General features: G+C 36.7%; 1 protein-coding gene across 1 annotated transcript; it reads right to left on the reverse strand.

Moving 5' to 3' along the window:
• Window positions 1–17,693: 17,693 nt before the first annotated feature.
• Window positions 17,694–82,833, reverse strand: GABRG2 (gamma-aminobutyric acid type A receptor subunit gamma2). Its single transcript, XM_065690254.1, has 9 exons — window positions 82,727–82,833; window positions 59,049–59,197; window positions 57,369–57,436; window positions 55,963–56,183; window positions 53,328–53,410; window positions 52,493–52,630; window positions 23,376–23,528; window positions 21,167–21,372; window positions 17,694–17,974 (listed from the first exon to the last, which is right to left on the reverse strand). The coding sequence occupies exons 1-9, from the start codon at window positions 82,831–82,833 to the stop codon at window positions 17,699–17,701; spliced, it is 1,401 nt and encodes a 466-aa protein (XP_065546326.1). The 3' UTR covers window positions 17,694–17,698.
• Window positions 82,834–144,179: the final 61,346 nt, after the last annotated feature.

Raw genomic sequence — 144,179 nt, forward strand, 5'->3', positions numbered from 1 at the left:
AGCTATGGAAAATCAAAACAAAATTGGCTACTTGAGGCAGTTGTCTTGAGCTTTCATCTGCAAAAAGAATTTCAATTTTGTCTCCAAAACACACTGCAGTGGCTTGTCTTCCTGACTATGGTCCACTTTGTAGTGCGAGTTCCAGGCAAGGCACCAGCAGACCTGTCAATACTCTCCTGCCCTTTCTAGGTCACGGGCAGACCAGTAAATTGTGATTTTCAGCCCCTCCCTAATGGATTTGTACATAGTTAGTTACAAAGGGCCATTCTCCTGGACTACAGCCAGAGTGTAAAGCTTTCTGAAACCCACTTTTCTATATGTATCTGAACTTTTTGCTCCCAAAAGGTGAGGACTATGAAATTTGCTGCTCATCTGCAGAGCAGATGGTAGCAGTGCCAATTTCTATAGGGTCAATTTACATGAACCCTGACATGGAGGATCAGTCCTTTGGAATGAAAGGTTAATTAAATGTCTTGTGCTTGAGTCCTACTTTTTCTAACTATAGTGCTGATTTATTCTCTGCAAATTTGAATACAGCCAAGTTGCCTGCAGCAGCACTTACCAGGTATCTCCATTATCTTTCAGAAGCGTTAAGAGTCAGACTGCAGTTCAGCTAGACCTGGATTATTCTATTTTCTAGTGAAATGTAGCCTTCAAGTTTGAAATATTCACACTGCGTGAGGCAGCCTTGGTCTGGCAGAGGTACTACATAGGCATGTTTTGCATCAGCAAAACACTTTTCAGTAGGAATTAAGGAGAGGATGTGAGTAAATGCTTTTGCGTATATTTTTTGGCTTGAAAATGGAGAAGAAAAGCATAGTAGGTTTATGTTCAATTGTATTTACATAATAGGATAAAATAATTCTTTTTTTTTCATTTAATCATAGTGCTGGTTCACTGAGGCTTCTGACAAAAGTATAACTGATTATGTTTTCAGCAATAAAGCTTTGAAAGACCTATGGTAGACTCTCAATGCACTTCCATGGGATTGGGAGTATGGGGACACAGCTGACCAATCTGACCATTTTTCTTCTCGAAATTTTGAGAAGATTTTCCTCTGACATCAACAGAAATGAAAACAAGTTTCTAAATCATAAGTTTTGATAAAACTCATAATCTGTCATAGCCTGCTTGTTTCTAGAGGGAGCTCAGTCTTGTGAGAGGTGATGGCTCATCTTCTGTGGGCTGTAAGATGTTTTTGTCTTGCACTGCATTTTCACTTCGCTGTTGAGATTCCCATCTCCAGTGTGCTGAGGGGACACTACTCTTGTGTAAGAATTGCCACTATTGGCCACCACATTTAACATAGCCTAAATCAGTGCCTTTTTATTGTGTGATGATTCAGCAGTTACCTCATAATAGCTGAAAAGTCTGTCCAGTGGCAAAAAGACTGCTTTCAGACACAGGCAAAGACAGGGCCAGAGAGGAGAGTTTCCCAGGATAAGCTTTTTCCCCACTGATGAGAGAAATCCTTGAATAACCTTATGATCCTGGTGTAAGTCAATACTGTGAGGCTTTGAATTACGAATTCTCAGTAAATCTGTCTTACACTTCTCTACTGTAAATCAATCCCTGATATTTGTGGGGTTTTTTTTCTACTTAATTCAAGATTAGCAGATTTTAAGAGCAAAATGGACTGCAGTGAGCCTGTCAATGAGATCACTTGGTTTTCCTAAATTAATTAATGAATAAATTTGGAATAACAATTTCTTCAAGAAGGGGGGAAAAAAAAAGCTGTCTTGTTGTTCTGGCTTAAGGAAATTAAAGATATATAGAAAATATAAAAAAATAAATATTTCAAAATGAAACATTTTAAGCTTTTGTTCTGAAAACAATTGAAATGAACTTTTAAATTTGTTAATTTCCATTAGTACTTTGAGACAGATAAAAATATGTCTATATAATATTTGATACTCAGACATAGTGGAGGTCTAAGTTTACATATTGTGTAAATGAACCTACTGTAAATAATTATAGATCATAGAAGCAAGATTTGCCTACTTGTTGCATTTGGCTATGAATACAATTTGCATATTTTCAACCTGAATAATCATAAGAAAAGAATTCATCCTTGGTATTTGGACAAACTATTTTGTTACAATAGTTGTAAAAGGCTGTCCATTGGCTTTTAAGAAATGGGTTTCTTTTATTATTATTCTTTTAAAAAATAAATGTTGAAAACAAGCAGGTTTTGTTTCAAGACTACTTCAAGTCCCACAGCCATACCTCTTCTTTTCCAAACAGCCATTACAATAGAAAGAGTAGGAAAGTTAATAACTGAATTGTCATTTGGGGATTTGCCGATGACACCAAGCTGTGTGGTCCGGTTGATATGCCGGAGGGAAGGGATGCCATCCAGAGGGACCTTGACACGCTTGTGAGGTGGGCTGATGCCAACCTTATGAAGTTCAACCATGACAAGTGCAAGGTCCTACACCTGGGTCGGAGCAATCCCAGGCACAGCTACAGATTGGGCAGAGAAGAGATTCAAAGCGGCCCTGCAGAGAAGGACTTGGGGGTGCTGGTCAATGAGAAAATGAACATGAGCCGGCTTCAGTGTGCGCTTGCAGCCCGGAAAGCCAACCGTATCCTGGGCTGCATCAAAAGGAGTGTGACCAGCAGGTCAAAAGAGGTGATCCTGCCCCTCTACTCTGCTCTTGTGATACCTCACCTGGAGTATTGTGTGCAGTTCTGGTGTCCTCAACATAAAAAGGACATGGAACTGCTGGAACAAGTCCAGAGGAGGGCCATGAGGATGATCAGGGACTGGAGCACCTCCCGTATGAAGATAGGCTGAGAAAGTTGGGGCTGTTCAGCCTGGAGAAGAGAAGGCTGTGTGGGGACCTAATAGCAGCCTTCCAGTATCTGAAGGGGGCCTATAGGGATGCTGGGGAGGGTCTCTTTGTCAGGGACTGTAGTGACAGGACAAGGGGTAATGGGTTAAAACTTAAACAGGGGAAGTTTAGATTGGATATAAGGAGGAAATTCTTTCCTGTTAGGGTGGAACGGGTTGCCCAGGGAGGTTCTGAGTGCTCCATCCCTTTCGGTGTTCAAGGCCAGGTTGGATGAAGCCTAGTGTGGGATGGTTTAGTGTGAGGTGTCCCTGCCCATGGCAGGGGGGTTGGAACTAGATGATCTTGAGGTCCTTTCCAACCCTACCTATTCTATGGTTCTATGATTCTATAATGAATCTCTGAATTTAATAAGTATTTGTTGTGGTTTAAACCCAGTCAGCCATAAATCAGCCATGAAGTCTCTCTCTCGCTCCCCGCCTTCTTTCTCTCTCCCCGCTCCCGGAGGTATGGGGAGGAGAATCAAAAAGAATGTAACTCCCATGGGTTGAGATAAGAACAGTTTAGTAACTAAGGTATAACACCAATCACTACTGCTACCACCAATAATAATAATGGTAAAGGAAATAACAAGGGAAGAGAATACAACACCTCACCACCCACCGACCAATACCTCACCCCACCCAGCAGTGAACCAGCCCTTCCGGGTAACTGCCAGTTACATCCTGGGCATGACGTGCTGTGGTATGGAATACCTCTTTGGCTAGTTTGGGTCAGGTGTCCTGTTGCTGCTTCCTCCCGGCTTCCCCTCCTCCCTGGCAGAGCATGAGGCTCAGAAAGTCCTTGGTCAGGGCAAACATTTGAGCAGTAACTAAAATCATTGGTGTTATCAGTTCTGTTCCCAGGCTGAAAGTCAAAACCACAGTGCTGTGCCAGCTACTAAGAAGGAGAAAAAATGACTGCTACTGCTGAACCCAGGACAGTATTGTATTTCTCTCTTGGGATATGCTGTTCCTTTGATAATTTTTAGTATTTCAGAAGTTTCTAACTAAAGTATTCATTTCTTTGTAGGGTAGAGAAGGATGTAGAATATCAACTGTCTGTCTTCCTTTCTCTGGCATTGTAGCTACTATCTTGAAAGAGGCACTCGCCTCAGAGTAGTGAAATAATATGTCTATATGGTGTGCACTGCTCTTTTCAGGAAAACAGGTTCATGACTGCAGTTAATAGGTAGTAGTGAAAAATATTTCCTAAATATTTTGACTTTTCACTAGAATACTGTATCCACCATATTTGCTCCTGACGTCCCGCCTCTTCATAATCCCTTTTTTCATCTGTGATTTAGTTTGTGTGAATGCTGATTAAACACAATTTTTTATACTGTACTAAGATTTGTGTAATCAAAACATGATTTTACCAAGTAGGAATAGTTTACAAAGGTCAGCTCACACAATCAGAACAGAATCAATCTCAGTTTGATGATCACAGTGCAAGGACTGAATACTTGAACAGTCCAATACATATTTTGAGAGTTTTCCATAGGTTGAAATTCACAACTTGTGTAGTAAATTAATAAAACATAGATGGTTTTGAGACAGAAAAGGGGTAGATCAATTAAATGAATGCTCACAATGTTTGTGTATGGCTGTTACATTCATAATGTCACCAGAATTTATTTAGTGATGTGTATTTAAGGAAAGAGATTTACTAATTTTTTTCCTTTCTTTAGTTGCCATTTTCGTATAATGTTGCCTACATCAAAATTGGAGAACCTTGAAAAAAATAAGCAGTCATGAGTTTACTGAATTAACTTACCTAAGAGCAATTGATGTGTGATACATACAGATTTTAGGTCAATTAAGAAATTTAGAGAAGGTAAATAGCAAAATACATCCTGATAGCCAAATAAGCAACGTGGGTATTTTAGTGTGAGTTTTCTGCTAGAACACCGAACAATTTCTTGTTGGTATTAGATGTTGAAAATTAACACAATAATTAAGCACATTATATTTCTAATTTACATTTACAGTGTCGTCTGATGCTGCTTAGTTGTATCATTAATCCTCTGTAATAAATGTATAACCCATTTTAATCTAAAAAAAAATCTGTTAATTATTTTTAAAGTAATATTTTTCCTTGGGGACTTGTGTATTTCAATAACTGAGAAGTCTAGGTTCTTAATGGCTACCACTGTTGGAGGCTCAAAAAGGAGAAGCAGAAAAAGTGCAATCCACTAATCCTCTAAACTGGAGAGCTAGAAAAAGGTGAGCAAAGTCTATATTCCCAATAATAGATCAGATTGTTGTCTATGCTAAGAATTTTTCAGATATGTTTGATTCAATTTAGCCCATGATAAACTTTAGATATCTTAGACTGTTACAGAGTGCTCTGTGTGTAGGATGATGATTTACGATACTATTCAGCCAGGGACCTTGGAGCAGAAAGACATGTAGAGTCAGACCGCTCTATATTTTAGCACTGTCAAATTACAATACCGTGGATTGATGATTATGACCTGTTGACATTTTATGTGAGACTGAAAACAAATACGTCTGCAGTGTTAGAAACTGATGCCAAACCTCCAGGAAGTGGCCAAAGTATAAAGAAAGATGTAAAACAGAACCACAGTATGATCTTGGGGTCTTTCAAACTGTCACTGTCAAAATGATGCTTCATATTTCTGTAAAAGGGAACAGTACTTGAGACAGTGGTGGGTAGTATCTGGTTTCCTCCTAGTTGTAAAAGCTTGTCACCAGAAACACTGAATACCATAGTACAAAAGCTTTTCCAAATCCCAGTGGAAGAAACAGGAGGAAATGTTCTATTCAGTCTCAGCCAGCAGCTATGGTATGTTAAAAAAATAGAGCCATCCAGAAGAATCAAAACAGATGGTTTTGCCATCTCTCAATACCCCAGGGTATTTTAGCAGTCATACTGTAAAGTGGAGAAGCAAGTAACAAGACCTACAGCTTGGAAACTCAACAATCAAAATAACTGTAGACAAAGAGAAAGCATTAGTTTGACAGAGCTCACCTTTTATACTATGTGGCCATAGTAGGCAGCTGCTAATGTTCTACTACATCTTCCAGACTTAAAGGTGATTTTGAGTAGAAAACAGATCAGGGATTTGGGCTGGTGAACATTTGATATGGCCTGATCCATTTTCTCCTATTAGTGAGACTTAATGTGATTCCATTCTGACCTAGGGTATATATGGGGTTGAAGTATACTGCCTGTAGGTCTGGTAAGAGTGTAACTTGTGGTGGAAGTGGGAACTCTTGGGTTTCCATGCATTGTGACTGACCGCTATCATGGTCTAACATATGTGGGAATACTTCGTGGTTTTTCAGTGTCTTAATTAAGGTACAAGACTTTGTGTCGCATTACCTTTAAGATACTTCCTCTCCAGTTTTACACATTTATCCATTGAGTGTCCTAACACGCTTTTTTCTACAGTAAAGTTTTGACTACCCCTCTTCCCCCTCCCACAATCTTTATTAGAGCTCTGTATGACTTTAAGTTACTAAGAAAAGGGAAATAAACTTGCACTGCCTAATTGGTATCAATGTGAATAATTTTAGGACTCAGGCTGTGTCATTCTCTACTGAGTAGTTCCAGGAAAAATGACAAAAGATGCAGAATCTGTTAAAAAACCATTAATTTATTGAGGAGCATTTGCAGAAAATATTAACTGCTCATCTGTGAGGGATAACAAGATTTTCACATATATTTAATTAAACTATAGACTTCCATGGTTGTATAATAGGCTGCTTTGCTTGCTTGCATGGTTGCATACTCTTTTGGCTCTTTTTAATTATTTCTATTTCTTATGCAAGAATCCTCATCACACCTTCTTTTTGCTCTAAGCACTTTGTTGTTTTTCACAGCTGGGTCTTCAGTGACAGCTTTGTTTGCTGTGGTTTTGGTGCATAAAGAACAAAACATACATTTCAAACTCAGTGACTTTCATTTTGGATAAGGAAACTGAAATACAAAGCAAGAACAAATCTAAAATCTTCATAAGAGAGAAAGCAAAGAATCTGTAAGATCTGCAGTTTAAAAACCTCTGTAAAACCTTTCATCTTTAATCCTCTTATAATGCTGTCACTGGCTGACAGGCAGGTGAAGAGATTTTTCATTTTATGGCATAGAAAGGACAGATTTGTGATTAAGGTATAGATTGGGTCTGAAAGTATTCTAATGCAGTTTACATCTTTTGATATAAACTTTGTATGGGTGTTGTTCACATTGCCTGTATCTTTCCTTTCCTCTTCTCTAATGATAGCATTCCTCTGCCTATTGTCATAAGCTAAAAAATGCCATCATTTGCACTGGAACTGTTAAATTTGCTATAATGTGAAATTTAGGCCTGATAAATTGTTACATAGTAAATCCAGTTCAGGGATGCAATTGTGCATGTGCTTGTTGCCTTTGGAATGTCATACTGAGAACATACTCAGTGTATATCTCCATACACTCACCTGATCTGATACTGAAGAAGGAAAACCTGCAGCACTTTTCAGAGAAATGTACCAAGGGATGTGTCTATTAGCAATGTGAAATTTGCATAGTACAAGCACTAAGCAAATTTCAGTGATGTGAGAAGGATGGGGATATGTTTATGTTTCACTGTGTTTCTAACCCTGAACTATAAGCACAAATGAATATTCATCTCTGATGCCACACAGACAGCAGTGGATATTTCAAGTGCAGCTTCAGTAGAATTTGAAATGCATATCTATGTTTCAAAACAGTCCTACTGGAAACTATTATTTCTTATTCATGTTTTCTGACATAAAGGCGGTTTACTTTGATGCTCATATTTAGGTTCTTTGGCTTCGTATCTGATCTGACTTCTGTGTTACTCATCTCATCATGAAAACAGGTACTTTTTCAGCTAAAAGTAACATGCCTTGTTTTATTTTAGTCTCATTTTTGTGCATTGGGAAGATACATGAGCACTCACATGGTATTCAGTTTTGTAGATTTACAGGATAAGTTAAGTGAAGATTTTAGCAGCAGAAAAACTGATCACCAATTTGTGATGGTTTGGCAAACAAAACACACTTTTTCCAACTTAGGAAACTGCAAGTTGGTTTCTAATTACACATTTATATTCAGGAGAGCTGTATCTCAAGCTGACTTTTCATTTCATCCTTTCTATAAAATAGACCCAGCTGGAAAATAATCAAGTAAAAGAATGAGGGGGGAGAAGAAGAAAGGGTCTTGAATAAATGTGGCCATTGCATTTATCACTTTTCCTAAGAGTTGAACCATCAGTAAAGTTCTTGGTAGGAAGAATTGCTTCCTACTAGTGTGATGCAGTTTATCCACTTTATGCTTGCAGATCATGGAAAGCTCTGTGCAGGTATCCAGACTTGCTGCAGGTGCTCTGTTTCCCTGATCCTTTTGTCATTTTGATTTAGAAGGTACAGGAACTGAGTTATCATCACACTGTCCAGTCAGTTTAAATTCTCCTTCAGAAAAATTCTCCTTTAGAAGTGTGAGTTATCCTCGCACTGTCCAGTGAGTTTACAATCATTTAATCTTCTAATTCTTCTTCAGAAAAAGCTATTAGAAATAATTTTTCTTTTTATTATTGCCTACAAATACGTATTTAACTTTTAAAGTGAGCAAACTCAGGCTATGTGAATAACAATGTCCAGATCAGATGTAGAGTATGCATCCTTGGTTTCTATGGTAGCTAAAGTAATTTCTTAAAAAGTTGCCTGTGAAGTTCAAGGTACAGTTTTGTGTTATTAGCTGAGTGTGATTGCTTAGAGGAGAATAATGGGTTTATTGTTTCATGAAACAGAAAAATATTAATTTTATGTAACAGTAATAGTCAATGATTAGAGAATCATTATGGGGTCATAGAGACTAAACCCTGGGGTTTTCACTGCCTGTGAGTGCATTGTTCTGACATGAGAACATACTGGTCTGCTGGCAGTTGAAAATTGAGATCATTAATTTTATCAGTGTAATAGTAAACTGAATGGATGTGGGCTATAGGTTTTGTAAAGATGAGGTAAAGGTGATTTTTGGATTAAAAAGAGAAGGGATAATGCAGTGTATCATGTAAGTCATCCACAACCTGCAAAAAAAAAAAACAAACCCAAACCATATCATTTGAGATGATTAGGGCTACTGCTGTCTGGAGGTGGCATTTGTAGTTTTTCCCTCTTTAATGGGATTAGGCAGTTTGCTAGACAGTTGGAAAATCCAAAGCAACGCTTCACCTACTCTAAGAATATTCCAGGTAGCATGATATTTCACAAAGAATATTTAAGTAATATTTATGAATATTTATGAACAGAACACTTTTTACTGCAAAATATGTATTATGATAAAACTGCAGCTTACTGAAGGAGGTGGTATAACCAAATAGTATTTTTAATATTAAGTGGTAGAACGAACACTTCAAAGGTGTGAGTGAGACACACAGTAATGAATATTGCTGCCTTTTTAAGCACCTTGATATTTGGGTTTACATAAGGAAACGTGGCAGAGAGAATGCATCACTGAAGTGATAATTTTTATTCTGTTTATTCCTGTCCAGCAATCTGAGAACTTGTAAAGACCCTTGTAACTGTCTCCTGCACTACTTCTGTTATGCTAATCTGTGTATCTCTGTTGCTGTCTGTACAGCTCTGCCAGTTTGGGTGCAGTCAGCAAAATACCTGAAAGAAAGCAATACGCCACAACCAGCAGTGGTTCTGTAGTTTTGGGGACCGTTTTTGCTAACACGTTACAATAGTTGTGTGCTTGTGTGGTAGATCTCAGTAGAAATTTCTTCGGTACCTCTAAGGTCATATAAATGGGCATGTGGGATCTTAGGCTAATGGCAAAAATGGGCATGTAGGAGGAAATGACTACATCCTTATCAGTTTAAAGGCCAATTTCCCCTGGTTTTCCAACATATGATAATGAAATGTCAGTGTTTTCTCTATAAAAGCTCTGGAGAAAATGTGAAAATAAGAATTCTGAAGTTAACATTGATGAATAAGTGGTAACTCTTCAAGTTACATGGGGCTTTTTTAGTGTTCTAACTTCTGTCCTTAGGTTCTGATTGTCTAAACATACTAAAGAACAGGAAAATATGAGGTTAATTTAAATATATCTCTATGTCTAAGGAAAGTTTTAGAGAGATGATTTATGTCTCTTTCTGAACAAGATAAAACCAGATTAAAATATAGATCTACAGAGCGAAGTACAGATGCTAACTTAGCTTTATGTGGGGATGTATTCATTGATACCTGTGATATAAGTCTCGAATGGTTCTGATTTTTGAAGTGTAATATATTTCAAATTATGGGAAAAGAGGAATGTAAACACTTTTAAAGTGTGTTAACTCTTTAAAGATGCAGCTAGTGAGGTTTTACATTTATGGGTTCCATATTTCTAGGATACAGTTTTGCTTTATTTTAATTTCCTATCTAATTCTTATTAAGCAAAGGGCTTCTTTTGTATTTTAACTCTTTGAAAAGCATATTTTTTCTCATAACTGATGATAATTGCTGAGCATCATTTTGAAAATGGCTGTTGCTATTCAGAATAAAATGCATTCTGTTCTACTATAGCATGAATGATTTTGATTAGCGTTTTGATTAGTATTTTGCCTGCTACCTACAAATTAAACTGAGCTTTAAAAGTTAATCTGATTTTTGTTGCTAAAATTCATAAACTCATATTTTCCCTTTCTGTTTCAAAATGTTCATTGAACACATTTTCTAAGCAACATCAGAATGTCAGTCCATTTATTGAAACTGTGGCAAATTATTCAGACAGGGTAAAATTATTTAATTGTACTAGTACTCTAAATGATTGAGTACTGTTAGGGATCTAATGTGAGTCTCACAGGATTGGTTATGAGTGGTCTTACTCGACCAAGATTAGTTCTCGAAATTACTAGTTTCTTAAATTTCTGAGATTTTTTAATAAGAAAAATAAGGAACAGGAACTAAGCCGCCAATAATTTGATAATACCACTTTCCAGTTCTAGGCATTGTTTTTCCCTTAGAAGACAGGGTAAAATAAGGACATTTTGATAGGGGAGTATCTTCTCACATTGTACTCTTCCTTTGCACTGCATATGAATTCAGGTGTACTGAGGGTAGCTCCTTCTGTGCCTGGGTGCCAGGAAGAGTGGGAGGGAAGGTAGGAGGAGCAATACAGAATACTTAGCATTTAGCTGGCAAAATCCTCAGAAGAATTTTTGCAATTAACTCAAATGTGCCTGGGATATGAACTTCAACCTGCTTACATTATCAAAGCCTATGTGTACGCATTTACCACTCAGCATTATTATTAGTTCCTCTTTGTAGGTAGGAAAAATAAACTCTGAAGACTAAATTATGTGTTCACATGGTGAGCTTGTATCTGTCTCTTCACCTAGGAAATTTTATTCTAGCATCTTACTCAAGGTTTGAGATGAATTTTAGGACTTCTCAGAAAGATCAGTTTTTATCCTTAAATTCACTGTAAAAGACAAAATCACGCAAAAAAAGTAGATCAAATGATTCTCAAATCTCAGAGAGCTTGAGCAGAACTAACCACCTCAATTTTAATGGGCAAGCATCCTGGATTTTTGTTCGCAATAGCTCTAAAATACTCTATTTCAGAGGAGATGTATGCTACCATTTACACTTTGGCAATTTTTGGCCCCAACAGGTGACTAAAAGGACCAGCAAGAAGTAAACAAGAGTGGTGTAGAGTAATAAACAAAAACTTAAGGTTCTTAATTTTAAGTGTAGAAACCTCTGTCAGTTTATGAGTAACTATTACTAGGTGATAGCACTTATTATTAATAAATTCTCCTATGTATCATTAATGCTGTACCATCCTAATCATAGTACGTTTCCCACATCATGCTTTTACATGTTGCCAGAATTTCTCACTGCGTTGGTTTAGGAACACTGAACCAGCAAACATGGAAGCGAAGGCACCAGTAGCAGTTGAGTAGTAAATCAGTAAGGCAATTGGCAGAATATACTAGTGGAACGCATAGCTGCTCACACAAGTTGCAGCACTCTGAATGAGAGTTTTCCATGATCTAAATTCCTTCATGGGCAAGTGAGAAGGCCCTTGAGAGGATTTTGCAAGAAAGCTATGATTTTGGTTAAAAGAATCTCACAATTTTTTTGAGTTTTCTATTCAATCCTACTTTTAGATGTATTTGGGACTTAGGTTTGTTTCTTTGCATGCAAGAGATAGGGTATGAGGTCAACAACAGCTAGAAGTAGAAATTGCCCTACCTTTGCTCTAAAGTGAATGCTCCAAAGGACAGAAAAGGCTTCCAATGCCTAAAAATGTTATTTTATTGAAACAAAGACTAATGTACTAGAACAAGACGACTCTTCAAACTGAGACAGTTCTGATCAACTATGGCAGATCATGCAGAGCAGTTTGAAACTAATATTTCCATGTGTGTTAAGAGTTTGGGAGCTGGTTTCTTTGACACAGTTTTGCTTTCCACTGTACAGATTTTGGATAGATTTGTGATGTGATCTAATGCTTCCCCATTTAATATGCTCTCAGGGAAACCACCTGTTGTGATGGTTTGGACCTGTCTGACCAGCTACTCTTTGGGCCCTAGAGAGGAGCAGAATGCACAGACAGTCACACTCCCTGTTACTCACTCTGGTTGGTAATAAAAATCTAATTTAGGGTGTTTCTACAGTAAATTTAAATAAATAAATTATTCTAATAAATAAGAAGTAGAGGTGTAGTTGATATTCTTTGTGGTTTAATGCAGAGCTGCTAGATCAGCAGGAAAGCTATCAAATTCGGGTGAATGTTCACTGAAAACAAAGGAGCTGGCAAAAGGAAAATGCCTTTTTCTACCAGAAATCTCATTGTGGCGGTAAATTAAAGAGCATGGATATAAGTAAAACAAAAATGAGAAGCAGAAAAACCTGTGAAATCTAAATAGGTCTGTGATACAGTTGCTGAAATTGTTGGTCTAGTCTTTCACTTCTAGTCTTAAGGGAAACACTGAAAAGAATTGTGAGAATCCGTGAATACGCATTGTTTTGTCAGTACAAACATGCAGACTTTAAATTAAGACATGGTAAATTTTATGTTTTTGTTTGGGCTTTTTTCTTTAATAACAATGGCTCTTTAAAAAAGTGTTTCTTTAACAGCAAAGTCCCCTGTTGTGCCAGATCTCAAGCAGGTCTGTCTTACTTTCAAGCACTTAATAGCCTCATCTACTATTTTTCTAAGCATCTTGTAAATATATTAGCTGGATAGATGTCTCTATGTGCTTGTGTCTCATTTTAGGATGAAATGAGAAGTCTTGGTTTGGAGTTTTTTTTTCTTCCTGTGGGTAAGTTAACATTGGGCTTCTCACAGCAAAGTGACTGAACCTGTAGTTAGGCTTATAGCATATACCTGAAAATTCTGAAGAGGGTGATGGCTGATTAAACCTCATCAGATATAGATTTCAATATGCCAGTATCAAAAAACATGTGTCTGGTGGGAAGATTGATATTTGCAATGTTTTTCATGCTGGTTGAATTAAATCTGTATTAATCTTCTTATTTCTTAATTTCCTTTTTTCATCAGTAAAATTCATCAGTATGAATTTTATGTGAATCCAAATGAGAAAACCTTATCATATTGTGCCTTTTTTTTTTCCTCTACAAGAAAGAGAACCTTGTTTAATATGTTTTTCTGAACTAATTCAGCATTGTTGAATGACTTATTCAAATGGTTTGCTGACTTGTAAACAAAGCCTTTAGTTTATCTGTTATTCAAGATTTTTTAAAGGTCATGAACCTTCTTTTACATATTCAACAGATATATTTTTCATTGTAAATCTTGACTTAGAGAGAAAAGCACAGTAATGTATAAAAGTAATATTTTCATTTGCAGGACCCTTCTAAATAAGGAGGGAAAGTGCATTGGCTTTTGATTTTTATAAATGGAACAATAGGTCTCTCACAGGTATAATAAACTGATATATCTGAGAAGCTTTTCATAAGATTTAATTAAATTCCTTTTGCAGAGGAACTGAAATTGTGTTTGAAGGGCAACACTAAAATGTCAATTTTTCCCCTGGGCTCTAATTAAGTTTCGTTTAGGTGGGTCCTTCATATTTTTTCTTCTTGTGGTCATACTTATTGGATTCCACGTTGGATCCCTTAGCTTAAAATAATGGGCTTTATTCTTCCAACTGCAGAAGCCCATGAACAATCTTTACTTTCACTAAATCCTTATCTTAGACCTACCTATTTAATACCCAGATTTTGGGGTAAGGCAGATAATCTAAAACTATTTTCCCCATTCTTCTTTTTGCTTCCATATAAAGTAATGCTATCTACTAAAATCTGTGCAGTTAAAAAAGTTTTCTTCACAGGTTTTCTGATTTCACACGTTATTCATATGTTCAAGTATTTTATAAGTATTATTTTTCTACCCATGTTTTTAAACTGAAGGGCTTTGGGGGTGCAGGATGAAAGAAGTCCAAATATTTGGACTTCTTTTTGTATTTGCCAATATGCGCTGCTGTGCCTGTGTTATTGAGACTAATACACATAGTATATTTGCGTAGTCCATTCAGGTTAGATAGATTTATGCAACTGTGGGGGAAATTAGGTAGAAATTAGTGAACTAAAAAAAAATGACTTGCCTTTTTTTTCCCCTTTTTTTCCCTTTGTGTGTGTGTGTGTGTGTATACATATAAGCTGTGCTGGGAACTGCACCCTTAGGAGCTTCAGCATTTTGTATTGTACAAAGGCTAAATTTATTCAATACTGTCTAGTTAAAATATAGCCTTTCTGTGGTTGCCTAACATTGAAAATAGGAGAACTGTTGTAAAGTCACATTATCTTGATTTACAAACTAGGGGTTGTAAGTATTATAACTGTATAAAGATTTATGAATGCTTTTGAGGGTGTTTTCTTTTGGTATGAGGACATGAGGTGTGTTGCTGGACCTTGCACTAACAAAAAAAGACCTGGGATAAACTGGGGGAAAAAACCTGGTTGGGGATATGAGGTTTGGGGGGAAGCCACTGCTGAAGTGACCGTGAGATGGTGGAGTTCAGGATCCTGCATGGAGGAAGCAGGGCAATGAGTAAGATTACAACCAGGAGTTGTAAGCTTCAGGGGAGCTAACTTTGGCCTCTTTAGGGACCTACTTGGACAAATGCCATGAGTTATGGCTCTAGAAGGTAACGGGGTCCAAGGAGGTTGCTTAATATTCAAACATCACTTCCTCCAGAGATTATGGAGTCTCTTTCTCTGATCTTCATGATCCACCTGGATGTGAGCTTGTGCAACCTGTTTAGTCAGGGGTATTGGACTAGACGACTTGCAGAGATCCTTTCCAACCCCAACCATTCTGTGATTAGGTAAATTGTGCCACTAGTGTATACTTGATAAAACCCTTAATGACCAACTGAACATCCTCAGGCATGTCCCAGAGCAGTAATAGCTATCTGCAGTGTGAGGAGCTTGAAAACATTTTAGCAAGTCTGTTATATCGAGAGTGAGTTTATTGCCTAGAATGCAACTAGGAGAGTTAATATGTATAACATATATATTAATATAACATTTTACATGTGAATATGTCTGCATAGATAGGTTTCTGAGTAGTTTTCTTCTAAATAATATCTCCCATCATATCCAAATGCTGTTTTGTTTGCTGTGATGGCAGTCTGGCTTTACAATACAAAGGTCATCTTTTAATTCTCTGCTGAATAGCTCATATAATCTCTATTCAGAGGAACACTGTGCTTTTTGGTCAGTTAGCACTAGGTTGTGCTAAGGTGTCACTGTCTCCCTGGGAATTATGTGTTTCTCCATCAGCTGTCCATTTGAATCTCATCCATTTTCCGCAGGAGGAAATAACAGATCACCAAAATAAGTGTGGCACGAGTGGAGATGTTGGGTAATGACTAATTAGGATTGATTTCCATTACTTGGTATATGATATATGGTAAGAAAAGTTTTGGGTTGTTTTTTTTTTTTCTTTTGTTATTTTTAAAAATAAGATAATCTTCAAAATGGTTTTAGAGATTTAGTCTCCATCTTTGAAAGTTGTGTGAGCCATGAAAATGAGACAATGCAGAGGGTAATGAGCATTATAATCACTTACATTTAGGCATCTGATGAACCCAACTAGTCAAGCAGTCCAGTCCTTGAAGCATGCATTTAACAAACTGATCACGAGAAAACTGGGATTGAGTGCAGCAGTTTTATTGAAAAAGTCCACAGGTGTGTGCAATTCCTTTATTAAAATGTTTTCAAATGCATTGGACAAGGAGCAATTGATGATCAAGAGTTATTCCCTTTTTATACATTTTTATTTCCAAAACTATACAAACATAACATTGGAAAACTTTCCTTTTCCTCCATTATAGCTATTAATAATACTGTAATGATAAGTTATATATCTCCCTTTTCAACCTGCAAGCCCACTTTCCTGGAGGTGACATTTTACATCTTTGACAACTAAAAAAAAGGTCAGTCATATTTACATGTGCTTAAGGTTGCATAATTGAGCATCATACAGGTTCTGAAAACCAGTAGATAAATGGTTTTCAAGAGTCTCCCTCATGGGTTGGAGGTTTTAAATACACATAAACTGCATACATGTGATTTAGTAGCCAAGACACTCTCTGTTCTTTTTTATTTTCAAGGCTATCTCTAAACTGTGTGCTAGCCATGGTAAAGGTTTGTTTTAGTAAAGGTACTCACTGAGTGAAAAGCAGCACTGACAACAACTATTGCTGATGAAGGACATGAATGGGCAGAGAACTGTATGTGTATATATAATACAAAATCTAATGTTTCAGAATGAACTTGCAGCTTTCATGTAAAAATAATGTCTAGAATAAAAGTTATTTCCTGTACGGGATTAAAGAATTTCAAAAAAACAAACCCACAAGTATTTATGTAAGGAAAAAAAGTAGAGCTCAACATGGGAGAAGAACAATAGAAGCACATGGATTAAATTCAGAAGCTGATACTGCAATGTATAATTACTGGAAATTCAGTTGAAATATAGCAACATTATCAATGGAAAATGAAGGCTACAACTGCAGCAGACACATACAGTACATTTTATGAGCTATTATATTGGCCATACAGATTTGTCTACATGTTATTTATTTGAATCCTTAAGGCTTCTCTAATGTCTTACATGAAAGTGCTGTCTGCTTGGATCTTCCATGCATGAGGGAAGGGGATAATTTTTCAAGGAAAAAAAAATTGTCCACATTTCAATTACAATAGCACATCCAGAGACACAAAATAAAAGACAAAACTTTATGGTACCTTTGTTTCATTTAGTTTGGCCCCCAAAAGATGCATGCACTAGAATTTATGTACTACAAGGTATTGAAATATTTACAGCATTGTACATGTGCTCTTAAAGGGATGGCAAATGGAAGGGTTTATTTTTATCTTGGTGGGAGTAGAAGTTTACTTTCCTAGCTTAATACCCATTCAGAGTGAGAGATGACTCTTCCAAAAAGAAAAGCCCACAGAGAATCAAGCTATAGCATAATCATAGCCAGTGTTAAGCTGTACAGCACTTTACCTGGAAATTCTTCTCTCTCAGACTTCTGTCTGAAGTATGAGTACAAGCTCTTAAGTGGTGTTGCCATGCTCCCCTTGCCCTGCCTGCTCTGTTTCTCTCTATTCTGGCAGGTATAGCTGTGTATTACCTGTTTATATTATTTTTATTTCAAATTCTTTTGACATGTTGAACGGACATTTAATTCACAATAACCTAGTGGCAGTTTTTGGACAAATGATATGATTGATATCCACGGGGTTATGGCACTAAAGAATTTAGACCACTATAAAGCACATAATAAATACTTCAAGTGGATTTAGGAAGCCATCTCTCTAAGAAATTCAGTGATTAAGGCTCATATCACTGATTTCCTTCTGCTTTTAAAGGTAAAGATATGATACCCAATACACCAGGTTAAACAAGCAGAAGGCAGTTGGGAAGAAGATGCGGGCATAGGAGTCCATTTTGGCAATGCGGATATGTATTCTTCCATGCCTCCATGCTCCTGTTCGACAATCCTCAAAGCAGCAAAAAAAACTGGCACAGTCCTTGCCATCAAGACACTCATACCCGTATTCTTCATCCCTTTCTTGGAGGTGTGTAGCATTGTTCATTTGAATAGTAGCTGATCGAGGCCGGATGTCAATTGTAGGTGCCTAAGGTGGAGTAGCAAAAAAAAAGACAAAGATGGCAGGAGGGAGAGACGTTGTTATTATCACCAGACCAACAGATAGATGGAGACTTATAGTCAGCATGTGAATGATAGTTCTGCATGGAGCACATGTGAAATTGCTGCGGAGTTCTAATGGCAGTATTACCTTAAACTCACTAAAACCAGTTGCATCATATACTTTACAGGGAAGCAGCACAAATCAATATAAAGTTAACAGCTGTGGACAGCTAGCTTGAAAGCCAAACAAGGAAACATCAAAGATTAAAGAAAACATTCAGGAATGTAATTGATGGTGTTTTTTAATTTCTTATGGTTTGTATTTTACATAGCTGCTTGATATCTGAAGGCAATTTGTGTGTTGCACATAGAAAGAACTGGAATAATCAATGGAAATGCAGGATTTTAAATTAGGGCTGGTTCATGTTGAGACAGGAGCAAATATATATATGTATATATATATATATATATACACACACAGGAAAAAAAAGGAAAAACTGGGTCTTTTGAATAAACAAGCTAGGACAATCTCTGTAAGACTCTCCAGCTGTTTGAATATATGCAGTTCAGCATCTACTAATGTTCACCAACTAGAAGCTTCAACATGTTCCAGATTTTATATAGTAGCTGCACATAAATATCTTTACATATATAGATACACACATATATGTTTGGAACAAATTGAGCAAAGGAAGCATTTAAAACACATTTGAGCGCTTGGTGAACACTAGGATGACGGGCACTGAAATATCCTACTGATAGTTATGAGGGTAAAGTAACAATTCCATTCCATAACTATGCATATTTGGTGGGTTTTTTTGTTTTTTTCCAAGGAATCTCTGCATTTCTGAATGAAGAGAACGTATAGATGTGGACAGTAGCTAGATACATTTCCTAATGTGCTGAGTCTATTGATCCAGTGATGGCATTAAAAATATATATGCAACTTAAACCCTTTCAAAACTCTGACTTTTTTTGCAGAAGCATAACAGCATTTGAGTAATTGATGATGATAAATTTTCTACAGGTCAACATCAGAACACAGTTTTATAATTCGAAGTAAAATTACAGAGGTTAAAAATGTGGGGTCAGAGTTGAGTTGTAAAAGGGTGTATTGCAAGTTTCTGGTGTAGCTGCTGCTATTGAATCCCATGGCAACTTGAGAAAGAGGGGAGCAGAAATGTTTTGACATTAAACTCAATTCATGGGATGCAATAATGTTGGTCACTCTTGAACTTACTTTAGTTCAGAACCATAGTGAATCATTATTTGGGCTGCTGAATCAACTCTACAAATTGTCTAGAAATATGTAACCATTCTACTGAATTAGGAAGTTACCTGAAGTAGAATGCTTAGATGTCTCATTAAAAAAAAAAACCACCCAACAAAACACCACTCTCATATAAGCTCTGATAGTTAAATTCAGCAGTCGCATGCAGTGAATTTCCATTCCAAAAAGCATTATACCTTGAAGGAAAACATCCGAAGAAGCTTTCATTTTGTAGACAGAAAAGAGAATCAGAGGGTTTTGTTTTAAATTAAAGAAAGGAAAGAAAGAAAGAGACAAAAATAATGTAAATTAAAAATATGTTTCTAAAACATAGTAAGTCAAAAAGAACTAAATCTATAGAAAAGTTGGGATAATAGCAATTTAAACAAGTATCTGTAATATAAACCCCCCACCTTTTTTACTCGTCACTGTCTTATAACTAAATCTGGGCCAAAGACATAAGATATCAAACTCAATTTAGATCTTTTAATATTCCCAGGGGATTCCAATCTTTTATGTTGAACTGTTTTGAAGGAGACCATTCACAGTTTACAAAAACACTTTTAGTAGAAAAAATTCTTTTTACCTGCAGCCTGCATCCTGAACACTCTACTTCTAAGTTTTTTGACTCTGTGATTTGGAACCAGGCAGTCATCTATAGTTCTGTTTGTGCCCAAATGCTCACAGATAAGTAATGTAAAGAACAAGTCATCTGCCATTTTATGGACATCTTTAAGTGAGACAACTAAGTTTGAGGTAGTTAATCTCGACTCCTTTATTTCATTGTAAGAGACACATGCATACAGCCAGCCTTTTATTGCAGCCTAAGACAGGCCAAGATGCATCACCTGCCAGCAGCGCTTCTTTCTTTTGACCAGAAGAGAGGCCTATGATGAAATCGACCTTCAGCATACCTAAAGTTAGGTAAGAATTTTTGTGCTGTATGTTAAAACTAAAAAAAATTATATCTTCAAAAGTCTTTGAAGATTTTAGGACAGCGAATCTGAGTGACTAGATGCCTGAAATGGATTTGACAATGCTCTCTATTAATGTAAACCGCTTGTTCTTCACATTTTTCACGGGCATATTTGGGTTGTTTTGTAGATGGTTAGGCTACTTTTCTCTCCAGGATTTTACACTAATTATTTTCACTTCAGAGATTCTCTACAACAGACCTTTTAGTTCAGGTGCAAAAGGCAAGAAGAAATCTGTCCTGGACAAAATAAGCAATGAACTTTTTCCCTACCTGGGAAAACCTTAAACACCTACTGAGGGTGCTTCCAGGATTTAGTTATTGTGGCAATTGAATACACTTATTTATTACTGTGTAGCATACATCCATAAGTAACATTGTAAACTGCTACCTGAATCACTCTCTAAGGGAGAAAAGTAGATAAAGGGGATAAGAAATATAAGAAAACGAGATATGAAAACAATGAAAAGTAAACAGATGCTTAAGAGGAAATTAGAAAAAGCACGCTGTATTTTGAATATAAAAGTTTAACTGTAGCCTTGATAGTAAGAAAAACAGTCATATCAATAATACATGCATAAGTTAATGCCTGAGAATATTGCTAAAGCTAAGACAGAGAAAGTGACAGTTCTTCCATAAAGGTCACAGCAAGAGCTCTATCTATGACATAAATAATGGTTTTGGTGATAGGTGTGGTTTGCAGAACATTTTGGTTGAAAGGTCCCTTATTCTAAGAAACTAGTTTTTATGGCATCCAGACAACTGTAATGTATGAGCTTTTCATTCTTGAGGTGAATGTTTACATTCCTATTAATACAAAAGAAGAGTATATATTAGCAGTGTCTGAAAAGAAAGTACAAGCACGAAGAGGGATTTAAATGCTTTCTTAGAAAACGTAATTGAATTTTAGACCTTGCTGCTAAAAAGATACATACTGGGTTTTTCTTCTTTTTGTCTTTATCCTTGCTTGGCTTTCTGTTGCTGACAAAGTAGTGCAAAGTTCCATATTCCACCAGTGCAGAGAAAACAAAAATAAAGCAGACTGACACAAAAAGATCCATGGCTGTCACATAGGAGACTTTGGGAAGAGATTTACGAGCAATTGTACTTAGGGTGGTCATTGTCAGGACAGTTGTAATACCTGGTAGATAGACAGAAAACAACAGGAATATTACTTCAATTGCAAACTGATATTGTTGGTTCTCTCTGAGAGGTTTTGAAGTATGCCTGGAGTTCAAACATATAGCAAAGATATTAAGCAGCACATCACAGCAGTGAATGTGGATTCAGTGAGAGCTTCAAGGAAGAACACAGGGTATGAAACATTTTTGCATGGTCTCTGCAAGTGTTGTACAGAATAGCTTGGTTAGATTGATTCTGAGTCTAAGAAATTTAATTCAGTTGCTCAGTTTTGTAGTTTACTTCTAGGAGGCCTTCACTTTCAAGACATTTATTTTTAGGCTCTGCGTGCTCAAACACTGAAACAGTGTAGAGAAAGGACCTTGTGTCAGAGTGAGAAAATCATAGTGGAGAATAAAAATCTCTTTACTCCATTCTTTAAAGTAAACTCATGACCAATCTCAAACATTTTGTGGTGTTTTTAGTTGCAGAGTGATAACAACGCCAGTAAGAGAGAAACTTGCAGCTATTTTAGGTGGTAGAAATTAAAATTCTTAAAGCATGTAGTCCATCAGGAACTGCAGGACAAAACACGTGTAGATTCGTATGTGTGCTCCATAAGGGAATAAAACTGTTTTCTTTCTCTTGCTTAAATGAGTTCTAGTTGGGCAGGCATGCTAGCCCCACACAAATTATCTGCTGCTTAAGTGATTTCTTGCATCTAAAGCTGGAAGAGAGAGACTCTCAGGGCTCCTTATAAATGTAAAACTGTGAGGTCAGATTTCTCTCTGTGCCATACCAGCGTCTCTTCTGGTCTTCATATGTGACTGTACTCTATAACTGTGAAGTACTGTGACATACTTCACCGTGCCTTCTCCTTTCAGAACATTACTGCCTGTACTACAATGTGAGGATCATTAAAAATGCATCAGAACAGTTAAAATCCATCACATTTATATGGTAAATTTGATACCACTGGTTTCACCTTCTCAGTGGTACAAATAGACTAACTCTCAACAGAGGGAGAGAAACTGTTTTGTATATTGAAGTAAAATTTAAATAACAGCTGAATGCCTTATTGATTCTATACTTCTTTAAAGCAGATGTTATAACCTCATTTTAGAGAGGAAATGAAAAAGGCAATAAAGTGTTTAAAACTTTCAGTCATGGGAGCCAGTGTTCCTCTATTCCTCTGTTTCTTTCAAGGGAGATCTGGAATGAAAATGCTATCCCTTACTTTGCATTCCAGTGCTCTATGCTGTAGTTCTGTGAAGAAATGAAAATGCAGAAGGAAATACTAAAATGATTCTCACTTGCATGGATTTAATGGAGAAGTAGAAAATGTGTTTAACTTTGTCTAGTTGAAAGTTTCTATTTTGCTAATCCTTGCAGCTCTAGCTGCTTTGCACAAGCAAGGTTAATTTGGTCCCTTTTATTTTATTTGTGGAACAGTTGTTAAATGTGTAGAAATTGCTAATTCTGATTAATTGCATGTCACATTTTCATGGATAGGATTTTAGATGTCACCAAATTCAGCTGATTTTGTTACCTGGAGGCTAAATTTGATTGTTGGTCCCTAAAGCAGAAGTCAGGGTAGTACATTCTTCCCTTTTTACCACTATAGCACATAGCCAGAAATTTTGGTCCCTTCTTGATATGTACTTCATTTATATTGCCAGTCACCATGATATGGAAGTAGAGCAAATAAAACCAACACATCCCTGCTTAGTATACAACAATGTTCCCCATTCTCTTGATGTTTATAAAAAATATTACTGTCATCAGAAAAGATGCAAAAGTTTTGGTTGTAAGCAATCTACAATACTCAAGATCTGACATAGTAAAAAGGAAGAGGTGCAAATACAGTTTAGGGCATGTTATTCCTTGGAAATTACTGCATCCTTTTAAACGAAGAGAGCTCATGTGTATTTGTCTTGCCTCTTACATTTACAAACTGGTGATCTGCAGAGGTGTCAGTTAAACATCAGAACACTTGCATAAAATCTGGAAAAGAAAATATCTCACCTAGTGATGTTCTGGCTGGAACTGCATCCTTGTTAATCCAGAAAGAGACCCAGGATAACACAACAATAAGTGTGCAGGGAATGTAGGTCTGAATAGTGAAATAACCCATTCTCCTGCTCAGGTTAAAGTAAACAGACATGACTACGTAGTCTCCTGTAAAATAAAAGGATACTGAAGTAGAATAATATATTAAAAACCCAACACAGGATTTCTGTATTAGCTAGGGTTTTCCTGTTCTGTGTCAGGGGTATATATATTAAACTGATTCACCAAGTATACTCACAGCAAATACATACAAACCTCTTCAACACTGGTATAGCTCAAGAACTGGTGGATTTTCTACACTATTAAAGAGAATAGTCTGGCAGGTTTAAATAACTTCAAGATTTCAAGGGTAACCTGCCTTGCATAGCACAGCAGGCTTCCTTCTACCTGCGTCATTCCTCATAGCTTGCAGATGCCTGGTGCAGTCCTCTTACAACAACTGAGTGGCGCTTGTCCAGCAAACCTCCAGTCACCGTGCTGTCCCTCTTAGCATGCCCTCATCTCTGCTCTCAAATTATGCATGCTTTCAGATGTACTTTCTAAATTATTCATGTTTGCAACTATTCTTCAGGGCTAGGCAGTGTCAATAATTAATTTTTTTATTTGCCTGAGATCTTCTGTTGTATTATTTCCCCTAAAGGGATTTGAACCTACATCTCCTAAGTACCCCCCAAAAGCCACGCTATATGTTACTCTGTGCATAACACATAATTCCCATTCAATAGTTTTATGATTCTTTTCCCAGTTATTTTTCCCTTTCAAACTATTAAGTAAATTCCATCTGGATTCAGGAGTACAGCAAAGCTTCAGGTTTAGATGTATTTTTATTAAACTAAAAGAACCTAGTTCTCATCCTCAGATTACAGCACTCCTGGGAAATCTTAGTTGCAAAGAACTACAGAATCCCAGACTACAAAAGACTTCATTGCAATTCAGTGAAAGGCAATCCAGAGAAGTCTCAAACTGCAACAGAATAGGATTTGCAAATTGAGAGTAAGATAGTTTTCCAGCATTATCAAAGAGACTCTGTGACAAATGTGTATTCTGCTTAGATCAGTACCTTTAGTTAACATTGAGTTCTCTGTTTTCAGGCATAATTAAAATTTTAATTTCTCACAGAATAATTCCTTTGATCCTGGTCACAGAAGAAACTTCAGAGATAATTTTCCAGCTGGTGCTTCTTTGTTTTTGTGGGTTATTTATTTTTTGTTGTTGTTTTCTGTTTTTTTTTTTTCCAATGTGAATGTCCACATCCCAAGGATTAACTGGTTTTCGTTTAGTTTCAATATCTTATAGTTAAACCAAAGACTTAAAAAACAAATTATATATGTGTGGTTTATGAGGAGATACGGCTGAATATGAGCAACCAATTCAAGTAACTACAGTCTGATTATCCTGTTAATTCACAGATAAGTTTGCATTATATGTGTATGTCCTGAATGATACAAATACCCCCCCCCCCAAAAAAAAAAACAAACCACAACCCAACAAACAAACCAAAAAAACTACCACTGATCAGGAACACTGTAAAACTGAAGCCATAAAATTACCGTATGACTCATTCTTCATCCCTCTGGATCATCTGTTAACTTCCTGAGAAGTTATAATGTTGTCAATTTGGGGAATTTTTATATATTCATCTTCATATATGCTATTACTATCATATATGCTATCACTATCATATATGCTATCAGGGTTTTCTCCTGCTATACAAAGGTAGATCTTACTTTAAGCTGCATCCGGATTATTTCCATTCAAACAGTTTAAAGGGGAAGGCTGTTTTCATGCTCAGTGTTGTCATATTACTTCAATGTTGAAGTACTATATCAGATCCTAGGCAACTATTTTTATCCACATTTTTGTCCTGTTCTTGGACAGGTGGTTTTGTCCGACTTTTTGGTTAATACTAGCCCTCTTGATTTGTAGAATCTTTAATTCAGAAAGAACAGAAAATATCAGAATCTAGTACACAACCAGCATTTTGTTACGGGTATTAGAATCAAATCCAAAACTCAGCACCTGTGCTGAGAAAACAAGCAGATGTGTCCAGATGACCTATACCAAAGCATGCTGTAAAGACTTCATGCATGGCCTTTCTTCAATAATAGTGTTTGCAAGTGAAGCCAAATGGTGGCATGGATAATATAAGAATATACCTATATGTGTATACTTAGGGTGAGCAGCCTCAAGGCTTCCATTTTGTAGGCTGTTTCCACATATATTGTTTTATTGTGTTTTTCTCTTGGTGGTTGTCATCTAGTCTTCGTGGAGAATAGTTTGATTTTTCCCTTAATGCAAGGTGTGTTTTTTATACAGTGAGCTATTACAATAATTTTTACAATATTTTCTGCTTAATTTTAAAATGAATGCTTTTTTCTTCAAAATGTAATTCAGAACTTTTAAACCGTTAAGTAACTTGTAAAGGCCTCAGTTCATTCAGCAGCAACGAGGCATTACTTTGAATTCTCTGCCATCTCAAAGATGTACCAATCCATTTCCATAGAGCAGCAGCAGTGTTCTGTCACAGAACATTTGCTACACAAACTGGAGATGCTCCAGGTAGAAGTGTTTTATATCGAGTTGAACACAATTCCTTCTGCTTTGTATTTTTTTCTTTTAAATACAGGACTTCTTAACCAATTCTGTTTCAAAATAGCATACCTCAGCTAACCTGCTGCAGAAGAATGATGTAATTGTTCTAGATTTTGTTCATCCCTCACGAACATTATTGCACCTTCCTTTATGCAAACACTTTTTTCCCTAATAGATATATGTAAAAAATCCAAAACACTCCAGGATGATATCCATAGGAAACACTGTATCAGCTCCTGGTATTCATAGACAAAATCCACAGAATTATTCTGCAGACCTTATTTCTCATGCCTTGTAGAATTGGGAACATTTTACTGAAAGCTCAAAGAAATAAGAGACTGTATAAACGTTATACAGGTTTTATGGTTTCTACTAATGGAGAAGTTAAATCAAAGGAAACAGAAATTTCAGTTTCAACTCTAACTTGCCAGGCAGTGTAGAACTGACCACTCTGAAGAATGATTGAAGGATGCATAAATTCCTTTAATACATGTTGCTTTCTAATCCAAAATCCTGCTGGTGCTGCAGACACCGCTGCGTTTTGGAGTAAATCCCACTATTTCAGAGAATCTTACTAAGGAAAGGAATAACGTTAATACCTCAGAGAGGTGTTTTGTCTATTTCTTACCTTTCTTGGTTGGGATTTTGGGAATAATGATTTATTTCAAGGTAAGAGTGATAATAACAAATTTAGGAAATGTCAAGATAAAGCAAGCCAATAGTTCTGCAATGTGTTGAATGTCTCTTCTAGCTTGAAGCAGTATGAACAGCTGTAAATAAAGCACTAAGGACAACAGGACTAAGTGGTGGCATGCTCCAGAGAAGCATCTTGCTGGTATTACCTAGTTTATATAAGTGATGTTGGAATGATAAAACAGCAGGCCTTCTGAGGTTTTGAATAAGAAAAGTACTCTGAGTATACAAATTAACATAAGACCAAAGATGTGCCATTTAGGGCCTAGTATCAGTTGTCAGAACATGTCCATCCTAAATGTAAAATGCATTAACTCCTCTGGGGAACATGGACTTGACAGTATTTCACTTTAATCACATCTTTCATGATGGAATCTTGCCCCAGCCCTGGTTTCAACCACTTTTGTTTTTCTGACTCTATTAATGGAATTCTTTGCTTTTCAGCTGAGACCAGCTTAAGTACTCTCTGTAATATTCAGATCATCTCTGTGCCTGAGATCCTGGTGTGATGCCTGTATGGAGCTGTCAAACCGAGGCATTATTTCAGTAAAAAATGGCCAGACTTGATCCTTAGCACAGTGTCATTCATTAGCCCTCACTTGGCAAATTGATAATCTTTCCATTATTACTTCATCCTCTTTCCCAGAGCAGTGACTCTTGTTTATATCCAATATTGTCTACTACAGCAAGAAAGCTTCTCAGACTGCCAGATTGCTGTTTGGAGGGCTAATATACTTTTGGATTTTTCTAGAAATGAATGATAATACAACCTGGCAGTATCTTTGTAAGACAATGTACTTAAATATTTAATATTTGGCATCCTAATTAGAAGATTTTTGGGTTACTTATCCTTTCACCAGAGACATTACAGTCTTGCTGTCCTCTCTAAGGTGTATATAGCTATTACATATGTCTAGAAAATAATACCTAGATAATTTTCAATTTTGAAAGAAATAAAAAATTCCCCCCCCCCCCAAACCCCTCTTATTATATGGAGGAGTATAATAGCTCGTCCTAAATATATTTAGATCTCATCTCTCTCTGTTTGCGAATATATACATAATTCTCCTATTCCTCTGTATTCATCTATGTTTCTATAGCTGAGACATAGCAGTTTTCATCTGAAGGTGCAATAACTTGTTAATCAGCTTCTCCAGTGGCATCTATTTAAAATAGAATGCAGACCCCCAGGAAAATGTTTCCAGATCATGTTTATCCTCATGTATAAACACTCATCATGCTTTCTACTAAATTCATATTCCTGACACTTATGTTTGGAAGATCGTGAGATGCAGGGCAGGATTATGACTTGAGCCACAGCATCTTCATTCTGTTACTCTGAATGGGAAGCTGAATATTGCTCTTGGTGTCAGTAATCCCTATTGCACACAGAGAAAATGCATAGGACTTAAATCACTTCTGAAGTAGGAGTTATTTTGAAAAGAAGGTGCATACCATCAGTATCCAGTCGTCATGAGCCTAGTAAGACCTTTCATAAAGTTTTATTTTTAACAGCCCTGTGACATCCGAATTTACACAGACTCAAAGCAGTCTGCAAAAGTTTTGGGGAGCTCCTCCTACCGTGCTCTTTATGATACAGTAGTTTGAATAACAGGATTCAGGCTCTGTTAGACAGTAGGGAAAGTGAATTCCTGACTTGAGGAACCATCTGTGCATATGCCCTGGCCTAAGTCCCAAAAGTTCAATAGAAGGAATTAGTTGTGCCAGGAAGCATAGCCAGAGGGAATGAACACTAAACTGATTTAATCAGCACAGTGGGTGTGATCCTTCATTGCTTCCTGGTTGTGGAATCATTTATACCTGTGAGAAGTGAATGGGAAATTATACCCATTAGTACTCTCTTTATGCATGTTTAAGTGACTGTGCAAAGTGTAAGGTACTGGGGAAACAAGCCTCTAATTTGTACTCCAAAGTGATTTGGAAGCTAGTACAAATGCTTGAGAAAAGAATAGCTTTGTAACATCACAGGAAATTGGTGTCTTAATTATAGTTCAGGTAGCAACTCTTACAGCTAAGATTGTCTCACATTTACTATTATAAGATACTGTTTGCAGTTTTTTAAAAATTGCTAGATTTACTGCTGGATTTAACATATTAAAAGAACTGCAGAAGAGCTTCAAAAATTATATGTTGGCCACTGGTCAAGTTTTATGTGTGTGTCTATGTGTCATTTCAGTTCATTCTCATAGATAGTTTGGGAGTGGATGAAATGGTTTAATTTTTATTGAATATGTGGAGTTTTGAAGGGCTGGTCTTTTTACATGTGGGTATTTCTGTGAAAATCTTGCATGGCTAAGTTAAAAGTCTCGGAAAATTACCAATGTGTACATAGACACGTGTCCGTAGACATAAGATTTTTTTGAGAGTTTATAAGAAGACTTTATGCTGACTAGCCCTGTGCTATCTCTGTTCTGTACAAAGCTACACACCACTCTGAAGGGTGGCACAGCATGAACAGATGGGTGGCAGAGATAGTTCTGTACTTAAAAGTTATTTGTTCCATTATACACTCTGCTACCTAAAATCTCTAGAATTTCTTTGCATGCTGAAAGTATACAGTACTAAAAGTCCTCACCTCCTGCTGTCTCCATGGTGTCAGGGAGATGCATTGTGGAGCTCCTCCCCTAGGATGGATGTGTTCTATCCCAGGGTCTGAAAAGGATTTTTCTTCAGTATTTGCTTACCTTAAATATTTTTGTCAGTGTTTCATAGTATGAAAATTAATGTGTTTTATTAACTCTTATGTTTATAGTTTAGTACTTTTGATGCCTAAAATGTAAAAATTTGTGGAGAAAATAGGTTATATGGGAGGATATTGATGATGAATCAATAACTGGAAGAAAAATGCTGCTAAATATCTTATTACATCTTTTTAAAACAGGGCATTTTCCTGTTCTTAGATGGGTTTGTGAAACTGCTGAGAAAATTAAAGACAAATGTATGAGCCAAACTCTCCCAAAATTAAGGATCGTCATTTGTTCTTCAATGACTGCTCAAATGACTAGCAACTCGGATTAGAGCAGGTCACTGTTTGTGTGGTACCTAATGGTCACAGTTTTGTTAGTGTGGCCAATAGGGGTTCACACAGACCCAGACATGCACCAGCTCTCCAGATTTCCAGTAGGTTTTTCTTTCCCAATTTTACACAGAAACCATACAGAAAAGAGCAAGAACATTTAAAAGAAATGTCTAGAGAACCACATGAAATAGAAATGGAACCTAGTTTCAAAATTTACTAATATAAACAAGTGCATAAATAAATGACTTGTTTATTTATGGCAAACCCTATGTAGTTCCTCTTTCTGGGTGGAGTATACATAAGAAAAAAGCGAATGTAAGAAAAATGGTGCCACAGGAGGGCACTGTCACTTCAGAATAGACATGAGCAACGATTGCAAGTCTGCCAGAGGAAAACCTAATCTTAAAATTCTAATTATTCTCCCTATTGAGTGTTTATACAAACACTGAAATGGCATCACTGACTTCTATGGCTCTGTTAATAGAGGAGCACTTGTAAGAACTAACCCAACTCTTTCATGATACAAATATTACCAAAGTATTACCTTTTGTGCTACAAGTAATGAGTATAAACTGCATAAATTGTTAATGAAGAACAACTGTGGTAGCAGAATTTATCTTCTTTTCCTCATAAATAACTAATAGATACATCCTTGTTCTCTCTTTTGTACTGTTAACATGGCCAGCAGTCTCATTTAGGCAGAGATCCCAACTATCACTGTTGTCCAGGGTTTTGGGGTTTTGTTTTTTTCAGGAATAAACAGGTAAATAGTAGTTTAATGGAAAATTCTCCTGTGTTCAGTCATGGTACATGGAAACATCATTAAAACATGTGATTCCTATAAATACCTCCTTTCAGGTAGGAACTATATTGTAAGCTCACTGTTCTCAGCACTCTAAGAAAACTCTCACTCTGCATTAATTGTATTAATAACAAAAAAAAAAAAAACAAAAACTACTCCAGATGAATTTTGTGGAAAAAGAATTTAAATGTCTAAAATATTTTAACTGAAATGTAAGGCTCTTATCATTGACCAGTTTGTTTCATGATGTACCCACACATAAACCAAGATGACTTCAGACCCAAAGGGTTTATTGTCGAAGTGGGCAATATTCAGATTTCTAGTGTTCTCTGTTATTTTTCTAGATCTGGCATTATTGCATCTTGCTGTGTATTAGTTCAGTTCCTTACAGTTCTGAGCTGCAGCTAAGTACCCAAATGTTACTGAATACAGTACTTCTCATTCTCCCTAACTCTTAAAACGGCAACCTACTGGATCAGTATTGACTATAAAAATAGGAAATAGGACCAAAAAAATCGTAAATGCACCCTTCTTTAAAAAAATAAGTCATGCTTGATGCCATTTGCATTCATATTTCTGTAATAATGAATAGTGGGTTGGTAAACCTGTGGGACATTCCCTGCAAAACAACCAGTTTTCTTCAGATTGTGTGCCTTTCTTCCACTTCTGGCACACTGGAGGACAGTAGGGTGACCCAAAACCTGCTACAAGTGAAAAAATGAAATTAAAACAAAAAGGGAACAGGGACAAAGCCTTTTCTCGTGCATGTCAAAACAGGTGATGGTACCAGACCTGCTCAGCAGCAGCTGGATTACTGCCTCCAGGAAGGCAGGAACAGGGGGAGAATGGGAGAGCAGAGTCAGACCTTTCTCTCCCACATTAGGCCTATGTCACCCTATGGACTACATTGTACACTGCAGCTCTAATCTAGGATGAAAAATCCTAATTTAACAAATAGTTTAATATTAGTGTCTTTGTCCTGATACATCTTCCTTTGGCTTTTGTCCCCATCTCTCTTCTTGCCTTGACAGGGTCTATATTTGGAATTTACTTGTCTTGGTGAGCTTACTGAGTCAGCCTCAGAATGCAGTTCAGTGTGACGTCTTGTACCGTTATGGCGGTATGAGGAAAACACAATATTTGCTGTAAACACACAGTTTTCTGCGAGGATTCAGGTTCAACCTATTCAAATTATTTTCTTGTATAAAACCTGAAGTGACCTTTTTTTTCTTTTGTTTTTTTTCTTCTTACAACAGATCAGCAAGTCCTTAAGTGTTGCCTAGTTTAGTACTAAGTAAACAGTACTTCTAAAATCTGTCATTTATTACATGAAGAGATGATCTGAGCTCTTCCAGTTAATATGTTTTTACATATATCACAGGCAAATATTTTTTGCAGAAGTATTTGATCACTGAGCATGAGTGAATTTTCATAAAGATAGGGCGGAAACTTGATCACAGTGCAGAACATAAACTGTTATTTATGAGATTTATTGGTGTCCACAGCCGGAAATGAGAAGTCTGGTGAAATGGCAAAATCAGAAAGAACTGTACCCGAGATATCTGAGCATGAAACCTTCTCATTGTCTCCATTACCAAATGGCTTTTTCATTGTTTCTGTCCTTCACAGTTTTCTTTTCTTCCATTGGCTCATTTTTAGACTGCAGAAGGGCCAGACGGTTTCAAGAAGTAATGAAGTTTCTTCCTTTTCAAAAATGCTCAACAATCTCTTTCCCTCTGAGGTTCAGCAGCAAAATACCACTATTGCATCATAGGGAAGTTATGATGTGACTAAAATACAGTGATTGTGTGGCCTTTAGGGCAAAGATAGAAAGAAAATCTGTCATGGCATTTTAGATGTTTGCTTGTAACAGACTTGAAGGATTGAAGTGGTGCCATTCTCTACCTGATGTTTGGCACTCACTCTGCCTGGGCATTGCATAAAGAATGGGTCGATTCATGGTCATGGATGGTACAGTATAGCAACTGCATTGTGATTTCATCCCAGTGCTAAATACCCATCCCTAAACAGAGATTAGAGCTTGATTATGTAATGAGGCAAAACAATATTAAGACTTTGACAGAGCTTGCACTGTAGTCCATTTATACAAGATTATCTCTGGGATTCAGATAGCTGCAAGCCTGGATTTCAATTTACATTCCAAAGGATGAATCCTGACTACATTGCACTGCAGGGTGAGGGCAGAGGATGGGATTAGATTTTCTCTTTTTGTTTTCTTTTCCTGTTTTTAAAGAGTAACGTGTATGTCTCTGTGTGAATGTGCTTGATATCAAACACCTTGATTTCCTGCGGGAGCAGGGAGGAGAGAACTGGAATTAGTTTATGTTTTTGTGAAATGACAACCCAGCTGATGAAACTCCTGCAAAATGAGATGAATCATTACAGCCATCCAAGCAAATGAAATTATTTTATATATGACATGACTTTCTGCCCCACAGTTCTAAATTTTGTTTGGTCCTTGGCCACTCATTCCACTTGAAATGCTGTTTTTTTTCAGTTCATTTGACAGAATGTGTTCCGCTTCTCATTAGTGTCTAATTATAGAGGAAAGAATGTAATGTCACTAGACAGTAATTAAAATCTTTTACTGTTGTTCCCACCTTCCCTTTGAATTCACAGAGACAAGATTCACCCTAAGAATTTCTTGTTGCTGAAAAATATCAGTATGTGCAAATGTAGTGAGAGGGATTGAAGATAAATTTAGGTGTGTTTGTTTCTGAGGTTCTAGCAATGAATACTGGAAGGTCAGAGGGAAGATGGACATTACTGACCCTGTATATTTACATGTGATGTCTTTTTTTTTTTTTTTCATATTTTGGGACATAATTCCAAACAACTGGTCTTTTTTGTTTGTTTTTGATGGAAGCTAAGCTACTACCTTGGCATTAGCAAACACAGGATTTTTACTGTGCAGGATTAGTGTTCAGATGTGGCAGCAGCATGATGTAATAGGTTGCAACTGCTGTGAGTGAACCATTATGCTCCACTGTGTAAATAATCTGCAAATTATACAACCTTCTGCTCCCTTTCCCATTACCCTCCCCTCCTGCTTAGGAAGCATCAGCCCAGGATGAAAGCTCAGCATCTCTTCTCTGAATCATTAGGAATGGTTAGGTTTCTAAATAACCTGTTTGATTTACTGTGGTAGAAAATTGGAACAGAGATGAGAAAATGTGAGAATGACCAAACTCCCAAGTAAGGTGAGGAAGCAAAGACTCACAATTTTGAGATAACACAACCAATTGTGATGCTGCTCTGTTAGAAATCTTGCTGTGCCTGAAACAGTCGAGTATCCTGTGTCCTTGGCCCTTTTGGATGTCTGGTTGTTATCTGAATACCTCAGAAAAAGCTGTGTGCTTCAAAATAATTATGCACCTCTAGCTAAGAGCTCCATGCGTGTTTAAAGCAATGATTTGATTAATTATGAATATTTGACCTGTTAGCATTATAATAATGAAGGTTTTGAGATATGGTGAAATCACCAATATGAGCAAATAAGAAGCATGTTTTATGATATTTCATTCATTTCAAGGTATCCAGATCGTACAATCACTTCCTAGCAACACCCAACCTTGTCTGCTTTTACATATAGGGAGAAAAGGAAAGAAGTGGTTTCCATACTTCACAGCATGAATTGCTGGTACTTTAGATCAAACACATTATAAAGATGATGAAATGGCATGAAATTAGAATTATCAAACCTATGTAAATTTTAGCATGTTGAAATTTTCAGCAGTTTGCATCACTAAAAAGCACCAAATGGTGGCTGGTTTTGTTTTACAGAGGTGGTAAAACACAACATTTGCACTATATCATGGGCCTACATAGCAGGACTTCCTAGATAACTGTGCAAAAGATTTGTGTGAAAAGTGAGTGTGGGCATCTTCAGGGGTAACAACATAAATTTGAGATGGAAAAATGGGAATTAAGCTAAAGATGGCACTTTGAGGCCTAGGTTAAAAACTGCTGACATGAGGTAGCTGAAATAAAAAAGTAGAAAGCAAATGGTCAATCAAAAGGGACAGACAACTCGCAAAGGGGGTCAGATCTCACGTGGGCCAATTCTCTTTATGGCGTCATCTCAGCTAATCTAAGACATCAGGCTCTGTCTGTGGTCAGTAGCTTAGTCTGTGGGCAGAACTGCTCCCATACTGGCTGAACAGGAGACCTACATGCCTTCTATGTACTCTACTGCAGGTGCTATAAAATTTCAGAAGTGGCTGAAAGTTAGCTACAGGTCTAGTTAGAGAATGCCATAACAGAAGAAAAGAAAGTAATACTTTCGGCCTAAATAGCAATAGTGTTACAGACATGTTAGAAAACTCCCTTGAAATCAGTAATGTTTAATGAGCTTTGTGCATGTCCTGTTTGCTGAAATGACTGGACAGGGCTAATGCAGTTCATAAAACACCATTTCTAGGATTTGCTTTTACATCTCTATAAATTGTATTGCATGGCAAAGGTCATTCTGAAATTCCTTTGAAAGCCTTCCATTCCGAGAGAAGAGGAATTTGAGGATACAGTAAATTTAATCTTTGATCTTGGTGTTTCCAGTTATTTTCAGAGCCAGGAGACAATATTACATAACCTGAGGCTGCAATAAAACTTTATGTTTTCTTCTACTTCCTCTCCAGAGGAGAGAAAGCATGACTGCATGGAGGCACTGTTCTGCAGGGGAGCTGCAGATTTCACAGATGCATTCTGTCTAAAGCCCCCAGAGAAGAAATATTTATACAAGTACCACTTGAACCAGCACCTCGCTTCCACTCAATGCACAGGGAGATTACTGGAAAGACAGTACCATAAACAAAGAGCCTGAGGGATGCTGGGAGGAGTACAACATGCCTGATTGCTTGACTTCCAGCACTAGTTTGGTTGGTTGGATTTTTTTAGAACTTCAATTCAATTTATTTTTGGCTTCTTTTTAATATTTTATAAGATTTCATCAGTGAATAGTTAGTTTTAAACCCCCAGGAAACCAATCTAAGTAACCAAGAAAAGACTGAAATTCACCTGGGTATGAGATCCTGGAAGGCAAAACATCAAGAAGCAAAAGTAATACAGATCAAACTCAACTTTCTTTAGAGTTTAGTTCAGAAGCCGAATGCTATGGGCTTCAGAGAGCAAGGGAATCTCAGTAATAAAAGATTACTTTGAGCACAAGAACCTAACAAAGATACAAAATAAATTGTCTTATTGGAAAACAATATAGCCCCAAAATATCTCAAAGGAGTGTAGATTATTGATTAGGACACTTGAAGCAGCAAGCAAGATAGGGTCTAGGCGCAGCTCTCTCACTGAACAGCTGTAGGACAATTATTTCTCTTCTCTAAACCCATCTTTCCTCCTGTGGAGGTTCTCTGGAACGTGTGCACACTGTGTTTCAACAACATCTGGCAGATTTTGCTCTAAACTTATGTGAAACATTTAATGGAAGTGCATGAAAAGAAAAATAATATTTTACTTAATTACATAACATTATGACTTACGTTTATACTTATATAAGAATTGTTCTGTGTCTTCTCACCCAAAAGGAAACTTGAAAGTGTTTGATTATTATTATTCTGTTTCTGGTGATATTAAAAATCACCAAGGTAGATATGGTCATGCAAATAAGCAAAATAAAATAAACTCACTAATATTCCTATTTAAAATCTGAGCCCATAATCAGTGCTATAAAGATTGGCTTGAAATTTTCTACATTTTTTCAAACTTTTTTTTTCTTAAAATACAAGAAACAAACAAATGTAACCCAGTTTTGTCACATTCATGTCTTGTCATGTTCTTGGGTTGCAAGAAAAGAAACAGGATGTATGCTTTGAAATTTTTTTATACAACGTGGAAACAAAGCGACACCTAAAGATGATACGAAAATTCAGAAAGCAGAATTTTGGGAAAGAATAAAAATTTCATGCACTGGGGTTTACAAAATACAAAAATATTAAAGGAAACACATACATGGGAGATGGATTATTTCATTGCTGTCTAGGATTGGATCCCTGCACCTCCCAGTGAAAAATCTGTCTGTATTCAGGATCTGGCTAAGCACTAGATTAGATGGGTTCTTGAGTGATTATGTTAATTTTGAATTTCCTGATACTCCTGATTCTGACAGGATACCCCGATGTAGTTGAAGGTAAACAAATCATTAATTTTGTAGTTAATTAAAATGTAAGTGCATGAACCAGGTAGTGATTATGCCATCGAGAGAGATAGTCCACAATTTTCAGTTCCTTTTATCAATGACAGATACAGCTGGCAGCAGTACACAAGTACATTTTAAACTTCCGTTATTTGCCTCTGTTGGATATTGACTTAAAATGAAATTACATGGCAAAAGATAATTCTGTTGCTTAAAAATTTGTGGTTTTATCATAAAGGCTTTCAGTGTTGAAAAGCTTGCAGAATTCTGCAGGGAATACTCCCAGTCAGCTTTCCACTCTACTTGTTGACATATTAAATTCTTCAGAAACCTGTTGTTTACCCACATACACAGTCAGGAAGAAAGTATGTTCACACACCTTGCTAAAATGAGTTCTAACGCTAACTTCATGTTTAAGATTTACCAGTACTTGGGCAGGAATTCCAGTGTTTATCTTAGTATTTATCTGCATCATAAGATAAACATGTAAATTGTTACACCAGGAAGAGTTGCTCTTCCTGTGTATGTGTGTCATAGCAGAGTAACCCCAGTTCGGACTGGTTGGAAGAGCAATGAGAGAATGAATGGGATTCAAAATTAATCAGTTTTCTAATCTGAAATGTAGGAATCCTGAAAAATATGCTGTGCTTTGCTGTTACAGAGGTCTGCATTGCTCAAAAAACAACTTTTCTTTATTTTGCATGGTCTATTCAGGGCTTGGGAAGAACAGCCTTTTCTGTCGCAGTGAACATATATTTGTTGCCTACCCTCTTTCTGAGCAGTACGTGCTGTCTTGCACAAGTACATTCTCTCCCACATGAGCTGTACTTGTCTCCATGCAAATAGCTCTATTGCAGCAGGGTACTGCCGTTACATCTTTCGTATGCATGTATGTGTTTCAGGAAGGTATGTATCTGCTTTGATATAGTCACTAGGATTTAGAGCTGATGCAAAGTCACATATATTGCATATAGTTATACATACATGACTTTTAAAAAGCTTTTAAAATAATATAACTCCTACACACAAAAGCTTAGAATGATTTTCATTAGAAGAATCTGGATCTGTATTTAGGCTCACTTATTTGAGAATAACTTTTATTGTCAACACTTTGTAAATGTCTAAAATGTATTAGAAGCAGTCTTTATAACATCTAAGCAAGCCACTTACCTCTAAAAACTATTTTTCTAATGAGAAATGCAGAATTTCAGAGACATTTTGTTCCATGTTCTTAAGTAGATAAATCCATTATATTGCTGTAAAATATTGCCAGATTACCTAGAAGAGTGCTCCAGAGTTCACACATATGACTATTGAAAGTAAAATATCTGAATCATATTTCTGGGGGGGGGGTTATAACTGCTTAAGTCAATTTTAAATAAAAATATCAGAAATGTATTTGTTTTCCAATTTGAGACATTCCTCTGGACTAATGTTTGAGAGGTAGCCAATATATCAATCCTCCTGCTATCGGTCTGCCTGAGGAAAATGCCTGCTCTGTGTGCGGATTCCAAATTGTTTCTGGTTTCATAAGGATTTTGTCTTGCAGAAACCAGGTGCAAAATTCCAGCAATGTGCAAATTAATCTTGTTCACAATCACAGCTAACATGTAACAGCAGAAACATCCGCTGGTAAAAGTAGGTGTTGCAAAACAGTCTAAGGTGTGATTGGAGAGGAAATGAAAAGGAAAAAGCTAGCTTTAATAGAACAGTTATTTATATGCTAAGAAAGGAGATGGCAAACGTGTTTGAGTGTATTTTTAATCTCTTGAGCTTTCTAGGAGGATATTATTGACATTGGGTATAAAGTAAAATTGTTGGAGTAAAGAAAAAGAAGCTGTCAAACCCAGATTTTCTTTAGCTATTAGAAGAGGTGGGAAATTATTTTTAAAATCATAGAACAAGAAGAAATAAAAGGCACTGAAGCAGAAGGAACTAGGTTATGGTTACAATAGTAAATACAGAGGTAAAAAAAAAATGGTATCAGAGGTAGTGAAAGAGGGAGACAAACTATGAAAAATGGCAAAAAATGAGATTATATTCTAAAACTATACTTATTGCCAAGAGCAAGAGAGGCCACAGGCCTTCATGCAACAGGCCTGAATGGAAGAATAGAGATGAAGAGGATGCTTAGTTTGAAGATCATGTCTCAGAGACAGCTATGATTCATGAATAATTTATAACCAGTATTGCCATTTGAAGTCAAACAGATCAAGCTTAGGATGTAAAAAAATTCTTTAAAGACGACAGATACCATCTTGAAGTTTCTGTTACCAGCTTCACAGGAATAAAGGTAAAGCTTCTAGATGTATGTAATCACCCTAGTCCAAATCCTACAAGGTATTTAAATGGTTTGCCCTTTTCAAGAGGAGACCTTTGAAGAACTATTTCTGAAATAGACATATTCAGGATAACATTCACAACTACTACAAAACAGGTTCCCCTGAGAGTCTCCATTCCATGTTGCAGTGTGAATACTATCACATTGTATGTTTTCAGGCCAGGAATTGCAACCTCTTAATCTTTCCTTAAAAGTGAGGTTATAACACTGTGAATCCCATGGGCTAGATCTTTTTAAGGCTTTCTTCTTTTGGTGTTTGAAAAAGTTATGTCCTGCAAAGCTTTTAAAAGTGAACTGGCAGTTCTGCATCTGAAATACTGTGTGGCATACAGAGAAGGATGCATTTGGAGTCCTGCAGAACCGAGGAGTGTACCCTCCACATTGGTAATGTAAGGTGAAGTCACTGGAAGTTAGATCTTTGTAAGGTCTCCTACGTTGGTTTTTAGAAGTTCAGGTGCTGTGTTTGTAACTCCATGGAGAGATAAGGCTGCAACTGGTGTTAGGCACCAGAAAAGGTTAAGATGCTTTTTGTATTTATCTGTGAAGGTTGCTACCATAAAAAACTTAAGGTTTGAGATGACAGGTTGGATGCAGAAATGATGCAATGATCATCCATATCTTGCAGGAGCAGCTTGTTATAGAGATTCCCATATGAGACAAAGTTAGTTATGATGTTAGTTCAGATGCCATAAGAGACAAGGATACTCAAAACCCAAGAGGCAAAGCAATAAAATTGCAAGCAATAACTTCTTGCACCCAACAAAGTGCTTGCTTCGAAGGGGCTCATAGTTTTCAGGAAAGGATGTGGATATGGAAATGCCATTGCATTTCCTTCAAGAAACCAACATTCCCATCATGAAATGCAGCAATGCTCCTCCACTTTGTAGTGCCCAGCAGCAGGCCTCCTGCCTGGTCCAGGTCTGCTCACCCCATTTCCCAGCAAGTGCTTTGCCATTCATGTGCAAATACTGCAGGTGGAAGAGAAGGGGTAGCCAAAGCCAAGAAAGAATTTAAAATACTTCAGTGGAGTGAAAAAGAGAAGTTGGAGGTTTGCTTTTTGTCATGACTTTTAGTTTCCACTGTGGAAATGACAGCAGTGTTCTCAAAATGCATCCCAACAGTTCCTAGCTAGATGAATTTTAAACATTTTATCATTTCTAGAAGTAGAATAAGTTCAAAAGAAGATGACTGATGGGAGGTTTTGAAAAATACATGTTTTACTGATTTACTTTCCTCCCTTTTCTTGATCCTAACAACTATAAGAACACCTTTTTAAGCAAAGTGAATGTTTGAAAATATGAACACAGGTGTAAACAAAGCTCTTTCAAGCATCTCTCAATGGGAACCAATCTATTTGTTGTTTAGTTGTATTACTATGAGCAAGCAACCATGATCTTGGATTAAAATTCCACTATCATGGATATTATATCTAGAAGAAAAAAAAAAAAAAGTTTGCATATCCAAAGCAAGAGAATTATAAAATTAGAGTTTTGCCATAGAAAAAAATTATATTCTTCATTGTCTTTTTCTGAAAGGCCTCTTTTTCCTTTAAATATGTTTTCATATTGAATTTTAAGATTTGTGCATGGAGTACATGTAACTCTGTAACAGCCGTACCTGTGGTACAGCATTCAGACAGGCATAGTAACAATTATCATATGTTTATCTTTGATTTTAACTAGTACAGGTGGAATAAACCTCCTTCATTTAACTCCTTCCTCTATAAACCTCCTTAACCTCAATAAACCTCCTTCCTTTAACTAGCCTAGTCTTTTTGGCTCTGTATATGAAGGACTAGCTTGGGCTGATTTTTTTTAATTTTCAGAGGTGCAGGAGTAGTATATTATTTCAAGAACATTTTTATGTAAAATATTTGTTCTCAAATCTGATAGAGAATCTTCATGCAAAAGTTGTCTATGATAGAAAATTACTCTGTCTTTAATTCCATACAACAAATCCAAACTGTTTATCTGAACTGTGCATATAATAATTGGCATTTTTTGACCTAAATATATTGGGCTGTGCACATCTCAGATTATTTCATTTGCTTCCTCATTTCAGTTTAATTCTCAATATTCTTATTGTGATATTTTGGCTCATAGAGCTTGAGTCCCATCCAGAGGCTGGAATTACAATGACATGTGAAATGTAATTTAAAATGAAACCAATACTGAATAGCTTTTTTTTTTTTTTTTATATAAACCGTAAAACTGGTACTGGTAAAGCTTCTGTTAAAATTTAGAGAAGCATATGGCTTTTTGTCCTCTTCCTCTAAGAGGAAGGGTTTATTATCCTAGGTCCTCCTTGCTTGTAATTCTGAATATATGGATCAGTTACAACTATTAAGACAGAAGCTGCAAAGTTTCAAAAAGACAGGTAGAGGGATTTGAGGGACTCGTGTAATGCTCCCCTATTGTTTTCCACAACATCAGCCACCCCTTACACTTTTCCTCCAAGAAAGGTTAAGCCATGCATTTGGTTCCTGCTAGACTCTGGAGAAATGTCTTGGAGAACACCTGCAATGAATGCTTCAGCTGCTGAAAAAGCTTCAATTGGCATTTATGTGTTCATTAAACAGTAAGGAATTCTGCCATACATCCATGAGATGCAAAGCTATAAGAAATCAGCTCCTCTGCTCACAGAACTATTAATTTTTTTAAATTTTCCCTAGAGAAAAATATCTTACCACACCAGGGAACAAAAGTCCATTATAGACTTTAAAGGATGTGGCACTAGGAATGAGGTGGGCCAGAGAGAAAGAGATAAGAGGCAGAGACTTTTTCCTTCCCAACTCATCTAAACCTAGTTATGCAGTTTTTGACAATTACTATTTAAAAAAAATAATAAAAATTATTTCTTCATATTCAATAATATTATTACAGGATGACTAGAAATGACAGTTATTCAAGAACTCTTATTTCATTGCTCAAATCCTTAGCAGTAGAGCAAACATAGCTAAAGTGACAGCATGCTGTCATGAACTGCCCTGGTTATTGCTACTGCACTTGTACAACCAAAATGAAGATATGCAATTCCAAGGCATTGCTGTTTCACTTTATGATTTTGCAGCTGGATCAATCTAATAGCTCTGTTCCAGACCAGTAGTTTGGTACAGTGATATAAGAAAAGAATTTTTGGTGAACTACAAGGGTGGTTGGAAGTATTCCAACTTGTTTTAGTTTGTTTTTAAATAAATGTCACTGAGAAGGAGCAGAAAACCATCTAAAAATCACTATTAATTCTTTATTGATTTTATATTTTGTATTTTGCATAACTAGAGAAGGGATGTTATGGTGAAATAGTTGTTGCTATCAGTAATTTGAATGGACAGGGTATGAACACATTTTAGGATTTTAGGAAGGGGGCAAGGGAAGAGAGTTTTCTGGGAAGGGGTTTAACCTACAGACTCAGAGAACAGAAGCAACTTTTATGACTGTGTTACCTACATAATATGACTCTACTTCCTCTTCAAACTCTCAGTTCTCATTCTCAATTCCTCTTCAAATTCTCAAGATTACAAGAGAAGCAGTTGAGCTACAGTCAGCAAGAACACATTATTTGCAATAGTTTTGATTTTTTTTTTGAGTCATAGAACTATATACAAGAAAGAAAAAATGGCAATTTGTTAACTAGTTTCATGATCATTTCTAGTCAGTGGCATTGACACACACGAAGGGTGTGGTGGCATGTTGGTAAGTTCTCTTATGTAGGGCATGATGCAAGAAAGTATTATTACATAAATTTTATCCTTCAGCTCCTTAACCTTAATTATGCAGTGTTCTTGAGAGTAATAAAGAACTCACTTAATAGACTCTATCACTTTCTGAGGTAAGTGGCATATTTATAGCTTCTATGGTACACATGAAAATGAGGACAATTATGCCTTGATGAAAAAAGTGATGTTAAAACACATGTTATTTACAATTAGGAATTTATTATAACAATAAAAATGAGGGAGTTGGAGTTTGTGAAACATTAAACAATAATGACAAATATTTGAACATTACTCCCATGCTTAATATTGCGCCACTACATTCTTCTGTGTGAATGAGTTCTCAACGTTATAGGATGGTTTTATGGAATTGTAGGTAACACATTTAAAAATGTATGTAGAACGTGTAGTTACCAGGTGCTGCGGAGAGTTTTAGAAATTTTTATCATAGACATTTTCATTTAACACCGTAGTCTATTTACTTTTTGTTTCTCCTGTTTTATTTGATACAAAAAAATTAAAAATCAAAGCTTACTGGTAAGATCTCTTTAAACTTAGTGATGTTAAATTGGTTGCATTTGCATTTTTCATGGGATATTTGGCTGGATTTGGGTATTATTAGCTCCCACCAATGCTGCCTGACTCAGATACTCTTGTTATGCAGACATGTATGACTTGCTTCCACTCAGCCTTTCAATTACATCTATTCAAATACAGTGACAATGTCCCCCAACAAACCAGCATCTTATCTAAGTAGGTTACTAAAAATGCTATTCAATGACATGAGATTGAGAAGCCAGAAACTGCATTTGCAAACTGAGGGGATTTAACTGTGTAGGAACAGCCTTAGAGGCATATGTTTATTATTTAGGATATGTATGTGTCCCAGGGAAATAGAAACTTATTTCAAAGGAGCTACCCCTGCACTATGCAGATCCTGATTGTTAAGCTATCAGCTTCAAACATCAATAAACTTACTTTTCTCCACTGAAAGAGCAGGAAGATGATGAGTAATGTAAGACCAAGAGAAAAAAACTCTGAAAGAAATTAGCTTGAAATCATTGCACTGCAAATATGGGGTTTTAACACAAAAAGGTTCTAGAAATAAAACAGTTAGGAATGTTGTGCTGTGCTATGCTGTGCTCTGCTGATCAATGAACAGGTTGCACAGATTACCTTGTGACTCTGTACCTGAAAGGCTGAAGTGCTCAGGAACCCTCCAATTTGTCACAGGATTGCTTGATGTTAAATTGTTTAAACAGCACAATAAAGCATGTATTTATTTAACTTGAGACTTTAAACATACTTGATCACTATGAAGAAAAATCTTTTTAAAAATGCTTAATATTCAGAGCTTTTTTAATGTTAAAATTATTGTGAATATGCATTATTCTTTAAACCATTGTGTTTAATCCTTTGGCTCAAAGATCTTGCCACAGTTCATTGTAAATAGGTCTAGCTCCAGAGGCAAAGAGTGGAATTACAGTGTTTTCTTTTGTGATATTGTGACAGTTTCTGTGAAAATCAGTCAGCAGATGGAGAATCATTATTTTATTACCAAACACGAATTAAGAAAGGGAGTGGGGATGTTAATATGCTTTGCGTCTCAAAGAGTCATCAGTACTCGTGAAAATATATTCATACGAGCATTAGGGGTGCCACAAAAATTTGTATGCTAGTAATTTACAGGAAAAGTCTTCAGAGATAGAATCACTCTGTTAATCTGCTGATTTTTATCCTAAAATTAAAAACATTTAAAAATGATGTTTATTCTTAAATAATTTAGATTATCTAAAAGACCTAATTATTTTATTGATATGAAATTAATAAATGTTATTTCTTAAAGCCACTGTTGTCTTATATCTACAAAACCGTATTTACTACAAAACCAAGCCTTTGATATATGTGCTTTTGCAATTACTCTGCATTAGGTTCAGTGCAAATACTTGTAGGATTCCACATTATCTCTTATTCTTTGGTTACTTGTATATTAATCCTTTTTATCTTTACCTGACCTTTCGAAAGCTCAGTTTAAACTATAGCAAGCTATGCTTTCAGATATGGCAAAGCTACAGAAAGACAAACTCAGGAAAATAAATTTGACCCTCAAGAGTGTCTGTTCAATTGAGAAGACTCTTGAGAGAGTGGATTGAGAGAGGTTTCAGGCCCCAACAACCCTTGTCTTCAGGACCAGTCATGATTTCACTTTGATGGGCTGACTCAGTTGACATTGAGTCTAGGAAACACTGAGAGTAAAAAAGGGCTGAATTACTGTCACTGGAATTTTAAGCAAGCCTTTAACCCCTCTCAAAAGATAAAATATAATATTCAAAGGACCTTTCAACTCTTTATGTGTTTAGTTATAGGGAGGTGAATTTGAATGCCTAAACCTGAAGCTATACAGATACAAACCTAGACAGAAAAGTTAGATTCTTTCAATCTCAAAGAATTTAAAACATACTAATTTCACAGGAATATTGAGGTTTAATCCCCTGCCTATTAAACCATTCCGATCTAGCCCATCACTGCAAAAGAGATAGTGAAGTTGAGGAACTTTTGTTCTCTGAATGTGTTTTGCATTAACCCCAGAGCTGTGATGGCCCCTCAGTCCTCAGTCAAGCTTTGTCACTACTACCATGGCTTGGCAGTTTTCACTGCTTACATCAAGCGCTTTACAAGGAGTCTTACAGCACTTAACATTATGGAAGTACAGCTACACTTGCCACATAAACTGGAAAGATCCTTTTTATTGCTTATAACTGAGCATGGGACAGAAAAACAGGTCAAAACTAGCTATTAATTACATTTATTATTTGGATCCATGGGCTTTCTTGTTGGATATGTCATTTGTGTTAAATTCTCTGCTCCTTGGCCTATACTATTAAGGTGGCATGAATTTTCCTATTACTCTGCTGTCACAGGAATGGGCCCATAGAGATTTCAAAAACAACTATAGATCAGATGTTGAAAAGAGTCATTTGGGTGAATAAAGGAAGTGGGAAGGCAGCTGTAAAGGTTCTCTCAGGTCTTTTGGGATGCTGCCAAGGGCTGAAGCAGCCAGTACAGAAGAGTCCTGAATGCAGTTGCCCAAAATCCTGCCCAGTCATTTCAGGAGAGGCTTCTGTCCCTCTTGTCTGCAGCTCATTGTCCGGTTTCTCAGGAAGCTTTCAGCTTGTCCCTGTCATCTTGTCTGCCTCACAGGGATTATATATGGATAAATGTTTTTTGCGGTTCTGGGAAAATGTGCGTGCTTTTGTAATCTTAGATGTCTGCATGACAGGGAGGAACCAAAAAGCCTGCTTACTGAATTAGTTCATTTATGCAGTCATGTGAATTCATCTATAAAGACTCATTTGCCACACAATTAACCAGCTTGGACGAGAAAGTGTAGAGTATACAACAGGTATGGGAGGGACGGAATTGTACTACAACTTTACTCTTTGGAGACATAATCCTGAAATATCGACTAATTATTTTCAGTGAACAAACTTTTCAACAGTTACAATTTTAGCAAACTTGCATTAATTGTTATGGTTTGATGAATGATTGAGCAGATATTCATATCTGGGTTGAGAAAATATTGTTATTCATATTCCATAAATGTGTTTTATTCATTATCCTTAAAAAAAAAAAAAAAATGCACGAGTAGTTACCTTAGCCTGGTTGTATTCCCTGAGAGCAATATCAAACTATTGTAAACTACAACCAGAACAAAAATCCTTCTATTGCTCACAGAATTGTGAACCTTCATAATGGTGGTATATGAAAATTAAATAACTAAGCCCTCCTGTATTTTCTTTCATGCATTTTCTTTAATGATGTGCTGGATACAGTAATGTTAAACTGTGGCTTATGTCAGTTGAAATAAGGGAGAGTTTAAAAGGGGGTGAAAGAATAATTTATAAGAAAAAATTACTCTCTGGTGCTGTCTTTCTGGACAGGTGACAAGAATGTTTATGTTGAGACTAATATTTTAAGGTATAGCTATTCAGATACTTTAGGGTTATCTTAAGGTATTTGCTGAAAGCTAAGAATTTCTTTTGAAACAACAAACATAAAAATAGGCCTTTCAGTCCGTTGTGTCTGCCTACTGCTTAAATGTTTCACAATCCTACAAAGACAGTATTCTTTTAGCAAGTTTGTTTAAGGTAATAATTTAATATAGCTTTTAAAAAAAAAACAAGAATATTGAGATAAGTTCTCTCATAAACTGTTAAGACAATAATAATAGAACAATTTAATACTAGGCTGGGCTTTCTGACTTAAAGCTTCTGTCATCATTTGCTCCTCTTCAAAGTGGATACAAAGTATGTTTAAATTTTGCCAAAAGCAAAATGCTGGTACTAGTAGTGTCTTGTACCTATTCACTAGATTAAAATCTTCGGACAGGGAAAGTTTTCAATTCTCAGGGGGAACTCCCTAACTATGCCATAGGCTATAATCAGCTCATGCTACCACCTGGAGCTGTATATGAAGATGTCATGGATTTCTAGTCGTAGTGACAATCTGCCTAGTGGCCATTTTTTGTCAGGCCTATTTCCCAACACAGATCTTTACATATAGTGTGCACCTGTCACATCATGCTTTGACTTAATAAAGAAGCATAAGGAGAAGACTTCTGAGGGTTTTGAGCATTGTGGAACCTCTGGGGACTGCACGCCTTCCAACAGTTCAGTTCATTACGATACAGCATTAACACATAGAAGTCTGCAAATACATCCTCCTCCACAAAATAATAGCCTTGACCACATTTTCCTGATAAACCAGAAACCAGACCTGGATCTATTTATGTGATTTAATAGATGCATAGGAAGATAAATATTTAATTGCCAATTTGACACTGTTTATCAGTTACGAGCAATACACTCTCTGATACACAGTTCCGATTAGCTCTGTAAAACACAGAACAGGAAGAAAATAAAAAGGAATTTATGGATACTGGCTCACCAGTTGCATAAATCCTGTGTAGCTTGTTGAATAGTTATTTATTGATTAGTTTTATAGTGCCTTTGTATCTAATTAAAAATTCAGGACAGGTTGTGTGAATAAGAAATAGGCAATGTCATGTCTAAAAATGGAACTACCCAGTTAAAAAAATGAACTGGGAATACCAGAAGCTCCATCTGTCCTGAATAATTACACGTTCACAAAATGGTTTGCATAGTGCAGTATTTTGTACATGCAAAACCAGTGGAATAGTGAGTAGAAATGCAGTCTGTGCAGTAATTTTGTGAAATTCATGGGAACTTCTTGATGGACAGTTTCAAAATCTAAGGTAGTCCTTTCCTCCTGGTCTGAGGTAGGATTTAATAAGAAATCTGACTTTTCTGCAGTCTCCTTAAATATTATGTGGCAGTGCTGATTATTGTTATGGTTTAAACCCAGTGTTTGTTTTAATTCTTTGATCACCAATTATATTTCCTTCCAGACTGGTTCCATACTTCCAAATGTTTTCATAGGGCATATTTTCTAAGCCCTATACTTATTATACCCTCCTGCACTTCTCTGTCTTTCTTAAAATGTTGCCCTTAAAAGTGAACTTTTTTAATAAACCATTTGACTTTAGTTTTTCAGAGTAGGACAGTGGACTTTTCTCCCAAATTTACACACAACACTGATTAATGCATCCCAGAAAAGGTGGGTTTGGGTTTGTTTGGTTTTTTTTTTCCAACAGAATCACATTCTCTGTCCATGTGTACTTATAGACTACTACAGTTCCCATAATTATTTACACAACTGCTGATCTGTTTATATTTGTGCTCTTGCTTATTTCCTTGCTACAATCTTTTCCTCTTTATTTGAAGTAATTAATTAAAATTTTTGGAATTTTCATGTTTTCCTGTTCCCAAAGTGCAACATGTCCTGGATAGGCATTAACTACTAATCCAGTGGGATTTTGTAAATCTGATAATTTTTTTTGTAAGGACTACTCACCGCAGCATCCATCCAAATTTTAAGAGTTGGCAAAAAATCTCTAGAACATGCCATTAGTTCATCCCTCTTCTATTCGAGAACCTCACTATCATTCAGTGGATGGGGCCTTTTACTAAGAGCAGAAAGGTCACACAAGAGAAATGGTAGCTTCTTAATAAATGACTGATATGGGCTGTTTGAGCAGAGATTAGAGACATACTTAATAATACAATAAATCTTAAACCTATATCTCAGCTTACAAGTGTATGAGGTCAGCTGTAGCAGTTTATGTAACTCAGATTATATTATGTCTTAATATGCACTTTATTGCAAATAATCTGAACTAAACTACTGCTCTTTATGCAGCAGTTTGTAGTGAAAAATCAAGCAAATATATATGCATAATATCTTATTAACTATACAGACTATTTAGTCATCTTAATGAAATGAAACATTCATAGGACAGAAGGTTGAGAGTTAACTCTTTTAAGACCCCACCGTTAACCAGCTATGGACTTCATTAGCTCAGTAATCTCTTAGTGCTTGGTCTGTGACTTTTGAAGAAAATGAGAGTCACATTTGAATGTTGAGTTTGGAGTGATTTGAATTTGAAATTGAAAGCTGAAAATTCAGGATGACTCACTTCAGATAAGAAACTGACAGCATGGTTTATAATAGTGCAGTTGCTTTTTTCTGTTGTTATTGGGATTTTCTAAATTGTAAGGGACAGAATTCCCACATCTGTCCCTTTCAGCTAATCTTGTTTCTGCAGTGCATGCAAGGGAAGAGCAGCAGATAAATGTAGTTACTTCATCAAGGTCTTCAAATTTTATGAAGCTTATACTCAAATAGTTGTCGTTCTCTGCCCATAACTCAGCCCAGATCGCAAATATACTTTAATATTCTCATGTTATGGCATGACAGGAAAATAGGTAACAAAGATTGTAATAACTAGTCTCAGCCATCCTTCCCGATTCTCTTCTTTCCTCCAATCATAAAGTAAGCATAGCTCTCAAAGACTAGTATATGTTAGTCACTGGAGGGCATGAATCTGAAAACAAGAATTTGTTTTGAAATGGAGTAAATGAATATATGAAAAGTTAACTCCAGTTTCAAATGCCTTAACACTATTCCCAAGCTCTTTCTGTCTGTAGCTGTTCAGTCTCATATTCTCTAATTCCCCCTTCTTGTGTTTAGGTTTCTCTATTTTCTGCTGTCATCTAAATTTACTTTTGTGGAAGAGTTTTGGAAGTATAGTCCTCTTTCCAACATCTTGTGAATTGTCCCATTGCCTCCTCCACTGTACCTTGGCTCATTGGCATTTAGTCATTAATTGGTACCTAAATCCTATTATGCACAGCACTGCAATTAGATGCATAAAGTCTCAAGACTTATTTTAGAAATACAGGCATTCAAACATTTAACTTGTGTACTCAGGCTGCACATCAGTTGCTAATGAATTTGTAAGCTTGGAATTTTTTTCTTTTCTTTTGGGAAACTTGAAAATGTGTGCATGTAAGAGAGTAATCATAGGTAGAGTATGGGTCTAGCTGAGGAATAGTGGACTTACGGCAGTTCCCAGCATGCTAAAGAGGCACTTAAGTAGAACAATAAACACTCTTTAGGCTCTACCAGCATTAGCAAAATATTTGTAGTAGACAGACCAGATTTGTGACAATCCCTATTTTGTTGTGGTCGTTTTTCACCCACTTTCTAATTATTTAGGTACTGCACCTAAATCAAAATCAAATCCAATTTTCTGCATCCGTATGGTCATAAAAACAAAAGGAGCAAGGGGAATCAAACATAAGATAACTGCAGCAAAAGAAACGTATATACAAGACTTTTCCCCAAGGTTGTATACTCAGCAGGTCTTTGAAAGCAGCTCAGCAAGCTGAGTAGCTTTCACAAGCATTTTTTCTTAGGAATCTAGTGATGGCTGGAGTGACTCTTTGCTGCTAAGTTCATGCTAGTTGCTAGTTACTTTTTCTTAAGGCAAATTAAAAGGGTTGGTGTGCGTCATCAGATTAAAAACTAACGATGCAACATAATGGTAGTACTCCAGGTGATCACTATGAGCTTGAATGGCTGAAAAAAGAAAAGGTTTTCTTTGCATGGGAAAGTATAGTTTTACTTTGTGTTTTACTGTTTATTTCCCAGTATGTGCTTTTGGTTCACCAGTGCAAGCTGTGCTGAATCAGTGGATCTGTAGCTTGTAGTACGTTTTTATTGCTTTCCACCTCCAGCCCCCACCCCCCTCCCCCCAAAAAAAAAAAAAGAAAAAAGTTTATGAGAGAATGGCTCAAGCAGAAAAGAAAAGAAAAGTAAAAAAGCAAATAAAAGAAACTTGAACTAAGGCTGAAATAGTTTTCAACCTGAGCACGTTGAGACATTTGGCCACACTAGTGTACACTGCTGCCTTTTGTGCTTTGCCTGTTCAGGGGCAGTCTGAGGTGAGATGTATCGCTGTTTATATTTCTGCTTTGAGAGCAATTCCACCATGCCATGTGTAACAACGGTTATTAGCAGCTACAGCTCGCACACACACTGCTCTCTTTTCTTTTGCACCTTTATTTATATTTTTTTCCCTGGGAAAATGAGAAAGGTCAAATGCTTTCTTGAGCAGCTGACTATATCTTCCTCAGCTAAAATGGCAGAAGATGCCATAAGGTAAATGTGGCTACAGCTGTGAGGCTTCGTTGCATTTTTGCCCTACTCATAAGACTACACATGTCATTTGTGCTTAATGTCCAGTGATTCAGGAGTTGGAACTTGAATTCATTCTCAGCCCCTTTGTTTGCACCCCAGTGTAAGGCACAGTGGGTTTCTCTCCGCTCTAGTGTATCTCACTTTCCTTTTGAATAGAACAACAGTGCTGATCTTTTGTAAATAAAATGGATGGGGATACTTCTTGATATTTCTTAAGATATTTCTCAAGTCTGAATTAACACAGATGTCTCAATTTAAATCAATATATTTGCCAGAAAAAGAAAATAAGGTAAAAATCAAAATAAACTGCAAAAAAAACTGGTTTCATTTCACTAATCTTTTTGAAAGGGAGAAACCAAAGACAAGATATATCATGCACATACAATATTAGTATTTCCTCTTTGCATCCTTTCTCATATTCATTGATTTTCTTTCCACTGAGAAATAAAACTATATATATGTCGAGAAGTACGTATTTTCCTGCTTAGTTAGTAGTGTTAAAAATCACTATTTTTATTAAATATTGAGTACTTGCTCATTTATCATTTTAAATCTCATTACTTGTTTCCAAGGAGACAGAAATATGCAGGAAAATCATCTGAGAGTGATTTGTAAGGCTGTTCTCTTTAATGAGAGTTGAATGTGCCCTGTTTTGAGGAACAAAATAAACTTGGAGCTGCTGTAGTAAAGAGGTTGGGACTTTGTATTTTATTTCTGTGCAGACCTACTTTCTGCAACTAGAAGCTGGAAGGGGGTTGTAAAATATTCAAATCAGTATCACGTTCTCATTTAGTGGCTCAGCTGTGCTGTTTTCTACACTGAAACAGGATAGGAAGTTCCCTTGCCTACACAGCCCTTGCAGTAGTAGCTTTCTCCTGACAGTTTTAGGTATTACCTGGGGGACAAGAATGGACAGTAAACAACTTATTTTTCTTCCTGTGTAGTGTTCTTCAGAAATACTAAAGCCTGGATGGTTCCATAGGTATTAAAAAGCCCGTCATTGTTCAGTGAAGTGCCAATGTTAACTTCTAAACTTCTAAATCTCCTTTTTCTTTCTGTTAGTGAAATCCAAAATTAATCTAAATGTAAGCAAATCAGTTGTCTTACCTGAAGTAGTCTTCACCACCTCAGTTGTATTTCTTAATCCTGTAAAGGAGAACTGGTAAAGCCTCCAGGATCTGGTGTCCCCCACCTCCACAGAGCTGCGCTTCCATTGGTAAATGATCTCTTCCCTTGGGTAGCCATCTTATTGCAATGGAAAATACAGAATGCTTTGGTTTATAGTCATCGCTAGGGTTATGGTGCACTTTGGGGAGTAAAAACACTATTTTCCAGTTCTGGAAAAAACTAGAAAAGCTTATTGCAAGTAAATTATAGATATGTTTTTCTCAAGTTACTTAGTAGTGCCTTTTAATGTACATTTTATTCTATTTATATATAAATCAAAATAGCACTTTGGATAATTTTTTTCTACTTTTGTGGACCCAGTAGGATGCAGTTTTGCCCATCCTTCAATTATGGCCAAAAAGTCTGCAGCTGTACCAGGAATTCATACCTTGAGCTGTTTGCAAAATGTCAAACTTTTGACTCAAACTATTGCAATAGTAAAACACTCATATGGAGAGAGAAAGCAACAGGCCATGAGACTTTGATTCTGGTAGTAAACATTTCTACTGTTATGCTGAGTTATTATCATAAACGAATCACATGGGTTCCAGAAATTATATAATTTTCTATATAGCATTCCTCAGTTTTATTTGTGAACATATATGATACATACACTTGAAAATAAGGTCAAAATAAAACTGAAAAACATTGGTCTATGTCTAGTTAAGAACATAATTCCCACTGACTCCTAGTATGTAAATATAAATAATATAAATTTATAGTAAGTTTTTCACAGTGGGTAAAAAAAAGGGATATTTCTAAGCATGTTACTTACAGCTTGAAAATTCCAAGGGGCAGGAATGAGCATCCATTGGGAAGTTGTGTAACTGTAGCTGACACTCAGCATCAATTGTCAGCCTGAGGAGAAAAAGATCAGGATATACAGAATGCACTTGCGAAGTTTGTCCTGAAAGCTACATTGTGGCAAGCAAAACAAGATGCAAACCAATATATATGTATATTTAAAGCAAAAATAAACCATTGATAGGTATATATTAATTTGGATATTCCAAGCACAGGAAGACATCATGGTTACTGATAAGCAGTGTTTGATTTTTGTTACATAGGCCCTAATCATCTACTTTCTGGACTGTATTAGAATAAGGTACTAAGGTTCTTTTCCTATGCATCTCAAATAGCAGCATTACTCATAACTAGCAAATCCATAAGTAAATATACAGGTCATCTCACGAACAGTGACAAATCTCTGTCACAATGTGCCATAATGCAGCAGGGAAATGTATTTTACATGATAAAAATTCTATTTTAGAAATGATGGATGAGAGTATAAATTTAGACATCTACATCCAAGACAGCCATCTAGACTACACTGATAGCTAGTGGAAAGGTGCTCTGAGGATGTACTTAATTTCATTCCAAAATAAGATATTTAAATCAGAAGAAGAATATACTGAAAGGTGTTTCTCTCCACTGAATATCAGGAGCCACCTCCATGATAACTCAGGTGGTGTAGGTGATCAAGTAGAGATATGTACTTTTAGAAATCCAAAATTAGACGAGATGGTATCCCTTCATGAGCCAGCTAAAAACTCTACCATTTTTCATTCACTCCCTTAATTGTTGCTAGACTATACATAGCTCCAGCCCTGCCATGAGCTGCCTGGTACTTGCACTTTGGAAAGGATGGAAGAGGTGGGATGAGAGAGGAAAAAAGGGAAAGGAGAAAAAAAAACCCAATTTTGTTGGCTCAGGACAAATGTCCACCAGGATCCCCAGGTCAGATTTGACTCCAGATGAACTTTAGCTTCTCTAACCCTGTTCCTCAGTGCTTGGTCAGCATCTCTGTTTTCTTCCTGGGTCACCCTGTCCCTGCTTCCACCTCTACATTTTCTTTTCACATTTCCTAACTGCTTCATTTCCTTCTGGTCAGGCTGGACTGTTCTTGAGCTTGGGAGGAAGTGATTGAAAAAAATCAGCCAGCTCTTCTAGAGCCCTTTTCTATCCAGGACAGAATCCTAGATCTCTGCTGATACTATCAAATCTGACTTCTGGATTAATCCAGGTTGAATCTTTACTGGTGCTTGCCCCAACTCACTAGAACCAAATATACATTAATAACAGATAACTGTTTCCATCAGATATATCTTTTTCTAATGAGAGAAACTGAGGAGGTTGAAGAGAAAGGTAATGAAATTCAAAGAAACAGTAGTGTAGCTAAGTCCAAATTTAACATTTCAAAAGCAGACGTAAGATCTTCTTTATCAGACTGACTTTGATTTGCACTGGTTTTCAACTCCAACAGTTCTCTTATCTCTTCTGGAGATGCAATATGTAATGAATCTAAAATAACTATGAAATAAAACTCCTTTTTGTAATTCAGACAGTCGCAGCAATAAAAGGTTGTCTTAACTGAAGCTTCAGATCTATTCATTAAAATTATGATGCGTATACTTTTCTTCAAAACTTAATTCTTAGCACCCAATACAGCAAAAGTGGAAATAACAGTGAAAAAAATGCAGTCTGGAAGTCAGATGGCCTTATGTCTCACAGCTTCAATTCTGTACTGTGATTTAGAATTATCAATTCTCTTGAACAAATGCTGTTCTTACCTACATTTTACGTAGCTTTAAATGCTGCGTTACATGTCAGAAAAAGTAAAAAACTCACTTAGGATTTTCACATTTAGGAAGTATCTTATGGTCATTGGGAATATGGTATTTGAGTTGTTATATATTGCATATGTTACACTTAAATGTAGGAATATGCATAACTTCATCATTGAAAACATAGTTTTTAAAGGCAATCTGTCTCAAAAGGAAAGCTGTACACGTGACTGAGGAATCCACACATGAGCATATCTAGTTCAGATTCATGAAGATTTTAGTGGGACACGACATATCTGTCAGTTTTGGATGAAACCTTGAATGACCAATGCTGAAACGATAGTCCTTATTCATAAGATAATTGAGGAATTAAATGCCTTTGCACGGTGGAGCTTCATGTAGCTAAATTGTAATTAATTTAGAATAAGAAGCTTTTGATGTATATAATACCTCCTTTTAAACTGTTTACTGAAGTCAAGGATATTTTGAATTAGTCTAGCCCAGTAAAAAGATAAAAGGTAAAATGGATCAATCCAGTAGCAAACACTAAAACATGCCTGAAAAGGAAGATGAATTACTATAACAATGCTTATATTCATTTTAGTATAGGAGTGTGACTATTGTGGAATAGGACAGTGCAAACTATAGGAAGAAATAAAACTCTTTACCAATATGAAATAAATTGCATGCCAATAATATCTTCTAAATATTTCCCTTTTTCAGGATTGTATGTATAAGTAAATATGAAAAAAAACAAACAGGGTTAATGTTAAATGACCCAAATTCAAATGAACTTTCTCTTTGACTTTCCCTAGAGAAACTGAAATTAAAGTCAGGTATAAATACCTCAATGTGTACAGCACTCTGCCATCATTCCAGATCCTGAGCATCCTATTAGGAGTTGTTATCCAATGAGCATCAGCTTTCTTGGAATTTCGGAAAAATGTATCTGGTATCCAGATCTTCCCAACCATGTTGCTGTTTAATCTGAGCACTTTTATAGTGCTGTTGAACTTCAGACGTCTGTCATACCACGTTTGGGCGAAAAATATATCAATTGTATATTCCTGTTGTGTTAACCAGAAATACTGATGAAAACATAGCTCTCAGCATTTCACATAACTCCTGATATGCATTCCTTAATTTCATATGAAAAAAGTATGAACTAAGATGATACTAGAACTGGTAATATTTTTGGTCAGTTTTTGAGGGCATGGTTTACCAAAGGTTATTATTTAAAATCAAGTCATTATGTTATTTTCCCACGGACAGGTGGAACTAAGATGTAATTGGGTAGTATATGCGCCTTTCTGGTTCTGTGTCCCCCCACCTCAACTCATGCCTGATCAGGTCAGAGGACAATTATTTATTCCCTTGTATCTAGGAAAAGAAAAATTGAGCTTACTTTGCTGCTTTCATTGCCTGTGCCCTCAGTTAATATCAGAAGTGGTCAAGCCTCACATTCCCTGGCACCACTGAGTAGCCAGAGCTGCAAATGCAGTTGTAGAATGGAAAAGAGAAATCTGATGTTTATTTCTACACATAAACCCAACAAGAATGAAGCAGGCATTGTGCTAAGGCTGGACCACTTTTCCTCACCTGTACAAAGACATAATTGCATTTTTTGTTGGAACTTTGGAAAGAGGAGAGGAGAGAAGAGGATCTAGGCTTTTCTTTTTATCTGTTGATGCTTTTTTCTTTTTATTTCAGGAGTGCTAATATCCCTGGTAAATGGTTTTCCTTATTTTGTAGCAATATAAGGAGGAAATTCTTTCCTGTTAGGGTGGTGAGACACTGGAATCGGTTGCCCAGGGAGGTTGTGAGTGCTCCATCTCTGGCGGTGTTCAAGGCCAGGTTGGATGAAGCCTTGTGTGGGATGGTTTAGTGTGAGGTGTCCCTGTCCGTGGCAGGGGGGTTGGAACTAGATGATCTTGAGGTCCTTTCCAACCCTAACCATTCTATGATTCTATGAATCTGGAAGCTCAGTTTTACAGGAGTTAAGCTGTCACATAAAAGTGTGAGTGTATGTTAAAACTGTATTTATTACATTTTTTTCAGCATAGAGCTTAGTTTCCTTGTCTTGTAGAAATTCATATCTCATATAGACCTCACATCCATAATAATAATGAGATTTTTAAAATAATATAGGTATAGCACAATGTTAAAACTACTGGAAGCTTTGTAATGTCAAAAATGATGGAGGCTTTGTAACAAAGTGAGCATTGTAGGAATACTGGCAATCATTTACCTACCATATTGATAGCATTCACTGGCCCAATGCTATTGACGTACATGTCAGTGTGAATTACTGTCGGTTTAACTGTAAGAGAAACAAGAAGAATCAGTAACATGAGTGAAGGTCAAAATAAACTACATGAAAGTCAAACAGAAGCAGAAATTTGCTATAGTACTGCTCTTGCATGTTGCCTCATATTTAAATGTGCATTTAAATGTACAGTGGTATCTCCAGTTTGAAATTAGTTAGAAACACTTTGCGACAAATTCTTAGATGGTTTATTCTATCTGAACAAATTCACTTATTTAAGAACAAATGCTGGAACCAGTGTTGTAATTTTTGAGTGCAGTGTATCTGACTGAGAGTATGTGTATTTTGTGTCAGGTCACAGAAACACCACTGACAAAACACCATCAACATAAGCAAACTTGTTTTTCTTAGCGTCTCATGCATCACTCATTTTACATTATAATACCACATACAACATAACTGCTGGTGCCTGCAGAGATAGCTGTAGGTAAGCAACAATTTCATGAGCCCAAAGCAAAAAATAACACTCAAGGCTCTGAAACAGGAAGAACTGTTGTTAGAATAGTTTATTTTTATATTATTCTTATACACCTTGACATAAACATAATTGTTTTTTTTCCCCAGATTCTTTTATGAATGCTGAATTCCTTTCTATTCTCTAAAATCTTGGATAGAGAGAATAAGACAAGTTCCTCTCCTAATTTACACTATATGCATACATTGAAGGTTAAATATTTATGTTATCCCTCACTGTGAAAAATGCTGTAGTTAATAAGCCTCTATAAATTTGTTAGAAACTGCTTCCTTCATTGACCTTGCTGCTCTCTGCTTCCCTTGCTTTCCTCTGCCTGCCTTATCCATGAATTCTCATTGCTTTTCTGTGTAATCTGATTACTCCTGTATCCTTTTCTACAGAGGTATTTTCTGCCTGTTCTGTGCACACATGGGGCCTTCTCAAGCTGACTTGCAGCAACTCAGGGAGATTTATTACTTTGAGCTCCCTCAGTAATCAGTGCAGAGGAAGATTCCTGCAAAAGGTGATTCTGTCAAATTAAGACCTCTGTTAAGAGCCTAAGCTTGGGCTATGAACTTATATTGACTGTGGTGAAAATCTAGGGAGGTTGGCCTTACTTGACAGCAGTTTTCTTTTGTGAACCTATTCCTCTGTGCCCTACCCCATAGTCACTTCTTGCCCTGCTGTGCAAGTAAAGTCTCATGCAGCATCAAACAGTGCAGATCTGCTGCTTTTAGGGGCTATGTCTGTGTCCATCACGGCATGCAAGGATCAGGCTCATTTTGGCCTTCCTTTCCATATATTATTTGTGATTTTCTATCACCCTCGTTAGATATACAAAGAAGATAAAGACTTGCTTTTTCTTTCCCCAGAGTTAAATTCTGAACTTCTATGAAGGTGCATTGTTACAAGCAGCCTGATGCAACAAATCACAACAGTCTTATTAGAAGGTCTCAGGATAGATTTAGCAGTATTAATTTACATCAGCTTCCGAAATCATGGCTACTTTTCATGCCACTGATGTCTTAGCACATTGTAATTTGTTTTCATAACTACTGTGAATGGATTCTGCTTCCTGTGTAGCATAACACAGGATGAAATTTTTCTTGTCACTGATTATTTAAAAGTGATCTAAAAAGAAACCAAACATACCTCCTATGTCAGGCCTCAACTTGTTGTCATATCCTTCCAGCAAGCCATTTAAAATAAGAGTGACATCACTTTCATGGACCTTGGGAGTCAAAACCCAAGTCTTATTTGAAGTGTAATCTTCATAATCATCATCTCCCTTTTGGGTGGAACTGTTAAAGAAATAAAAATGAAGATATGGGAAGCCTTGAAAAGGATGAATTTGTACGCAACTCTCTTTGGAGACAATGCACACTTATCAGGTTTTAATAGGACCACATAAAACACTGAAGGATTGCCTGCATTATAAAAGGAGACAGACTCACAGTAAAGATGTCGCACAACAGCTGGGGTTACAGTTCACTTTAGCAACATTTCCTTTTAGTACAGTTCAGATCATATTCTGTCTATTTGAAGAAACGTCAGTGTTTATCACCTTTGGTATGCCTATTTTTTCTCTCACTGACTCAGGTGGGACTTGTTATGAAACAAATCTAATTGCCACTTTGCTTATGCAACTCTCCAGCAAAATATGACATAGTATGTACACAGTGCTGCTGCATTACTTCTCTTTGAGAGAACGATTTGATGCAACACATTACTGACAAGACCAATAATTAGATTCATTGCAACAAACTGTCACACAGCTTTTCTTCACCCTGATGAACTTGAGTTTATTGTGCATTTGGAAAGTTCAGCACAAATTTTTGCCAATGGTATTCATTTTCACTGTCTACCGGGGTTTTCTTTTTTGCTACTGAGCAGTGTGACAGCAGTTCTAGTGTAGTTCAACCTGCTTAGCGCAGTAAAAAGAGCAAGTTAAGAATCAGAAATACGTAGACTAGCCTTAATGGACATTTTCATTTCTTAAAATCTGTGCTTCAGTTCTAGAGGAGAAAATAGAAACTACTTTAGAATATGACATCATTAGATATTTTCATTTCAGAATGTCAGTGGTAATCAGCTGAATGGTGCTAGGCAACTGTAATTTTTTTGCATAATATGCCAGTGCCCTTCTTTCCTGACCTGCTTCTGTGCAAAGTTTGAACACTGTTGGGTAGGAAAAGTATTAATGATACTACAAATGTCTTAAGCTGCTGGGTGGAGTTTGGATCAAAAGCAGAAAATGTAGGTATTTTCCTGTTTCAACGAGAATCTGTATGAAATTGAGAGAGAACACAGAGAAGTTGATTCTCGTGGGGGCTGGAACTCATGCTTGCCACACAAAGATTGAAAGCAGACACAGCTGACCATGGTCATGGGTGCAACAGTAAAGGGATAACTGGTCCCAAAGTCTCATAGAGCCATTCTGTTCACATGGATCTCTGCTCAGCTGAGGTCTTTCCCACCCCTCCCTACAGTGCTGCATCCTGCGTATAGCTACCTAGACCAGATGGCCTGGAGGCTTTTGGTGGGCATTTGGGAGCTGTAAGCCAACTGCACAAATACAACTTAACTATGAAAGAGGATTTAGAATCTTTCTTCCCTGTGGCCACATAGGGAAAGCCTAACAGGAAAGAGCCACAACACGTCTGCCTCTCTGTATAGGATTCTGCTTCCCAGGAGGTGCTGAAAGTAGTGAAATTTGAAGCAGCCTGAGACTGCACATATGGTTGTAGCAACTAGGAATGTATAGTATGAGTGAGAGCGCCAGTCTTGCATTGTATTGCATGGAGTTAAGCTGGGAAGCTGCTAGTGAAGCTAGGCTATCTATGCCTTCATTACATATACTGAGCGCTGCTGCCTGCAGCCTCTAGGCACCACCTCACCCACCCGTGCCAGCAACGTGCAGCTGGGAGCTGCAGCTTCCCAGATCAAGAATAGGCAACCCAGCCTCCTCCCTCTGGCTACACAGGCCTGAAACTGTAGTGCTTTACTGGCAATCAAAAGCGGAGTTTTAATTGGCAGTGTGCTTTGTAGTATTCTGCTGGTACTACAAGCAGGCCAGGATAATTAGATTGGTAGGGAAATTTGTTTATCCAGCTGTCTGGAGTTCAAAGTTCTAATTGTAATTCAAAGGAACATAACTGAAGCAAGGTTCTTCCTCCTGAAGGAAAGGAAATCCTTCTAAATAAAGTCTTTGTGAACAGAAGGTTCTAGATTATGTTTTCAGTCTATGCAAAGTGAATGAAAAAATCTAACTTAATGTATAAAAAGCCATACTCCTGTTTTATAACCAATTAAACATCTATTCTCCAAAAAGAATATTTTTTCTGAATGGGAAAGAACAAGTAAATCAAATGCATTGTTTCACAAAGGCAGTGTGTTCCTGAATATTAATATGACGAGAAAGCTTCAAAAGCCAGACAGCTACTTAGTAGAGCCTGGTGTAATGGACAGTGCAAGGTTAAAAGATTAAAAAGCTTGTTTGTCTAGGACTTGTCTCAAACCTAGAACAACCAAAAAACTAGAACAGCAGCCCACAGTCACTAAAACTACCTTTTTCTCTTGGTAATTATTTGTAGGAAAGAAATAGCTGTTTGTTTGCTCGTCTTCCATTTCAAGCCATTTTCGCACTCCAAATCTCAAAAACCAGCAAATGCTTTATGAGATCAGTGTGAGAGATAGGAGAGGAAACATAGCCAAAGTGATGAGGGGGAAAGGCCACTGAATTCCAGCTTTTATCTGAATTCCAAGTGGAGCATAAGTTAGCATGGGTATGCAGTTGTCTAAATGTCTGTGTAAAACTCTATACCAGCCCGAACAATCAGAAGTACTTCCCTATCCAGATGAGCAGGGCTTTAGCTGTGCAATGCCATTAATACTAATGAAAATTATAATGACAAAGCCTTTTTCATCTCCTTGAGACTTTCAGATCAGTTCTTCTGATTATATGGCCTAAATTTTGCAAGTACTTTTAATGTCCAGAACAAATTTGATAAAGCCCGGATTATACTCAAATGCATATTGAAATCTGTTTTTATTATGACTGCTAGAAGTTTTCAGATCTAGCAATATAAGTATCCAACCTATTTGCAGATTGCAGCATAATTTTTTGAAAGTTAATGTTTCAGATACTGGTAGTTTGAGATATTTCCACTTCTGCCATTTACTGCTATCACAAGATGTATGTAAACTGCTCTACATAAATCCAGTTTCCCTGTTTGGAAAAGAGAGGGTTTAGGAGGGTCAGAAACCCCACTTGAAATTTCAAATTGTAGAGTAATTAAAGTTAGAAGGTGCTTTTGGAGGTCATCTGGTCCAACCCCTATTCAATTTGCCAGCTGAGACTGTGAGGCGACTGTGATTGTAATTATATATATAACCATGATCATGCCTAACATTCGGGGGGGTTCTTTGTATGTGTCATTACTGGAAATGCATCTTCATAAAGCAGCTAGAAGGGAGAAATCACTACATGCTTATAAGCATTTATTAATTTAGACCAGAAAGGAATATTTGTGGGGGTAACCACAAAAATGAGTCATATTTGAATTTTTTCAATAAAAATGTGCAAATATCTATGAACTGGTAACTCACCCTACAGTTGCATAACAACCTCATTCTGCCAGTGAGGTTTTTACTATGGTTTTAACTCATGTTTTAAGGACTAGATTATCCAGCACTTTGCTAGTGCATCTGAAAGTTCTTTTCAGTAACGTGAGCAACATTTAATCATTCATGGAGCAAGTGTAACCTCTGTGGGCAGAGGTGCCTGCTACATGTAGAACTGGTTTCTTCAATCAAGGGATAAAGAACTAAGGAAATGATGCCCTATTTAGTTAGCATAGCCTCTTTTATCCTTAGCTCTAAAGACTTTGTTTCTATACTGGAAATACTGTGAAATAGTGTAATATATATACTCCTCAGTCAGTCCCAGAGGATATCTCTGCTGAGAAATCACTTATGCATTAGGAAATACTTTTTTCCCATCTTCCTTTCTGAACCTTGTCCAGAAGACATAGCACAGCTGATTAGATAAGGGTTTCGCTCATGTGTTGATACACTATCCTGTTAGCAGACCAAACCCATGAAAATGCAGATTACAGGTTGAGAATCCATTCCGATTTTTAATAGATTTGTTAGGATTTCTTTTTGCTTTTATTCCCATGAAAGTAAGTTTGATACCTATGTAAAAATAATCTTGAGTTTAGTAAAATTTAACAAATAATTACATTAATGGTGTTTAGCTGTCTTACATTAAAGGGTGGATTATCCACTTCAAAACAACCATGTTTCAGTTAATTGCAAACATAAAGTCAGCATTATAACTTCTGATCATCTCTGCTGTTCCATGACAACTTTATATGTGGGACACTCTAATGTAACTTCCAGAAGAATCATACATAGATTTCTTGAAAAGACAGTACCAGAAATTGGTAAAGGTACACTACACATTATTTAAAATCACAGACAACAGCAATAATTTTTCTGTTTAAACTAAGGGACAGATTGGGCACATCTTATTTCATTAGTGAGCAATAACTCACAAAGTATATCCCTTTGAAATAAGGTAAATGTTTCCTAATTCGCAGGAATATATTTTTTCAGAACTTATTACAGGTAGTAGAAGGGAAATTGTATTCTCTGATGCGAAAACCTGCCATCACTGCTCAGTCTTTCAACATTTAGATGTGAGGTCATATATTTAGCTGACCAAAATCCCTATAATTCCAGTGATTTTCAATAAAATATGCCAATTTGTACCTGCTGTGGCTTTGCCCTTTAACTTTTCTATATATAGTAGATCAATTTTAACTATTTCCAAGTGTTCTGTGGAGAAACTTCACAAAAGAGTCAATTATCCCTGCTGGAATCTGCCTGCTATTGCACTGCTTTTTACAAGCAGAATCAGAGTAGGCACAAAGTGCCTAAAGAAAAGACCTGCAGCAGTACTGTACAGCCAACAACTAATTAGTTTACCGCTAATTAAAAACTTAAGCTTATTTGTAAAAAAAAAAAAAATTAAAATCTGACCAATTTCATCTTTTGTGCCCAGTAGGCTAAAGAAGCTACAGAGCCTACAGCAAAGATTTGATAAACTACTCACACACAGAGTGAGTCTTCAACTTACAGCACCAGTGTTTTTGACGTCTCAGGGAAGGACTGAAACAAGGCTTGCTATTTTACCTGACAGTACTGTTTAAATTAATGAATAATCAAACCAAGTTAATTCTCTGATGTGCATAAAAAATTACCTTAATATATAGGTCATACATAATTCATTGCAATAATATGGTCACTGTGAGGGAAAAAAGTATTCCAAGTTCCCACTACGGATACAGTGATACTGAATGCAGATATGACATATGACTATGTAGAGAATAGCATATTTGTAGGAGATTACAGAGTCTGTGGAAATCTAGCTGTGTCTATATTCTCTCTTGTTGACTGCCAATCATATTTTAAGTAAAGCTATCTCAGTTGAAATAGAAATGTTTTCACAAAGCTGAATGCTGTATTCTATTCCTCTGTTCATGCTTCTATTCTGTCCATTCTCATTCTTTAAATCCTAAGGTTGTGCCCAGGACCATGCTTCTATCTTTACCAGAAATAATGGTACCTATTTTCTCCTTTACTACTAAATGTCCATCACAGTACTTGGGGGGGGAAAGAGGGGTTCAATCACTTATGAGAAGCTCTGTAAAAGGAAATGGAGATTATGCTGAGAGATTTGGGTACAGAGCAAGTATCTTCTTATCCTGTTCTCTCCACCTGGAGATCTGGTGCTATTGAGACTGCAATTCTGGTACCTGGATGGAGCTTTGTTGCAGAAAAGCCTCAGGTACTGGATTCACAGTGTTCCCAGAAAAGCTTGTTTCAGGCTTGACAACCAGGAAGTATTAGCTACGTATTGGCCACTTGCAATAGTTGCCTAGTGAGGGAGGCTGAGGAAGTTCACAAGGGGCAATAAAATAGTAGTTACCTCTACTTAGTGGTTTTTGTAGGTTGGATTTTAGGTAGGTTGCCTATGGAAGATATGTTAATTTCCTATGCAACTGCTACTGCTACAGCTATCATTCCATGAACTATTCAAATAGTGTAAAGTACTTAAAATAATGTCACGAAATGATCACTGCTTAAAATAAAAACAAAGCTGAGTTTTTCTGTCATTCCTAAGTCACAGAGGCACTGAAGTATATGAGAAAATAACTCTTAAAATAATACTACAGTTCTCAAAAATAAATCTCTACAGCTGAAATGCTAAGGTGAAGTAGGAACTGAGCACAAAGGCCTCAAAATGGGTATTCAAGACCCAGAAATCACTAGAGTAGCACAGATGAGTACACAGATGACTTTTCAGTCATCTTTACAGTACATGAAGTCCCTAGATTGCCTGCAATCAAGCAGTCATTTCTGAAAACTATGTCTACATTGATATTTAAAGGCCAGCCGGATTCCTGTGAACATTTGCAGTGCTTTCCACTGAATGAGATGATACCTGGCAATGCAGCACCTAAGTATCATGCTGTGGATTTTACAAGCTGCCTTCTAGTCATTCAGCAACTCACAGTATCCTCACTGGAGCTTATCAGCCATTTTGAGGGAAGCAGTCCAATTCTTAAACCTCTTCCCTAGACCTCTAAAATACTGCATAGCAATGATGTTTTAGTATTAGTTGCTATAAAACTGTTAATTATAGCTGGCTGGTTTATTTTAGTCATTTAATGTCTTCCCTAGGGCGTACACTTACATTAGTTACTGCGCCTTATCTCATCGTGAATTCTATCCCTTTGAAGTTATAGTTAAAATATCTGGTTTTGTGAATGTGGCTACAGCAAGTACTTACCTAGAAAGGTTAAAAATGAAAAATTTAACTTGGTTTAAGTTTTGTTCCCTTCCTGTAAGGTTGTATGGGTTGTTTTTTTAAAAAAAGCCCTTTGAAGTGCATTTATAGAGGGCTGCCACTGAACCCTCTGGTTTGTAGTATTTACTGCTTTTTCTAGGTCACTGTACTGAATAATTGTGGTGTAACTTTTGCATTGCACAACTGATTGAATTCGAGACATGAGTAAGCATAAGGATTATTTTCCCTTTCAAAATAATTCTAGTACCAACAATATGGGCTTATGACCAGTTGTCACCAAAATTACCAGACACCAGTGCTAGCAGTCCTGGCAAAGAACCAAAATCTGAAATGTAGTACCCATTCTAGAATCAGTGTCTCCAGCAGGAAGTTGAGGCACATTGGTTAAATTAGTTGGTAAAGGATTTCCATCTTCAGATCTATCAGAACAGACCAATGTAATTCATCAAAACTGAATTACACCACAGCATACAACTTGTGGGCAGGGAGAGGAAACATATGCTACCCCCAGGGAGGATAAGAAAATAAAGACGGATGAACCAAACTTATATAGTCAGTAAGGAACAAGAGAGATAATTACAGAGACAAGCACACATCATTCATTTTGAACAGCCTGAGCTTCAAGTGCAACTTATAAGAACTCTGAAGGAGTCTAAAATGTGACCAGATAGTTCAGATAATCCTCCATAATTTAAGATTATTATTGCAATTTTTTTTTAGCTGGAACTTTGTATAAGGATGTTTTCTTACAGTTTGTTTGCTAGAGCTAATATAAGCAACTCTCACATCTCTTTCTACTGTGGTTAGGGCTACTCATGTTTGTGGCAGTTGAAGGAAAGAATTAGATAGAAAGAAATAGAAAAGGGGGGAAGAGTTTCAGATATTCTTCTGCATTATAGGGTTATCTCAAGTTGATCTACTTTATTTGAAATTATCTAGCTATATCTAATTTTAAAAGGTGTAATCTTGGAGTTATGTGAACCTCAGAAGGTTTATATTTTTATTTATCTTCCTTTCCATTTTATTACCCTCCCATCCCTTCTCTCCTCTTTTTTTGTTTCGTTTAGAACTGTTTTGTGCACCTCTGCATGTGAAATTTAAGGCACATGAGGCATGATTTTTTCCTGCTGCTGTAACTCGGCTCCTGCAGATTTCTGCTAGAGCTGGGAGAGCTCAAGAGAAGGAGTTAACGGTCACTGCTGAAATGCGATCTGACTAGGTCTTTTTTAATGTGACCTCTTCATTTTTTCTGGCTGTGTTTTATTGTATATAATTTCCATCTGTTACTATTATACGTAATTTCTCTTCCCCAACGAGGTGCATTGCTTTTAGAAAAGATTGCTCTAAAATCTCACTATAAGTTAACAAGAAGTAAAAAGCTTAATTCTGTTCTCAGTGAGTAAGATTAGGAAAATGTAGATGCCCTCCAGCCATCTATTTAAACAACATTAGCTCAAAAACCCCAATCCTATTGCTCAATTAGATTTGAAAAATGAAAGAATAAAGACTCTTGTTCTGCAGTACCCTATGAGTACCCTACTCAGATCCGTGCCTTTTCAGAACACTTGTACAACATTTTTCTGTATTTTGCCAGCAAGGTAATTTCACTTAGAAGGAAATCACTTCTGGAATCAGTCATTCATGATGTAGCCAACTTCCCGTAACTATCTGTCAATGTTTAAAAACAAACAAGTGAGGTGCTAGAAATGTCTCCAGTTTTGCTTACTGAGTAACCCTCCAGAGCATTTTTTTGAGACTTAGAATACCCTTTTTTGTCTCAGATGTGAGCTTTCAAACTTTAAGTTAAACTAACTATAAATCCTCATTAGAATTAAATCTGTCTGGAAATGTTTTCATTCTCCTCTTCTGTGTCTCAGCACGTAGCAAAGCACTACAATGTAGTGTTCCCAGTGTTGGGCTGGGAGTAAGCAATTTTGAATGCTTACCCCAGTTAAAGGACCAGTGTCCCTCTACTTGCTATAATATGCTAAGTTATATCATCTCTACATGTAAGTATAAACCATTTTTACAATATAAATAAGCACATAAATGTGCTGGATTATCTGTGTTTGGTGAAGACTAGGTATGATGGTAAACCCTCTCATTACAGAGGAGGAAACAGTCACTAACTATGCCTTAGGAAATGACACTGCACTGCTGGGAATCACACTTCTCTCACACTTATCGGCAATGTTATAGCCCATATCGTTGGTAAACCAAGTGGGACAGATAAACCCCAAATGATAAATGATTCAGGAGCCAAAAAAAAAAAAAAAATTAAAACCAATCTGGGTTTATTCTGAGTGTATCTTAATTCTTGCTTCTTGCAGATCATGGGAGTATCATTACTAAAATGCTTATTAGACAGAAATGTGTCTTGAAGAAAGAGCTGAATGAACAGAAAATAGTTGCTCAATACACGTCTTTAATTAACTCATCATGAAGCTAATTCATTCACAAAATGAGTGTAAGCAAATGGTGAAATTAAACAGGGGGTTTTATTGTTGTTGTTGTTTTTGTTGTTGTTGTTTTTTAAACAATGCTTCTGATTTAACTTCAGTTTTAATGCATGGTAACCAATAGTAACCCATGTGTTCCCACTTAAACCGACTTATATCATGCAAGACGCTGTTTGCACTCATGCTCACAAAACAGACTGTGCAGGGGTGGATGTGGAATTTAGTTCTGATAACAGGGTAGATATGTATTACAGTAAGAATATAAGTGGCAAGCTAATGTCTCTGTGTCAGCTGAGGAGGAAAATTGTCAACAAGTGTGCTGGAATTTTGCCTACGGAATTTATTTTGATAAAATAGCCTATGTTGTTTTTGTTGTGGAATTCTGATGGACTTTTCTTGGTGGTTGTTACTATAGGAATGGCTTCATGGCAGGGACTCTTTAATTTTTGTGGGGCACAGAAAAATCCTAGCGTCTGGGTAAGGACTGTCAGCACCTCTGCTATGATACACACCCAGACAAAGTTATTCAATGGCGGTGTCACCCCATGCCTCTACCCTCTGTGCTACATCCTGTGTTCACTTCTCAAGAGCTCTGCTGTCAAAGTAGGCTTGTGTTTCTTTGCACTACATAATTATGTAATAATTTACTCTTCATAGAGTCACTGCTTGCTACTATTCTCTATAAAAAGCTATGATTGTACCATACAAAAAGTCAAATAAATTAGCCATAGAGGCCTGCTCAATTAGAGAAATTGCTGTGGCAGCTAAACCAAGGAAACCAAAGCTGTGGCTGGGTCAGGAAAAGTTCAAAGCCTTGCAAGCTCAGTGCGGAGGTTATGGCCTGTCGCTAGCAATGGCAATGCTGTGCTATGGAGCTATATGCTGCACTTCACAAGCGTGCCTTCCAAGGTAAATATTGATGCAAAGCTGCTACATCTTCGTTTCCTGTTTATACCCCACTATGACAATAGTGTTGGAATACAGTTTCAAAAAGAAAAAATGGGGTACAGAAGAAGCTGTAAACACATTCTTTTGATATCTGTCCCGTAGAAAGAAAATCTCACTGTTACGTATATTCAACTTCTTATGAAAGAACTTCAAAATGTTTTTCTAAAATACGGTGAATTGTTTTAATGGTTTTTAACTAATAAATAATATGGTGATTCTACAAATTTATTTTAATAAGAAGAAACTGCATAGGGGTTCACTTACTGTCTTATTTCTCTCTTTTTGGTATTTCTACCAGTCTCCAATAAATAAAATATAAAGCACATAATGTGCAAATTTACCTAGTACTGAAATTTTTGACATTTGAGTGGGCTAGGCATAATGATCACTGCAAAGCCTATATTTCCATCCCTTGTATTTAAATGTGACTATTAAGGCTAGTCAAAACACCAGGAAAATAGGAGCAATTTCCACTTCACACATATACAAACATATATCTTCCAGACTTCGTTTTTCCTTCAGAAATATTTTGGCATACCTTTTTTGACTCTTTCTCACATCAATGTAGTAGAATTTTATTTTGTAAGTTGTCATTGTTCTGATTTTGATCAGAGAAGTTTGGTTTTTGTAAAGGGAAATAAAGTTCTAAAGAGAAAGCTACTAGAAATGTATTTTATAAGTAGATAGTATTCAGGGATAGAGAAAGATGGATGTCTTATAACTCAAAAAAGGGCAAGAGTCAGAACAATAACTGAGTAGAAGCAGAAACTAAGAGTGGATTTGATTAATGTGTGAAACTGGCTACAAGGGTCAGAAATAGCAGTAGATGTAGTCATAAACTTATTCCAAAAACATTTTGAAAAACTGCATTGGGAATCATCTTTATAAGGTACACCTATTACCAATTTATTTCTGGAATCCCTGAAGGGGCAAAACCCCATTAAGGTCTAGGAGATGTAGACTCATATAACTAGAGATTCAAAGTATGCTTAGCAATGGAATAACACAGAGTGCAGAAGATACTACAGAGAATGAGACAAAGTACAGAAGACATACAGAGGTGAAACTGTTTCCTTCAGTTGAAAAGATTATATAAGAGGATTTTCTTTTTCTCCTCGTCTTCACTGCAGCTCTCTGCTGTGGCAAAATCAAATTAAATGTGCTGCAGAGAGCATTTCAGATGTAAACCAAAATGTTCAGATATTCAGGCCAGATCCCCAGCAGGTTTCCTTGGTCATTTCTCAGAGCTCTATGGAGCATCCACCATGGCATGACAGCAATAAGCTTTAAAGGTGAATCGATGCAAGGCCAAGCCGTGAGAAGCAGCTGTTACCACCTGATGTTAGTGGGTCATCTTGAATTAGTCCATTCCCAGCTGGGGGAGCTCTATTTAAGAGATATAAGCACCAGCTACATGTGGTGTCACTTATGGAGATTGTACTGATGGTGAGCACTCAGACAAGATCTGTAAGTTATTTAGGGTAGCTGCACAAAGCATCATGGTAACTAAGAATACATGAATTGGAAAAATGCAGGTGGTTTCAGACCCCATTTTCTGTAGGTACAGAGAAGACAAAGACAATGTGATGCTTCAGAGATGTTGTTGGTCCATTGAGGATCTTATCCAGACTGTGTAATCAGAACTTCTTAAAAGCAGGAAGAGTCTTTTCATGACTCGAACAGATGCCGGATGGAACCATCAGGTGAAGATGGAGTCCTGAAAACCTGGGAAAAGTACAAACCCCTAAAACTAATGGAGCATGAGCCAAAGCTAAGGAAGGATAAAGGTGTTTTACCTGTCATAACATTATCTCACACATGGATAAATCCAACTTCAGTTTTCCTTGCTGTGGCTCCAGCAACTTTTTATGAGCTACAGACTTAAGCAGAATAACTGTCAGGATATTGATGTGAAGAAATCCCACTGGAAACCACTGAAGCAAAACTTCTGCATGTGCTTTATCCTCCTGAACCCCTTAGGAATTTGGCAAACATACCTCTAAATTTGTTAAAGAACAGGTGCTATTCCAAGCCCCGTAGTATTCCAGGAGACATTACCAGTGAAATCATTTAAATGAGAAGACATAGCTGGAATACACTTGCTGGCAATGTTGGCATTTTTGGCTTATATCTGTCAGATTTTCCAGGATTATGCTTTTCATCCTGCCAGCTGCTCAGTATTCTGATCCTGGTGTTGGTAAACATTTAAACACAAGTGAAAGTGCTTTCCTGGAGGACAGCTTGAATTCTTCAAACGTTGCAGAATTGAACCCCAGTTTAGCTGCCTCAGCCTGTTTCCCAAGATGTCATTGTAGACATGATGTCTCTGTTAAACAAATACATACTGTTTGGAATTCTTGGTGAGAAACTGAAAAGCCCTATTTAAAATATGTACTATTTATGATGGGACATTATTTGACTACTAAGCTTCTAATTTTTTGCATTAAATCCTTTCATTACTGTTGCATTGAGGAGCTCTGAACATTGCACACACAGGTAACAAGTGCAGATGATAAACATTTCTCCTTTTTTAATCTGAATATATATTGCATTAAATTTAATCACCTCTGCTGCTTATCTACTATGGAGAGATTAAGAGATAGTGCTCTGGGGACCATAACAGAAGAAATGATTTTACAGAGATAGTATGTTTCCTCTTTCCTTTTTTTTTTTTTTTTTTTTTTATCCCCCCTTCCTTAAGATATCGTAAAATTGAAGCTGGAAACAATTTTATCTCTTAATACTCTCCAAAAACCTTCACATACTCAGAACTTCTCCAAAGTTGCCACGTGAGCTAAAATTCTTGGTTTCTGGCCAAAGATTAATTTTATTTCAAAGCTTAAAATAAAACCCACTTTTTGAAATCTGTAAGGCTAAAATTATTCCCATTCGCTTTTAAAATTAAATTTATATAGGGTTTGTTTTCACACATCTAATCTGTCGGTGACTGAATAGTAAATTCTGGGGCTCATTATAGAAATAATCCATATTAAGAAGTATACCCAGGGTAAAAGCGATTGGCTATTGAGGGGTTAAAGTGTATTAAGTGGGTGTAAAAGTGGTTGGATATTAATAGCAAATAATTTGGAATTGATAACTTCTGAGAAATGAACTCTCTCTAGAGGCATTGGTGGCCTGTTGTGAGAGGAAAGAAACACAGTCTTCACCTCTGTGAACTAGAGGTGTGTCAGTTTTACAGCCTGTGACATCAAGGATGCAGAGTTGTAGATCAGTACCACAATAACCAGTGACAGAGAAAAATATTTTCATGTTGTTTGTCATTGCCTCTTAAAATGGTATTAAGAGTCTCATTAGTTATACTGGGCATGGAAGTTAAGAATTTAGCCCTAAAGATTTGTTGGGACTTTAATCTCATGTGCTGCATTAGAGCTTTATTAAGGTTTTAAGACATTTTAAGTGCATGCTCTAAGTCTTTAAAGCAGCTTAAAGCATGCTTTAAGTCTTTAAAACAGTTTTCTAGCATTTCCTTTAAAAATTAGGAAAATAAAATGAAAAAAGAAGCCATTATTAATGTAATATTGATTGTCCTTGTCCCAAAGAGCTTACAAATATCCAATATGTTTGTTCAATACAGTGTAGGCTTTGATACTTAGTTAATTACTTTGGTTCAATAAAAAAACAGCAATATTTGTGATAAGGTTTTCCAAATATTTTACCAAGTGTCATATTAACCTTCCCCTCTTCCAAACCTTTGCCTTCCAAGAAAATAGTGATTTCTTTACTATGTTGCAAAACAAAATTGTAATACTAAAACATACTTGGGTTCATAACCCTCACAGGCTGCGCGAGCAACATGCATCATTTCAGTTATGCATACAGAAGCCAGAAGGTGTCTTTGAGGTCTTCAAGTTCAGCTACTGAGACAGTACTTGGCAGTGTGGATATCATTACATGGATCACAAGTCTCAGCTGCTTTTCCAAGCCATTTTGCAGCAAGACCGGTCAGTAGTAAGGAAGTTATTTTCACTGCTTCTCTGTCCTTTTACTACATAACCAACAGCTACTACCAGCTTTCTCACCTGTGTTCTGATTTCAATGTGTCATGTCCCTGGCCTTTAACTTCTAAAACATATACACTATCATCACTTCATCTAAAACGTTGCTTGGCATTTGTCATCTTTGTTAATTTGATCATAACTCATCTTTTTGAATCCCTGGTTTTCTGTTCCAAGTAATAGCAAGCTACTTGTCACTGCGTTAAAAGTGCTGCATGATTCCGGCCTTCACAATTCACTTCCACATCTCCTTCAGTTCTGCCTCCTTCTCACAGTAACTGTACAGCTTTTCTGGACTCATAGCTGAAGTCCTTACTCTCTGTATTAAGTAACTCTATAAGAGCTAACAGAGCTATTAATCTGTATAAGGTGACTGTACAAGCTGACTGTAGCTTTAATTATATGTTAAATATTTGTTGGCATTCTTCATTCACTGACATTTGTGTGCTGTTTGCCTTTGGTGTGGCATCTATCTGGGCAATGGTTTCACAACTGTTTTGAAAATATTGGCCATGACCATAAAGTATGAGCTAAAGATCTACACATAGAATTAGATTATTGAATGGTTTTTCATCAAGTGATTACTTTTCTGCACACAGAGGCAACTTGAATGCCTAAATTTTGGAAGAATGGCTTTTAGGTCTATAAAAGTAGAAACTAGAGATGTTGTTCAGGAGATCAGAAGGGGAAAGATGTTTGCAGACTCTTTGATGAACTGTTCTCCCCTGCCTCCATCAGAATGTGCTGTACACCTGATTGAAGCCTTCTTAGTGTGAATTCACTGTGTGATGTCTTTTGTGTCTTCATCAGTTTTTGGAGAGGAAAAGCAGAGTACATCCTATACTACCCTTTCATAGTGTGTACGTGAAATGGCCAAGAGATGACTGATCACTTTCTCTGACCATTCTGTGTAATTCATTCTGTTTTGGTGACACTCTTTCTCCAGCTTTGTTAAACATTTGCATGGATCAGTAGGTCCCAGAAATGCATTATCACTTAATAATAATATATTGAATAATAATATATTTAATAATACATTGATTATTGATTGATTAGTTTAGTAAGGCTTTCTAGCATTATCTTATTAATCTTAATTGTTCTTAATTGTTCTCTTTCTCATTCTTTCTCTTGCTATCTCTTTTTATCTCTCTTGAAAAATAATCTAAGGGAATTAGATGAAAGTGGAATTCACTAGATAATCCTCAATCTGTTGCAGCAGGCAGATTTCTATTTAGCTCTGAAGATATCTTACTACAGATTAACAAAATCTTCATTTGACCAAAACATACTATTTGTGTTACACAATATAGCATTGAGTCAGTATTGGAGGAAAACAGTCATTTTATCATATCACCCACTGTTTTTCAGCGAATTTTGTCAGAATATTATTTTGAGTATGCATTTCTTATCACTGTATAGAATGATAGGTATTTTCCTGTAGAACGTGGAATGTTCGTAAGCTTATGATAACAAATAGCTCAGAAAAAAAGCTAGCCTTATATCTCAAGGTTTGTCACCAAAGTACAATATGACATTCAGTAAAAAATGTAATTCCAAACATGATTACCTGCATCATTTAGAGAGAGGTAATGCAAGCATAAAAAGCAGGTATCTTCTCATTTCATTCTTTTGAAATGCCCATTATTATCCTTCATTTTGTTTAAATTGTTTATTTTTGTGTGTTGGTGTTTTATTTCTGGTAATAATATATATATATTTGCTTAGATTTTATAAAAATGTTATTTCTTTAATGTTTTGCTGGCTGTCTGAGAACAGATGAAAGTTCTGTCTTGTAAGAGTAATATTTAGTCTCATATACAATGGCCAGATTTCACAGCTAAGCCTACGCATTGTGTTGTACTTTACCGAGCATGTGTGAAAATGTCCTTCCACTAAATCTCAAAAAATAGAACCAATCCTGTAGATAAGAAAATCTGAGTTACACGTTAGTGATTTTCTTCTTTAAAGATATTAATTTCTTGCAGTGAGATTCTTGTATAAATTACTGAAGTTCTATTACCTGCTACCACTTTGCAGTAATCTTAATCTGATGATTACTCTAGGTCACATCAGTTATATATTGTATTTTGAATCTGGCAGGTGCCAGTAGCAGAAGATAAGAGCAAAAAATCAGGGGAAGAATACAATGATGCTTCTCTTGTAAAATCTCTTCAGTTCCAGAAACATGCAGTTAGAGATGTCCTGTAAGGAAATGTTACCACTGAGTTTAATGGACTTTGAAGTATTTTTCTTCTTTTTGAATCCAAATGAATTATTGGGCTTTGCATTACCTTACTGATTAGAAAGAAAACCATTTTTATAAGTTTTCAGGCAGCCAATGATGATTTCATTGGGTGCTCTACACCTTTTATGTAAGAGAAAACAAGTAATGCTGCTGTAGTCAACTTTTTCTGTGTTGCTTAGGACATCACATGAAAAAACATTATGCAGCTGAGGTAGTCATTCACATGAGAAGGTGTTTGCTACAATTCTCTTCTACTTATGCAGTCGCTGATGGTTTTCAGCAGCATTAAGCCTCTTTATTTTTTCTTTTTTTTTTTTTTTGACAGTAGTTGTGTTAAAAATATTTCTCAGTTATATAAATAAGAGGATATCACTGTGTGTCAGACTGAATACCCAGTATTCAGTCTCACAAGACTCGCATATTAACTTCCTGTCAGTACTATACAAATACCCCAGAATCCCACTAGATGTTATACTCAGTGTTCTCTCAACAGATTTCTTCAACCTATCACCTTCTCCCCGTTTTTACCTCAGTTTCTCTCAGTCATTTTGCAGGTGCTGGGACTTGTGAAAATATATATGCACTATGTCCCACTTCCTAATCTTTTTTCGTATGGACGAAAAAAGAAAAAAGATATTTTTTCAAGTTTTTTGTGAATTTCTCACATTGAAGGAGATGGTTACACATACTGATATAAATGAATTTCCAACCACTTCATATGACAAGTTTAAAAGCAAGTTATATTATTTTTTTCCAAAGATAAAACTAAATGCGGTTTTCTCCACCTTCTGGCTTAGTGCAGAGCTCAATTTCTTTGTAGTTGGAAGAATCAAGCAAACAGGTTACTTATGGACTTCACAAATAAAAAAAATGGACTCAATTCAAACGACAGCAAAGGTTCAACATGCTGAACTTGAGTTAATCTGAGCCAGGAGCTCACCTAGATAAAATGTGTGGAGCAAAAACACACCTCTGTAGGTGTACACACTAGGCGAATTTGGACTCTGCTGATAAAAAATCTGCATTTAAAATAGACACTTTCTGCTGTTTCCTTCTCATCTTTCAACTAAAATAACACTTCAAGATTTTTTTCTGCTTTAGATATATCCTCTAGAGGCAATTGTAGTCTCTAATTTCATTAGTGCTCAACATGTTTGTTTTAAGTCTCTTTCTATGAAATAGACTTTTCCTTACATAGTAATAATTATAGTTATCTGACTATGGTGATGGCCTTTTTTCTTTTTTTTTTTTTTTTTACCAGTTTGTGGTCCTTTCCTGATATATTCGCAGTCTCTTTCTTCTTCATAGAATGAATGTATCTTGTTCTAAGAGCCTCACCTTTGAGGCCAGAAGAGTACTTCCAATGAAGTTACCTGGACATCTATTTTTACCTTCAGTTGTTATACCTTTTCTAAAATGAGATAAATAAACATGTCGCTTTCTCTTAGTGGTACAAAGTCTCCCCAGTTTATGTTCAGAACTTCCATTCACAGAAAATACGCTCTGTTCTTGAATGGAGAAGTTCATTTATGTCCAGAGGGCCAGGACAAGACCCACATGCCACTTAAGATCAATTTACATTATAGTCTGTGAGATGAAGTGGAGTGTAAAGTTTAAGCTGATCTCCTATGCAGAATAAAAGAGAAGGAATTAAGATAAAAGGTGTTCAGAGGTATTGTAAATCAGTTAGCTGGAATGTAGGTTGAGAGCTTTCTGCAAAAGGAAAAAGCATTATGCAGTGTATGAAACACTTCTTGAAGTTTCTTACTGAGTTATAATTTAACTTTGGGTTATTTCCTAGTTCTAATTTATGAGTTCATAGCTACCTGTAAGAATTTATACTGTATAGGTCCTGGTTTTCCCTCAGCAACAGACTGACTGCAGTGGGTCAGGCATTACTGAGAGGATAAAACTAGGCCTAACATGTGAGGAGATTTCTAAAACTGCAGAGATTTTCAGCATTAGGTGTAGGTTGTGGTCTTGATTTCTTAGTAAACAGAACTGGGAAAATGGCAATCAAATCTTACTGTTACTGTTAAAGGGAATTTGTATTGCAATATATGTTCATCAGAAAAGTGCAATACTTGATAAGCTGTGAAGCATGAACATTTAAAAAACCCACTTCAGTTCTGACATCCCTATGTCAATTATTTTTTAACATATATATTTTCTATGCCCAAATTCATATTAAGCAAACCCCCAGCTAGCATTGTATTCTTTGCTGCCACTCTCGCATAATCTGTATCCTTTTCTGTATAAGACTGTGAGTGGGGCTGCAGTAAAATAGTTTGTAAAGCAGCAGTTCAGACTGTACCAGTGGAGAACCACGGTACACTCTAGTTATTCTGCTGAATGTTTATAAAAAGAAATAACCAGATGACCACCCTAATAGAATCTTTGTGTCTAGGTATATATTAAATCCTTATTGCTGGAGTGGCTGCACATAACAAGGGGAAGGCTGCAGGGTACTGAGTGAGCTTCAAATGAGCTGGTGCATTACCACATTGCAGGACAGTGCCTGTCAGAGGTAGTGCCCTCAAAACTGCCTCTGCTTTGGAACTTACTTGAACGTTATCTCTACAAGGCACTGTGCTATCAGTACAGATACACTCTAAGCAGGCATCAGAGGCAGAATAAGAGAAAAAAAATCAACTTTCCTATAAGCATGTGCATGTTATTGCTCACCTGTGTCTAATGCTCTATCTAATCCTTTAATAATTCGTGCTTTCAATTCACAGATCAGTTCTTTGTTGCAGAAAGTGCTGGCCATTACTTAAGTATATGAGAATGTAATTGTACTGCGTCTAAGACTTGGAGTAAGTTTCCTTTGACCAGGTATTCGCTTCTTTCCCCTTCATCTGTTCAATCCTGTCAGAGCCTTCTTACCTTTAAAATTTTTGTGCAACTATTACTGAGTTTCTCGGCATGTGCCAATAGAGCAAATGTAGCATAAAGAGGAAACAACGTGACCACAATCCAAATCAACAAGGTGTTTTTTTTTCCAGATCAGCACTAGTCAGGAACAGTTTACACTCAGGACCCAAAAGCATGGTTTGTATGGCCGTGAATAACACATATAATATGAATCACATGGGAAATATTACATTAAAATAGTATATTAATTTCCTAAACTGTTTTTAGTGTAGTTAGATTATAGAAGTTTCTTTATTAGCAAGTTTCACTTCTTGAATTTTCAAAGATTCAAACTTTCTGAAAGACTTTTCAACATCACTTTGTGCATTCACTGGAGTATTTTGGAATACCTGAATTTTGGTATGTATTAGGGCTAGGTGGTTTAGTTACCAAAGCAGAAGCTAGTTAAAGGGCTTAAACTGCATTTCCAAATCATTATGTAATTGCAAGTAAGAAAACAGTGTCTGTAATCTTTCCTACCCTATCAAGTTATTAATAATGAGATAGGGAGAATTTCATGGAATTGTTCAAATCTACTCAAGATCAGTGAGTTTGGTAGTCCTTTTTATTAAAATGCTATTTGTTCCAAGTTCCTATCCCACCATTACAGCTCATAGCAGTCAGGAATACAGCATGGCTATGAAAAATTAAAAGGCATCCTCACCCTCCTTGCTACCCCTGAAATGTTCAAGTTGAGTGCAGCTTCATACAGCCTCAGCTCTGCTGAAACAAACACTGTAGTATATAGGCCAGTCAGCATTAAATATTTGATTTCATAGTATCATAGGCAAGGTTAAAGTCATAATTTAACAGCACCTAGATTCATATTTTCTGTGATGACACTTCTCTAAAAAGAACCATTCCTTTTTAACTGAGAAATAGTCTCTTGCTGAGCAACATCTTATTCCAATAATGCTCCAAGTGACCTCTGACTTAATATTAGTGCTAGACACTGCATGAAAGTATTGGAAGCTAGTGTAAGAATAACTACAGTTGCAGGATTGATAGCAAACTGATGTTAGCTAGCTTTACAGTAATTCTAAATGACTGTTCAGCTTAGGGATATTCATGCCCCTTTTAATCTTTGTTAGTATTTCACTTATCATGCCCCTTTTAATCATTGTTATTGCATCACTTACCACACAGTGCGAAAACCCAACTGACACTGCTAAGTGCTTCACAAGAGCAAAACAATTTTATTTACTCTCAAGTTTGGTAATTTACTACTAAAAATACATATATTCACGTATAAACCGAACTATTTCAGTGCTGAAATGATTGCTTTATTTGTGCCTTTTTTCTGATCAGTCTTGAGAGTTTTCAGGTTTAGGTATCTAGTTGCAACATAGAAACATCGCTATGGCGCTACTTGGGCACTAACAAGTGAAAAAACAAAAGTAGCTAGTGTCCAGCATTTCACATCTGGACATGACTTTGTGCTGTGTTCCTGTGATTTTTACTGACAATTCTTTAAAGCTAAGGCCTATGCAAAACTAATAAAATCTGTATGTAAATAATGTGCAGAATATAACTAAATCTATTTCAAACTTTGCTGACAAGTGAGCTCTATTACATGTAACATGTTAATCACCTATTGTGTGAAATAAGTGTAATCAAATAATTACTTCCAATTAAACCCCATATGGAGGTGTACGAATATCGAACTATTTTATTTACCTTTCAAAAGTGTTTATCAACCCGAAGATTGCACAGTTTTCAGAAATTCGGAGTTTAGTTTGACTCATTTCCACTGACCCGCACCTTCAGCCAATATCAGGGGCTGCAATGCTACTGCACTAGTCTTAGTGATAAGATGATGGGGGAGCTTTATGCAATAAGTTTTCAGTACGGTTATGAATGTCAAGAAACAAACTGGAAAAAAGCGCTTCCTAAAACTTTAGTGTGCACAATTGTAAGGGTGCAATTTTGTGCATGTGATTAAAACTACTGCATAAAAACATTGTGAAGGTAAAAGACTGCAGATACGTAACATGGCATTTGTTCTAAAGTCATTCAGATCGTGGTTTGCTGAAGTCAATGTCAGAATTTTAGCTACTTCATTACTTTCTGAATGATGCCTTAACTTCTCTCTTCTTTCTTCAATCTTTTAAATATCAACAATTGCATAACAATTAATTTTTCTACATAGTTTTTTTATTAATAGTGGTTTCTTATTAATTAATATTAGTTACAATATTGGTAATCTGTTTTTATGCGTTCCATTACTCTGATCAGATTCTGCAAATACTTTAACTTTCGTGTGTTTTCTGATTGATGTCACGACATTTATTTAGCTGCATAACATAGAGTATATATGTCAATGTTCAGTTGCATTGGCTTTTCAGAATTTCTATGTCCAAGACAAGCAACAGATAATATGAAAGCTATTCCCCTCTTTATGAAGTGTTAGATGAGTTTTTAGCAAAGAAAAACTTTCTTCCAGGTTATAAATAAATAGTATCTAAACTCAATTCTGTAACTCTGTTTTGGTCTATAAGTTTCCAAGACTACTAGTAAGGTTTCTTCTATAAAAGTAGGAGAAAAGTGTCCCAATTATTAGAATTAAAATCATGTGAAATATTTAATAAAATATTTTTGTAAAGCACTAAGGATAATTTTCCCTTTTACTTGTCCCTTATTAAATTTGTTTCTTTATCTGTTATTTATTCTTTAAAATTATGAGGTCAGGAAGCTGTCAGAGGAAACCATCTTGGCTATCAGATGGCTTTGACCAGAAAACAGAACATTTTGCTGAGATGAAACTTTAATTTGTATTATGAAGTTTCTTTTAAAGCTTATGAAATAGTTTTGGCAAAATTCCTCTCAGGCTATGTTATTCTGAAAGATGAGTGAAAAGAAGGAAGCGTGTTAACATAAATATCTGGGATTATTTTAGTGGAAGCTTTATGTCAAAATAATCTGAGACTGTTCATGAGATCCTGTCAAAGCTTATTTTTCATTGCTGTATTCACGTGGTAATCATAAACAATTCTGTAAGCATCAGAGACACCTTGCACCTGTCTTACTCCCAATAACGAAGTATCCCTCAAAAGTATCCCTCAGGGTAGTCTCACCAAGTTTTATTTCACTTTCTACTCCATTTTCAACCATTTTAAGTTTCTTTTCACAGGAATTCTTCACAAAGTTCTTTTTGTGTGAAGAAAGTTATTCTAAAACCCAGCAACTTTTAATTTCCCTGGCCAATAATTTTGGCCTATTTATTTTGCTTAGAAACAAAATCCTACCACTGCGGCTGCAAAGTCTGATATTTCTTAAACAGACAAACAAAAGGAAAAAAAAAAACCCAACGAGAAAGAACCCACTTTTTAGTATGGTAGTGTCCAGATAAAAGGAGGGGAGGAGAGAGAAGGTAAATTTGAATGAGGAGCGAGTCTATGTCAGTACAGCATTAATAGTATAAAAGAGGGTGGGCACTAACTTCTCTGGTGTATCAATGGCAACATGGCTTACACAGCTGTGAGGATATGGCACATGAAAGGCCAGGTACTTTGTGATGCAGTGCTACTTTCTCATCTAACCTGCTAAATGCACAGTCCACAGATTTTTGCAGTTACGGTTCAGCGTAGTGCTTGGCACTGCAGCAACACTCACTCCCCCCTCCACTTTCTACTCATCCCCATGCAAACTCCTTCTTCCTCTGCTGTTAAGATTTTTACTTCTTTACATCTCTGTACACATACACATATGCAGCATGCACAGGTTGTCTTCAGTACATGTGTCGGGGGGGGGTGAATGCTGTGGTGAACGTTTGTCTCATACAATCAGTGAACACAATTATATCCCTTTGCTTGTTCCATCAGCATTAAAACCACTTCTGTACGAGGGAAATACAGGCAGCCCTTCTGCCTGCCTTGGAGGCTTGTGCAGGGAACTGCATCTCTGTCCTTGGCCCTGGATCCCTGCACTGGCTCCTTACCGAGGGAGTGAGTGGTGCCTCAGAGCCCGCAGCCGGGCACAGCCATGATGTGGCTGCTTAGGTGCAAACAAACAAAAATGCACTGACATTCTACCCTCAGAACACAGCTGTATTATAACTCCATGCATGGTATCAAACAGTAAATCAGATATAAAAGGCTTCAGTAATATGGCATCAAATTCTATGAGAAACCCGGCATGTACCACCATCATACACACCCGCTGCTTACCCTCCCTGTCCATTTCAGAGCGACAACAATTGTAAGAGAAATAAAACATTGTAAGATCTCAGCTGCTAGGAGATAGACGAATGTAATGCCACGATCCAAACCTCCAGCATTCTCACACAGCTCTGCAAATTTGCAAACAGATTCTTCACCCCCCAGCCCTCCCTCTCCCCCCCACCCCTCCCAACAGAATCAGAAAGCACATCTTACCACTGGATGAGAGAGAGGAACAGAAGTGCCCACACCATCATTTTGAGCGAAAATGCAGGATTCAAGAATGCAGTGCTCCCCAGGCTTGTTGGATTTGAAGGAATCATCTCTTTTTCTCTCCCTCCCCCCCCCCCCCAACCAAGTTTTTTTCCCCTTTCCTCTCGGTTGCAGATGGATCCGTCCCCTTCTTTATTTTTTTTTTTTTTGGTAGTGGTTCTGCCCCCCTCCCTACCAGGTCCCGTCAGTGGGATGATACATTGCGCCCAGCTGCGGGAATTAATATGCAGGGAGACAGAAATTAGATCTGCAGAAGCCCTTTGCAGATATAATCAGAAAACGTCAGCTCAGGCAGCAGGCAGCAGCTTCCAAGTCTAGGGGAATAATATAATTGGGAAAAAAAGGGGAAAAAAAAACCCCACAACGACCAAACAGCAAAATCACGGACACTCACAGAATAAAAGCAGTCAAGGAAAGAAGAAACACATACACATGCAGACATTTACAGAACCACTCAAACACATGCAATGAAATCTGATCAAGCAATAGAAAGAGTAAATGAGAGGAAAAAAAAAAAAAAAAAAGAAAGAATAAAGCAATGGAGCTTCTGCCTGAATGCAGATTAACTCTGAGGTCAAAGTGGAAATGATGCACTCTGCTGCAGCACAGATTAACACATGCGTGGTGTCAGCCGGGGTGCTTTTTAACCTTTGATTACACATATGCAGGCAGCCTGGATTTTCATTTTGGAGGCGAGAAGGATTTGGCAGGCATAAAAAGGGAAGTTGGAAGGAAAAGCTTGCCCTATGCTGCTGAGCATCCTCATTTTTCTAAACAGCCTGGAAATCGTGGTTGCAAAAGGGGGAAAAAAAAATGAAAGGATGGATGGGGGAGTGGAAAAGGGAGGGATGGTTGTTGCTAAGTAACTCAGGAAATGGTGAAAGCAGCATTGGTGGAGTCAATATGAATGAGGTGACTTAGTGTGTGATAGGATTAGGGGGAATATGCAAGGCTTTTATCTCCCCTCCCCCTAATAAAACCAGGCTACAGAGACACGGGAAATGCTTCCTGGCCAAAGGGGAAACGCTAAATGACTATAAGAGCTGGATGTTGCCAAATTCTGGAACCAGAATCCCAAGTTCCATTGTCCAAAAATGCAATTTAGCAGCTACTAGTGAAGTAAAAAATTCAGGTAATTCCCTGATTTCGCAAAGTAAGAGCACCTCAGTCTAAAATAGCTGTATGAGCTACAATAACTATTTTTTTTATCTCATTTTTTTTTTCTGCCAAAAACCAAAGCAGATATAGAGAGCATCAAGCCTCCCCAGTGCTGTTTTATAAACCAGGAGACTGATCAAACTTAACCATCAGCACCTGGGAGATGTGACCTAACACTGTTCAGTTTAAAACCCATCGTTCTAAAACTCAAGAGAGAAATAAAAAATAATTTTTCTAAAGAACACTTAAATGGAAAGAAACTGAAATGGTCCTAAATAGAATAAAAGCATCAAAATTTCCCTCTGGACTGGATGTAGTCTAAACAAAATTTGGCACACAGATCCTGCTCAAACCTGCCAATACCCAAACCAATCTGAACTTTATCAATCAAAAATAGCGGCAGTAGCTGAGTTCCCAAATAGTCAAAAAATTAGATCCAGCCCTGAACCATCAAGCTGCTTTTTTTTTTTTTTTTCATTTCCCAAACCAGTGTATTTGAGTACAGCAATAAGCAATAGATCAATATTATCAGTTGAATGAAACACATCTTGCCCCCTAGGTAGACAGTTCTGTGATTATTTGGGTCCATATGTAATGATGTCACTGTGTTTTTATCAGTGTTTCCAAACAAATAACAAGTTATGATCCTGGTTCTTAATATTTACAGTCAAGGGTCCTAATCTTAATTAAGTCACTTCACTAATTTGTGTTTCAGTACAGCCACTCCAGAGATAAAAAATGTGTAAAATATTCCACATGCTCTCCCTGTATCTCTCTCAGTATATGTATCTGTGTGCATGCATATTCAAACATCAACATTTGCTCATGGTTTACTTCATTAGCTCTTAACATGAAACTTTTGTGATGTTACTGCTGTAATCTCTCATATCAGTTATCAAAACATTCCTTCGAAAGTTAAAAATGCTGTTTATATTTTGATGAAGGAATCAAAATTGTTGATAGCTAAGAATTTGAACTGTTCAAATAGTTATTGTGTTGACTATGTATTAGCAACTATGTCTGCTGTATTTTAGCAGCTTTACACTGTGCTTTATGTCCTGAACTTTGTCCCATAGCAAAATGTTTCACATCCTCCTTGTCTGAGAATAGTTGCTGGACTTCCTACAAAATTGTTACACACTTTGACTTGAGAGGTTCAGCTCATTATACTTGTTGAGAGGCAAGGGGGATGCAACATAAGAAAAGCTTGCTGGGTGTCAAACCTAAAGAGTTCTTTTTCCAGGTTTCCATCATAAAGGGTATGTCAAAAGGAGTTAGATACTGTAGTGCCAATCTTTCTTAGAGTTCATTAAGATGTACAGAGACATGGGTCATTGATACTGTAGATTCTGTAGGTATTTTATTAGCTGTGCCATCTATTCACATTCTGAATATATCAGTAGGTTTTGATGGACAAGCATAAACTGAAGATTGTGTAGACTGTTCTGCATATTAAAATTTGAATCACCATATTATGATCATTTTTTCATGTCAGATGCATCTACCTTAATTTTATTTTCACATGTGTGAACTGTGAACTGACATTTAGGCACCAACTTAGGTAGAGGGAATTAGGGTCTTCAGACTGATACAGTCAGTGGACCACGCAAAGGCCAAGGCAGTTTTTTTAGTGCTCCCAGATAGTAAACATAATAGGTAACATCATTTGGGTATCAGAACACTTGACCAAAATACTTTAAATTTATCCACCAACAATCAAGCAATAACAATGTTGGCTGTAAGTAATTTCAAATGCAAAACTGTCCTTGCAGTTCTTTGCAACCTTGCCCTGAAGGAAGAGAAAGCAAACCCAGGTTCTATGGTTAATGTATTTCAATATTTTCATTTCTGGTCATGATGATAACCTTTGCTGGGAGAAAAAGAAAATGTTTATCTGTAGCAGATAATAAGTGATACAGAAAACAGACATTCAATAGGCTGCTTTCTGTTTAAACACATGTTGTCTTTGAAGCTCAGATCAGACAGCTATGTCTTAAAATTCCATTATAATAAATTGTCACAAAGGACCAAGTTTACATGAGGACACTGCCTAGTGTGAAATGTTTTCCTGGCACGTTTAGTGTGATAAACCAATTCCAGATAGTAATTTGCCCCTGAGCACAAAAGTGCTATCTTCACAACAAATGACTTAAAGTTTTTTATGGAAAAAATGAACTATGAATAATAATTAAACAAAGAGATAATTGTTCCAAAAACATGCAGTCTATACCAAACCAGAATAATATTCGCAAGGGTATCTTAATATACTTTGGTTGACAGCTTGTGCAATTTACAAGGAGGCTCTCAGCTTCCGCTGATTTCCCTAGGTGTATCTTTAAGCCCAAAGAAAACATGGCTGTTCCTTACTCTAAAATTATTTTTCCTTCCGATCAGATATTGCATCATACTTTAACAAAGAGGAAAAAAAGATATATCTGAAAAAAAGTAAATGTGAAAATAGAAGTTTTATAAAAGATAAAGTAAAAAAAAAAAAAAAAGGACTGACAAAGTCAACATATACTCAATTTACCCGCAGGTAAGTTTTTCTGCTTTGTTTTTCTTTATCACAAGTTCATATCTGGAAATTCTTCTGTTTCAGCTTGTAATTCCTTGTGTTGCTTTAGACAAAAAACCCTAAACAAAATAAAGCAAAACAAAAATCCAACCAAAAATAAAATGCTAATTTCAGTCTCTCTCAAGTGGCATAAAATTTTGGTAAGAGGTAACTAGGTTTTATGGGTCATGTTAGGGATGGTTTCTTAAAGATACAAGAAGGAAAGATTTATGTAGCTAAATTGTCTAGTGATGTTTTAGGAGACTGTTCATTACATATCAAGTAATTTTTTGATGCTTAGAATATACATTAGAAGTTTCAAATTATTTTTATCCAGAAATAAAATATCCTAGTTATAAAAAACCACTTTAGAACTGCATTAATCCACAGATCTTAAAAAATAGTTCATTTAAAGCTATATTTAAATACAGATTTTATGGTACTAATATTAACATTGATAACATTTTGGTTTCTTCCAAAATTCTCTCAGCACATTCTAGCCTTGGTGAAATACCTTAATACTGAATTCCTGAGGAAGAGAGCATCCAGTATATTTCTTAGATGGAATTCTAGAATTTCATACAATCAAAAGAAGAAAGCTAGCACATGTTTTTGTACATTTATTGATGTACATATATGTTTGTGGTTGTGTATTGGAGCATGTGTATATTTTCCTATTAATTTATTATCTCACTCATAAAGAAAATTTTGTACTAGAGCAGGAGCTGCCAGGTCTGAGTACTTACTGCCAACTCAGGGGTCTGTGGCTGGACTTGTCATTTAGAAGACCTAGATATCTGGTTCTCTTTTAATTCATGTGCACAAAATACAAATATTTTGTGAAGGATTGGTATGGTGGTGAACCAAATAGAAAGTACATTCCTTAGTGCCAGACTAAGATCATAGTTTAAAGATGATTATTGACTTCTTCATGGACATGTTATCTGGGCCTTTCAAAGAGGTTATTTTTAATAAAGTCTAACCACATTACTACAACTGCATGAATTTATACATTCCTATCAGTAATAAGTAGATGAACTCAAAACTACATTGCATCACGTACCCAAATACAGACCTGTCTATTTTGGCAGATGTAACTTAAATCTAATTATTTTTTGTTATATAACTAAAAATAGTCAGTTCTTAATATTGAATCTCACTGCTACTTTTCCCTGTTAAATATTGGATGAAGGTGTTGGGCAAATTGCATAATGTTGTAATGAATATGGTAAAGTAGGATTCCAGATACATTTTATTATTTAACTGAAAAAATACCATTGAAGTATTATTTCAGTGTTATTTATTAGAACTGAGACAATTGACTTGAGCTGCAAGAATAAAAGAAAGATAAGGCTAAAAAGACAAAAATAAGAATTCTTTCAAGAAAGCCGTCAAGCTGAATCCAACTTCTTAGAGGACTAAACCTACTACATTTTTTAAAAAGCCACAATCTTGTGCTGCTTAGGAAATTATTTTTTAAAGAATTATTTTAGACCTTAGCAGTAAAAAAATTTGAATTCTTTCCTAAAATATGTATGGAGTGATATTTCAGGGGTTTATGCAAAGACAGTATTTGTCAGAAATATTTTTATTCTGTTTCATTGGGTTTCTATTCCAGACAATCACTTTCTGAGTATTTAACTTACAAGGAAAAATATACTGGTAGCTGTAATGCAACCAAAACACAACCCCAAAATACTGTGTTTGTTTATATGCTTTGATCTTGCGCTAGAACAGTACAGAAAACAAGTTTTTGGCTAAGAGCTCTCTCACTGTACTTAGATTTACAAGTTCCTGCCAGCAACAGACTTAACAAATGCTGTTTTGTGCTATAAACATCTAAGATTCTCTTGTCATAAAACTCTTTCAGCAAACTTCATTCCCCACCTTCCTGGCACTGACCTGAGAAAGCTTTCTTGCCCTTCAATGTAACCCAGAGGACCCAGTTCCATTAGGCTAAATTCTTACATGAAAAAATCGCTACACTAAGATGCTTTCTGAGGAACACAATAATGGTTGTTTTCTGAACAGTTTTATCAGTGCCCAAGAGAAGTCTCTGCTCCACAAGATTCGCAAATCATGATTTTCAGGAACCATATATAGTTATATATTCATACTAGTCTCTAGCAGGGTTTCTCCTCATGTGTATTTATACTGCATGAACAGTTTAGGTCAAAAACCTGTGTTCAAGCTATAGCTTCCTCACCATGCTTTGTGCTAAATCTCTAAAGGCCAGTGGTTTTTGAAACCATCTCAGGAAGGCAGTCACTGCCTCCTGTAGTCACCCATAAACTGAAGCGGAAAGAAGACTTGAATTGTCCTCCTCTCGCTACTGAGAGTAAAGAGTGAAGGAGAGCAGGCAGCAATGCTGCTGTCACTCCTGAGATGACAGAATCTTTACGTGGGGGAAATGGGGAACCTGACTCACATAGTGTGTACTTTAAGTGGGATGAGTTTAGTACTATTGTTTCAAGTATGATTATGATCAGTGGTCTCTCAGCCTACTTGCATCTTTCTTTTGGAAGTTATGTTTCAGTACTTGCATGGCATGAGTAAACTTGTAACTGTATGTATTCTCTATTTAGTGATAGGAGAGGAAGAAATATGATGTGCATAGAAGCAGCACTGAAACCAAAAGGAGAGTACTAGAGGAAAGTACTAGAATACTGAGGAAATAATTATGAGGGAGTACTTTTCAATAATGGTGTTCTGGTACTTGAATATATGTGTATTGGAATGAAACCAAACTGGTATTTTTGACATTATCTAAGAAACAGCACATTTGATGGACCAGTATGCTTGCAAATACATTTTCATCTGTGTATATTCACAAAGAGCAGGATTAATGTGTTCAGCAAATGATTTTTTTTTATGTTCCAAAGCACTGTATGCATAACAGAGAGCTCTCAATGCTCAGTTATTTCATGCTGCTAATGGAGAGTGTGTCATTATATCAAAAGCAGTTGCTATCACTCTATTTTATATTAAGGTATAAGTGAGTTATAAAGTGAGGAATAGACTTCTGCATTTTTTCTTTAGTTGTTCAATTCAGTGTTTTGATTTTCTTTATAAAAATGATATTTTAATGCTTTTGGAAAATTAAAATTTTTGTACTTTTGCAAATGACAATAAAAAGCATTCTTCAGGGTGCTAAATCTGTTCATTTAAACTGCAGACATCTACAATATTGCCTTTATTACCAGGTAAGAATGTGGTTCATTCATTTATTGGTTTATCTCAATCTATAATGTAACACCAGATACTTGGTTTCCACAAAAGAAAATGACCTCAGCTATCTTAAGAGTGAATACTTCTTTTAGAAAGAAGTATTGTATCACTTTTCCCACAATTATATTTATTTCTCTTAAGATTCAAGTCTACAAATTCCTGACAAGAGGCCGCAGGAAGCAGCTTGAAATGCTAAGAATAAAGCCTAAGCTCAAGTCTTACTAACTTTGATGAGAATTAAGAGTATGTTTAACTGCTATCTGTAACATCATGGTTATCTAAGTCCAGGCCTTAATTTGCACAAGGAGTTTTTTTGGGTTTTTTCTTTTTTCTTTTTTTCTAACATTAGCCCAAGAAAAGGGCACTACTTGACAGACACCAGTTCAACCTCACAATGTCAATTTTCACAATTGTAGTCACTGTTTTTCAGTAAAGATGTTTTTGCTGTTTCTGCTCTTCTGCCATACCAGAAAAGTGAGATCTAAAAGTGAAAAGGTGAGATTCAGGAATATAAACACTGAGTTTGTTCATCAGTGATTATTTTAAGACTCACTGGTCTCCAATGTCTGCATTACATTTAAAGCATTTCTATCAGACCCAGCCTCATTCACTTTTACTGTAATTGTTATCCCTTTTGTATAGAAAATTTGATTTGACATACCATGTAGGTTTGACATTTTACTTACTGTTCACTAACACAGAGTAAAAAGCTCTGTATTTCTATGCCAGATTTGGTATTTCCTTTAGACAGTTTACAGAATCTTAAGATCTATTTTGATGTATCGTTATTTCCTATGACTGCAGTATTCAAAGTCTATTTCCATCAGCAAGGCAAGATCTCCTCCCCAAGTAAATGTGAGGAAAAGCTTCCTACCATTTGCCTAAGAACACATTTGGGCACAGGTTTGCTGGCAGGACTTGCTGTTTTGCCCATGACAGTAACTGGTGATTGATCTCTCCCTGTACTTATCTCGACCCATTAGCCTTTTGTTACATCTTCTCTCCCCTGCTCAACTGAGGAGGGGAGTGATGGAGCAGCTGGTGTTCAGCCAGGGTCAACCCCCCACAGCAGCTGATGCAGTGAAAGTCTTATAGGCAGCATTGCCTGGAGAATGTTATATCTGTTCTGTATATCATTACAAATGGGTTTTGATACTCCCCTCCAAAACATTAATGGAAGTAGTAGTACATAGAGAATGTTTTTGCCTGCAGAAAGGAAGCACTCTGTTCCCTCCTTTGAAGAAAGAAGAAAAATCAGAAAAAATCTGTGCTAAAGCATTGTATTAATTATGCAAGAGTAAGGGTACACAACAGTATAGTAATCAATACTATATTCAACATCTGTTTTTCATGTCTACATTTGAGTTACAAGGTTGGCTTATTTTTTGTTCATGTTTTTGCTTTTATATAAAGATGTCTCACAGTATGACCATGTTTTCTGTTCAGGGTAAATTCTTTTGATCTCTGTAAACAAACTTCCAGCATTTTGAAGGATCACATTCCATACACTAGATGCAAATACACATTAGAAATGATACCTGATAACAGTCCATGTAAGGTAGCAGGCAAGGAGCACACATTTTGACTCTGGGCTTTCAATATTGTGTATGATATTCTCATGAGCAAATAGGGGTGTCTAATTCTATAGATCAGTTCTCAGTTGTTTTCAGTAGTTTGTTTTTAAAATGGGGGTAGGTACTGAGGTGGGTACTAGGATTAATCAGGTGCTTATTCTGGACTTTTTATTACTAAATATATTAATTAATGACCTGGATGATAGTATTAATAATAACCTTACTGAATTCAGGATGTCAAGCCAGAGGCAGGAGGTGGCTGGGCATAGTAGGAGATAGGGTTAGGCATTAAAAAAATAGAAGTAGATCTGAAAAAAAGTAAGGTGAATTTCAGAATGTTTGGAAAGAATGGGCAAGAGTCTTGGAAAGTGTTTTCAAAGAAAAAGTAAAAAAAGAGTAAATGCATTTCAGCCTGAGAGGAATTATGCCAGTTTTCAAATATATACTGGTGGACTGAGGAAGGGAATAGCTGGTATTTCTGTTTTGGAGAGTGATAGAGATTCATCACAACTTTTTAGATTAATTATCTTTGGGTAACTCAGAAAAAAATTCTTATGGTAGGAATCATCCTGGAACATATGATCAAGCTGGAACAGTTTGCTGAGGTCAAATCTATCTATGAGGTCCCTTCAGTGTTGCTTTCTGTGACTGATAGAGAAGTGCGATGTATAAATTAAATAATGGCCTGAGATTAAACAGTCTTGTTCAGTTAAGCTTTTAAACACAAAAGTAAAAAGGTGGTCTTCTTCATATCTTTTTTGTCTGTAAGAACTGGTAGAAATTACTTCTGTTAGTAGGTTAAAGGTCAGGGAAAACATCTGATGCCACAAAAAGAAAGGCATGCATTTTTCCTGAATTAGGTGTGAAAAAGAATATGAAACCCACATGTATTAATGGTAATGAGAAATGAAGAGTTAGAAAGCAAACGCAGAAAAAGTAAAAGGAAATTAGTAGTATTGTTTACCAACCAAAAGAAAATACATGGGGGAAAAGTAATTTCCAAGGATGTTATTAGAGAGTTTATAACCTCTTCTCACTTCTTTCCATCAAGTTCTATTTTCTGACATGCAAGTCTGCATTGAAAATCTCTTCAAATTGCTGTGACTGAGAGACTTCTAAGGCTTTTATTCTCCTTTCCTGTTTGCTTGTCTGCTGGCTTTGTGTGTTTTGTAAACTTTAAGTAGCGGCATCATTCCTTTGTAGTATCCTCTTTTGCACCTATGAATGATATGGACCCTGTAATAACAAAAAAATCAGAGCTGAATCATCCCTTCTCCACAGCAATATCGACTGGATGATGATCTCAGCTGCAGGCTAGATCCTAGCTTTTACTCATGTTAACAGATTTCTCTTTCAGTGTTTCTCTGTGGTTTTAAGTTTTCAAGAATCCTAATGCCCAAAAATATAATCTTACTAATATATTTTAAACAGTGACTCATCATAGGAAAATGAAGTGATGTAATTCTATATCATCCATATACACCACTTAGTAACTCAAATGTGTACTGGAAAATCCAAACATTTCCCATGCTGTGAAGGCTTGTACTCACATCCTTGTCCTTAACTGGCTGCCGCACTATTTTCTCAGGTGAAATGAGGCTTCAGGAGCTGTTTTGAGGCCATACAGTGACAGCAAGTACAGAGATTGTAGGAATTTAGTATTTGACTCTTTTCAGCACTATAAAGCTCTCAGAACTGGGACTGAGAACATGAAATCTCTCTAAAAACTCTTCACAGAAAAATGTAACTTGTTGTCAGGCTGAAACCTGAGGCTTCAGTGCTGGGATGTACAGGCAGGAAGGGACTGAATGAGGTCTCATCTAGCCTCCTACTCAAAGCCAGTGACAGCACGGACTGAATTTAAACCTGACTTTGCCTGTCCAGGTCTGGAAAAGCTTCGTGGACAGAGATTTCACAGCCTCTCTGGGCAGTTTGTTCTAATCCTTACTGTGAATTAGTTTTTACCCTGCTTTGATTAATGACCCTTTTCCCTGGCACTGCCTTTTGAGCCCCCTCCCCTGGGGGTCCTGAGGAGCTGCAGCCTCTTTCATGGCCCTCTGGGGATTCACTCAAATTTATCAACTTTCTTGTACTGGGGCCCCCAAAAAGGATGCAGAACTCCAGATGTTGTCTGATGAGGTCCAGGCAAAGATGACTGATGACCTCTTTACTGTTTGCTTTCAGCACTGCCAGGACACAGTACTACCATTTCTTCCTGCTTCCCTGCTGGTCAGTCCCCAGCCCTTGCCTTGATGATGCATTAGTCCATCCCATAGATATACTTTGTAGCTGTTCCTGCTGAATTTTGTGGTATTCCTCTTGGCCTTTCCTTCAGGCTCTGGAAGCCTCTCTGAATGGCAGCCCTGCCTTCAAGCACATTGCCAGCGTGCCCCAATTCAGTGTCATCCACAGACTTGGTGGAGGTGCATCCAGACTCCTTTAGTACAGAATTTTAGTAACAACAGAATGTAAAACATAAAACTGATAGCTGAAGCAGACTGAGAAAAACTAAATATTTATTTTAAATGAAAAAAAAAAATAAAATTGTGAAACACTGTCACTGACAGCTTTCCAATGGTATGTTTTATATTTTGAATGTATTTATGTCTACTTTGTATGCTAGGTACTTTGTGCACCTTGTCAAGGGGAAAAAAAAATCTATAAACTGCCTTTATTTTCAAAGGGAACCAGTTTAGTGTACCAGTTCTTTTACAGTAAAGGCTTTATTATCAGAGGGACTGTTACAAGTAATGAGTTCATGTTTCAACACAATCCCATTAGAACTCCAGTAAATTGAGCTGCATTCTAAAACAAAAATAATTGAAAAAGATATGTAAGCTCAAATAAATGTAAGCATACAAAACACTATACTATCTAGTCAGGTTAGGGTAATGATTATTATTAGCAATGGTATTTATTAAACAGTGGTGCTATTATTAAAATTGATCATGTGGAAATGATGATTAGGCGGTATTGCCTAGTCTGAAATCTGAAGGCTTTGAGACGTGTGTGATGCTATTCTAGAGGTTTGGACTGAAACAAATATTAATGTCTATTGAATTAAACCAACTACTATGAGAAAGCTTCAGTTTGAACACCCCCCCACCACCACCACCCCACCCCCCATCACTGTTAGATACATAGAATCAGGGAAAAATTAATACAGGAGAATCCAAAGAGTGTGTCCACTTGCAAATGAAGTCTACCTGACACAGGAGTGAATCCACCAGTGAATTGATACTACAAGAAACCATTAGGAGGAGGCTTTCAAGTACTTTTTGATTACTGGTTAAATGTTGCACGCTCATCTTCCTTTACAATACAGTCTCAAAAGCCATCGACTGAGATCTATATTACTGAAACTTTTGATCTTTTTCATTCAGCAACATTTGATTTATTTTTTCATACTTTTCCCAAAGAACAAGCCAAGAGACTAATGGACTGTACACTTTAATCTTTGCCAGATGATGTCAGCAACAGTGATGTCAGAGTGAATCGAGGCCTAAAGGCTAACCTGCTGCTTTTCTAGCTGGATGTTTAGCAGCAGGTACCTGCACCTTTATTTAAACTGCAATTCAGAAGGAAATTAAACAGTTGGGTTTTTTTTCAGAGGTGCTACTTAACTAAGATTTGTATAATTTCAGAGCAACAGTGAAGAATAACAAAAGCATCTTCTTATGCCTCCGAGGTAACATGTTTGCAAAGCCATCAGCAAAACATTTACTTATTTATGTTATTACTCATCAGAGTCCATGAAACAGATATTCGGAAAAACACGGAGAGATGTGACAAAGGTCACAAGTTTAGATTCAAACCTGAAATTCCATGGACCTCAGTGGAGATATGGGGAAATATAAATAAGCAATTTTAGATTGTTTCAAAGCTGATTATCCTACTGGCTCTCAAATAGATTTTTACATGTGAAATTTCTTTCCTTCCACTCTTGAAATAGATAAGGTCACTCTACTGCCTGGAGTTTGGCTGTGAAGCCCCAGGCAGGGGAACACACAGCTGCACCAGCCCTTCTTGGACAATTTCTCTCTGCTGGGTGGGAAGGAGCATTGCTGTACCCTGAGGCTGCTGGCCCCCACTCTTCTCCACCAAGGCTTTACCAGAGAGGAGAACAAAAAGTGGCATTTCTTGCAGGCAGTGTGCATTGTTGAGATATGAAGGGATTTCAGCCACAAGTTATAGTGCATTAATAGATGCACTTTTGTTTTTTATGAGTGTAATTTTCTCTCTGAAAGTAAGTTTGTTCTTTCAGGTAAAGAAACATTGCTTGAGACTGCTCCACTCAATTGCATTTCCTAAGGTGTTCATTCCAGGCTGCTGCCGCGCAGTGGTAATGGAATATGTGGACAGGTTTTGGAGGGAGGAAAAATATTACTTAATACTCTTTAAAAGAGACAACAGATGGGGTGACTGTTTCTCAGAATAATCCTCCCTAATGGACATTGCAATCACAATCCTGTAGAAGGAAAAAGAAAAAAATCTCTTTGAAGCTTCTGCAAAAGGAATTCCTGGTAAAGCAAATAAATTAGGTTCTTTGAAACAGCCTAACAACTGCACAATGACCCAGAGTAATTTATACATAACAATATGTTTCCTTAGTTGCTTCCTTCATTTTTTTTATGGATGGTTTAACTGAATTTTCAGATGTGTTCAGATCATGTTCCCAACCCTGCTTCTTGTGCAGTGTTTCAAAATACAGAAATTTGCGTAAGCAGCTAGGACATTCTTGGCATCAAGATCCCAAAGGTAATGCCAGCCAATCTTAGGCCAGCTTTTTTGCCACTTGTCCTTCTCACCAACATAGAAAGCAAAATGTTGAAACAGAATATTCTCCTTTTCTTACTTGAAATGCCATCCATATATGCAAATATTTCTCATCACTTCTGCTCTCCTTTTGGCAGTGAATAAACTATTAATCACAGAATCACAGAATCACAGAATCCCAAGGGTTGGAAGGGACCTCAAAAGATCATCTGGTCCAACCCCCCCGCAAGAGCAGGGTAACCTACAGTACATCACACAGGAACTTGTCCAGGCGGGCCTTGAATATCTCCAGTGTAGGAGACTCCACAACCCCCCTGGGCAACCTGTTCCAGTGCTCTGTCACTCTTACAGTAAAGAAGTTCTTCCTGATGTTAACGTGGAACTTCCTATGCTCCAGTTTACACCCATTGCCCCTTGTCCTATCACTGGATATCACTGAAAAAAGCCTAGCTCCATCATCCTGACACCTACCCTTTACATATTTGTAAACATTGATGAGGTCACCCCTCAGTCTCCTCTTCTCCAAGCTAAAGAGACCCAGCTCCCTCAGCCTCTCCTCATAAGGGAGATGTTCCACTCCCTTAATCATCTTTGTGGCTCTGCGCTGGACTCCTTCAAGCAATTCCCTGTCCTTCTTGAATTGAGGGGCCCAGAACTGGACACAATATTCCAGATGCGGCCTCACCAACTATCTTGAGCCCCTTTACCGCCTAGTACACTTTCCCATGAGACTTCCCTTAGCAGTTGACTGAAGAGGCCAAAGTTGGCCCTTCGGAAATCCAGAACTGTGGCTTTGCTAGGTATTCTATTCCTCCCACACAGGATCCTAAACTCCACCATCTCATGGTCACTCTATAAAACTTCACAGAGTTTTAGTTCTGTCCTCATCTATTTTTTAGTGTAATTAAATAATATTTTCTTTATTCTGTTTGTTGATCTGGTCAGTCTCTTGTATATTCCTTTGTGGTGTCTAGAGGCTAATTATAATACTTGTTCTGCATTGTAACATTTACTACAGCTGCTCTCTAACATTTCAGTTCTGTATTTATAAGTTGACAGTTTCATTTTTTTCACAACTCTCTTCTTCAAAAGTCTTGCTATTTCCAGAATTTGCATATTCATTGTTTGATTGGGTCTATTAAATTCTGTGGAAATAAACATGGATTTTCCCTGTAGCAAAATGTCACAGAATGAGCTCCAGTACTGCTCAAATGAGTTAATCTAGGAGAATGAAACAGAAAAAAAAAAAAAGCGTGCTGAAAATAGGAATAAGAACAGATGGCTTAAGTTAGCATTTTTAGATATTATATTACATAAAGTAGTAGGAGGGGAACTAAAAAGGTAAATAGCAACCTTTTTAATAGTAGAAATGTTCTGTTGATAGTCTTTTTTTCCAAGCTCATCTACAGTAATGAAGTAAATAGATAGCCTTAATAAATTGGAGTTATTTTCTCTGCCTTGAATGTATAACGTGCCTTGCAACCCAAATCAGTCAATGATTCTATAATTCTATGATATGAAAAATGAAAATCAAACTGGTAAGTAGTACCAATTTCAACATGAAACTGGTTAATTAGTCAAATTGGAATTGCAATCTGATTTTTATGGCTTTTAAGACCTTTGCATTGGTTTGGAAGAAAAAATTATTTTACATGATGAGATCTGCACAATTCATTTGCAAATTAAATTCACAGTAATATCCATCAAAGACACTGCCACAATGTCTCTCCAAAGGAGGGAGTGTCTCTAGTTTCTGGCTTGAAGCTGTCTACCACACTTCGTTCCTGATTTCTCCAGTATCTCACTCTTTACTTAGGAGCTCAGTTGCTATCCAAAATTTTGTAATACTGCCAAGAAACTTCCAGTTGAATTCAGGCAGCCCTTCCTGGTTTTTTTTTTTTTTGTGTGAAAAATAAAAAACAAACCCACTTATATATTCTGGGCAGTTGAGCAACCTTCTGTTGAAAGGTTGTTAAACATAGAATTGGGACGAGACAAAAGTTTCTGTGTGTGTGTCATTATGTAGTTTAGAAATTGAACAGGTCCTCAGATGATTGTTAAATCATCACTGGCATCATAATAAAACACATTTATACGTATATGATTAAATAATATAGGTCATGTTTAAAATGCAAGGAGTAGTACCAGAGACGCAGTGATTCTGTAAATGGCCTGGGATAGTGGTTAATTATTATACTATGCTTGATAAAGTTGCAATCCAAAACATTGAAGTACTTTGTACTTAGCTTTTAGGCAACTGGTTAGGAGGTAACTAACATACCTTTGGAAGCATGCAGTGGAGGTTTGAATTTATTTAGACAGAAGATGGCCTTGAATCTATAACAGAAATTAATGAAATGACTGTTTTAATGCTAGTGGGGTTTTTTAATTAAAAATGCAAACCTGCCTGGTTTAAAGGAGAAATCTGACATATCTGAAATGTGTCAAAACACTCTTCATTACATACGCTCCAAAAACATTTACCAACCTGATTAGCTGGGATGAGACTGGGAGCAGGATATAAAGTATACTACTTCTGATGATGTTTAGGAAGACTGGGTACAGATCTGATCAGCTTGGTCAAAACAGGAACTGGGGGTAAAAGAAGAATCAGTGACATCAGGAATCTCTTGCTGGCAGCATCTGGGCCACATCAAGGTCACACAGAAGCTGAATGACTGCTGTCACAAGTTGTACATCAAAATGTAGGTGCCTGCACCTAAAATGAAAGTTCTCTTTAGGGCCCTGAATCTTCTTCTGAGTCTGGACATATGCACTGAAGATATAAATAAAACTAGAAGATAAAGGAAGGATGAAATGAAAAAGAATTTCTAAAATATGCATTTATCTACCAAAGACTGAGCATTTTAGTGACACCATTAAAGCCCAAAACATCTTTAGATGGTAAAATTTAGTATTGAAGTCAGATGTTCTTCACTAATTTATTAGCTGAGGAACTTTCCTTACTTATTCATTTGAGACATCCTACCACTGTATTCACATCTAAAGCAATTTTTAATACAAGTATTAAACACATTTCACTGGGCCATTTAGTTTGGCTACAATACATCTTCCCTGTTAGATAAGACCTCAGCAGCTGTTCAGAATATAGCCATAAACCTCTTTATGACTGTGCCTGTTTCATATGGAAAATCAGACTGTTTCATAATATTCAAGGCTTTGAACAAAGTAATGCTCCTCTACATTATAAATAACCATTTTCCTTTACCTTTTGATGCCTTTGCCATTCAAAGAATAAGTCATTTACAATATGATAGTCAAAATGTCAAGGGAATTAAAGTTCCTGTGTGAGCAACTGTGGTGGGTCATGTTCATCTCTGCAATGAGAATGAATGCAGAAATGATTTATTTATGTCATTTTATATTTTGTGTTTGTAATTAGGTTTAATATCATGTTCTTATTGTATGCTTTCAAAGAAGCATTTTAAAATAGATAATGGATGATTAAATTACATAATTTCTTAAGATAACATGATTTTAAAGAGTGCTGTGAATGAAGCTCATCATTAACAAATTCAGCTGCCTGCAAATTTAGCTGCCTGCCTCTACTTTTAACAGCTTTGTCTACACCAGGAAAAAAAAAAATCAGAAATAATTTTGTCTGGATTTGCTTCCATTTATGCCAGCAATATTTATTTGAAAGCATAGGCAAACATTGATGAGAGCATGATTCAGGCAAAACATAGACAAAGGGGTTTATCTAGATGAAGTATAGCTTATTGGTTCATTTAACAGATACATTAGGGACTAAAATAAAGTACATTATAAAACAAGGCTTTACTACACTCAGATCAGAAGATCAGACTGCAGTCAGATCCTCACTTCAGCTAAATCTCTGGTGTTCATAAGCTCTAAAACAGTAATGGCAGGCTTGCTCAGATTTCCAAGCAGTTTTTAGACATCTTTCACAGTCTCCATAATCTTAGAATCATAGAATAGTTAGGGTTGGCAAGGACCTTAAGATCATCTAGTTCCAGCCCCCCTGCCATGGTGTCCTGGGTTCAGCAGTAGCAGTCATTTTTCTCCTTCTTGGTTGCTGGTGCAGTGCTGTGTTTTGACTTTTGGCACGGGAACAGCACTAATAACATTGATGTTTTTAGTTACCGTTCAAATGTTTTAGTCTGACCAAGGACTTTCTGAGCATCATGCTCTGCAACAGAGGAGGGGAGGCCGGGAGGAAGCAGAGACAGGACACCTGACCCAAACTGACCAAAGAGGTATTCCATACCACAGCATGTGATGCCCAGGATGTAACTGAGAGTTACCCGGAAGGGCTAGGGACTGCAGGGTTGGACGAGGTATCGGTCAGTGCTCGGTTGGGTGGGGTTGGGCGAGTTATTGGTTGGCTGGTGCTGAAGTGTATTCTCTCCCCTTGTTATTTCCTTTAGCATTATTATTATTGGTGGTAGCAGTAGTGATTTGTGTTATACCTTAGTTACTAAACTGTTCTTATCTCAACCCGTGGGAGTTGCATTCTTTTTGATTCTCCTCTCTGTCCTTCCTCCGTAGGGGGAAGGCAAGAAGGGGAAGGAGTGAGTGAACGACTGCATGATTTATGGCTGACTTTTGTTAGACCACGACACATGGGCAGGGACACCTCACACTAAACCATGTCACCCAAGGCTTCGTCCAACCTGGCCTTTAACACTGCCAGGGATGGAGCACTCACAACCTCCCTGGGCAACCCATTCCAGTGTCTCACCACCCTAACAGGAAAGAATTTCCTCCTTATATCCAATCTTAACTTCCCCTGTTTAAGTTTTAACCCATTACCCCCTGTCCTGTCACTACAGTCCCTGATGAAGACTCCCTCCCCAGCATCCCTATAGGCCCCCTTCAGATACTGGAAGGCTGCTATGAGGTCTCCACGCAGCCTTCTCTTCTCCAGGCTGAACAGCCCCAACTTTCTCAGCCTATCTTCATATGGGAGGTGCTCCAGCCCCTGATCATCCTCATGGCCCTCCTCTGGACTTGTTCCAAGAGTTCCATGTCCTGTTTATGTTGAGGACACCAGAACTGCACACAATACTCCAGGTGAGGTCTCACAAGAGCAGAATAGAGGGGCAGGATCACCTCCTTTGACCTGCTAGTCATGCTCCTTTTGATGCAGCCCAGGATACGGTTGGCTTTCTGGGCTGCGAGCGCACGCTGAAGCCGGATCATGTTCATTTTCTCATCGACCAGCACCCCCAGGTCCTTCTCCTCAGGGCTGCTCTGAATCTCTTCTCTGCCCAATCTGTAGTTAGTTGTGCCTGGGATTGCTCCAACCCAGGTATAGGACCTTTCACTTGTCATGGTTGAACTTCATAAGGTTGGCATCAGCCCACCTTACAAGCGTGTCAAGGTCCCTCTGGATGGCATCCTTTCCTTCCAGCTCATCAACTGAACTGCACAGCTTGGTGTCATCAGCAAACTTGCTGGGGGTGCCCTCAATCTACTGTCCATGTCAGCGATGAAGATGTTAAGCAAGATTGGTCCCAACACCAATTCCTGAGGCACACCACTCGTTACTGGTCTCCAGCCGGACATCGAGCCATTGACCACAACTCTTTGTGTGTGGCCATCCGGCCAGTTCTTTATCCACCGAGTGGTCCATCCATCAAATTGATATCTCTCCAATTTAGAGAGAAGGATGTTGTGTGGGAAAGTATCAAATGCTTTACACAAGTCCAGGTAGATGACATCAACTGCTCTACCCTTGTCCATCAGTTCTGTAGCCCCATCATAGAAGGCCACCAAATTGGTCAGGCAGGATTTCCCCTTAGTAAAGCCATGCTGGCTGTCACCAAGCACCTTCTTGTTTTTCATGTGCCTTAGCATGCCTTCCAGGAGAATGCGTGCCAAGATTTTGCCAGGCACAGAGGTGAGACTGACTGCTCTGTAATTCCCTGGGTCTTCCATTTTCCTCTTCTTGAAAATGGGGGTTATATTTCCCTTTTTCCAGTCATCAGGAACTTCACCTGGCTGCCATGATTTTTCAAATACGATGTCCAGTGGTTTAGCAAATTCATTCGCCAGCTCCTTCAGGACCTGTGGATGGATTTCATCAGGTCCCATGGACTTGTGTACATTTAGGTTTTTAAGATGGTCTCAAACCAGATCCTCTCCTACAATGGGCCTAGGGTCTTCATTCTCACATTCTTCCTTGTAGACATGTCGTTCGCCTACTTGCCTGCTCACTGGCCGAGTACTGCTGGTAAATTCAGTTTAAAAGCTGTACTTTCACATGCATTCAACAACTTTTCTAGCCTTACTGGATTATATTCCTGCAATAAATGCTTAAATATGCTCCTAAATCTTGGTGTGAATATTCTTAAAGAATGTGAAAAAAAGCACCCACCCTGATGAAATCAAGCAAACCCATTAATTTGGCTGGCAGTTATGTTGCATCAGAGGCATATTAGGAAGAAAGGCCTCAGGAAATTAACCTCTTAAAGCCCACAATTTACTGCCTAGACTTCATCAAAGGGTTTGTTGTTTTTTTTTTCTCTCTGCAGTTTTTGGAAAGCTTTCTATATTCACCCTCACTTTCTTGGACAATACTGTACTCTTTAGCATTGAAATATCTCTTCTTTATCAGTGATGTCTCTGAGTAGATTAAAGGAAGTAATGTTGGTTTTCCATGTGATTATTAACTTGTCCTAGCTTACCTGAAAAATTCTTTTATCAATTCCAAAAGCATGCATAAAAAAAAAGTGATCAAATTTAGTAAAATTCCAGATGAACCTATAAATTAATCTGTCCATAATTAGATTGTATAGGGCTTAAATGTATATTTATATCTGACCTGATTTATTAGCCTTTGTGTCATTTTTATTTTATTAAATTTTATTCTTGATATAGTTTCATAACAATGGAAGGATAAATATGAAATTATAGACATATGTATACTCAGCTATTCTTTTATGTACAGATGCTCACCTCCTAGAAGGCCACAATTATGTGCATGACTCCTTTCCAAGAAAAACAATTTTATTTTGTTACAAAATAATTCTTATTTAGGTTAGTGGTAGAAAGGAAAAACTCAAAGCAAGAGTCAATAATTTTCCTGTTGCCATTGGACCACCTGTAACTAACACCATCTTTTAAATATAACTGGTTTTGATAGAAATGGTTCCAGAAATTTCTTTCAGGCTTTGCTGAACCAGCAATGCGTGTTAATTCTATTAGAGGGAGAGAAGCTCTTGTAGCAATATGCTAAATGAGCCTCAAGGCAAGGTGTAATCTGACACTATATTGGTGAACCTAGAACTGGGTCTGAATAGAAAGAGGCCTTTACATGGTCAATTTTCATCCACAGAGTAACTGTGTAAATTGTGTCAGCTATTGTAGTTGTATCTTGCTTATTGAGAAGAGCTTCATTGTAATAGGCTAGTCCTATCATGATACAAAAATAGTATCCAATGATCCTTTATAAGTTGTCTTATACATTATACTTTTTCTACAATTTTAGTTGAGTCTATTCACCTTGATTGAGCAGACATGATGATAAAACTGGAGAAATAAAACTAGAGGAAAAGCATGCCATGAAGGTGTTCTGTTCTGAGTATTTTCTGTTCCTGTGTTCTGGAAGCTTTTCAGACTTTTTGCTGTGTGCATTCACATCAAGTACCTGCTAGAGTCAGCAATAGCTTTGTTTTTTTTCTTTTCCTGTAAATATATTTATCATGAGTTAAAGAGTTTGTAAACACAATGACAGTAAGTATGCGTAGCTCTGTATGTATTAGTTAATGATTAGGCTGACATAAGTCATATGCTTCAAGAAAAAATACCCAGACTATTGGTTTGGCATCAGAATATTTTATGAGCTACCTTTAAATAAATATTAACATGAAACTTTCACAATGAATGCAAAGGAACATGTGAGTTGATATAAAACACTCATCTATTAAACAATTCCTGTTCATCTATCCTGCTTTCATATTATGCTTATAGTCTTTTAAACTTGTTCACTTTTTTCAGCAATGAATGGAGAATTCCTTGGTATACAGGTTTTTACTACTAAAACTGTAGAAATAAGTGATGGTTTCACTTCAGGTCTCTAACAAAAAAAAAAAAAAAAACAAACAACAAAAAAATTAGTTGAAATAAAATCTTCATATAGCCCAAATGTTTTCCTGTTTTCCCCAAATTTTTCCTTTTTCCTTTTTTTTTTTTTTCAATGATTCAACTTTAAAGGGCAAAAGCAACAGATTCACAAGCTACCAAAAGCGTAGGGAAGGTCCTTCCGCTGTCTTCAGGGAGAAAAAAAAAAAAAAAAAAAAGGATGTTTAAACCTGTGATTTATCCAGCATCGGGTAATACTTAAGTTCAAGCCCTTCTTCTGTGTAAGGGGGTCTTAACCTACTGCACTTTCGAAAGCATTCTAAACAGTATGTTTTGTGGGGTGACACAGAGTAAGGTTTTCCCTCACCATTTGCCCTGTGTGATGTTACTGATCGTTGCTTATTCATTTAAACAATTACTAAATTGAGGAAGAACAGATCTGCAGCATTGCTGTCAATCTCTGTTTCTAATCTACATCCTGAATCAAGTAAAACTAGAATAATTAACAGAAATTGATTTGCCTGCTTTCTGTGAAAATATCTGGTAAATACCACTTTATTATATTAATAGGAACAAAGATGTTCTACATCTAGGCTTGATCCAAGTTTAACAGATGAAGGAGATAATATGAAAGTAGATACCTGGTAACTTGGCTGCTACCTCTTCTGCCATAAACCTTGTGCATCTCATTTCCCTAACAGTAAAACAGAGTTAAAAAACATGTTTTGTTTTGTTTGTTTGTTTTAAGTATATTGTAACATCTCTGACGAAATGACCAGTTCTTGATGAACACATGAACTACATGTACCAGTTCTGTTCTCGGGCGTGAGTGTTACTGTAATACAGATGAATTAACTAGCAAGGATTTAAATAAGATTAGGCTTCTAAGTGCTAGAGAAATCTTAGTCAACCATTTGCGTTCTCACAGTGGCTCTCTGTCATCTCTCTGTCTAACTCAAAATCAAGCTGGATCCTCTTAATGAAACTATGACATCATAACAGGAGTTACCGTATGCAGATTTGCCACTTATAATCAAATCACCATTTCCTCTATCGGTTTGGTAGCATTATTAAGGGACACTTAGAAGTAATCTTGATGATTAAATGAGCTGTTCTTCACAACAAGCACGTAATTTTCTGTTTTCCATGAAGAATACAAATCAAGATATAATAACAGAAGTTCTGTACTTGGTGCATCTATGCCAGGTGTGAGAAAATTGGCTTGGAGTTTTGCTTCCTTCTTTTCCTGCTTCTTAAATGTTTCCATCACTTGTAGTATTTCAGTTGCACTAAGTTTGTTTTTCTGTTGCATACTCAAGCTTTCTTACTTTTTCCTGAAAGACAGTTTTATTTTATTTTTAATAATGTATTTCAACACAAGCTTTTGGAAAACTCCAAAAATGATGGAAGGAATTTCCAAAATGACAAGTGCTGTCATACTCATCAAAGAAAATTTCTATCAATTCTAAGTGCTTTATTAAGTCTATGTTTTCAGAATTGACTAGTCAGTATCTAAACTCATCAGTTCTTTAAAAAATTAAAGACATTTATACATATTAAAATTCCATTCTGTTGGCTGAGAACATAGTATTATTGTTCAAATGTCTACAGTAATATATGACTTTGTTCTTTTTGTAGCTCAAATTCAATTTTAGATTACGTTTAAAATTATCTGCTGTATTCTTGGTATCAACTGCCAAGCACATGATATTCTGGAAAGCTTAAACTGCTAAATCTCTTATGCAGATTTTTTCTAAATGTTATCCCTAATTTTAGCACTGTTAACATTGTCATCTTGCAATTATACCGGGGCATATACAGCATGACCTGCAAATAATGTATCAGCAAAGGGTTTTCCCTCCTACAGGCTTCTATTTCAAATGCTTTATGAAATCAGAAGGTATGTAAAAGTTATTCTGAGCTACTAGCCCACCTAAAACATGTCACTGTGGATTTCTGAGAAGTACCATTAAAAAAATGAATATAAGAAGTTGAAAAGGATAGATGGCATTATTACATTTGTTTTGACGGAATTTGTAAGATGTTGAGTTTTATGTGTCAGCTGAAAGTGAAAGAGAGAATGTAATATTTCAATCCACAGCTTTACCAAAGTAGTTTAATGAGTTATCATGTTGCCAAGTGCCAGATGGTCAGTGACTTATCTTAGGGCTGAGATAATTTATCGAAGATCACACTCATTTGTTTCTATCAAATTTCTCTTTATGAGCAATTTGAGGTCTTTCTGTATTACCGTCTTCCTATGCAGTGAGTGAGTGAATGAAGAGATTTTACATGTCCTTGTTGCTTTGCCCTGTCCTTGAGCAGGAGGTCACAGGGGCACTTTGAACTTGTGGTAGATGGCAAGACAGGATATGTTGAATGCACAATGGTTTCCCGTTTATGAGTCATTAGGAGACTTCTAGCTGAGGAAGAGAGTTGAGCTGGGCCCAGCTGGTGCAAATTCGATGGCGTATCATTTAGCAGACATTGACAAGATGAAAAGTTTGCTGTTCAATAGGGTAAACATGCTTCTATGCAAGGACAGTTACAGTATCCCTAACACTTTCAGGTGACTATGTGAAGGCTGGAAGGAATAAACAAACCCTCTGATAATCTACCTTATTTTTGCCTACCTCTAGCATCCCCCTTTTGTTTGTTTAATTTCTCAACCCTTGTTCTTGAAAACATAATTTCTAAGAAGTGCGGGCCCAGCACTTGGGCAAGGACATGAGAGGTCCAATACAGTGGCATAATAAAAGGTGGCAGTTTGGAAATTTTATGTAGCTGAAAATGGAAGTGCTGAATGAGGGATAAACTTCTAAGAATTGAGCACAGGTACGGAAGGAACTGGCAAAACTCATTAACTTTGATTGCTTCAGACTGAGTTTCTTAAAAATCCCATTCTGCAGTAATGAAGATTAGTGAGGTTTTCTAGCTGAGATTTTCTTTAACTAGGGGTTTTGAAACAGAGATAGAAATGATTTTCACAATGCTCTGAAACAAGTGCAGCCCACAGAAAGTGTACTTTCATCATATCCTATACAGCTGTTCTCTCTCTTGGTGGTGTCCTTCTTGCCTGAATACTTGCCCAGCTGTACCGCACTCATTCAGTCTTGCTTGAGCTTGGGAGGTGATGTATAAAGAAGGCAAATGTAGAGTTATATAATTAATTACTCTGTTCTTTAAATTGTAGGTAATTTCTCTTAACTGTCCTTTGATATCTCTAGGTAAATGGTCTTTGTTTTACTCATTAAATTGAAGAAAAGGAGGAAGAAAGTAAAAGACTAAAATTATACCATCAGGATAAGCAAAAAATAACAACTAAGAGAGGATGAATAGCAAAGAGATAAGGCACATTAATGAAGGTGAGCCTGAGTGATTTAGAGCCAGTCAATATTCAGGGCTGGGGAGGAAAGGAAGTTAGAAATAGACCCTATTTTTATTTCATTGCATAATAACCTCAATGAACAAAGTGATGCACAGGAAGTTACTTAGACAATCTAAGAACTTGAGGCACTTAAAGCTCTTAAAGCTTAGTAAAAGCATTTCAGGGCATGATATCTTCCTTTTAAGGCAGAATCTGTCTTTTGTTATGCTCTTTCACTGCCTTGGATTTGAGATTAGGGTTTTGCTTTAGCTCCCAGGTACTAACATAATGTAGCATAGGAAAAATAAAAAACTGGGAAAGTAGCTACCTGCCACATTCACTGGGGCTTCAATACCGTGATAAATTTTAGGCGCAAATGGGATGTACTGTCTGTCACAGGAAAACCAGGATATTTTTAAGATGAGCTTGATATTCACAACGGCACTAGCATCTAATAGTCTGTTCATATGTTGAAATCAATAACAGCTTGACAACAGGCTAATACTGCGTATTTGGTGCCAATGTTTTACCTTCAGTCACCAGGATGTTAACAGCAGAGAAGGTAATTGAAACCAGGATCCTCAAGGCATAAGCTAATAACCTAACTGCTGAAGTCTAAACAGCAAAACTGGAGTAAAACACTCTTAGCATGAGAGAAAGATGCTACATTTCACTAGTGGCAGCAGATGCACCCTCTAAGTCTTTGTAGTATTCGTGCCTGGTGGTTTTATTTGTGTTAGAGCATGTTGCTTAGTTCAGCATAGTTGTCATTCCCTAGTAGTGTTGTTGGGCTTGCATATATGGCAGTAAGTGCAATAAACCTGCTTATGCTCTAGAAAATTCAATCTTGCACCTATCACAATATCATACTGAATGAAAAGTGGAATAGTTGAATTAAATGAACTCCATTGAATGTCTCATAACTTAGCAAAAAATACGAATAACTAGAAGAATCCTGCAACCTTGACTCTAATAAAAAGAGATAAGAAGAAAAAAATATTCTGGCTCTAAGATTTGTTTTCCTAAGGGCAGGGCCATAACTGGAAACTGTATGGTGTTCCATATCACAACCACATGACAACATTGTGCCCAAGGATAACAGGGACATACTGTACATTAGATATGTGATTAATGGGAAACACTGATAATGCTGAGGAATTTATCATGTAAAAGGAAAAAAGTTGCAATAGAGTTATCCAGATTAAGAGAGAAAAATAACTAAAAATTTCAGCTCTGAATGATGTATTAAGCTACAATTCTGTTGAATTTTTATTCTGGTGCTTGTCTTAGTAAAGCACTGTGTGCCAGTTTGGGGTATTCAGTGTGATATTTAATTTAAAGCTCTGATTGACTTCTGGAAAATCTAACAAGCATTTAGTTTCGTTTATTAACATCTAAAGATGCAGCATTCATCATCAGTGATTTTAATTAATGCTCTCCTTCAGCAATGATATACAACAGTTAGGTGACCTTGAGAAGAGAACATTTCACACTATTAAATAATAGACATCCAAAAGATTATTTTGATTTCTGTGTCTGCCTGATTCATTCATTCTTTTGGCAAACTTGTTCTTGGTAGATTAATGCCATGCATGCAATGAGACAATTCTTTGAGTTTTAATCCATTTTTCTTTAACTTTTAAATTGAAGTTTAGCTTCCTTTGGAGGGGATTATCACTAGATATTAAAGGTCACTTCCTGATGAATTGCTTTTGTCCAGTGACTGCTTGTGCTTTGGAATTTTTCTTATCTCTTCCAGATAAATCTTATAATACATAAACCAAAAGTTACAAGTATGTGTAACTGAATATTGAATATTTATAAGATAACTTGTCTAAGTGCTCCTCAAGGATACTTTGGATAAAATTATTCACTGAACTTAATCAAAAGACTTGGGAAGAAAAATACTTTTATCTGCCACTTATCAAGGAAATGATCCAAAGGTTGAAAAAGTATAATAAGGCTGAGAAGCATTTGAGAAATGTGTTTGTATGGTTAAGGATTTGATTTAAGAGATAATGCTTATTAATAAAGAAATTCAAGGAGGGATAAATGCTTAAGCATTGCAGTAAAAAATATTTTGTCTTGAAAATTTATTCTTTGAAGTCTTCAATTACAATTCATGGTCAGTTCTAGTCATGAACAGCAGAGGACAAATATGTTGTTTACCTATTATTTCTGTACTAGTCACATGGAAGAGAGAAACCTTATTCTGGGCACAGATACATTGGGCATTGATTTCTTATCAGAATGGTCTCTTGTCTGCACCTAAGTTCATTGAAAGGCTTGTAATAGAAATACCACAAATGAGGAGGAACAACGCTGGATCGGTTGTGCTGAGAATAAATTTTCAAGCCCTCTACTTTTGAGTTGCCCTAACCTGCTGAAATAGAATTTATGAATGATTCTATGCCAAGGCAAGTTGGAATATTTGCTCTTAGTTATATCAGGATTTGCCCTTATCGCAATTCCCAAGACGCCATTTGTTAATTCACTTCGGAAGTACATAGGTTTTAGTCTATTTACAGTTGCTATTTATTGATTTATTTGTTGCTAATGTGTAAACAGTAAAGAAACATCAGTGGTGGTATTCAGTTAATGCCAGAGCAAACTCTGTCCTCAGATTGCTGCTTATGTTCTATCAACTGTGCAAAGCTTAACTTGTTAGATTAGCTCTGAAAGTTTACAATCATGTGCCATAAGTCTGCTGATGCTGACAAAGTTAATAGCAGCCATCTCATCTTATTCTCTCTTAAAAGAGAGATGAGAGATTTTGAGTTTGGCAGTGGGTAATATGACCTTTTTTCATGTACTTTTTACCCTGAAAAGTTACTGTGAGACAAATGCTGAAGTGCTAAAAGCAAAGGAAACTGGTGAAATCGGTAGAGTTCTTTTTTCTACACTTAAGACTGTCTTGAGTTTGAACAACTGAAATTCTTTTTAATCACTAGAGGGGATAGGCATGTTCTGATTCAAACATGGAGAAGAGCTATAGAATTCATTAAAAGTGAAGAAATTGTCACCTTTTCACCTATGCTGTAACTGCTGCTTTACTTTCATTGACTCTTGAATTTTATTTGCTCAGGTCATAGAGTATCAGCTCATTCTCATTGAATTTTAAGGTCAATAGGAAATAAATATGAGATTTTTTTTTTTTTCTCTAGGGTCTCGAAAAGGATCTTTCATTAATATTAATTGTTTGCATTTGGCTACACATCAGTCCTCTATTTTGATGGTGACTTAGTTGACAGTGCAGCAGGTGTCAGGAAGCACTTTGGAAAGTAAACTAAATATATATCTATGTTTAGATTCCAAAATACCTTTGAAATCCAGCCTCTGCTCATTTGCAATGCAACTAATTTCTGTAGAGTTACGGTTTGTAGAAATACTTGTGGAAATGCAGAGTCTGTCTTCTAAGTAGCAGTCTCTAATCAGGAGATCATGTCTGCAGCTGGTTGACTGTATCCTCAGTGAAAAGCAGAGATGTTCAGGTGTAGATGCTTTGGTAAACTAGAAGAGTTCATACAAGACTGGTACCAGAACAAACTGGTTAGTAAATAAACATCAGGGTTGTGCCGCTAAGAGGGGAGAGGTAGGTGCTATGAATGCCATATGCGACTTTGGGGAACTTGTTTAGGGGCTGTTAAAAGGAGGCAAGTGTTCAAATCTCAGTAGTCATTCTATGATATTTGTTGGTGGCAGTGTAATGGAAAAACTATAGTAGCCTACAGTACAAAGTTTTGTTGATATATTGTACTTACATTTTGTTAATTTTTAGGTAGTGTGCGATTCTCTTCTCTCCCATCGTACAGAGTGCAGCTAATAGTTCTGAGCTTGATTGGTTTATTTAGAAAGTGATGTTTTAATCTTGTTTCTTAAAAATGTGTCTTTTTTTTTTTTTTCTAAAGATAATCACCTAGTTTACTGTGAAATCTTCATGAAAGAAGGTTCAGTAGTAGCATATCTCTCACAAAACTGTCAGCAGAATTAATGTTCCTTTGGTGTTTGTGAAGTATGGTATTGGTAGCTTTTCAAACTATTCTGAGAACCTAGCACAATGTGAGTGGTTAACACTATTTCTATGGACCTGAGGCTACCCAGGGCTACTTATGTGAACAGTAGCCTGACTGTTGAGCGCAAAAAAACAGTCATTATCAAATAGCAGTAGGTTTGCCTGTTAAAAAGTACACATGTTCAAAAGACATGTGGATATTTTAGGTCAGGTATTACTTGAAAAGCCTAATACAGGTGGTTTAAACCAATCAGTTCCATGGTATGTGAGAGGTTTGACTGCAGCTCTTAAAACTGGTCTCATGAGTGCTTTGTCTCTCTATGATTTGTGGAAAAAGGGTTTTTTTTGGAAAATTTACATAATCTGCAGAAAGTAGTTAATACTGGCTATTTTGAATAGTAAAAGTGTATGATCAATGTTAAATTATGGTAAAATTTTTTTCTTGAAATTTTTACAGGGGAAAAAACCCTCATTAAATAGAAGTCATAAAGTACATTCTTACATGTTAAAAATCAAATTACTTCATAACTTATTTTCAGTGTTAAATCTGTGCTTGTTACCTTGGTTTGTTTTATATTTTTTTATGGTGAAACTTAATCAGATATGAAAGCTAACACAGCTTTGCTGCATATACTGAAGAGCCATGAAAAATTTCCTAAATACTCTTTCAAACATCTCTAATCAATTTAGTTTTCTCTACTGTCTCTAATCTACTATGAATTCTTTTGCTCCTTAGATATGATATGGAGGCAGAGAATATCGGGACACATAGTGTTCCTGGTTCTTGTGAAATGCAGGCCAAATGAGGGTACACCTTTTCTCCATAGCAAGCAAGTGGCATTATTTAGACCTACTAAAAAGTCTCACTCTTTTTTGTTTGCTAAAGTTACAGTAATAGTTAAAGCATTCCTTGTTGTGACCAGTAATTTACACTCATTGAGAGAATTTAAAAAGAGCAAGTAAAAATGATGCAGTGAGCAAACAGTGGCTATGCTAGGGTGTCTGTATTGCTCCAACGATTCAGCTGTACAATTAAACAAAGAAAAAAGTGTGGGGGGGGGAATTTTTACTTCTGAGTTTTGTAATTCGTTTACCTTGGTTTGTTTGAAATATATTATGACCATAGAACAGTGACTTGTAGTTCTATCAGCCTTTCCAGACTCTTGTATAATGTATTATAGCACAAATCCATTTTCCTCTACTTAAAAAAAAAATAATTACAGAAAAAAACCCAGGTCTGCTGTTGCTTTAGGAATCACTTGAACTCCAATGTCTGTATACAAACTGTCTAGCGTCTAGCACAAGCACTGATTCTGTTATACTGACTACCCTGAAGCTGTCCAAATGAATGAATGTTGATGTTGCTCAGTAATTTTGCTGTCACTCTTGATGTAAACACCATGGATGAAACTTTATTTAAATCAACACCCTTCCTGTTCCCATTCCTATTTTTGCAGTCACTTTTAAGTATAACTTAACTGAGAGTAGGTATCTCATCAAGATATGTTTAAAGGCCTAACCTTTTCATTGCACAAACTCTTAAGTAGGATGCTTGAAAGAAATTTATGTGATTGTAATCAAATGTATGAAACAGCACTACAAAAAATGTTACTGCTACATATTTCTTGGAAGGGTGGTTGGCAGTGGAGGTGTGGGATTCAGGTTACCGAGGTCAGGTTTAGCTTCAATTTAACTCATTGCTTAGCTTTAATAAAATGACTGCTTCACCTTTAACTTAGCCATCTGAAAAGTGGTCATGATAGTATCCGTTTTATCCAGGTTTTCTGAAGCCTCATGAAAAAGAATATTTAGATTTTTAAAATTGTTATAAGTCTGTACAACACCAGCATTACCCAGACATGTTACAATAATTAAATATATTCAATGTGAATGAAATTCTGGATCCCAGTGGCTTGCCAAGTCCCATATTAAGTTGGCCATTGATTTAAAGAGAATCTAAGGGGAAAAAGATTGGAAAACTTATAAAATCTACCTTTTGATGAATAGATATTCTTTTTCTGAAATTTGTAAATTATGTCTCTATATGCAGGCTTGGAAAAAATAAATATTGGGTACTTTGATCCCGTATATGTTTTGATCATGATTGTCTTTAAAATGTGTAAAGCGGTGCCTATTTTCCTTTAATTTGTGCCTGTGATTGTTCTTTGTATTTTCTTTATCTGTATGTATATGGTCATTACTGTACTCTGAAGTAAGACTTCTATAAGAGACCAACCCATTTTCTATTATGCTGTTTTAAATGTAGTGTGTGTACAAGCTAGCCAGTATCATTGAATTACACTTTCTAAAACTTCACATGTTGCCACCAGGGTCACATACTGATCTATCGGTTCTACTTAGGGATCATAGTGACCATTGAAAAAGCAGCTTATCAGCTGAACCCCATCTGATCCCATTTATCTCCTTGAGATTTATAACAGAGTACATCTAGGTGCTAGGAAAGTTAACATTGTATTTACAGAAAAATCTCAATGTCTGAAGAAGTCTAAATTTATTTTCAAGAAAGAGTTCAGCTCTAAGATTATAACAAATGGGACTTCTAAGAGATTCTATGTTTTCATATAGTCTTAGATATTTATAACTAAGCCTTTCCAGATTTTTGCTATAATGAGATTCAGTCATTTGTAAACTGTTCTTGGAGTGTTACTGGTTTCTTGTTTATTTTAACAAAATGCTGTTCAAGGGATCAAATGTTCAAACAGACATTTGTGAAACAAAGTTCTTCAATTCTCATTTAATTTCACTAATCATCTCTTTCCACTAATGTGATTTTGGCCTGCTGGAATTGCCTACTGAATTAGTGAAGGAAATTTTATCTGGGATATTTTGGGCCTGTACCACTAACAATGTTTTGGAAAGGTTTTTACCAAATACTAAGGTAGCGATATGGGATGGTTTTGCTGATTTTTTTTTTTTTTAATTTTTTTTTTTAGGAATGTAAGATCCCCAAATATGAGTATATGTTAATAACTTCTGTGAATATCCATTTGGGTGAAGAGATTTGGTTCTATTATTGGGAGCCTGGCCTACCACTTTAAGCCCTTCCTGTTTCATTTGCAATTAAATGTCTCTTGGGCAACATCCCTTGCACGTAAACACATGATGGAATAATCAGGCAGATATTTTTTGATTTTTTGAGTTTTATGATTTTTAAAACATTTTGTATGTTTTCTGCAGGACTGTTTACAAGTATTTCTAAGATAAAATATGATCATTCTTGCCTTTGAAATTAGACCTTCAGTGTTGCAGACTTTGTTTTCTAGAATTTCCTTGCTGTAAATGTCACTTGCTCTTCAGTCTGTAGAAGAGGAAGAAACGTGTTGAAAATGTCTTTTTAAAAAGTATGTATATGTAAAAAAAAAAAAAAAAAATCCACAACTTACTTACTGTATATCCACACATTGATCAGGAAAAAACAAAAACCATAATCAGAGATCAGGAAAAGGTGTTGACATGATTCTATGAATTTTGCCTTCCATCACATTCATTCTTTGATTAAATCAATGAAATCTGTGAAATCTCCACAGGTTTAGTAAAATACAGCAAATGGCAGGAGCTGAAGAGGGTGAAAAGTGCTAGCAGATACTTGATCTAATTTTCCCTCTTCCATCTTGGCCTGTAGATATTTCCCAGGAACAGTGTGAGGCATCATTTGAGGTTTTGTGCAAGGGCTGTTGGCAAGAAAAACAGACAGTAGACCTTGCTGTATTGCACTCCAAGAAGGATTTCTATGTTCCAAGATGGTATTGCACAATGTGTAGACCAATAATTTCTAGGAAGAATATACCTAGACTGTGTAACCCATTACGTATTTGTCCGTTCATAACCTTTCCGTTCTTTCTTTATGAAGTTATACCTTTGCAACTTTTCCTCTAGAATTACAATTAAAAAAAAAAAAAGCTAGGTTGTGCGAATGAATCAGATCTTACTTATGAAAAGCACATGCATTAAGGGTACTGAACTGCTAAATTGAATTTCATCTGCAGTTTTCTCCACTTGTTTTACATTCTGCTAATCAGGTTTATGTTTCAGTATTCATGACGTGAAAGGAGAACCCTGATCCTGAGACTGAAACTAGACTATCTATTGCCTTGAGAATTTTTTACAGACTTGGATGCAGTATCAGTTTTTTTAAAAAAAGAAAAAGTAAGAAAAAACCCTCAGGAAGTTAAATTTGCATAACAGCTTCAAGTGCTAAAAAATGTTTTTTTCACACTCTTCTTCCTTACTATTAATCCTTATTCTGACAAACCTAAAATGTAAGCTTCTTCAAATAAGAAACTTTGAAAACTCAAGCACTAGCAGAAATACCACCTTCTTAGGCATTTTCATCAGACTGGACAGATTTATGAGATGCTGTATCCTGTTTTTCTCCAAACAGTATAGTAAGTGTTGTTCTACTGAAAAGCTAATGATGCGTGGCTATCAAGTGGAGTTTACATAAAAAGAATCACCATGGAAAAAAGTATGTCGCTGAACAGAACCACTGCCAAGGCTGAAATATTTATAAAAAATATTTTAAAAACACTGAATCAAATTTATCTTTAAGTAACTCTTGCTGCATCTAGAAATTTTGTAGTTTGGACTCAAAAGGAGGTTCATGCTTCCTTCCTTAGGTATTTAAAGTCCATTTTTTAGCACCAGAGTATGTGCTTTGACTATTACATATCTCTCAGTTGCCTGTTAAAAGGAAGTTGGGCTTCCAGCTTTTGTCTTTTGATTTACACGCAGTTGTGCATCTGAAGCAATTTGTGGTAAGTACTTAGCAGCTTAATATTTTTTGGGGAGAGGGAGGGGTTTCCTTCTTCATGAAGTGTCAGGTTTTCGTCAGTCAAATAAGTAGAAGATATGCTGGATAGCAGTACCCATTAATAATTTAAGCCTATTGAAGTCAGTAGTACTGAAACTATCTGTTGTGGTACCTAATGTTTTCTCATCGCTATATCCGTTGCATAATGACTCCACATGCTATGGTTAGTGTGTGCAGGAATTAGTCTTTGCACTTAGGTTCCTGTGCTTTCTTTGGTAAGAGCTGGATGAATTCTGTAAGGATATGGCCTATGAATGACCCTGCCTATATTTCACAATTTAGCATTTTTCTATGTTCGCAGCATAAGTATATGATATTTCTTTAAGGCATTCTTCAGGTTGTAGGAATGTCTGAAGTTGTGCCTATGCCCTGAAATGCAAAACCAGTAGCAGTACTATTTGTTATAGTGTTTTTTTCTTTTTAGTGGTCAAACTATTGTCTGTGGCCAATATTACTGAAAGCTGTATGGCTGAAGTCACACTTCTTGAAATGTATTCACTCTGACTTTTAAAGCTGTGTGATTAGTTTGAATGTTACTAGATAAACCAGAGTCACATCTAGGCCAAATACTGCAAGAGCTCCTCCTAATGGAGCTAACAGAAAAAGATAAAAAAGGGGGAAAAAAAGAAAAAAAGTTGGAAAGGGGAGATACAGGGAAATTTCCCTGCATTTGTTAATCCATGTTTCTGATTTTGAATGATCTTACCACATAACTGAAAAGCTTTGGTACCTACTTATCTGAAAGTACTTTGGAGTATTTCAGAGAAAAATCCAGATTTTTTTTTCTGCAAATTATTTTAGAATGAAATCTATACTTGGATACCTGGAAGTAAGTGTTCAAATGCTCTTCAGGTGTGAGCAAAAGCTGGTGTAGTTTTTCTTTGAGTGGGTTTCTCAGTTTTGTAGTGACATACTAAGCTGATCACAAATGCATCCTCTTTCTGACTACATTAGTATGCAGTAACTTAAATGCAAAGCTACTCTTTTGGCAAAGTCAAATCTGTATGCAGTGAGCATTTACACAATGAAAAAATGGCTGGGCTAAGTTCAATATTTGGCTTATAATAAAGTCTTATACATTCCAGTCCTGTAGATCCCAATCCTTATTCACCTCTTCAGCTGAATGCATGCCTCTACTCACTGGTCTGGGTAAGGATGACAAAACAGAATCTTAATCTAAGCTGACACACTGTTCTCAACAAACAGATGAACATATTTTAATTCGAGCTGTTGCCAGTAAAAGAATGGGCTAGCTGGGTACAGCAGCCTGTAGCAGGTTGATAGGGAGAGACTGTTAGGCTTTTATTTTGTTTGTTTTCTTTCTAATATAGAGCAAAGTCACCTTGAAATAAACTTTAAATAATCACAGCTTGTTACAATGACTATTTATTTTAATCTAATGCGTTATCATTAAGTGATTTCTGTGAGTTGTTATTGAAGACTTGAATATTCTGTAGAAAAGGAGTAGGTTAAGTTTTAGGGGTTGTTTGAACCAATGCAACTGAAGTTGGCAAAGAAAGAGGTGGCAGTTATGGCAAAAGCAGTTTTCTGTCACAGTGTTACTGCTGGGCACTTCAATCATAGGTGTAAATAAGAGCTCCCTGGGGAATGCTATTTCACATCCAGCTGTGATAATCTCTGAGGGGCTATTTTAACAGATGGACATCAGCAGAAAGCTGCTCATACCTGAGAGCTCTGTGCTGAAGGCTGTCAAAAGAAGTGTGTATGGCTTTATATTGAGATTTTCCTCCCCTTTTGAAATCCTGTGATGTATATAATTATTTAGATAATCACTGTCTAATTTACATAGTGAGAGCTGTGCAAGGTAAGAAGCAGATTTAACGCAAGAGAAATCTGTTCGCTAACTTTTTCCATGGCTGTTTTTATCTCCCTGGCCAAAATGTGTACATATGTTTGGTTCTCGCGTATTCCAGAAGGGTGGCTGTGATAAATAAAAATGGCATATGTTGCTAACATCAGAGTTTGAAGACAGCTGGTGGTTTTCAGCTAAGGCACAGTAGGCCCGATTCTATTTTCACTTTTCTTTGATATCCAGAGAATTTAGTGAGCTACAGCAGTGTATTGAGGATCTGGTTGGCTCTGTAATGGTCTAACATGCAGAGAGATGATTCAGAGGACAAGGTGAAGGAAGGACTAAACCTAATTTGGGTAGATTGCACAATTCCAACAGCACATGGCTTTTCAGCAGCCGTTGCTTTGGGTCTTTGAGAAGTGGTGATATGTTCTTCACGATCTGACTCAGAAATGCAGTAAAGGATAGCAGTGAATTATATTTTTTTCTAGCACTGAACAGGGGTGTGGTACAGCTTCTCTGCATTTCCTTAATGTGTATTCATACAAAGTTTTAGGCCTCATAACTTGCTAGATCTCCCAAAGAGAAAGGCTCTCAATTTTTCTGTCTTCATTCATGGAGGCAGTGACTTAAAGCAGAATTCGTTTGTTTAATCATCTCAATTAGAAAGGAACATAAGCTTCCTTTCTAGTCATTTTAGGAGAAGGCCACTTCCAACAGCATTAGAGTACATTTGTGTCATTCTGTTTACACAGTTAATATGTCTAAGGTGTCTAGATGATGAACTTAAACATTTACCTTTTATTCAGTGTAATTATGGTACATAAACTATTTGCTAATAATTTAAATGAGCAAATTTGTATAGCTTAGATGTAAGTTCAATTAATTCATTTATGAAATTAATTTAAAAGAATGAATTAAACTAATATTTACTACAATTAACTTGTCCAATTCTAGTAGTGAATTGGGTCACTTCAGCCAATTCTGGAATGCAGTAGATGACTGACTTTCATTTCAAAACTAATCTTTTCAAGTAGGACCTACTAATTATGAACTTTCATAGATGCCTAATTTCCATGTACTTATCAGTTGCTAGCTCATGCTACAAGAATGTCTTCTACTGAGCAGCAAGAAATTGTATTAAAAAAAATTACCCCTTATTAGGACAGTTTCTTTCATGCTCCTTCATCTCCATCTAGGCAAAGAATATTTTTGTAGTCTGCCCTTCTGACTTGATAGTTTGTTCTCATTTTGTCGCCTTCCTCTTCACCAAGCCCCAATTATTTCTCCACATTTTCAAAGCATTTTTACAATTGAGTCTTAGAACCTTGCTGCATAGTTCAGGGAAAACTCTTAATTTCACAAATGTCACTCCAGACTTTGCATTTAGAACTGCAGAATCATGAGCATGTGGCTGTTGATGAATGTTGCAACCACAGTTAACATTCTGTAAATAAAATATGCTTTCCAGTGTACCTTGTAGGTAATTGTGTCTTTCTTCACCTAGCATCCTGATTGCAGAAAACCTGGGTTTAGGCTTTTCTGTTCTACAAAAACAGAATTCAGTTGGAAGGCAGCTGAGACAAGCAAAATCTTCCAATTCCCACAAGACAAGGTATTTGCTGTATAATCACTTTGTGGATGGCAATAAACAACATTTAAGGTCTAAATGTCACTGTTGTATCATTTTATTAAATAGAGGCCCAAATCAGGCTGGCTGTTGTCTTAGTTTTCAGTACGGTAGAAATAAAGCTACAAACTTTGACTCCAAGGATTTTGAACAAAACTCTTTTGCCAAAGAGTCTTTTGTGCAGTTTGGTTTCTACCCAACTTCTTCCACATTTAATTCCTTTGGAATGTCTGCAAGAATAAGATGGGTTGGGTTTGGCTTACAAAGGGCAGTGCAATACACTTTATTTTAGACATATGAACAGAAATGAAATCATCTCCAAAAAGTGCAAGTTGATTAATGAAATTGCAAGATTCATATCTACACAAACAGTTTTATCTAAAATGATTGTGTCATCAGCTTGACAAAAGCAGTGAACCTTTTAAAGACTCCAGGTCTGCAGTTTACCATGTATTCCTGTTGCTATCAGATTTCACTTTTATTTTGTGTCATTTTTGTTCTACTTCTCTCACTTCTGCACATGACCCCTCCTCTCACCCACCCCACTTCCCTTCAAAGGATTCCTGCTTCACACAAAGTGTCTAAATGTAAGAAGTACAGGACAACTTTTTACATCTCTGTCAGCTGAATATTTTTGTTTCTGTCCATGGGAGGTAGTGCCAGAAAAGAGAAGCGACAGCATCCTGGAGAGCTGATGAACTTGTTGCTTAAGTCAGCCTGTCAGACTTCTTTAGTTTACTGTTGGTCTTTGCCCACAGTGTAAAAAGCAATCTAGTTTAAAGCACAGGGAATGGGCATAAAAGCATTTTGCACTGAATTTTCACTTTTCACTTGATCTACTGAGGCCTCTCCAGTCCACTAAGTTTTCTGTTTATCTATTCACACACTACCCTTTGCTTCAACTTGTTTAGACAGGCTAAAACCAGAAAGTGTGCGGTGGTCTAGCAAGTAGCACGTCATCGCTCTGGTTTGCCTTAGTTTTTAGGAGTTGATTTATTCTCTAAATGTTTCTGGTGTGCTTTCATTAGGCGCTCTGTCTTCACATTTCCAGACATGCGTCTCATCCCACAGCACAAAGTTCTATCATCAATGTCAAATTTTACAAGATTTCCATGGTTTAGTGGTAAAGTGTGTTGAGCCTCAATTTGGGCAGAGGTCTGAGTGGGAGTCCCTAGACTTTATCCATTACATTGAGCAACTTGTAATGACCAAAAAGGTGCGTAGGCTTCAAAACAAGTTTTATCAGAGTACTGAATAAAACTTCTGGAAACAGAGAACTTGGAGTCAGACATAATGCATACAAGGCATGTCTTTTTGCATACACCCATCCATCGTGTCTTTTAAATGTCTTTTTTAGCCTGCTAAGTCAGTGGATTTCTTGGTTAAAGAAAGTTCTGTCAGTATCTTCTAGGGAAATTATAACCCTCTAAAGACAGGTTGCCTGTCTGCTGTATTGTTTGTGTCACACTGTGGGGGTTTTTCTAAGCCTTGATTGCTCAAAGGAGCACCAAGGAGTTAGCTGGCATAAAGCCAGTCCTGCACCCATCCTGCAACTTGGCTGTGAATGGAAATCATGGTGCTGCCAGGTTTTCATAAATGCATCAGGGATTTGTGATTGAAGAACAAGCAGAGCCTGGGTAACACAAGATGTAGGCTCCTCAGTGCCATGCATAAAGCCTGGGGCTAATCCATACAAAATTCTGTTTAGATGTTAAGAAGAAATTTGTTTTTAATTATAAAAGTAGGAAGAAAAGCTATAAATTGCAAAGCAAGATTTTAAATGAAGTATGGCTGAACCTTAGATTAAGATATGAAATGCTAGCATTTTCAAATAAGTGAATATCACTTGTGTCTCGACTCTATTCTTGAGCATTCCAACAGTTCTATGCAGTGCCACGGGCCAGGGCAAACTTGTTTCTGATGCTGATGCCAGTTAGCAGCTCATACATGATTTAGCAGAAACTTGTGTTTGTTCAAGCTATGTTCAAATGACATTAATTTACCCCTTCTGAGACCAGCTTCCTTGGTTTTAGAAACAACAGGCTACAAAAGAAACAGGCATACATACAGAAAAAGCATGTCTCGGAAAAGTCTTTGGCAAACTATAGCAATACCTACTTCTGGAATGCCACACTGTAAGATTCCTGGTTTAATCTGGGGGGGTTGGGGAATCTGATCCAAAAGAACCAGTGATACAGAAGCTCATCTGTTCTTTGGTAAAAGTAAAACTTCCATCTTCCTGCCAAATTCTTTATTTTCGTCAGAGCCTGCTTCCATTTCATTAAGTTAAGGGAGGTTAGCCAGTATTATTTTAAAAATTAGATACAAGATTGCATCAGCAAAACAAACTGCTGGGTTTTGGTGTTTCACATACTTTGAACTGACAAATTAGCCGTACAGCAAGGGTGGCGTGTCTTTACTAAATGTCTGAAGATGATGATAAGTTACTAGCCCAACTGCAGTGCAGTGGAGTTGTTTTGAAGAAACATGAAGAAAATGTTGAGGGACAATTCTGCAACAAGAAGTGTTTAAGCTAGTAGGCAACCACCTCCACAGCCACAGGCTGAGCGTGGGAGCGGGTGGTGTGTCTGTGCAGAGCACTGAAACACAGTCATACGGAGGTGACTGTCACATCAGCTAAAACCCACAAAATAAGGATTAGTCATTTCTTTTTTCCCCAGCACAGCTCACACTTTTCTCAGTCCATGCAACAACAGCCATTTGTTATTAGAGACAGATCATGTTTCTGGTGGATGCCAGCAAAGAACATGTAAGAATCACGACTTTTCATCATGAGCAACATGCCAGCACTGGTCTCTAAATGGGGGAGCTCCACCTCGGAAACCTTTCTGGTCTTTACTGTGACTTCCAAGTGAGAAAGCGGTAAAGTCACTTGAAGCTGGAGGCTGAAAGATGGGTGAACCTGATGTGAAGGAATCCTAGAGAGATGCTCATGTCATGAGTAGTCACAAGCGTTTGGCATTTGATTTGGCAGCTAAATGGGGATAGATAGCTAATATTGAGCTGGCAAAAATATAGTCACCGTACCAAGGTTTATATCACGTAGAAAAGGTTTTCACCAAACAGAATGGAAATAAGAATGCATTCTAAGGCAAACAATGGTTTTAATTTATTTTCTCATGAAAACAGATGCACAACGAAGTGCCTCCTGAAATTTTCAGTATTTATTCTTCTGTTAAATCTTCTTTAACACCCTTTATTACAATTTTGAGATTTTTTTCTTTTTAATACACTAAAAAGCTCAATTGGTTTTAATTTTTTGTTTTGATGAGAGGATTATAAGGAGTCAGAAAAGCTTTCAGTCACTTCTGAAAAATAAAAGGTGCACTGAAATATTCATGTTAGAAACATTAAGTGTAGGTGTATATATAAAATATTAATACTGGGGGACTGATCCATAGGACCTATAATATGTGGAAAATGTAACTGCATAAACACAGGATTTAAATCAGGGACAGTATTTTAATAAGGGAGATGGTTAACCTCTGGAGAACCTAACTTGGGAAGGCAAGGTGATTCTCCATATGTAACAGCTTCTGAGCTTTTTTTTCTAATTGGAAATCAGTACCTGAAGAGTCTGAAGAAAAATCAGTGTTTGTAAACAAGTTACATGCTTGAGACAAAAACACCTCATTAAGGCCCTCTCAATTTCACATTAAGTCATACTTGAAGGTTATGGTGGTTCCAGTGTACTTTGTGAAATCATCTAGAAGGATCATCTAGAACTTTCCTATAATTGAAATGTGAAGGATTTTTAAGAGGAGTTATTTATAAGAGGAATTATTAATCAAATATCATCATTTAAATTCTCTGGAAACATAGATCAACAGAAAGCAGCCACTGACCTGTACAGTACTAAAATCCTTTCATTGCGCACAGATATGATTATGCCTGCAATTTTTTTGGCTAGTCCAGGATGAGAACAGTAAACTATATACCTGTCCCCAGAAACTCTGATTTGTGGTATAATGTATGGTAGCACCAAATAGGGTTGTTATTGCTGGTTGCTTTTTCCTTGTGATGGCAATAATTTCCCATTGCAAGTTGAAAAGCTTGGAAAAGAACACACATAAACACTGGATTTCTTTTTTTAACACCAGCAGCTGGCTGCCATTTGTTTGAGTGCTTGACTTGTTTCTTTAAAAATGTGATTTATTTGGAAGAGATTTTTCTGTGGCACTTTGTTTCCCCTCAGGCTATCTCTGAGTCCATAACATAGGAGAAGGTGCTTAATGAAGACAGATGATGTTCCGAGCCCCCAGGCTACTGTTTTCATTTTTCAATACCAGCCTTTGCATTGAGGAGTGAAGAGCAGCAGAGCCCTTCTCTGCTGACAGCAGGATCTTTGTTTTGTTTCCCAAGGTTCTTCCTTAATGGCAATAGAAAAGTTATGTTTCTATAATTATATATGTCATAGGAACTTTAAAGTCCAGTTGAAAACAGCCATGTTCAGCCTAACTAGCAAGCACTACCATGCCATTTTTTCATTGTTTGTGCCAGTTCTATCATTATTTGATATGCAGTGGTGGAGTAGAAACTTAAGTAGATAAATGAGTTTAGCTTCCTGAAATCTGTGAAACTACATAAATGGGATTTTTGAGGTTTTTTCCTCCATGTGAATGTTAAAATACTTTTTTGAGGGAGGGAGACAGTATACATGATTGCGCAGCAAACAGGAGGCTTTGGGTCTTCAGTGAATGGTTGGAATTTGGCTTGTGGATTAGCGCAGTTATGTGATTTTTAGGGTTTTACTATTGGCAACTTGACTAGGTTGTACGGGTCTCTCACACAGTATGTATCCAATTTCTAGTACCTCAATGGGGCTCAGATAGAACAGTAGTAGAATTTATTTTAAAAGAAAGAAAGGAATAGCGGCTTTCTGAAAAATGACGTAAAAACGCTGAAGTCACTGAAGCTCTACTTATTTTCTAATCTAATTGATCTAACCGTAAATACTTATATAAATATGTGATTCTCTTTGAATGGGGAAAATATAATAATTTATTTTAATAAATATTCATATACATGACAGTGTTCATGACCACATTTTTACTAATAATCTGTGACATTCTTATTGGCATTGCAGCTTCTGCATTTTTTCTCCTAGTAGGCTATTCATGAAAAACAAATACAAAGTTGTAGATTAATTCATTTAAAATAGACATGTATATACATATATATTCATTTGGCAAAGTTAAATTATCCAATAGTTTTATACAATGCAGGGTTTAAAAAATCAAGACTGAAAGGTGGGACTCTATTTAAAAATAGTTATGTTTTCTTTCTATCATGATTTTGTGGCTTTCTGTCAGCTTCTTTTTTTTTCCCCGAGTCTTTTGCTGTGTTCTAATTGCATATAATTAGTTTACTGCTATAAGTAGAACACTTCCGAAAAAATCTTAAGATGGTTAAAGTCTCCCAGAGAATAATCACTTGCTCCCTTGAATCTAAGCACTTCAAAGCTAAAAATTCAAAGATACAAGAATCTTTGAAGAAGGGCCATCTAAGAAATATGAAGTATCTACCTGTTTATACTTCCTTCCTATTCCTTCAGCAATACAGGAAATTGAGGAATAACATTACACATGTATACATATAATCATCTTTAAAGCATGAAATCCTCTCGCAGTCAATGATAATTTGTAGCTGACTTCAGTAGAATCACAATTTTCTCCACTTTTTGAGTTTTCTAGTAGAAAAAAGTCTCTGAAAGGGGGAGAGTAAGGGAAAGTCCACCTCAATTCTGTACCAGGTAGGTATTTTTTCCTAAAGGAACTAAATTATTTAAATAATACCCTAAATATTAGAAACCAAACCAACGTGGTTTAGGATCTTGGTTGCTTTGGTCTTTTTGTAATGTCAAATTGTCAAAAGATGAAGTAGCTGCATTTCTTCAAAATGACTAAAACTGAAAAGGCATTTTGCTGGTGGCTTTTTGGTGGTCTGTTTTTTTTTCATAAGTTGTTGAATTTCTTAGAATTGCCATGCTGAAGTGGTGGATCTCTTCTCTAGTATACAGCTGTTTAAGGGATATGGCAGGGTGAACTAGGATTAGGAAACAGTGATCTCCTTTCTGCTCTGTGTCTAGTATCTCAAGATAAAATCTCAATGCTAAAAAGATCTACTTTGGGAGAGGCCACATCTGTTTGAAGAATGGTAAAACTAGTAAAATCCACTGATATCTTAAAGGATTTTTCTCTGCTTCTGAGAGGGAGTTAAATTTAACAGTGTTACCTATTCAAATAACTTATTAACCATTGGAAAACATATTTGTAGAATATTTTTTTCCCTCTCATCTTTAATACTCACAAATCACCCTTTCATAATGGGGGGCAGGATGAACAACACTGTTGACAGCTAAAATCAGGAAACCAGTGAGAGTTCTCTCTCTCTCTGCTATTTGAGATAGCTGGTGTTAGGAAAGATTGTTTTTAATTCAGCAAATTCTTTCCAAAGGAAATAATTGGCAAGTTTAAAAGTTATACATCAAAATGTTAGGTAAGTTGTCCTTAAGTATATTTGTGCAAATTATAAAATGTACTGTACTGCTTTTTCAAAGTTCCTTAAACTTCTCAGTGTTTCCCACTGTTTTCTGGTTCATCTGCCCCCATCATGTGTTAACTCTCTCCCCCTCCTCATCGGAGGAGAGCATGGAGGTAGTAATTGTGAAGTTTGACATGACCTTTGCAAGCTGCTATGCTTGAGCAAGCTGGAAATTAAATATAGTAAGGTCCCTCCATCCTGAATACAGCTTATAGTGAATCATAGATCCAAAAAGCTCCTTTCATTGAAAAATGAGATTCAGCTATTTTAATTGTGATTATCCCACCTCTCCAAAGACAGAAGTACTGAAATAATATATAATATTTCTTTGAGATCCAACTAGTAAAAAAGATGAACAGATACATTTATGCTGATGTATATATTGTGCTTTCCTTGTAAAAATATGGCCAAGCTGATAGATGTATTACTGTTATTAATTTTTCTTCAGTTTGTTTCCTGTGCATGTTAATGATATTCCTGCAGGCTTCATATATTGATCAGTGTGTCTTCCTTTTTGTCACTGTGACCTCCACCCACTCAGCCTTAGACCTCTTATTCTTCGATTTCTGAGCCTGCCATTGTTTTGTGAACCTTTTGAGTCTTTTAATGTTCAGTAGGTATAGTGTTGGCTCATAGGCACAGAAGCCTTTGTGAAGTGCAGACTGAAGCACTGCATTAATTTTGATTTACTTATCACTGATAATTTCATAACTTGCAGCTGCGTAAAAGTGAAAGAAAAGCAGTTTTTTCCCCAGAAAAAATCAACCACCTAAAATAAAACAAAACCAGGTAAAAACAGGAAGAAAAAAAAAAACAAATCCAAAAGAATATCTAATAGCATATCCCTGGGAAGAAGAGGTCATTCTATTCTAGGAAAGGAAGACTGAGGATTTTCCGTATTGGTACTTAGAATTTCTTGCCTTTTTATAAAGATTCAGTGCTTCCCAAGAGGACGCCGGTACTTTGTGCCCTCTCAGGTTGAGTTTCTCATTTTTTCCTCATGGCTTCTGGTTTTGTAAGTCATCCAAAGGGCTAATAATTACTTTTGTTGGACAAAAGTCTTGCTGAACATTCCTGTGTATATCAGCTAGAGCTTTTGTAAAACCAGCAGCAGCAACTACAAAATTCTATTCTTGCTGTCTGAATTATTTTTCTGAAAACCTTGTTTTGGTGGAAGTTTTTTGACTTCTCTAGTTTTAATTCAGTGAGTGATTAATGAGATATGGGAAGTTCTGCCTCAGTTGTACTTTCTTTTGAGATTTATGAGGCTTCTCAGAGCTTTACTTTTTTGACATTGAGTTGACTTTGAGCTGAGTGCTTTTGTAGTTGCTTGTGTTCCAAATGAGGTACATGAGCCAGTGTGCGGAAGCATGGTGTTGGGGACCCACTGATGGCCTGCCCACTTGTGGGTTTGGGAGTAGTCTCACAGCTTCATCTCATCCCTCACTCTAGTTCAGGCATAACCTCACTCCCAGAAAGAAACATAAGCAATTAATCAAAGCTGACACTGAGATGCTTGATGAAGAGATCAGTGATCTGTCTGGTTGCCCTAAGTGGCAAGTTCAAAATAAAAAGAGGGACATGGTGACAGGTTGTTTATGAATTGGATTGAAACATCTCCTTTGCTTCATCAGTATCCCCTTTTCCAATGGAGCAAAGAATAGATTTTCAAAGTGTTATGACCAGTCCTGTGATGCAACTTGCCTGATAAGATTGTGTTCTTTAAAATTTGATAGAACAAATTTTGGAAAGAGGAGAAATTCAGAAAAAGCTCATAGCTAGGCATCCTAAAATTGTTTGTGGAAGGAAATAGTGATTTTAAAATGATCCCTGGGTTTTCGGCTCTCTTCAGTTTTATCTGAGGGAAGCTGTAAGAATTTTAAAAAGTATGTTATCACTGCACTGACACTTCTACACCACTTATTACCCTAGCTCAAGTTCTACTTGATTTTTAACTGAGCTGTAAATGTACTGTGAGAGCCTACTACTGATACCTCTGACTAATGCCAGTGAGGGATGTATCATCATGAATGGTTTCTTTTGCTAAACCCATTCTTCACAAAATCTGAGCTCCAATCTGTGAAAAGACCCTCATCTGCAAGTATATGTGGGTACAAAGAAACTCAAATTCAACAAAGCTTTAAAAAAAAAATGTTATATGTGATCAGATTTTTGTATTACTTCCCCCAGCTTTCCATGAATTCTTCCACCCCAGCCTTTCCCTGAAGCATTTAATCCCTGAAGCAGTTAATCTTTTCTCCAAAGAAAGATTCTTCTTTTGATCCTTTTTTTTCATTCCGTTCTGTTTCAGCTATACCAAATTGCCTAGTATTTTACCCCAATTTTGTTCTAAATAAGCATGGGAAATTCAAATGAAGTATTCAGAAGTGTTTGGAATAACTGGGAATAAGCAGGAGAAGGTAGTTTGGAGCCGCACAAGGGCTGTGGGAGTAGAAGCTCCATGGCCCTCTGTCCCTCATAGGCCAGTGCTTTGCTGTGCTACAGGTTTTGCCAGCAGCCTTCCGTGCTCCAGCAAGCCAGCTGCTCTCGACCTTGCAGGCAGGTTGCTTCTGCTGTCAGTGAGCCTCATAACAGGTTTACAACCTGGAAATTCAATTCCTGGAATTCCAATTCCTTTCTAATGACTTTCACCTCAGTTGTTTGGCAGGACAAGCATCTAGATATTCTTTATTCCTTTGAACTAAGTAATATCGGAAAGAATTAAAGCCATTTCCTGTGCAGATCTCACTGTCTTAAATTAAATTAAATCAAGACTGAAGAGGGGAAAAAAAAATACCTTTTTTTTTTTTTTTTATATTGCAGTGCAAATTGCACCCATTATCTATGAGGTTAATAATAGGCTTATTTCAAATCATATTTTATTAATGATGCCAACAAATTCAAGATCATCTTTCCAAACTTATTTTGTTTTGAAAATCCTTATCTATGTGTGTAATGACTTCTTCAGCCTCATTGACTGCATTACCTGAGCACCTACCTGTCTTGTGTAAATCTTTCAGTGAGGAATAAGAGGTAAAACTCCAGTTATTTTCTATACGAAAAATATTTTAAGTGAGTTACACTGCTCAGAAGTTGACTGCAGAGGAGGAACGTGCTTTGGTTCATTCTTGTCTGGTGTTTTCTGTAATCTTATTCCAGGCACAAGTAAACATAAAGCACTATCAATTTTGATTTGATAGTCTTTTACAATACTTTGCATTCAGCTTGTATTGGTGTGAAAGAAGATTTTCTAGAGTGAAATTGAACTATAAATCAGACTGTGTCTACAAAAATAGTCACTTTAATGCATTGCTAGCTTTCCAATTTCTTGTCTTTTTGCTGTGCAATGTGCTGGAAGCTTTTTTCTCACCAACTATTACATTAGCCTGAGCAGGTTTTCTTATTTTCACCAAGTCTGTTAAAATAATTCAATTCAAATGATTTAGATCAGAAACTTTTGCATATTGTATTTTCTTGTAAACCAAAGTAACGATTTCTTTTCAAAATGAGTGCACTCAAGTTTAACATGCAAAAGGTAAGGAGGAGTGAAAATGGTTTAGAAGAAGCTTGTGTACAAGGAGAAAAAAACTGGTTTTGTTTAGTCTATTGGATGTTGATTTACTTGTATATTACAATAGTGAGAGAGAAAAAAAGACAAGTTAAATGGAATGCTGAATGACATGTTTGCAATCAAGCATCCAAGGAAGTTGAAAATGAGTTGATATGTTTGCAAATCTGTCAGAAAGACAACTTCTTTTCATATCATAATGGTGATTTATTTCATCTTTCCTCCAGACCCTGTGTCACCCAGTTCCAGTTAGACAAAAAGGTTGTCGTATTATAGAGAAAATGCAATTTATTTATTTAGCGTATTTTGCAGTAACCCTGGTCATGAATCTCAAAAAATTACTTGAACACATGATCAACATAAGGAATAACTGCTAAATTATTATTTCTATACTAAATCCATAGATGTCTATATATATCAGATTAATCTGTTTTAGGTCACTGACAGCAGAGTGACACATCAGTTTGATTAGGTAACTGTGCCCAATATTCAGTTAAAGTACTTTGTGTTAACAAAAAGACCACAGTTAATCAATTGTCATCACTCCCTCTCTCTTGGATATTTGCTTATTTTGCTTTTTTCAGGTGGTATTTTGAACCTAAAAAGTTAATATAAAAATCAGGGGGGGTTTCACAGACATGTACAGTCTAAATAACTGCATTGCAACTTGCCTCTGCTCATTCAGTTCTCCAGAGGGCAAGGCATGATATAGTTATCTGCTAAACAATTCTATAATTTAGCAGGTCATCGTTATGCACCTAGTAATGTGCAGCTTTGCTTGCTATGAAAAATTTGTTTAGTTCAATGAAAGCATAAGAGTACGCAATACGTACGAGATAAACCTTACCATGGGAAAAACCTAGACCTGCAGTCTGAAGTCTTGCAAAGATTCTCTCTGAAATGAAGTAGCATATTGTAACTGTTTGGGGACTTCCTAAGTAAAATCAGTTGGGTTGTTTGTTATTTTGCCACATAGCAGCATAGTCTAAAATGCCCAGAAAGATACACCTGTTAAAAGCACAGAGCACACTTAAAGGAAAGACTTTTTGGAGTATATTCCAGTTTAAGGAGATTTCTCTCAGAACAAAAATGACTTTTAAACAGATAAAGAATTTAATACAATTTTCTAAACAGCTATAGAAAGTGTAAATAAATTAGCACAGAACTCCAGTGTCTTACCTGGCATGTTTAAGGCTTTCATCTTGGTAACATTCTGTATACTGTAAGTTATTACAATAAAAAAAATCAAGATGCAACACTTGAAAGTTACTTTAAAAACTTACAAATAAATAATTCCAAAGCAAATCATGGAAAGGATGTATTACTAATGAGTTTCCACCACAGTTCCTTACAGACTTATGCATTTCTGTGATCCAAGAAGAGTATGTAAAATAATTACTTGGCATGGTTTGCATGAGAGACAAAAGAAAAGGTAGTAAACAAAGGATAGGAAAGTTCACCAACAGAGAATTATCTTAAGGTTGCAAAAGAGCAATAAGTGTTTTATTATGGCTGATTTAGGTATCTAGTAACACAAGATGTGTTAACGTTCTAGAAGAATAAGCTATGTCTCTGAGAAGTGATAACTTTAGGGTTGAGGTAGATTAAGAGCTGAATAGAGTAACATGGTAGCCAAAATGCAATATGGTCCCTTAGTGTCTCATCCCTGTGGTGACTAGACTGTACTCTACCTCTTTATCCGTCATTGGTGTTTGCAAGCAAGAAGCCTTCAGTAACAAAACAAGGTGTGTGTGTGTAAACATCGGGCTTCTTTGAGTGGCTTCAGTTAACTCTGAGAAAAGCATATTGAAGCTTTGCTGAAATTGAATACAGTCAAATCTGACTATAATATGCTAATTGATTTAAGCTAAATAACTAATAACAGGTAAGGCTGATTTATGTTTGCTTGCAGAAAGGAAGGTAGCAATGTAAAACCAGGTTGGAGTCCATCATTTGCCTCCTTCTCTGCCACTGTAATGTTGACTCATTGCCCACTCCTTTGTCTAATACAAATATGACATGTCTGACATCCATTTCTGTGCCATTCAAAGAATCAAACAGACCTGCAACTTGAGAAATTGTTGTCAGGACATTGCATTCACTTGTGGGAACCAAAACAAACATGGATGATTAAAACCAGAAAAGCATTAGAGACAGATATAAAAATATCAGAGAAACAACATCTCTGTATTATGGTCATTTAGGTACTGAATCTTCAGTGCCATTTATGGCTAACGGTCTTTGAGCATTTGTGTCACAGTAGGTTGACTGTGGCATCCAGTTCGTTGATTAGGTGTCAGCAATACAAAATGTATTGAGAAAAATACCAGAAGAGAAAGAATTTTGAAATTTAAAAAATGAGAATTAAATACAAGACTTGGAGTAAAATTGCAGCCTTCCTGAATTTCAAAAGGCAGTAAGTAGATCTTTTCTGTAGTTATTATTAATGTGTGTAGGGTATTAAAGGGGGGGTTCAGTATTGCAGCTTCTCAAATGCTAATGGTCCAGGGCACTGGGAAAAGAGTGACCTTCTCCACCTTCCTGACATTGGTAGTCTGAAACCTATGATATATTTAGAAAGTGTATGCAGATTGAGATGTTCTAATTTACATGATCAATCATTATTTATGTACTTGTTTTCAGAAATGACAGCTAACAGCTTGATTACAAATGCAAATTCTAATGCAGTAGCACAAGGTGAATTTTAGGAGGTTATCAGCTGCTAGGAGCAGAATGGTAGCTGCTTTGGGTTCTGATACCATTGCTGTTTGCTTTGAGTCCTGAATGAACTGAAGTATGGCTAGACCATTGCTCAATAGCTCCAAGTGTAAAAGTACTAATGGTGTTATGGAGTTGGCTTTAAACTATGGGCCTGTTTTGGCTTAAATGAAACTGAACTGAAAAATTCCCAATTTTCATTAACATGATTTGGCACTTGTCCCACAGTTTATGTAGTCCAGCCGTAGGTGTGGATCTTAGAAATAAGCTGAATGTGGGTGAGCTAGTGTTTTGGAGTTTGAAGATTGCAGGTTGAGAGAGAGAGGCGAGACACAATGGATAGAAAAAACAACTAGTTTATCACTATAGAAAAAGATAGGGAGGAAGAACCTGCAAATGGTAAAAGAAACAGTGATGGATATTTTTGGTGTTCATCTTACCAACCCCAAAGACCATGTGATGAGAATCAGGAAACCAGCTCTGAAAGACATCACCTCAGTGTGAGGTGGCAGGCTCAGGCTTAGTGGGTGCCCTGTGAAGGCAACGTTGACCTAGGTGGTATGAGGTTCTGCCTCCCTGCATCACCTGGGGCTAGGGCTTTTATACTAGCAAAAATGCACACTCATTCTGATGTAGGGGGCCAGCCTACACTGGAAGTGGCCAGCTATATCTAGAAAGGTCTATGGGGATCGGGGACTTTTCGGGGATTTCCACACTGGGACTTCCCAAGGAAAGCAGTACTTTCCCAGGAGTTCAGGGGACTTTTTGGCAAGGAGCCACCATGGACAAACAGTACTTTTCTATTTTTGTGTGTTTCACCACGGGCCATTATCTAGTGTCACTGACACAGCTAGCCGAAATAAGAGCTTTCATTAATCTGAAACATTTTATTGAAACTTCAGACTTAAAAATGTCAGCAAGAAAACCGTAGAAAAATCTCAGAATTTGTGCCTAGAGCTTCCAGCTTTGTCATGGGATACTGAATGATCATGCATAATTATATTGGAGCATTATTATTGTCTTTGAACAATCATGCAGTCTGTATTACCTGTTTTTCTGTGATTATGCAGATAACTTATACTTACTGTTTTATTTAAAAAAACCAACCTGGACTTAAACAATAGAACAGATAGAAGAGACTATTGTTTTGTCTTCTTGTGATTCTGAAAATAGTTGGGCCTCTTCAGCTCAAACACTTCTGAAATCTGAATAGAAAACCTGTTTCATGTGTAAATATTTATCATGGAATTTTTACCCACTCATTTTCTAACCCTATTTTCTCCTGTTTCTTAAATGCCCTTAAATTCTGGATTATAAACTAACATGCTGGAACTCGGGACTGGTGAAAGAAATGTATCTTACAGTCTCTTGTTAACACAATCCATCTTACTTGGTGTGTTATGTCTTGATTACACAAAAATAAATTACTTATTTACTAATCCACACAGTTTACCCTGTTTTCGTTTTTTATCTCACCTAGAATAATTAGGTTGCATTTAAACATCCTATCGGTTAATCCTCTCTAGAAAATTAGCACATTCATGTTTGTGAAGGGTATTTTGTGTCAAAAATCTTTCTTGTGGTTCAATAAACAGAACTTTATTTGTGTTGCTGAGTAGGAACATTATTAACTTCTTGGTGACATTTTAATTATGGCTACTGATGCTACAATTAGGAGCACAGTGAAAGCAGCCCAGTAAGACAAGGTCATTCCCAGCCTATGGCTACCTGTCACCTTCCAGAATACTTAGGTTTTTATTGCTCTCCACATAAAAACACACGGAAGAGGTGGGGCTAACACAGAGGTAATCATAGAAAGTGATAGTTGGAGCCCTTGTTATCAGTCCAGAATGAGATTATTTGAACTGTAATTGTGGCTTGATGATAGTGTTTTCTTTTTCCTATGAGGACTGAGGTGGTTCTTGTAGAACCCTTTGTGATAGCAAGATAATCTGGCAGAGTAAAGCAACAAGTGAGCTGAGATCACTTAAATCTATTTATGACAAGGGCTATAGCACTTTCATTATTATGGGGATTCAAGAGAGACATGTATTTCAGAATGGCAAGTGTCTGATGGGGAGGGAAATTAATTATAGAGAGGTTATATGCAATCCCTTTCAAATATTTGGATGATTGTTCCAGCACAGCTGAAAAGTGAGTCTCTGGTCTGTTGCCTTGCCATCTTATAGTGTCTGAAGAGCAAGGAAAAGGCAATAATGTGGGTGGGGAGACAACCCAAGATACACATTTTATATGCTGAGTATGATGGAGATACAGCATTGTATGTAGGAGACACTGGGCAAGACTCAGATCTGCTTCTCTTTCTCATCTGCTCTCTTCTTATCTATGTGATTCTCTTTCCAATCTTTCTTTCCTTTGCTTTGCTAATGGTAGTTTACTGAAGAATTCTCATCTGTGTAGTGCCTGTTTCAACTAAGTCACAGCATTGTCTGAGGCTCCGGACTATTTGTTGTGCTGACTGAAATGACGGTTATTGCCCAACATGGACCAAATAAGCATTGGTATTTAAATAGCACTTACAAATATCTCTCTTAACTGGAATTAACTTTTCATTAATCAAGATGATGCATAATGATGACACCCACACCAGTCTGCTTGTATGCTTCTCAGCAGTCTGCAAACTGAACAAGAATTAGCCCTTTGAGATTTACACTTTCATGGCAGCAGGATTTAGGGATGAAACAGATAAATTTCCTCCACTTTGGATTAGGAATGTGGCTTTTCTGATGAACAATAATTCTGTTTTTTGGAAAATGTCCCAATAGGCCAATTAACTTAAATTTGCTGCATAATATTAATTAGTCTTGTTAACTTGCCTGATTAGTGCTTCAGAATGAAACAGGTAATATATCACTTTAGTTGTCTAAACTGCCGCACAGTGTGACTTGTTCTTGCCACACATTTTAATCTTTCCTCTTCTAACAGAGATGCTCATTTATGTTTTAACTTACGATATTCAAAAAAATAGTTCTGATAAAAATTAAATAATATGATTTACATTTACTTAAACTACTCAGTCACTGCTGGGTAACCTCTTCTCATTCCTTGTCTCAATTTTCTCATTCAGAGATGAACAGGATTTCTGTATTTACATCCTGGGGCTATAGGTGAGAATAAAATAGACCCTACCACAATTCTTTCTTGTTTATATTCCACTTCTGTCTCTTTGGAGCTTTGATTCTGATTTTCATTTTCCTTCTTCATGACAGCAGTGCATTGGAGTGAAGTTTGCAAATTTTTAGCAGTAGCTCCCAAATCCCTACCCTGGTCAGTATGCAACAGTATAAGCCCAGGCCTCAGTAATTTTCTTGCTCACTTTTCTGTTTTATTTTTCCAGTTTGTGCTTGTAGATTTTCCTTTTATTGCTAAATAAAAGGATCTTACCTGTAGCGGCATTCATCTGCTATTTCCATCATCTAAATCCAGGAAGTAAAATGATACTATAACCTACTTAAAATCATATTATAACAATCCTCATTAATTGAAGCTTTGTCTTTAATCATCTAAGATTATGAATATAGATTTTTGCCTAAAGACTGTCAGCCAAGTTATGAATAGGGCCACTGAATATCCCTGAAATCCTCTATTTCTCTTCAGTTGAAAACGTTACTTCACTAAAAACCTTTCACTCGTATCCAAGCCTGATTTCAACGTGCACTTTTTTCACACATGACTCAGGATAAAACTCACAGCCTGCAAATTATCAAATTATTCAAATCTCTGTTCACTGCTGAGGTGCAAAAAGCCCACAGCTATGAGCCACAGAATTTCCAACTGTGAATGCAGGACATTGGATGGTTCACATTTTCCTAATTATAGTTGCAGTTTCTTCTCAGATCTTTTGGTGTCAGGTAGGAGATGAGAGGAGCATTTACCTTGATTAAGGTGCAGGAGTGTTTTCCTTCTTTCCAGATGTCTTTCCTCCAAATAAATCAGCAATTAAACCTAATTGAAAGTATATGTATTTTGGCTCAACTACTAAAATAACAAAAGTTTTGTCATGAACTGGGGAGAGGCCTGACTTAGATGAAATCACTACTTAGATCTTGGTTACACAACATGAATCAAAAAGGAAGACATACAAATACAGCTACATAGTGAAGTCCTGGATTGTACATGAACATCCTCAAATTTCTTTACTGGGGGATGGGAGTTTTGTCCCTCTTTCTTTCTGCTGTAGCCTCTTTGAGTCTTCCTTTTCTTGCACATAGGGATTTCTTAATTTCTTAATACTTCCCTTTGCAGCCAAATCTCTGAAATCCAATACGGTGCTGCCTTCCCTCCACCCCTCCCCGGCAGACCTCACTTGCTCATCTTTTTATCTTCTGTACATAATATACTTCTTATACTGTTCAGTATAAAGCACAAGACAGGCTGCAGATGTGAGAATTTGTTCTATATAGCAGAGTATACCTGACATTTATAAGAGATTTTATTATCTCATGGAAGTTGAACAGAGTTATTTTTTTCAGTCAGGTATTTATATGATATGAATCGCTTGGTACCATGTCGATAATATTACTACATTATCAACCTTTCATTTTAGCCATCATATTTAAATTTCCACACTTCCTTTTTGTGGCATCTTATATCCTCTATTCACTTTAAAATAAAATTACTACAATTTCTCAGCAGAGTTCTTTTAGATCAAGAATGTATTGCTTAAAATAAAGTACATCTGTATCTTTTAAAATCTACAGGAAAAAAAAAAACAAAAAAGAACAAAAAACCTTATGAGCAAAGCCAGTGAAATTATGTCTCAGTATTTAACAAGCTATTTTAGTACCAATAGCTCAGTTTTGCATATCATATGGTGCAATTATACTTGGTTTAGACTAGAGCAATGGCACAGGGTTATTTCTAATTCAGGTTTCTCAAACTGTACATTATTGACTCATAAAGATTTGGACTCCAAGAACCTTGATGTTCACAGTACCTGTTCATTAAGTATGATCTAATAAATGTAAATTCTAGTCTTTGTTCAACATTCATTAGGGGCAAACTCATTTCATGCACTAGGAAAAAAGCAGTCTAAAAGATCTAGTTAGAAATATCTGTTATCCTTTGTTATAATACTAAAAAGCTTACCATTTCAAGACCTTAAACAGCACCAACAATTACTAACCATAAGCACAGAGAGGTATACAATTACTGCTTTCTTTACTGTAAGAGATGTTAGTATTGCTAGATCTCGACACACTAATAAACACTTTTTTCGAGAGATTTCACCCAGTGAAACTGAAAGTACACTTATCTCCCTCACCATTCCTTCTCTTCGCAAATTACTGCTTCCCTTCCTGTATGCTTGTAGAAGGATGGTAACACAGGAGTGACTGTAAATTGTTAAACCAGGGGTAATTTCCCATTTTAGTCAAAGCAGAAACCATGATCTTCCTCTAACTTATCTTCCCTTTCTTGAGTCCAAGTAACATCCACTGTCTAGAGAAAAACTATGAAAAAAGGGGGGGTGGTGGTGGTGGTGTAGAAATCAGTGGGGGGGATGCTCATGGTACTCAAGCCAAAGATCCAGTTCAGGATGAAGTGCTCAGAATGGGCAGGAGGGCAGCAGACACTTAGTTATTCCTTTCTGTTTTACTGTCTCCTTTGACTAGATCAGAGATGACTAAATGGTTGGAGGCAGCTAAGGGGGGTTGTCATTTAGGCCATATACAGTTGTTACAAGTCACAGCTCTGGGGCACTGCTGTCCCAGGACTATTCCTCTCAATCCTGACGTAGGTTGCCTGCAGCTACTAAATCTTTCTGCAAGCTTTTTGTGTTTTGTTTTTCTTTAATTCCACGGTCCCTTGTGGCACAAAACAATGTCATCTCAGTTTTGTCCTTAGTCTATTCCCTATATCAAGCCCTAACAAGTCTTGGCAAAAACAAGAGTGAAACAAAAGCAGGTAGTTTAGCAAAATAGAGGGAATCTGCAAGGAAATTCTATTTCAAATATTTTGTTAATATCACAGAGAAATATACTTACGTGACTTACTTTTTTTAACAAGGTATGTCAAAAGTGAAAAATCAATACTTTTCAGCCTACATGGTCCAAGACCTGAACTCCTTTGGAGGCCCACATTCCAGGGGTTACTAACAGTTAAGAAAGAGACAACTGGCCATCACGTGCCTGGTCATCATATTTAGCCACCTTAATTTTCCTAGTTCACATGATGACTCTGTCTAGGTAAGTACAGCTTGAAACCTAGGCTTGTAGAAAAGCCCAACAAATACATTAACCCAAATATGCGCATATAATAATACAGTTATTTTGTGGAGGAAGGAGAAAAAAAGATGGCAAATCAGTGTAATGAAGCAGAATACAGACCTCTGCACATATCACAAGTCGAAATATCCATTTAGAATCAGGCTTCCAGGTTAGGTATGTAATTGCCATTCACACATTTGAATAGTTCGTCATTTATCTCCATAGGAAATTGGAACAAAGTTTTGGGGGTTACTGAAATGTGTATCACTCATGGAGTGCTCACTCTGGCTTGTTTAAAACTGTGATTATATCTCCAGCCACAGATACAGAGATTGATTCATCCCAACTGTGCTGAAGCTCACAGCTTGCTTTCAGCTAAAGGCATTCACAGCAAATCAGAAGTGTACTCCAGCTGGGTAGATGAAATAGGGTTGGAAGGCACACTGGTGACAGCAGTTGTCATGCCTAGGTCTCAGTGGCACTGAGCAGTAATACTCAAGCATGCTGTTTTCAGGTACTGAAGATGTTAAAACATGCTAGTCAAGGTTAAACATTGTATGAGAAAAAATACTTTCAGAGTGTCATGTACTTCGTTATTGAAATGCTAATAATTACAGGGATGAAAATAAAGGAATTTTTCAGATGGTAAGTCTACGAAAGTCTACAAAAAAAAAAAACCCCACCTAAATTTAGAAAATCAAAACTCATCATCTTAGCAGATGGTGCAGCCATTGAGTAGTGGGATGTTGTACCTGAGCTTCTAACACATTTCACTCCTCTGAGAAAAAAGTAAAATTTGAAGTGGGTGTCAAACCCCAAACTTTGCATTGATTTCCACAAAGTTTAGGAGGAATTGTGGCAATGTTCACACTTCTCAGGAAATTATGTAATATGGCATTCTCTACATGAATCCTGCTATTATTCGACTAGACAACAAAGTTTAAGTACAAATTAACAATGAAGCTACGGTAGAAAGAGCCACCATGTGAAGCTGGAAAGAAAAGTCATAATATATGTGTATATGAATTTATCTACATTAAAAAATATGTATTAGCAGAATTCTAATAATTTGATTACAGATTTAGAACTGTTTCATTAGGGCTGAGAGATCTCCTTTAATTATCCCATAATTTAAGCTCTAAATATATCTATGTAATACATAACTCTTTTTCCCCAAGGACATTCTGCCCTTGGCAGAGTCCCCACAGCTGATGCAAATTTGTCTAAGAGTCAACAGGTTTTGCACCCTCTCTGTGATGTTAGCCAAGGCAGTATTTTAATATATTTTATTCAGACATATACTCTTCTGTTTCCCCCCAAGCAAATAGTAATTAGAAGCAATGGAAAAAAAAAAAAAATCTTATTCATTCTAACTTGCCATGGGACCTGATTTTATGTTTACTGAAGATCAGTCTCACAGTGTCCTCCTTGGAAGATTCAAGTGCCATAAGGCAACTGGTTGTATTTAGCAGTCTTCTGCATCAGTAGTTTTGCCTTTTGGGCTCCAGAATTGATTCTTCTCTTCTTGGCGTATCTTTACGACTATGCCACTTGACCTAGTGCACTGCACTGGCCAGCAGTGGCACGAGTGGCTGAAGAAATGTTAGTCAGACTGGTGATTTCTGGGACATCAGAAGTGACAGCTTCATGAGTAAAGGGAGTTGAAACAGGTATTTTAAAACATATTACAGCTGGGAATCATTCACCACAGAGGTTATTCAGACTTATTAAACTTTCTTCTTTATGAAGAAATCACCTGCAAGACAGGAAATGTGTCTACCCTGTAAGTACACAACCCAGAGTTGTTTTTAACACATTGTAGACTTCTGCTAAGATTTTCTTACACTGTGTGAGAACTGTTTATCTCAAAATTGTTAGATTTATTTTATATTTAGGAACATGCTGGATGAAAAAAGCTTCCATAAAATGTGTTCTTGCTTTATTTAAAATTCTCTTTTAAAGCTGCCTTAGATATTCTTGTAAATATCTTAGATAGAACTGCCACAACATTCTTGTACACTGTTGTCTAGGATGGACTAGACTTTTGGCTATCAATAGCGCATTCCACTGCTGAGACTTCTAATGTACAACAAATGTAACCATTACTGTGGTAAGATTTCCACCTTTTCCCTCTTTTTTTCTAATTATCTGCCTTTTATCTCTTTGTACAACAGTCACTGCTGAGAAGTCCCAATCACTAACTGAGGATTCTAGTTGCACTTATAGCTGATAGCAACAATACCTAGCTGATAGATGTCATTTTTTTTTTCTCAGCAGAGCCTAATGGTAGTACAAGAAGTCTTTGAGAGCAGAGTGTATCCTGGCCTGATTTCTTTAAATCTAATGAACTGCAAGATAATTCTTCCTCTTAACCTTCATTTGTTTAAAGAGGGAAGTGAGAATTCCAAGTGTTTATTTGCATTCACTCAGAAAAACCCTCAGTAGTTTAGGTCTTTGGAGAGTTAGACAGTACCTAAACCACTGGATTATATCACCTGAGTTGTGGTGGTGTGACTATGGTGAATATTTTTCTTTTGATGGAAGTGGACAGAAAGTTCCATTTAGATGAGCAGTTTCTTAAATCCCAGACATCATGAGTTAGCAGTTACTGTTAGCAGCAGGTTGTGGTCTGGTCTGCCCTTTTTCTCAACTGTAGAAGTCTGTTTCTTGGACAGAGAAGTGATCTCTGCATACATCTAATGTTAATGGTTTCTTGGCCTTTCTGAAACGCATTAGCTTAACTGTGGAAATTATCAAATGAATACAGCACACTTTTAATGAGAATTTTTCACTTTGTAGAGAATAATGATTTCGGTGGGGACCACTGGTCCCCCTTTGCAGCAGAGTGGATGAGGACAACCTTCTGCAGCCCTTTTCACCCTTATTGCTCAATGTTGCCATGATGTCCATTCTAGGGGGACCACAGAGACAACCCCACACTAAGACTTTTGATTTTCCTCAGAAACTTGTTCAGCTTCCTTCTCAGTGTTGATTCGGAGAAAACTCCAGGAACAAACTTGCCAACAAAGTTTTCAAGCTGACAAGCAGATATGCTTTATTGCGGCGCCGGGAGACACGGGGGATAGCTCCTCCTTATGTGTGTCTCTCTGTTGCTACACAAGCCGTCCTTATATAGTCCCTGGGCATACATACATTACGTCATTTTCCAGAAAGTTCCCCGCATGTGTACAGAATTGTGGTGGTGGTCTCTGAGGGTCGTTTACTTCTTCCAACAATCTTCATCACTTCTGGCAGCCTTTGGAGCATGCACAGTAGATGCTCATACCAGTTTAATTGATTCGTTAGCACCAGAGACATAATAATCCTCCTATCCTCCTACTTATCAGTTAGTTTAACTGTAGCCCATCCTGGACACCTGCCATTCCCAGATACTCCTGATCCCTGTGTCCTGTTCTTCTAGACTGTTTTTCTTAAAACTGTGTCAACTATGACAATTTATCTTGTACAAGAAAGCTCAGTGTGTTCTCTAGCTGCATTCTATTTTTTTCTATGTATTATGCACTTTAGTAATTTTCCATTGCTACTGTTACAAAGCCATCAAACTTAACATTACTTAAAACTGATTCTAAAGGTTTATATATTCCATTTTGTGATTTTGTGTCCCCCTTGTCTCAGTGTCAGGTCACTCAAGCAGGGAGATCTATTTGGGCTGTCACCAGGCCTGGTCATGGGAAACCAGGCAGTTCGGTGTGAAGGGGAATGCTACCCAGGATGCTGGGACACAGAGAAACTGGCTCCTGCAAAAGCCTGGCCTGACCAGGAGTGGCAGCTGCGGCATTGCCTCCTCCCCCCATGATACAAATGCACATGTTCACTGTTTGCTAGCCTCCCATAGTCTTCTCTTAAGCTGCTTCACCTCTGACTTCACAGCCCTCTTGCCTTCTGTTGTGCTATAGGCAAATTTTCTTTGTGTCTGTACTTTTCCTCCATGTGTGCTGATGAGAACAGTGCGTCCATTCTAACTAAGCCAAGTGCTGGTGCTCTTCGTGTAGTGCCCCAAGTAGTGGAACTGAAATCTTTGGCAGTTCTCTGCTGCTATACAGAAACTAAAAATAGTAGATATGTTTTTAACCTGAGATTGGGGTTGTGCTGCTTTACAGCTCAGTTTCCCCTGTGTTGATTTCTGCTCAAGGCCCTTCATTTCACTGACCTTGAAGCAAGTTTTCTTCAGTGATGCAAACTATCCAGCCACAGTTATGATGACAAGAGAAATGGGTGATTATTTGCCATTTACACTGACCATAGCTTCCGATATCATCAGTCTTTTTATCTTTTAAACGTGCATTCACAACCATTAAATACTAGATATAATAAAACAAAATAATAGCTAATAATCTGTATAGCTTGCTTGCAATACAGAGGTGTAATAGCTTGTCTGACATGTTTTAGAGCTAATATTTACCTTTATCACTGGTAAGTGCCTCCTGAGACTCATTATTCATGTAATTCCCATTAAGAGGCAGTAGTAAAACAGCCTGTTGTCTTACAACTCTTGTTGTTAAGTACACTAGTAATAAATACGTCAGCTTGTGCTACACCAGAGAATTATTATTTATCTCTAGACATTTATGAATAAATGAATCATGTTTATTTATAGACTTCTTTCCATTTACTTCTTGCAGTAGCCAGATAAAACTGCTTTTCTTTAGGTGTATGGACATATTTTTTGAATCTTGATGTTCCCTTTGAACCTAAGGCTGTATCAAAGTTAATATTCTCACTTTTTATATCTTTACGATTAACCAAGAATGATATGTAGAAGTTTTATTGAAAGATAAATTAGTCCATTCTAAAATAATGTGATAGAAATACTTCACAGAATTGAGTTACTGGAACTTCTGTTATTTCTCCTGCTATTACTAAGGCCTGGTATGGGAAGGTAATAATTAACTTGTGCCTCTAATTTGCTTGATCAATGGCTCCATACAGATCTATGACAAACCTCAATATAAATTTCAAGCTCTATTATATAATTTAAATAATCTTTTATGACTATAACTGGGAATTCTTTTTCTCTTTTAAATACTTAAAAGTCATTCTAAACATGGGTAGAAATTTTGGGTGAGCTTTTCAAATTGTCCTGGGTTCAGCAGTAGCGGGCATTTTTTCTCCTTCTTAGTAGCTGGCGCAGCGCTGTGTTTTTGACTTTCGGCCTGGGAACAGAGCTGATAACACCGATGTTTTTAGTTATTGCTCAAATGTTTAGACTGGCCATCGGACTTTGTGAGCCTCATGCTCTGCCAGGGAGGATGGGAAGCCAGGAGGAAGCAGAGACAGGACACCTGACC

Source organism: Lathamus discolor, chromosome 10 (genome assembly GCF_037157495.1).
Source record: "Lathamus discolor isolate bLatDis1 chromosome 10, bLatDis1.hap1, whole genome shotgun sequence".
In the NCBI taxonomy this organism is placed as follows: Eukaryota; Metazoa; Chordata; class Aves; order Psittaciformes; family Psittacidae; genus Lathamus; species Lathamus discolor.

Excerpts from the sequence above, each read along its gene's own strand:
- GABRG2 (XM_065690254.1), bottom strand. The coding sequence starts at position 82,833 with ATGATTCCTTCAAATCCAACAAGCCTGGGGAGCACTGCATTCTTGAAT. Across the intron at positions 59,198-82,726 it reads TTCCTCTCTCTCATCCAGTG|TTCCACCCAAAAGGGAGATG; the intron begins GTAAGATGTGCT and ends TTTCTTTAACAG. Across the intron at positions 52,631-53,327 it reads CCCCTTGGAATTTTCAAGCT|ATGGCTACCCAAGGGAAGAG; the intron begins GTAAGTAACATG and ends CATTGCAATAAG.